General features: G+C 44.7%; 2 protein-coding genes across 9 annotated transcripts; both read left to right on the forward strand.

The window, feature by feature from the left end:
* Positions 1–16,685: 16,685 nt before the first annotated feature.
* LOC119433218 (ras-related protein Rab-31-like) lies at positions 16,686–38,797 on the forward strand. 4 transcript variants are annotated; one of them, XM_037700375.2, is made up of 7 exons: positions 16,686–16,852; positions 17,088–17,167; positions 20,139–20,220; positions 21,385–21,456; positions 21,956–22,079; positions 32,257–32,349; positions 35,352–38,797. In XM_037700375.2, exons 1-7 carry the CDS (start codon positions 16,814–16,816, stop codon positions 35,435–35,437), a joined length of 576 nt encoding a protein of 191 aa, XP_037556303.1. In that variant the 5' UTR covers positions 16,686–16,813; the 3' UTR covers positions 35,438–38,797. The 4 variants fall into 4 exon arrangements, with proteins under 4 accessions (XP_037556303.1, XP_049527377.1, XP_049527381.1 ...); XM_049671420.1 differs by having other exon boundaries at positions 17,088–17,122; XM_049671424.1 differs by lacking the exon at positions 21,385–21,456.
* A 3,278-nt stretch (positions 38,798–42,075) lies between these two features.
* Positions 42,076–103,658, forward strand: LOC119433190 (endonuclease/exonuclease/phosphatase family domain-containing protein 1). Of its 5 annotated transcripts, XR_007468102.1 has the most exons (12): positions 42,656–45,781; positions 48,963–49,339; positions 50,728–50,993; positions 54,749–54,800; positions 57,648–57,758; positions 76,328–76,444; positions 76,842–76,953; positions 77,553–77,600; positions 88,825–88,935; positions 92,443–92,614; positions 95,192–99,579; positions 99,621–103,658. XR_007468102.1 is itself a non-coding variant. In XM_049671373.1 (11 exons), the coding sequence occupies exons 2-10, from the start codon at positions 49,049–49,051 to the stop codon at positions 92,580–92,582; spliced, it is 1,248 nt and encodes a 415-aa protein (XP_049527330.1). In that variant the 5' UTR covers positions 42,076–42,647; positions 48,963–49,048; the 3' UTR covers positions 92,583–92,614; positions 95,192–103,658. The 5 variants fall into 5 exon arrangements, 4 of the variants coding, with proteins under 4 accessions (XP_049527330.1, XP_037556276.1, XP_037556268.1 ...); XM_049671373.1 differs by lacking the exon at positions 42,656–45,781 and adding an exon at positions 42,076–42,647 and having other exon boundaries at positions 95,192–103,658; XM_037700348.2 differs by lacking the exon at positions 42,656–45,781 and adding an exon at positions 42,076–42,643 and having other exon boundaries at positions 49,010–49,339; positions 95,192–103,658.
* The last annotated feature ends 4,538 nt before the right edge of the window (positions 103,659–108,196 follow it).

The following is a 108,196-nucleotide window of genomic DNA, read 5'->3' on the forward strand; positions in this document are numbered from 1 at the left end:
GAATGGTGATGGATGGATGGATGGATGGAGGGATGGTGGATGGATGGAGGATGGATGGGATGGATGGATGGATGGATGGATGGATGGATGGATGGATGGATGGATGGAGGATGGATGGATGGATGGATGGATGGATGGATGGATGGATGGATGGATGGATGGGGATGGGATGGATGGATGGATGGATGGATGGATGGATGGATGGATGGATGGATGGATGGATGGATGGATGGATGGGATGGATGGATGGATGGAGGGTATGGATGGCGATGGATGGATGGATGGAATGGATGGATGGATGGATGGATGGATGGATGGATGGATGGATGGATGGATGGAGGATGAGGGATGGATGGATGGATGGATGGATGGATGGATGGATGGATGGATGGATGGATGGATGGATGGATGGAGGATGGATGGATGGATGGATGGATATGGATGATGGATGGATGGATGGGATGGATGGAGGATGGACCCTTTTAAACCGGGCGGTGGCATACGCCACCTAGCCATGACTATTAACCTATTTTGTATTTTGTGGTGGGTGAAATTTCACCCCTGCCTTGATTTTATCCACCAATCAGATAACCTCTGTTTGGTTATTTCTACCCGCTTAAAGTCTATTTTGCCTTCACTGTCCCTAAACCCCAATGCTTTGAAAAAATCAGCCCCGTTGCCTTGCACCTTAGGGTTAAGCCCTTTACAGAAAAGTATGAGGTGTTCATCCGTTTCCTCTTCTTCTCCACACGCACAGCACAACGTGCCTATACCTTGGTACTTGACTCGGTACATCTTAGTCCGCAATACTCCCGCCCTGGCTTCAAACAACAAAGAGCTTCTCCTAGAATTATCGTAGATATTTTCTTTGGCAATTTCTTGCTTGAAAGTTCGGTATGTTCCCAGTGCTGATTTCGTCTGCATCTCCGTTTTCCACAGACCCCTCTCTGTTTCCTTAACCTTTTTCTTAACCGCTGTTTCCTGGTTTGCACCCCTCCTGCAGTCCAAATATTTGATTGACAATTTTCTGGTCAGCTTCCTCCATTTTGTATCAACATTACTCATGTACAAATAACTGAAAACTCTCCTTGCCCACCTCTTTTCTGCCATTTCTCTCAATCGCTCCTCAAATTCTATCTTGCTGCTGGCTTCCCTGCCCTCGAATGACGTCCATCACATGTCACCCTGTACCCCCTGATTTGGTGTATTTCCGTGTGCTCCCATAGCCAGTCTACCTACCCCTCGCTGCTTAACTTCCAACCTTTCTCGAACCTCTGATCTCATACACAGGACCGCATTACCGAAAGTCAAACTAGGGACCATCACCCCTTTCCAAATCCCTCTCACCACTTCGTACTTATTGTAATTCCACAATGCCCTATTTTTCATCACAGCTGCATTCCTGCTACCATTAGTCGTTACATATTTTTCATGTTCCGTTAGGTACTCGATCAGCCCCATTGTTTATCCACACTCCAAGATATTTGTACTTATCCACTACCTCCAGTGTTATCTCCTGTATTCTATGCAAACTGCTGCAAACTGCTGCAACGGCGCTGTCGTCGGAAGTCTCTTTCGCTCGGTAGGCACTTGGCCGCCGAGCAGCCGCGCCTACCTCAGTAGCCGCTGGGTTTCGTGTGTGTGTGTGTGTGTGTGTGTGTGTGTGTGTGTGTGTGTGTGTGTGTGTGTGTGTGTGTGTGTGTGTGTGTGTGTGTGTGTGGTTCGTTCTATATATGTTATTTACCGTGGAAGCTTGGGCGTGTTGGTGATCCATTGGGGAAAAACACAGCGCAAAAAAGACAGGGACACGAGAGAGCGACACGCACCCAGCGCTGACTTGCAACAGTTTTAGCAGCGAAGCTGTTTAAGCCAGCCGTAATTTGTGGTTCGTGGTGCGTATCAAGAAACTACCAAGAAGGAAAATAAACTTTCTTGCCGAGGCGGGATTCGAACCCGCGTACTCCCTCCCAAAGCGAGCGTCGTAACCACGAGGCAACCTAAAGTTTGCCTGTGCGGCACCGGCGCCGAATGCTCCCCTGGCGGAAGGATGGAAATGTCGAAGGTCGTCGCTGGGCCAGCGCGCGCCCGTGTTCTCAACGGCGCGAGCGATCGTGCGCGTTCTTTTCGCGACGGCGAGCGCGACCTCACCAACCAGGAAAGGTGGCACGCAATACTGCTGTGTTGTTGATTGCCACAAGACCCTCGAAAAGTCGAAAGCTGCCCGTGAAGTTCTACAGAATTCCGGAGAGGTGGTACGAGGAGGACAGACGACAAGCGCGTGGATAACTGCAGTGCGCCGAGTCAAGTAAGTCACGTACGTACTTTCGTATTCGCGTGCAATATCACGGCCGCTCGATAAAAACGCAATAGTAATGTGCCTGTATTTAGCGCATGGCCGTTTGTTTAGACGTGTCGCGTAGTTGAATCGTACAGTGACATCCGCCGTGTTAGCTTAGCGGTAAATGCATACGTGTAGCGCCGCCAAACTCGACGACGCGAGCTCGATTCCCGGCCACGGCGGCCGCATTTCGATGGGGACGAAATGCAAGAATACAGTTCTTACCATGTACTTTGATTTTTGTGCACGTTAAAGAACCCCCGGTGGTCAAATTTATTCCTGAGACCCTCCATTACAGCGTGCCTCATAATGATATTGTGCTTTTGGCACGTAAAACCTACGAATATAATTGATTGTACTGTTCGTTCACTCGCGATCGGCAAAGACTGGCTCAAGGTAATTATATCCTTTTACCAAACGCTGCAACTTAAATTAATTCCTAGTTGTACAGGCAACAAATAGGGCCGCACGTTACTTGTCTTTTGTGTGGTGGCAATCCGTATTTAATGCAAGCTGCGGTCACGCGTCGGTAAGCGGCAGATCGCAAAGCAGCTGCCCGAGACGCGCGCGTTATGTTTGCTGCTTGGCCATGCTTTCTGGGTTCACAATATCCAAGCATGTTTTAAAGTAATTGCCACCTTGCTCATTCTTCCTGCTTCACTCTTCCCGCCAAGAATCTTCGTTTCGTGTAGTTTTGGGGCCCCAAAGAAATAGCGTCGACACCACTGCGCATGCGCGAGACGCTAGCTACGTTTGGGTTTTGCGTTGGGTACGCTATTTCGCCGATTTAGCGGGAGCCCCAAAAGCAGCCCCAAAAGTTTTGCGTCAACAAACATGGCAGCAGCCATCGAAGCGGCGGCTCTCCGAGTACCAAACTCTGCTTAATTTGTGGTAACGCGTGAAGTTCGTAAGCTAGGAGAAGTGACTACGGTTATCGCTTTCTATCAACTAACGTGTGTAATGAACATTGATTCATTAGGCGCCGCTGATTCTGAATTCGATTGTCGATTTCATGGCTCGTAGGCTTAACGTGGATTAGCTTGGCTGGTGAAGGCACGTCAAGTTGGTTACTCGAAATTAGGCGCAATAAATCGCTTAACATCTTAATTGCAATTAAACGCAAAATCACGAAAGTCAAAATTACTCTTTCTATCATAAAATGGTATAGTTTATTTTAATATTTATAATAGTTTTTCTTTGACACCGTAGTGAGTGAGTGTCAACTTTATTATTAGAAGGGGTAAGGGAGGCTAAGCTAGGTAGGCTGCCAGGCTGTGTTTCATGATGGCGGCTTCAGCTCGTGCCAGGACCCGTGTCTGGATGTCCTGGTCGGTGCTGGAGAGAAGGGCCTCCCATTGTTCGTTGGTGGGGGGTGGCGAGACGAGGTCGGCGGGCGGGGGGGATCTTCCGGGCAGCCCCAGAGGATGTGGCTTAATGAAGCAACGTCGCCGCACAGGCAGCAGCGTGGATCGATGACACCAGGGTGGATGTGCGAATACACTAAGGGGCACGGAAAGGTGCGGGTCTGGAGGCGACGCCAGGCGATCTCGGACCGCTTGGGAAGACTGCCATGTGGGGGGTGGGTAGGCGTACCGTTCGAGGCGATAGTGCTGGGTAATGTCGTGGTAGGTGACAAGGGGCTCCGGCACCGAGGCGTCCGACGCGGAGGGGCCCACCGCTCGGTCGACGAATCCTCGAGCGTGTTGGTGAGCCGACTCGTTGCCGGGGTGGCCCGAGTGGGCGGGGACCCAGATCAGTTCAATGTGACGCGGTTCGTCTTCCAGTAGGAGTGGACGAAGGAGCCGTAGGGTGGTAGGCGAGACGAGACCTCGGGCGAAATTGGAGATGGCGTGCTTGGAGTCGGACAGTATGACGCTGGCGTCGGTCGAGGTGGCGGCTAAAGCGATGGCCGCCTCCTCAGCCTAGACGACGTAGGGTGTTCGAACAGTGGCGGCCGCGATTGTCGGCCCCGAGGGCGGCGAGGCTGGCGAGACGGAGACGACTGCGAAGGCGTCTCCGGGCGAGGCGTATCGGGCCGCATCCACGTAGGCGACGGCCGGGTGGTCGGCGTACTTGGCATGAAGCATGGCTGCACGGGCTTGGCGGCGGGCGTCGTGGTGTCCCGCGAGCATATTCTTGGGTAGTGGCTTGATGGAGAAGGCTGCCCGAAGAGCATGCGGTAGTGAGACCAGGTCTGGCGGGTGAGAAGAGGTGTCATGACCAATGGAAGAGAGGATGTGGCGACCGGTCGGCGAACGATGAAGGCGTTGCACCTGAGCGGTGCGGTGAGCTTCGATCAATTCGTCGAGCGTGTTGTGGACTCCCAGGCGGAGGAGACGCGCCGTGGACGCGTTGGGGGGAAGGCCGAGGGCAGTCTTGTATGCCCGGCGGATGAGGACGTCGACCTTGTCGCGTTCCGATTTGAGAAGACGAGTATAAGGAAGGCCGTACGTGAGACGGGAAACGACGAAAGCGTCGACTAGGCGGAGGAGAGCGTGTTCGCGCATGCCCGTGCGCCGCGCTCGGACACGAGCGAGCATGCGCGCGGTTTGCTGAACCGAAAGCGAGAGCTGGTCGATGGTGTGAGTATTATGGCGGTTGGACTATAGTACTAGCCCGAGCACGCGGAGATGAGAGACGACGGGAACGGGAGTGGAATTTGCGTGAATCGTGATGGTGGGGTGGGGCGTCTTGTGGCGACGCCGGTCGGGGGGCCGCATGAGGAGGAGGGCCGATTTCGCCGCCGAGCAAGTGAGACCGGCCGCGTGCACGTGACTCATGACGACGTCAGTTCCGCATTGCAACGTCTGCTCAATGTGCCCGTCGGAGCCAGACGTGACCCAAAGAGCGACGTCGTCCGCGTACAGGGTGTGTTTGAGATCGGGGATACGGTTGAGCTTGTCGGGAAGTGAGCGAAGGGCGAGATTGAAAAGGAAAGGCGACAACACGGCGCCCTGAGGGGTGCCACGAGATCCAAGCGCATACGTCGGAGACGAGAGATCTCCCACGATGATTTCGGCCGTGCGGGCTGTGAGGAACGAGCGAATGTAGTGGTAGGTGCGAGAGCCGGGGTTGATGGCGGCGAGTTCGGTAAGAACAGCCAAATGGGAGACGTAGTCGAACGCCTTGTGAAGGTCGAGGCTAAGAAGAGCCTTAGTGTCCGAGAAGGTGGGTGGATCGAGGAGGTCGTGGTGGAGTTGCAAGAGGACGTCTTGCGTGGAGAGGTGGGGGCGGAAACCAATCATGGTGTGGGGAAGGAGGTGGCGAGCGTCCGCGTACGTTTGCAAGCGAGCTAGGACGACATGTTCCATAAGCTTGCCGACGCACGAAGTGAGTGAGATGGGCCGGAGATTCTCGATTGTGAGTTTCTTGCCCGGCTTGGGGATGAAAGCCACGCGAGCGTGTTTCCACGACTGGGGTAGGTTGCCAGAGCGCCAGCACTCATTGAGGAACGAAGTGAGGGCAACGACTGAAGGGGCGTCAAGATTTCGGAGGAGTTTGTTGGGAATGCGATCTGGACCGGGGGTGGATGTGGTGCGGAGCTTGTGTAGCGCCGCGTAGACTTCAGCTTCCTTCATATCGGTGTCCAGTTCGGGGTTGGGGGCCCCGGAGTAGGACGCGAGAGGGTGAGAAGAGGTGTCCGGGGGTGGCAGCTGGAGGTATTTGGCGGCCAGGTCTGCTATCAGCGATGGAGTGTCGCCGGGGTAGGCCCGGACAACGCGTTGTAATTGCTGCCGAGCGACCGACTTGGTGGAAGCAGGGTCGAGGAGGTGGCGGAGGAGATGTCAGGATTGCTTGCAGCCCAACTGACCGGAGAGCCCTGAGCAAAGCTGCTCCCACTGTTGGCGGGCGAGCACAGTGGTGTGATGCTCGATCTCGCGATCGAGGCACGCGATGCGACGGCGTAGGCGACGGTTGTGACGTTGCTTATGCCAACGGTTGGTGAGGCCCGTGCGAGCGGCTAACAGGTGGGCGAGGCGGGAGTCAATTGCCTGATGGTCCTCCGTGGTGGGGATCGAGGCGGTGACCCCGTTGAGGTCCGCCAGTAGCTGGTTGGTCCAGATCGAAAGGTCCTCGATGTCGAGGGCGGCAGAGTGCAGCCGGTGGGCTCGGAACGCATCCCAATCCGTATAGCGGGTCGTGTGCGGGCGCGGCTTGCACGGGGAGGTACGGACTTGAATGGCGAGGATGTAGTGGTCGCTGCCCAGGGACTGATGTGTATTGGACCAGCGCGCGTCGTGCACGTAACGGCAAAAGCTGAGGTCTGTAGTCGTGTCGCGGCACACGCTGTTGCCGATGCGCGTGGGCTGCGTGGAGTCGGTGAGCAGGGAGAGGTGGAGGTCGTGTGCGAGCTGCCACAGCCTCGTGCCGGGGCCATCGGCCTTCAAGTAACCCCAGTCCGGATGCCTGACGTTGAAGTCACCGAGAACGAGGAGGGGGGATTTGGCTGCTCTCGCTGCAGAGGCACGGAGCAGAGCAACGAGCGACAAGTCTTTGGTGACGCGTGGGGGGTGTAAATATTGAGAATATAAAGAGAGGGGTCTTCACGTCGCTGAGGTAGTACCTCGAGAAAGACATGCATGGTGGACCGTAGGGAAGGGTAGATCGACTCGATTGACCGTGAGCGTCCGCCGAGTGAGGACGGCCGTGACGGGATGGGGCAAAGGGTGATGAGCCACTTGGTCGTGGGCGACGTAACCCGAGAGAGAAACGGTGGTGTGAGTCTCCTGTAGTACGATGACGTCAGGAGCGACCGAGGGGTCCAGTTGAAGGTGTAGAAGGAGGTGGTTACGCTTGGGGCGAAAACCACGGCAGTTCCACTTCCAAACGGTGACGGTGGAGCGGTCAGCCATGATTATAGTAGCGGAAGAAAAAGGTGTCGCCTCGGCCGGTGCCTGCGAGGGTCGTGCGGCAGAGGATGAGGTGGTGCGGGCGTGGAGGGGTGGCTTAGCTCGGATGGTTGCGAGCATGGAAGTTTGAAGGGTATCGACCGTCGCTTGAAGGGATTGGAAGGACGTGGCGGGGGGATAGGCAGCGAGGTCCGTGCGGATGGCATTGAGAGCTTCTTGTTGTGCCGTGAGAAGCTGGTGAATCGAGTTGAAACGGCTATCCAGCCGTTTTTCGAGGTCCACCAGGGCCGTCTTGATGGCTGTCTGGACCTCTTCAGAAAAATGGAGAGATGCAAGGGGGGTGTCTGGTCTGCGGCGCTTGCTAGTGCCTCCTTCGGAGGTCTGAACATCCATGTCAGAGGAGGAGGCGATTGAGGAGGGCAGACACGATGGGAGGGTGATGGCTGCATAGAACTTCTCTTCAAGAGCTCGCAGTTGGGCTTGGAAGGAGTCAATTTGGGTCTTCTGTGTAGCGAGTTGAGCGGTTTGTACAGTGAGTTGTTGTCGTAGGGAGGCGTTTTCTTGCTGCAGTGCGGCGACTTGCGGCGAGGGGGACGGCGAGGGAGCGCCTGGGGGTCCGCGGGACCACGCCGACTGGGTGGGTTTAGAGGCGAGTTTGGAAGTCGCCGGTGCGAGGGTCGGAGAGTGGTCGACTTGGAGGGTGGAGGAGGCGGAGGACCGCTTGCCGCTTGCTTCGGGCGTTGAGGGCGTTGCACGCAGCGGTGCTTACAGTTTGAGCTATGCGTGGCGTGATTCCCGTTGCAGACGATGCAGCGGGGGTTGCAAGTGGGGAGCGAGCCCTCGAGCGGTGGGAGGTGAGTGTCGCCGCAACGACGGCACCATTCCTGCTGTGGCTTGGGGCACACGTCGGTCCGGTGGCCAGTCGAGCGGCAGTTGAAACAGGCCTCCACCTTGTTGTGGAAAGGAAGGAGGCGAAGTTGGACTCCATGGTAGAAGATCCACCGGGGTAGCTTGGGGTCCGTGAGGGTGACCAAGATGTGTGGGGTCTTGCCCATACGCCGGCCAACAACAATAGAAAGAGCAGGATTGTATGCTTGCCTGGAGATCGTCAAGGATGGCTTCATCCGTGAAATCGTCGAAGGCGTGGTGTAGTATGCCCCGTATGGCATCGTCCGGCGGTGGGGCGTAGAGGTGGACAGTGAAGGTGGTGCCGGACACCGTGAGGGAAGTGATGCGGAGGTAGGCTTGAGCGCGAGCCGATTCCGCGACGCTGAGCGTAAAGGTGTTGTTGACCGGGTGGAGCCGCACCGTGTCGCGAGATGCGGGCGGTAGGTCTTGCAGGCTCGCTGCTTGCAGCAAGGCGGTGTATAAATGCCAAGGCTGGAGCTTTGTGAGGTCAACTGAGGTTTTGGGGCGGCCGACGACGTGAATCGTGTCGGCCTGTAGGCGAGGGAGCGGAGCGTGGCGGCGGGGCTTAGGAGGCGAAACACTTGCTTGCTTCGATGGCGGCGATTTAGCTGCGGTGTTGGCACTCGGCAAGGCGCACTCGGCAAGGCGGTATTCGGCACTCGGCAAGGCGCAACGCTGCGCGGCGTTGCTCTTGGGCACGGAGGCCTGGCGTCTGCCAGGAAGCGTCCGAAAGTTCTTCGGGAGTGACTTCCTGTGCTTCGACAGCGTTCTCCATGGCGGTGGGCGGCCGGAAGATGGGCGACGAGATAGCGGCGGGCGCCCCGTCGTTTGCGGGCTGGCGTGCGGGCGGCCAACCGCGTATTTCTATTTCAGCCCTCGTACAGCGCTCGACCGCTGGCGCCGCGCTGCGCCGCTCGCGCGTACCATGTTTGTAGCCGCCGCCTTTGGAACGGAGGAGGCGTTGACGGAGAACACGCTGGGTTGGGGGTGACTAGCCTGCTGTTAGGGGATCGGTGGTATTCATAAACGCATCACTGTTTTGATGATCCAAATATAATCTCACTATCAGGGAGGGAGCAGTCTACCTGACTGGAGCAGTATTTCTTTATTTGGGGTGTTGCTGCGCTGCGCTCCGCAACAACCCAACGACCACCGCTTCGCGTCGGCGCCCGGCACCACGGCTTCCGCCGTGGCGCCGGGGTTCAAACGACCGCGCTGGCAAACAGAGAGAAAAACAAAAGGAAAAGCGTGATATTAAAAAAAAAGAAAAAAAGAAAAAAACGAGCCAAGAACCCCCGAACACATAATCCCAAAACGAACGCTGTAACAACACGGCCATACAGCCACACTTGCGCAGACGGCAAGCATGTGAACCATATGATTGCGTTCGAGCGCCCTCGGCGAAAGCAACCACCTAAAAACGCGGTACGCGCGAGCGGCGCAGCGTGGCGCCAGCGGTCGAGCGCTGTACGGGGGTGCAAATAGTAATACGCCGGGCGGCCGCACTCGAGCCAGGCCGGATGTGCCTAGGTCGGCGCACGGCGTGGTGAAGGGGTTCCCAAAACTCTCCTGGGTCACCCCGGGCGAGTATCGGGATGATATCGGTATAGAAATGGTCCTGACGACTTGCTTCACCCACTCATGAAGAAAGTATCCTGATAGGGCCAAAAGAACTGGCACGAGGGCCGAAAATTGGCGGATCCGACGCGAGGTGCGACTACTCTCGACGGCGACGCCAGCGCCCCTCCTTTGACACCGTAGTGGCGACTAAATTACTCAACTCGGTGTGTAGCACAGCTATGGGCTGTCCATCGGGCCCGCGACGCAGCAGAGAGGCTCGGCCTTTCTGTGCCGACGTGGGAGCGGCCCGCTACGTGCTGACGCGCGTTCCGAGGGACAATAATAAAGTTTTACCATACCATACCATACCATACCGTAGTGGCGCTGCAAGCGCAAGACGCTATTCGCAAACGCAAAGCCCTATTCTAAAACTCATCACTCTTGCATGCCCCAACGCTAACACCCGCAAAGCTCTTTGGGGCCCCAAACTTTTGGGGCCCCTATTCTAAAACTCTCTACTTTTGCTGCGGTGGGGCATTCGCCCGACGAGAAAATATATAGATTTGCTTTGGTGAGGCATGTATCGCTAATTCTTGCGCTCGTGCTACTGGTCCCAAGGTAATCGCTGGTTACCGCGACCTGAGTTCATTTCGCGGAGCAGTTTGTACGAGTGATTTCTCATGACCAGTGAAAAGATACCTTGCTTAATAATGCAATGAGTTGCCATGACTCTAGCATTGAATAAGGCATGATGTACATTAAATATTTATACAGCATGATATAAGGGATTATGCACATGTGTAGCACTTACATCGTTAATTAACTTTATTGGCTCACTGGTGCCTAATGCATGTGTTCTTTCTGCTCCGACAGTTTTGATACCACGTACTCCCTGGGAACCAAAATGAGAGCAGCCGTGTGTGCGTGCCCAGCGACCAACGAAACCAACCGCAATCGTCACCGTCTCTGCACATCTCTGCAAGCATGCATGACCGCTTTGTGACTGCATCATAGAGAAATAAAAGCGACTAAATTACTCAACTCGATGTGTACCTCTAACTCGATGTCGTACACAATCTTCTTGGACACCTCCGACGCGCACTTGGCTTTCACTGTCACATCATCGCCCACAATTTGTTCAACACCACACACGTGTGGAAGCAGACGCTCCGCTTTCTTGAGGTTGCCGCCACTAAAAATAAGCTGTTGGCGTCGGCAACCGTCTTGAAACCGCACTGCAGTCTTTGCATCGCTGTTCAGCAAGCAGGCGATCTGCCGCCGTCGAAAACGGAGCGCCGTGAGCACGAGCAGCGAAGAAAAGCGCGGGCGAAACGATGTAAACAAAGCGGTATGGTGGCTAGAAGCCACCATAAAAGCGGAGACTGCACCACGGCGCGACCGCGCTGCTTGAAATTTCCACATTGGGGGCGCTGTCAGGAGGCGCAGCAGCGCCTTCTGGCGATCGTTTTCTTGTCTATTGACCCTTTTCGCGGCGATCCCGTGGGCGCTGCCATGTTTGATCACGTGGTGATGCGTCCATTGCTTGCCTCAACTGTCTCCGTTGCCTCCTAGTTTACAATGGAAATGTATGACGCCGGCGCGGCTTAGAAAACCTCTGTTTTCGGAGATATCGTAGACGGTGACTAAGTGGACGACACGAAGCTTTGATCACAGCTTCAGAGAACAAGCAAAAGCGCTTTCGGAGCTAATTAAGCTATGTCCAAACGGCGCAAGCAGCTTATATGGTGCTTGCTCTAAAAGCCGGGCTAAATATGTATTCCAAGCTATCCAAACATTCCACTCATGAATTCAGTCAGGATTAGTGCGTTTTACTCTTGGTTCTTTATTCGGCAAATGTTTTGAAGCAGTGGCTTGTCTGTTTCTGACTCAGTGAAGTTCCTCGGTGCGGCCGCTATCTGATTATTTTCTGCCTAATCGCTCGCGGGTGTGCTTAGTTCCGATAGATTTGTTCTTGCTGCGCACACGGCTTGAAACGTAGATGTTTTGTACATTGTAATACCGCGTAGCAAATATATATTACAGCTAGTAACTCGCTTACTCTTGTGGACCGTCACGAAACATTTAGCTTCGACCATTCGTGCGCCATCGGTGTAGTCCGTCATTGTGCGTATACAGTGCGCATATATTCAAGCGTGCGCACATTCACCTATTCTTGATACGTCGACGATAGAGTGGGCGTAAGTTTTCCTGCCATTTGGGCCAGAAAAATTAAATTATGGGGTTTTACGTGCCAAAACCAGTTCTGATTATGAGGCACGCCGTAGTGGGGGACTCCGGAAATTTGGACCACCTGGGGTTCTTTAACGTGCACCTAAATCTAAGTACACGGGTGTTTTCGCATTTCGCCCCCATCGAAATGCGGCCGCCGTGGCCGGGATACGATCCCGCGACCTCGTGCTCAGCAGCCCAACACCATAGCCACTGAGCAACCACGGCGGGTCCATTTGGGCCAGATGTGTATATATAACGTGCGCAAAACTTACAATGACAGCAAGCAGCGCTAATTTCTTTGTCATTGTTTAACGAGTGGAACTCATTCTTGCCGACGTTCTGGAGATGAAGCCCTTTCTTTGAAGGTTAGCGATACAAGGCTGGCGGATGAGCAAATTTCTGTATCCTCGAGGAAAGCCGTACATCACGAAGTGCCGGTAACACGTTCGGGCAGTTGCAGCAGCGGTCCGCGAACTTGGCCACACAGATTCATTCTATTCCTAAACATTCCAGTCACTATTTTTGCAGCCAACTACTGCACACATCTTCAATCCACATGATTCAACCTAGCATGATTGGAGCACAGTGTGTTAGCAAAAACTCAGTTGCATTTCCGACAGCTGATCGCACAGAAGCAAGGTAGAAGCGGTAATGGTTTCGTATTCGTGCGCGGTCGCGTGAACTACGGTCGCTGAGAAGAGATATGGCGCGCCGCCGTGAGCGCCATCTCGTTTCTATAAAAGAAAATGTAGTACTTACATCGTTAATTAACTTTATTGGCTTATTGGTGCCTAATGCATGTGTTCTTTCTGTGCTGACAGTGCTGATGCCACTCCCTGGGAGCCAAAAGGAGAGCAGCCGTGTGTGCGCGCCCAGCGACCAACGAAACCAACCGCAATCGTCACCGTCTCTGCAGATCTCTGCAAGCATTCATGACCGCTTTGTGACTGCACCATAGAGAAATACAAGCGACTAAATTACTCAACTGGGTGTATACCTTTAACTCGACGTCGTATACGATCTTGTCTGGCACCTGCAACATGCACTTGGCTTTCACTGTCACATCATCGCCCACAATTTGTTCAACGCCATACAAGTGTGGAAGCAGACGCTCCCCTTTATTGAGGTTGCCGCCACGAAAAAAGCTGTTGGCGTCGGCAACCCTCTTGAAACCGCATTGCAGTCTTTGCATCGCTGTTCAGCAAGCAGGCGATTTGCCGCCACTGACCTCAGTCTCTGCCGCCATCGAAAACGGATCTTATTTTTTTTATAGTCTTCCGAGTTTACGAGTCCTCCATATTAGCGTATGAGAACATAGTGCGGAAAGAAGCGTTCAAAAATGTGTCTGTTCCACTGACCTCCGTCTGTTCCATTATCTCGGAGTACTTGAAGTACATGCTCTGATGATGGCGAGAGCCAGAGTTAAGAATAAATTGAATTCACAGAATGAAGTGAGAAAGCAAAACATAACAATTTAATAATATAGGAACAAGAGACGTGTGTGAAACAAACATGTATGAACCACTAAAACTAAACAAGCATGCACGCGGATCAGTTCAGTGTCGAAGGCCAGTGGCGTGCAAGCGTTATCGTTCAGCCATCAAAGCTTTACATATTTGCGAGACAGTGGCTTGTTTTCATAAAGCCTGGCTACTGCTGTCTTGTCAGTGAAGTCAACGGCATGGTTTGTGAAAAGCGGCTTCATGAATTTCTTACAAGTTCCACAAGTCTGCGCCTGTGGCTTTGATCACAACGGTCACAAAGCAGTACTGGCGAGGCAACAATAACGTCTGCACTGTATATCAAACACGTGTCCAAGGGCTTCTGCAGGGATACGCGGTCTGAATTAGCATCGTGTTCACAAATCTCTTCAGGTCATGCAGAACACGCACCAGCTCTTGAGTGGGCTAGCACAAACCTCCTCTGTCCTGGTGTGAGATCAAACTGTCAATCGCACTAGAACTGCTCCCTTGTGCTTTTGCGACCAGCGACACGCAGCGCTCACTCTAGTCTTCTCGCCCACAACGCGGGATATGTATCCGCGGCACTTCTTTCGTTCTAGGAAGGCTGATGCGGAGCTTCTTCATTCAGCTTGAGCACCCAATGATCTCAAGGCACGGGTGCCTGCCCCGTCGATCTACTGGCTGCACATCGGTTGGAAAAATTAAGTACACGCATTTCCCGCTTGTTGATGCCAAAGGAGCAGTATCAGGCACGTGATCGCTGCAGACTGTATAGATACACTTTGTGATGTAGCCCGATGACGGCTATCTGGGCTCGGGCGCTTGAGCGGGCAGGTTCACGCAAACTTCGAGTGTGTCTGACGGCGATGCAAGGCACGAATACATTTCCTCAGCAGGTACAGGCAGGCTATCCGGCGTGGCCGTAGAGGAATCGCGCTTTCTTTTCTGCGTAACGCTAGAACTCCCCACCTTAGGCTGCTCCTTCTTCATGTAGGACGGATAGTGAGGAAAAACGCTGGTCACTGCACCTTGCGGAAGCTTGCGCCTCTTCGTGTCCTGGCGAAAGTCACTCCCCCCCCCCCCCAAAAAAATGAAGGCTGCATATGGCGGAATAATTTCAATTCGAACCCTGCTCCCAGTTTTTTCTTGCGATAACTTGGAGCCATTGTTCCCGCCGCCCTTTGTCCGCAGGTATGTCATGAAAGGACACTACAGGGTCTTTCTTTCGCTGGCTCGACCTACAAAACGGCACAAAAAAAGCAGCGCATACTGAGGTGTAAAACACCAGAGGAACATCACCGTTACAGCCAACAGACGGACCTTCGTCTACCGCTGCCAGAAACCTACGGGTTAGAAGTGTCGTCTGCAAGTTCACGGAGGCGGGAATTATGGCCCCGGTCCTTGTTATAGTAACAATTTATTTCACCGTTATTTCTTATTGCGTACAGAGATTACTTCTTATATTGTCATTGCGAAAATACCCAATAACGTTTGTAGTTCTTGCTTGCAGACGACAAAAGAAGCGCGGCGCGAAACATCCGCAAACTGCCGGAGAACGTCGTCTGCAAGCGGGTAATGGGGCTTCTGCGTTGCCCAGTGGGCGCTACAAAAATGGTGCTAAAAAGCGCCCTCAATCCGAAACCAAGCTCGGTCGTCTGCTTCGGAATGCACGTTTACAATATGGACCCGCCACTTTCGGTTGTGTTCAATGTGTTGTACCACCGCTTGCAGCGAATATCCAGCGCCGAAGTTTTTTCAGGGGTGGCACGCTGCGTAAAGGCAATAAATTATGCAACCCGTTCAAGAAATAAGCGGGGAAGTTTTATCGCGGTGTCAATCGCAAGTGAAGCGAGTCACGTACGAAGTTGAACTTCAGGCAAGGTTTGCATGCTGCTAGATTCAGGCGCACAAACGCGAGGAAATGCTTGCTATAAATGAATTCACAGCAGCGATAAGCAGACATGTGTACGGAACTGCTCGAGCGCACGACGGTACGCGCCGCGACGGCAGCGGTCTTTCAGCTTGCCGCGATGTACGAACTGCTCGAGCGCACTATCGTACGTACGCGCCGCGACGGCAGCGCTCCTTCAGCATGCCGCGAAACGGCGGGCCTCCTGCAATATCTGTTGACTGCATGCCGCTAAACAAGTAGTCATGCCTGCGCTGTAGTAACGGCCATCTGTCCCTTTAGCAACTGATAAATAGCTGATGGTATGCATATGAGCTCGCAGTAACGTATACGTGCGAATCGCGCTGCAGCGCGAGCTCGGGCGCTGCTCGCTTGATGTAGCTTTTAATGACAGCGCTCGAACATCGATGTGCTGTAATCAATACTGCCTTGCAGCGCTGCCTCAACGTGCTGGCTTGAGGTCAAGGATAAGCACATTTAACTCTCAAACCTGTGCTGCTCGTAGTGGGGTTGTGAAGTTATCCAGCGCGCCCGACGCTCCGCTTCGTGAGGCCTTGAAGGAAAACGCTAGAATCTGATGTTGGGATTCAAGCCTTCTTGCTCGTGGCAGCTCACGACGCATCAGTAACGACGGTGACGCCTTTTCGAGGCTGAGCTAGGTCTCGATCTCTGGATCAGCGTCGCCGATTCCTTCTGCTTCCAGCATTACGGCACACGGAGAGCCCGTTTTCGTGAAACTAGGCTGCGGCCTGCTGGCAGCGCGGTCGGCGTGGTCTGTGAAAAGTGACGAGCCTTTCCGTACTCGAAACAGGACAGAAAAAAGTGCGAATCGACGTAAAACTCGGGCACGAAACGTGCTTCGCCACAGCATGGGCTCAGTACTACCACGGTACTACTATAGTGCCTAGAATATACTTACATTCTAGGCACTATAGTACTACCATAGAATAAAGGCCAACTAAAGACCAGATGACGTTTTTCGCCGCCACCGGCGCTAGACGCCCATACGGTGTAAAGCCCCTATATATAAATATAGGGGCTTTAATACGGTGAAGCCGCCAAGCGGCATCTCGGAGCAAAAACGAGAGGCTTACAGGAGAGAAACGCGGCAGGCACAAAAAAAAAGTATATATATATATATATATATATATATATATATATATATATATATATATATATATATATATATGGCGCTGAGCCGTGCTCCCTCAAGGTACTAACCACTGTACTATAGTGCCTAGAATATACTTACGTAAGTATATTCTAGGCACTGTAACTGTACTCAAGGGCTGCAGAAGATAGCGCCAACCTTTCCTTTCTCAAAACGAACCACTCAGGCTGCTTCAGAAAGAGAGGACAGGGGGCGCTAGCTACAGTCGATGCATCAGCCTGTTGTTTCAGTGGCTGCTTCAGTAGTACAAAGTTGTTCTTTATTCTATGTCTCAGATGGCGCATCGATCGGGAGATTTGTCTGGGAGGTGGGGAGGTCTGCAGAGCATTTCGAATTGATAATGATAAATCTTAGCCACGGACAAAGGAGTCACTCTCAGCGATGAATACTACTACTGAAGTCAAAGTCTGCCTCCTTGGAGTAAGAGGACCTCATGACATGTGAATTCACCTGCTTATGTCAGCGGAACTGCGCGACGAGTCAGCTGTTAGCGCGTAACCTGTTGCTATATGCCATGTGATTATAATGGTTTGTGCTGCAGGCCCGTGCACTACAGATGTAGCGGTCCTTTATCATTTGTGGATATTACTGTGTGATGTCGCATTCAGTTTGAGTACCCGCTGAAAGCTTACCGGGCAGGTCTATTTGCTTGCAGGACTCCGGCGTTGGGAAATCGAGCATCCTCCAGCGGTTTGTGTACAATACGTTTAATTCCAGCGCGGAGAGCACTATAGGGTGGGTATACATTTATAACATCAGTCGTCCTTACTTGTTTCGTGTCCGGTACTCGAATACCACTTTCTCTGAAGTGGCGCACAGCACACGCTTCTATTAGCTCCTGAAAACTGGCTGTTCATGTAGTTGGCGTATTCTGTAACTTAAGTTTCTCACTTTAAGCACAACTTCATATCTTGTGTTTGAGGAAAGTGCTATCTTGCAACATCGCGCTCAGTCTGTGCGATAAGTGAAAAAAAAAAAAAAAAAAGAGGGATGGAGGGGATACCCCGTTTTTTTGTTTTATTTTTGTTTTGTTTTTTTGTTCGTTAGGTCTCGTGTTTGTAGGCAAGTGGAACATGTGTACCCAACTAAGGTGGCTGAAAAATAAGCTTACTTGCGAGTGAGTAACATGCTATATACGGTGTTATAAAGCAAGCATTGAAAAGGATACTTATGCCTCATCACACAGGCAGTTTCACGTTCATTGAAGTCTGTTTGCGTAGAGCTTTTCCAGCGTAATGGAAGTACAAGGCATGACTGAGCATTGCAGATTCAAAGTCAAGGATGCTTCAGAACTGCATGTAGCAGGGCTCGATCTGCACAGAGTTTGAGCTTGCTCATAGGTTCCCGTATGACATGTGCTGAGCACTTAACAAGGAAACAATATGTGCCTCGATAGTGATCGATATGTTGTGTTACGATGAATTTTCACGATAATTCAGCCTTGAAATGACCCATGTGCGGTGCTTTTTCTGCATGTGATGACAAACCTTCTTTTGGTTTGCAAGTGTGCACTTGACTAAGTAGAGCTGTTATTCAACTGGGAAAAGGAATTTGTAAATTTACAGTAGAGGGAAAATGAAATCCGAACAGTGGTGCGCATGCCCGAAGGATAAAGTATAAACCGCATGCACACGATCTTGGGCGCGACAAGCGACGCGATGGAGATCGCGGTCACTCGTCGCCTATAAGGGCCCATTCACACTTGCAACTAGGCGAGGTCACGCGACCAATTGCGATTGGTGACCAGAAAGCTACTCAAGATGAACGATGTTCACACTCACAAATGCGACCGACGAGTTGCTAAACTAAAATGTCTCGCGATGTGCCGTTCACGTCTGCTTGAAATGTCATCGCCGCGTAAAATAAGCGTCGGCGTATACGGATGTCCTGTTCCTTCGCATCTGATTGGTTCAGCTGTTCTGCGACTGCAGTCGCGCGACTGAAAAATCGAGCAGTGAGCGACTGGCCCAAAACGGTCGCATTTCGAGAAAAGCGGCCATTTGCAACTACTTGCGACTAACTTGTTCGCGCGACCTCGCCTAGTCGCAAGTGTGAATGGGCCCTAAGTCATACCGCATGCGAGTGACATCTCCCCGGTGTTGCCGGTATGAGGTCAGCAAATGCGGGCCGAAACTGGCGTGACGCGTGCTTTATTAATTTAAGTTGATGTGTTTTACTGTAAAGAGCAGCATAAATATTTCTAAAGGTCTTGCACTAGGTTCTTATCCTTGCACGTATCAAAATTCCTTGCGACAATCGGTAGTACTCGACTGATGTACAACTCGTTCCGGCTTCGCACTATTGGCTAGTAGCTCGTAGCACTTCTGGGCGACGAGTGACGAATTCTAGATTTCCAGAACCGAACGATCTGTTCGCGCGACGGGGCCCGTTTCGTCGCTCGTCACCATCACGCACAAAATCGCTCTCATGCGGTTTGGGCTTAACTGAAGGTATAGTGGGTAACGTCTGCCGGTTCTCCTTGTCAACATGAGTTTGCAAATGGTTTTCATGCAGAGTGTGGGTTTGCTTGTCAACTGTAATAAATGTAAGCTATGTTATATTGTTTGCTGCTTGTTTCCTCATCCAACCCACTGCAGTGCCATTGCCACCTTGTCAGTACCGTTATGGTGGCTTGCACTGCTGTTGCTCGTACAGCATGATATTGGTGACACGTTCTCGGTTTCCTGACCTGCATTGCTTTACTCCCACTGTCAAAGAGCTTCCAGAGTGTAATCATTGTATCAATAAGGCCAGGAATATATCGCACTGCACGAGCAACACCAGTGCTAGCCACCATAATCATACTGCAAGGTGAGAATGGCACTGCAGTGGGTTATAGTACAGGCAACATTATCGCAGTAGGGTAAACAGCTCCGCAGTCAGTGCAAAAGCCCTATGCGCGTGCATGTGGGCAAAGATGACTGGCTGACGACATGCACTGTACCGTCAGTTATGCTTTGAGCATGCTGTTCGCATTTCATTTGCCATCGATAATACATCTGGCCCTTGTATATCTATAAATAATAAGCTGACTCCAACCAAATAAGGGAATTTAGTTGCCCGACATTTCGGAGCCAATTTGGCTCCTTCAGGGGGTATTCTTCGGAGGTGGCGGTGGGCAGCCTTTAAAAGGTCCATCCTAGGAAAGGAGGAGGGGGAGAGAGCGGAAGGTGGGGAGACACTTGACAGGGCACCTGTTCTTGACAGACGGAAAAGGCAAAAGGGTGGGGTGGCATTCTGTTGAAGAGGGGGCGGGCAACGGCATTCCGTTCCAGGGGGTAAAGCACCCGCAGCATCGGTCATCCCAGCCGACCAGCAACGCTGCAGCCACCCCACCCTTTCGCCTTTTCCGTCTGTCAAGAACAGGTGCCCTGTAAAGTGTCTCCCCACCTTCCGCTCTCTCCTCCTTTCTTACGATGGACTTTTTAAAAGCTGCACACCGCCACCTCCGAAGAGTACCCCCTGAAGAAGGAGCCGAATTAGCTCTGAAATGTCGGGCTAATAAATTCCCTTATTTGGTTGGAGTCACTCTCTAAGTCTTAATCAATTTTCCCAACCAGACAGGTAATTCTGTCGAAATGTTTAGCTTCAAGTCGATACAAATGTTGCAGCATGCGCTCAAATCTTTGAAGTAATCGGGTGTTTCATTTGTTGGCTGCAGAAAGGGCATACTTGTGTTTAATTCTATTGTCTGATTTTATTTTAGGGCATCATTTATGATGAAAAACCTGGTGTTGCATGACCGTACATTCAAATTTAATATTTGGGACACCGCTGGCCAAGAAAGGGTATGCAATGTGTTTTCTATATTTGTGCCATCATTCTGTGAATCTGCAGAGTTGGTTCTCGTTTCCTTAATTTGGGTTTCTGGCATGTTGGGTATTATGACCAAATTCTTGTTTTACTGGGAGTATCGGGGCGAGTAGCAGAGGGGGGGTGTCAGGGTTTTTCTATTAGGGGTGCAGAGCATGATTCTCCATTTTCGCTTAAGGTGCGGGGGGGGTCTCTCCTTGCCCCCTCTCCTTGCCCCCTTTAGAGCTGCCCCTGGCTAGTAGACATGAAATTTTGCTTCAAATAAGGGACACAAAAGGTTAGGAATACAATATCAAAATGTGTGTACAGCATTGTGTGCAGAATAATTTGCTTGTAAATTAATGTGTGGTATAACAGATGCCACTCTACTGTGTGGAAATGTTATTTATGTGTCCCATAATGGCGCATTACAAGTTCATGCTCTGCTCATGCACCAGCTTCAATAATGACATATTTGGCAGCATCAGTTGTTCACATTTTGTGTGAAACACCTTGTGTTTTTTTCTGTGCACCTAAAACAAAACTTATCAGGTGTCAATATTTATTTAAAGCAGGGCTAGGAACATGGGGTGCTTGCTGGAAACTGCCATCTGACATTTCATAAAATGAAAGACACGGATGGTAGAACTATTATGTGTTATCATGTACTCGAAGGGTTGCACGGAGTACAGTTTCTGTCATAGCAGCACACGGAACATAGCGTTTATGATGGTGTTTGTGTAGCATATTTGACACTGGCTGTTACTCGATTTACATGTTGAATGTTTGCTTGGCAAGCTTTAAATGAAAACTTTTGAGAGTAAATCTTTTTTTGTAGAGAGATTGTGTGCAAAAAGCCGGGGATCTAATTTTTTTTTTTTTTTTTCATATAACATGCCTTGTATGGATACTAACAGCATTTCTTATCAATGAATTCCTCTTAGCCCTCAACCATGGGATTTTGGGTTTTTTTTTTTATGCTATAGTTGAGGAATGGTTTTCCCGACACTTCGGTCTTTAAAGAACTGTGATGTGAATAATAATTGACGTTTTTATGAAAAACTTTCGAGCTATTTTTATTTTGCTTATTCTGCTAACAAAACATTCGAAGATGACATAGAAGTATTGTTTGTCCATAAAATATTCACATTGGTTTGCAGTATCGAGCTTTGGCTCCAATGTACTACCGAGGTGCTGGGGCTGCTGTCATTGTTTATGATATCACGTCCATGGTAACTATCTCATGCTGTCTCAGATATATTGTCTTGCTGTCTTATTGTTGTACAGATTTCGTTATACAGATTTTGTTATGCACCTGCTTGTGCAGAACCCATTAATCTTGTGTAGAGCACTTGAGCAGTTCACTGTAGCACAAAGAAACCCCTGAATATTGCTGCTAGCTTTGAAAGATATGTTCTTGTGCCTCTGTGGAACCATACAGACACAAGCGTGCATGAAGCAGCTGCTGCCACATTTAGCTCTTTATGTTCTGCAGGGGACCATGTGAGAATTCTGGGCAGTATATTGGCACACACTGTACAGCAAGCTCTTCGTGTTGCTGACTGTTATTGAATGCCATATGTGATACTTGATTAATGAAATAAGCATGTGCTGCCATTGCAAGTCCCACCAAATGTTTCAGAAAATGCACATATGAGCTCACGCCGACTGACTCTCTCTCAATGATTGGCATATGAATGTAGTGTTGCTGATGATATTCGCACATTTCAGGAGAGTTTCAATGCAGTGCAGAGTTGGGTGCGAGAGTTACAGCTTCATGGGGATCCAAACATTGCCCTGGGTATAGCTGGCAACAAGTGTGACTTGGAAGATCATCGAGAAGTGAGTTTAGCAAGTGAGTTATTACCCCTTTATTTCATTCTTATTACTCATTTCTGGGAGTTTTCTTAGCAAATAGTTTTTGTGGAGATATAGCTGCTTTGTGTCATTCAACAATTTGGAAGGTTGAATGACTCCAGAGCACAATGTTCTAGCACAAGGTTTCCTCATCATCAGCTGTATTGTGCTATGGAAAACATAAAATGTTTCTAAAAGGAAGCATTCTGGCATTCCTCACTCCTTCTAGGAACACTGCACAGATGAAAATAACCATCCTAATGACATTTCAGATATGATCCCTGGCTGCTCCATTCTGTTGCTGCAGCCCTATGAGAAAATTGTTTTACTGTATTGTTTAATCAATTTCCCAGTTAAAAATGGCAGCACTTGGTTTCCACTGGTTTTTGCAAGTGCAAACATGGAAGGCAGTGTTACAGTAACAGTGACAATAAAAGAAATAATGTTGTACTGCTATAATTCTGTATTGCTACTGTTAGTACTTTACAACCATCACAAGTGTTGAAGAAGCATTTAGACGACCTCCAAGCTGGTACAGAGTAACTATGGGGTAGTGCAAGGTTGTTAATATTGTTGCATGGCCTATAGATGGACGTACAGATAAATTGACAGCTGGAAGAACCCATAACTACCTCTGTGAAAAAAATCTGGCTACAAAAATCTGGCCAGGATGATTTCCTCTTGATGCTGAAAGGAGTGTGAAATTGTTTTGATAATGCCAGTTATCAAATAGGGACTTTGTTAATAATTCATTTCCCTACACCTGCAATGATTTGTTGAAGGTTCCTTAAGCTTCTGAAATCATGTTAGATAAGTGTGAATATGATCTGCTTACTGTCATATAATGAATTGCTCAAGTGGAGGAAGATGTGGTTCATGTATGAGGAAGTGCGAAATAAACCATGTCCATTGCAGACATACCATCCTTGAGCTTAATATGCTCAATTCAAGGGATAGGGACAACGGCTGTCTGTGTGTATGTCACCACAGCATCATGACAGTCGTTTGTACATATACACGGTTTTGTAGTGCTGCAGGACAGTACACATTCACTGTATCGATTCCCATTGTTGCAGGATGGTCATTCTGTAATGTATATTATCCTACTTGAAAAGCTTTGAAATGCGACAATTTCACTGTATTAGCTATGTGAGTGGTGTTCATTGACGCAAAGTCCCAGCCTGATTCAATTGATTATGCACTGCCATATTGCATCATCCTTAATGACTGCAGTTTCAAGTTTTATGGCTCACCCCAGATTATATCCTATGTCATAGCTCTTTGATGGTCGATAGTTGGAAATAGCTGAAGAACAGCATCAATTATCATGCCGTGATAGATTTCTTGACTGAGGACGGATCAGTGCTGGAAAATATTCATGAGTGCACAAAGTCAAGTACTGCGCACTTTCATATGCAACTGTGAAAAGGCGAGCCGGTTTGTTTAGGCACACCAGAAAGACATTGGAAGCCGAGCCGCAGGCTGATAACCCAGTTAATGTAACCACTGAAGAAGTCGGGCAGAAATCGGAATTTGACTAATAAACGCATAAGTTTTCCATGGTCTGTGTTCTTCATTTATCACTTTCAGGGATACTTTTATTCTTACTTGACATGGCAGCTGATGTGATACCCCACTGGAGTGATGTTTTCTACACACTAGCTGAGCCACTCAGTCCTCACTGAAAGTGATTGATCAGGAATACAGTGCCAGGCTGCTACAGATGTGAGCATCAGTATTGGGTCTGATGAAGCTATCCTGCATGCACTTACATTAATGTCAAAGGTCTGCTTTCACTGTGTGCTGATACCATCATGACCGGGCAAGGTGGGTCTTCACTGTATGAATCGGGACACATGGTGAACATGGGCATCATAATCGTGAAAATAAAAAAATATATTTACATGATATGTACAGGGCAGTGACTCTATCAGAGTCTCGAGCTATACTGCTTAAAGTGGGGTGAGACTTTGAAAGGTGACATAAACATTGTTGTACTTTTGAAATTCTTCAGATGGTATTGGATATATAGTTGGGGCGGTCTGTGTAAAGCAGAAAATCTAAAAAAAATTTTTAAAGTTTTTTGTTGGTGTTTCTGTTTTTTCATAAATGTACACTTCTTGTCACAACTATTACTCCCAAAGCTTTCACTTTTTGCAGATGAAGGGACAGTGGTATCTTAGACAACTGGAGCTAGAACTATGTAGATACATAAAGTTATGCAAAAGAAAAAAAAAAACTTTTTCTGCTTTCACTTTTTGCAGATGAAGGGACAGTGGTATCTTAGACAACTGGAGCTAGAACTATGTAGATACATAAAGTTATGCAAAAGAAAAAAAAAAACTTTTTCTGCTTTTACATAGTGCAACTGGCACTATAAAACATTCTTCTTATTTGTTTATTAAACTTGGCTTGCGGATATTCGTTCTAGTCACAAAGTTGTACGAGGCAACAACTGACATTATGAAAACGCCAGCTGACATTATGAAAAAATTTTGAGTTAATGTACAATCAGCAGTGTTTAGAAAGAGGTACAAAAGTGTCCTAGCATTGTGTTCTGAGAAAACTACAAATAAAGTGGTGTCAAACTTCATGATTTATCGAACTACTATCCAAGAATTAGTCTTTTTCGAAATAAACATTACTGCAGTCCTTCTCTCTCTTTCTGCGGTCCTTTCATTGCTGTTTTGCTTCGGCTTTCAGTTTGAAGTCGCTTTTTTTACCCACTGTGAGTCCATCAATAGTACACACATAGAAACGCAAAGGGCCAGGAGTGACCCTTAGGCACTTTAGCATGCTTGCATTGTAGCAGTTGCCATGAAACTCCAAAGAAGGCTCATCCAGAATAGCAGCGGTACGGTGGCTAGATTGGTAGGTGTGCCGACCGGCGTAGTTCACTGCTGCTCCGCATCATGACAGCAGGAGTGGCAGAGTGGCATTATGTCTGCATTCTGGTTCCACAGACTAAATGGTAGTAATTTAAATGGGAGAGGAAGATTTGTAAATTTAAAAATTTAGCATACTCAATTTAGGAGGAGGACGGTGCAATCTACGCGCGGATCTAGCCTTGCAAAGGCATGCAGGCAATTGCTCCACCTGAGCATCTCCTTTTATCATGCATGAATAAACATCCATATGAACACGCAATTAATCGCAGCATACAGTTCACTCCATATCCCATAGGGCTCTCAACTGCATTACCCAATTGGTAGTTGATGTCTATATAATGCGAAGCATTCATGATTTGTAGAGAATGGTTGTATGGATAATGTAATTGTTGTGTAGTGAATGGTTATGCAGAGATTATACGATGCGGGGTTTATATTTATAATTAAGACAGAATGCTTCTAATGGCAAGATATAAAATTGAAAGCAAACTAAAACCCAGTGACACATAATATTTTACTGCACTATCACTGGTATTGGCCTATGAAAAACAGCAAGATGAGCTGCACTATCACCTGGATAGGCCTATGAAAAATGGCGAGAGGAGCTGCACATCACTGGGATTAGCCCACCAAAACTGTGGTATACTTCGCCTGGCTGTCCGCTAAAGAGTGGGTGCACTTGGAGGAGAATACTCCGCAGTAAAACTTGGCCGACTCTGGAAGTATGTATTAGTATCTAATCAAAACGCCCATTACTATATGGCTAAAGTTTTGAAATACAATGTTCATATGGTCATCCCGTGTTAGTTTTTCAAGAAAATAAACTCCCCAAACTTGAACATATCTGACAATCTCATTTCTTGTAGAGATTAAGGTAACTGCATAATCACGAATGATTTGCCTATTTTTTGCTCTAAAAGTTACTGCCTTGGTTCTTGGGGTATATATTTTAACTTGTAATTGTGTGTCCATGACTCAAAAGATTCAGAACTTGGTTTACATTTGTGAAAGTCTCTGCACTTGATGGAGAAGTCGCATATTTAATCTGATGAAGTCAGAGCTTTATTATTTAAATACAGTTTAAGGAGCAAGGGACCCAGGAGGCTGCCTTGAGGAACACTTGAAATTATTTTCATTTTATATTTGCACCTCTTATTAATACCTCTGGGAAAGATGGCTCTTCAAAAATGTGAGGGCCTGTTCACGTGTACCATAATAATTCAGTTTCTCGAAAAGAATATGATGGATGTAATCTAATGATTGAGTTGATAAAAGCTTCAAGTTTGATTTGAAATAAAAACCGAAAAAAAAAGTATGCTGAATTTAAAAAAAAAACATTTTAAACCACGCTAAGCCCTGTACATAATTAGAGCTATCTTTGACAAGAAAAATTTTATAATTTCTCTGACAATCGGTTTCTCTTTAACAGTAGTTGCACCACGCTTTATCATGTTTTGGAATTGTCAAGCATGGCTTGCACAGTGTTGCTGCAAGAGCATATCAAGATCAATTATGAATGCTAAAATGTAATGTTAGTGGGATCATTGATGTAACTATTTTTGTTTAGTGCACTTTTAAGAAACGTGAAACCAATTGCAAAACATGATTTTGTGAGTGCGAGGATAAAAAAAATGCAGAAAAAACTGCTTAAGGACATGCAGCCATGGGGTGTACAAGTTTTATTGTGCTTGTAGACATCCCCTTGCTTGCCCTCATATACTTCTCTCTTCAATTAATTATTTCGTCAAGTACCAACAAGCCGAAATTTCCCAATTGTTATTTTCTTAGTTTCAAGGTACATGACTCTTTTATAGAAAAAAGTCTCTGTTTTGCCTGAAAAGCGAAGCATCGATTGCGATAGCAAATTAGACAGCTATACAAAGTAAGGAGAGTAGTTTTATTGGCTGTATAAACTTGTAAACATTCGCTTACAAACTAAATGAACAAGCATTGTGTCAGCTCACAGGCACATGAACTTATCACACTCGGTGACCGCAGACATCATTATCATCATCCTATATTTATGTCCACTGCAGGACGAAGGCCTCTCCCTGCGGTCTCCAATTACCCCTGTCTTGCGCTAGCTGATTCCAACTTGCCCCTACAAATTTCCTAACTTCATCACCCCACCTAGTTTTCTGCCATCCTCGACTGTGCTTCCCTTCCCTTGGCACTCCTTCTGTAACTCTAATGGTCCACCGGTTATCTAGCCTATGCATTACATGACCGTGGACACTGTCAAAATGCTGGCGTGAGGAAGCGCGGCAGCAGCAGCCAGCGAAGTGACCTTCGTGCTGTGTATCATTTCAACGCAAACTGAGCAGTCAAAACACAGCACACGTAAAGCTACGAGCCGTCGGCCCACCTAGGCTGCCCTCAAAGCAGATCGCATTCAAGATAAAGTCCGCACGACTGCGCGCGACCAAAGTACAACGCCCCTCCCCTCCCCCGGTGCCATGCGCGCGACGGAAGACGGTGCGCTTTTTCCCTGCTTTCTTCCCTTGAGTGCGCATGATTTAAGCCAAGGTGTCGGCTCACCCTCGCACGCTTTCAGTCGCACGTACAGCACACGCGTGCGGCGACGGTGTTAGCGCCCTTGGTCTTTAAACGGAACATCACGGCTAAGCCGACGGCAAAAATGTGCCTGGAGTGTTCATATAATTGCTATCACAATAAAATATAAAACGATGCGAGAAGTATTTTGCCGAGGTTGTCCCGTGTTTCTTTTACACAATAACACTTATTTGCATCGTAGGAAAAATTTCACCCGAAAGTGTGCGTGCTACCCACAATGAGAGCAAATAAAGAACTCTGCATCAAAAAATTGCATGGCTATTGTGTTCCTTGTTCTTGACACGGATGCTGAGCTGGCTAATGTGCAGGCACCCGAGCTTAGTCCTTCAGGATGAGTGGCAAGGTGGAACCAATCAAGATTAATTTTGTTGTAGCATATGCCTACATAGCTTTGCTCTTGCCTTTGTTTTTTGTTTTCTGTTATACTAGACATTTCAAACATCGCTGAAAACCTGTGGATGAGTGACTGGTGGCTTGCATTGAGTATACATTCACAGTGAAAGTGGCCCGCATTGGTGGGTTGCTTTGCTGCAAATTGGTCAATTTTCTGGTACTCAAACCCTCTGATTGCAGCAAATTGATAATACTGTACTTTGCTAGATCATCGCTTTTTATGTGAAAAAGGGAAATTATTCCGGTTATAAGTTAAAGTACAAAATGTCAGGCAAACCGGGCACTCAGCCACACATTCTCCATTTTCACACTTCCTTTGTGCTTCATAGTTCTGTTCATTTTGTATAATGCCTGGCCATTTATTATTACTGATCTGTCTCATACCTAATGTCATGTTTTCCTGCAATGCTGCTAGAGCACTGTATTAATGTACCACAGCGACCATTTAACAATTTCATTTCTTGAGAATGACATCAAATGCCTTCTGTAATGTTAAAATGCTGGGCGGCAACAAAACGAAATTTCTGTGGATAACACAGTGTGTGACTGACCACACACGGGGCACAGGACACAGGTAAACACAGTGCAGCAATGTCATTGCAAGGCCCAATGCTGCAGTTAGGAGACAGCGTATGAGCTATTATGAGGGCACCACAATCACTAAACACAATTGTCACAGGTACCCACGCCGTACATGCACATTCACTGATGGCTAGCAGTTCACTTGAGCAATCCACACTGAGCAAGGTTCCAACAGCCCGCCATGTGAAGACTTCGCCCAATCTTATGGTGAATAGTGCATTTGAGAATATTTCATACTCTGTAGTGCAAACTTGAAGTCTCTTAAGGCTTTAAAAAATCAAGCAGGGCAGGTTGAGCCTGTGTAAAGCAGCCTTCATGTCTTCAGGCCGCAAGGCTCAAGAGGGGGAGGATAAGGAGGAGGGGAGTGCGTTCTACCTCGGGCGGCTCCGCCGGCCGCGCGTGCTCGCCCAAGCTTCTGTATCTTGAAATCATCTGCGTTGGGTCACAGTCCGCCGTGCGCTGTGTTTTTGCGGCTTAGTTCGCGTTGATGCAAGACGCAGCACGAAGGTCAATTCGCTCGCTGCTGTTGCCGTGCTTCCTCACTCCAGCGTTTTGAAAGCGAGTTTCGGCGGTCATCGAGTGAGATGTGTTCATGTTTACCTGTTCATGCGTTACACCGTGCTTGTTAATTTAGTTAGTGAGTGAATGTTTACAAGTTTATACGGCCGATAAAAGTGCTATCTTTACTTTGTATAGCTGTCCATTAATTTTCTATCGCAATCGATGCTTCGCCTTTCGGGGAAAACTGCAGCTTCTTTTCTTGTTTATTTTTTAAATTCCAAAATAGGCCATTGCCTGATAATTCGAATCTGACCACTCAGCATGCAAGCGCTTGAGCCCTACGGCTACCCCATTAGCCATGCCATTTAGTGGCAGCATGTCTCGGTGGAGCTATAAAGGCTAGTAGTCGAGCTTAGGGGATGATGAATACGTAAAAAGAGCCTATTTTCAACATGCCCTAGGAATATTTTCAAGTAATAACTGCAGCTCACAATGTCTGATTACAGTATTTATGCAATTCTCATGTGGGCCATTTTTTTACCAAGAAAATTGGGCCAAAAATTGTCTACACAGTGTAATCGGATACGAAACCAAACCACGTATGGAGCGTTCATATGTTCTACCACATAGCACGGCTGTATTACGGCGAAGCCCACATTGCAACTGAGGGTGGCAATGTGGGCTTGTTGGTAATGTATCTTGGAGGGTTTAAGGTAGCACGATTAACTCTTTCCCTACCATGGGGAAAATAGGTGTTTTTTGTATGTTACGGCAGATGTTTTTTTCTGAAGAAACTACTGCACTCAATATTTAATGTAATACATAAACATGAAGCAAAATGAACTTTTCACGCATAAAAGTTTTACGAGATGTATGCCACAAAATAGATATAAATTGTTAAAATCAAGGTTGTGTGATAAAATTGAACAAAGTTTGTAAAGACACGTTTGTGTCTACTAAGAAAAAGATGTTACGAAAATTATGAGATATACAAAATGCATTGCCGTCTATTTGGCATTAGGCACTATCTCCAAAAAAATCCAAATTTTTCGCTGAACATGTGTTTCGTTAGAAGAATTTAACTGCAAGCACTAAGTTGGGCGTGCCGGGCTGCGGCCGCCATTGTTTCGGGCTGTGGCGGCCAATGTTCCGGGCTGGTTTGCGTCGTCGTTGCTTTCAGACTCAAAGTCCGACGAAAAGTCAGCGTCCTCTGACTAGCTGCTATTTGATGTATCATTAAGATCAGCCTCAGAGGTAGCGGAATCACGATATCGGCGATCTCCCAAAGCGTGCGCCGTTTCCGGTGCCGAACATTTTTGCGTTCTGCATTGATGATCGCGAAACTTCGGAGCACGTTTAAAAATCACCGCTTTGCGGGAAAAAAGTGAACTGCTCTGAAAACAAAAATAGAGCTTCTTCTCTTTCACGTCCGATGGCGCAGTGTGTCTGTGAGTGGCGCTGAAGGTCTCAAAAGTGGCATTTCAAACCATCGATAGCGGGTGGCCATCTTTTCGTTCGCCTTCGACGATTGCAAAACTTCGGAGTGCATTTAAAAATCACCACCTCACGGGAAAAAGGCGAACTGCTTAGAAAACTAAAATATAGTTCTCCTTCACGTCTGTAGCGCAATATGTCCGTGAGCGGCGTCGAAAGTGGCGTTTCAAACCATCGATAGAGGGCTAACCATGCTCACTGGGCGCGGTACGGAAAGAGGTAAAAGACAGGATAAAAGAAGACAAAAGAGGTGTGTGTCCCTGTGTGTCTTTTTTCCTATCTCTTAATCGCGATGCCGTAAACCCTACAAGAGCCATTGTGCAACACATTGTAGACCCTTGGCCATTTTTCTTTCTAAATAATTGGATGCGTGTTATATATAATTTTGCTTAAAAGCTTTAATGTCATTTATATAGAAAGCTTGCACACGTTTGATTTGGGAGCGTGTTAGAAGCTGTTCCTTGCGCGCCGGCGATATCCGAGTGTAGCCGCGAGGTGCACCTTTTGCGATTGGCTCTGTGGTGACTTCGACAGCCCGCACCGCTGCGGCCGCTTTTTTGTCGGAACACGAGCGCAGATATATCTCGCCCGGTCCCAAACGCAACAAGTCATTTCTTTTTTTCTACGATGCGCCTTTACGTGGCCAATCTTCGTTCTTTTTTTTTTTTTTTTTAAGAACGGGACGTTCTCCCGCAGAACAGCGTGGCAGAGTAATGAACCTAGTATACGGTCTGGCAAAGACTGTGCTGGCTTCTCGCCCCTATGTATGCCTTTAGATGACACGCGACAAAAAAAGAAAAAATGGTGATCCCTGTCTTGTTTCGACAAAAAGCAGCCGCACCCGCGCGGGCTGTCGAAGTTGCCACAGCGCACCTCGCGGCTACACTCGGATATCGCCGGCGCACAAGATACAAGCACGGAAACATGCACGCTTGCAGTCACGGAAGGACGCCCATGCGCACAATCGTTGGTCTCGACACCAGGGGTGCGCCGCTAGAAGGAGAGGAGGACTGCTTCGCCACGCGCTCGCGCCCCCCGCAATATTTTGTGGCCGAGTGTACATCTGAATAAAATTTCTATTGTGAAAGGGCACTAGTGACGTGCACTCCTATCTTGGTCCTTAATATTAGATCTGAGTTATTGTTTTGTTGGCCAAGTTCTTGTGTCTGTGTCAAGCTTAGAATTTAACTTTTGTAAATATATATGCATAAGGGACAAATTTATGCACATCCTGCTTGATGGGCTGAAGAAAAATTTTGTTTATCAATTCACAGTGAAGCTGTCTATATTTTATATGGAAAATATTACTCAGAAAAATGCGATATGATTTCTATTTGATTTTATGTGTAAACATATAGAATTCAGTTATACACCTTGAAATGGTTTTTTATATAATTTTACAATTTTTAGATCAATATTGTGTATTGTGACCACAAGAAAGAAAATGCTTTATCACCAACTGTGTATGTTATTTGAGGTGCTTGAGTACCATTGGTGAGCCCTGGTGTTGCAGTATCAGCGATGTTTTGCAGTTTGGGCCCTAATAAATGAGATGTCATTATATTTTGGGCAGAATAAATGGAACACATAAGTATGTATTGCTAAGAATGTGTGGCAACTGTCTGCACTGGTTGGTCTGTGTGTTGCAGGTAGTCTGTGCTGGCATTGCAGCTTGAAATAATTTTTATTGGTTTTGTGACAGCCTATCGCATCTTCTCTTTTTTGTGTATGTGTCCCCTTCAGCTGGAGAGTCATACGCCCACCAGCATGGCGCAGTTTTTGTTGAGACTAGCGCTCTTAAGGCCACTAATATCCAGGAACTTTTCATGGGAATTGGTGAGTAAAAAAAATATGTTGTGTAAAAGTGAGCACAAACAGATTACTCCAGCCATAAAATATCGCCGTACAGTCAAACCTGCTTATAACAGCCCCCTCTTAAACTGAAATTCTTTCTTGGCATGCACAATTTTTCATCGACAAACCCTGCAAAAAACTTTTGGATAATTTTCCAGTTAGGTTAGAATGAAGTGAACTGCAACACAGCTGTGCCACTGCCAGTTGGTACATAATATGGGGCACACATTGGAAGCTTCGCGAGCATACGCGCCTGGAAGTTGTCGGGAAATGATGATCATTGACATGATCATATGATCATCATTTTCATTGAGTGTTTGCCATGATTTTTGGAACTGTTTCAAATTTAAAAGTTCTCTACCTTGTCACCTTGCATACTGTGCTATATGCATTGAGCACCAAGCACCAAGTAACATGAAGATTACTTCATGTTATAACTTTATGTCTAAATGGTTCTTGAAAAGCTTAAGCACACTTCATTTATTTTTTTCCTGCTTGGTTTTTGAAGCGAGTGTCTGTTTATTGTGGCTACTCTACTGATTGTGCCCGCCTTCATTTGCACCAGACTTAAAATGACAGACGTAGTCTGTGCATTACAAATCCAAAAACATAAGCGTGAGCTTAGTGGAGCGAACTTGTGATAGAGGTTACGTGTAAGTGGCAGTGTTAGTGCACGGTGCAGCTGTGTGTTCCTCTTGCTAGGTCGCGTTCCGTAAATGTACAGTTAGCCTCACAAACCTGATGTATTATGAGCCCTACACTACTAAAGATCATAGTTAGCAATTTCTGGCAATATATGTGATGTGTTGCATTCAAACGTTAATAGTCAATCTATCATCTTGTTGTCTACGTTATAAGTTTGAGGACAAGTCAGCTAATGATAAACTTCTTTGATAGCAATAACTTTTTGCCCCATGAGGAAGTTGTGGCGGGTTGAGCTGTGCAGTACGGTAGAATCTTTTTATAGTGAAGCAGTAGGTTGTGAATAAGCAGATATAATGAAGAGAAGCCAGTGCCTTAAACAATATTTTATAGGCATCCATCTATTTTACTGCAATGAGGAAGCCTATTTACAATATTGGTAAGTTATTAAGACCATTGCTGGTAGCTTCCGAAAAGCGATAGACTTCTGTATTGATGTTTCTGCATCTAACCACAGGAGTGATAGTGCAGTCCATAGTGATATGCAAGGCCACAGACTACTTTCAAGCATCATGTATATAGAGGACTGTTGCATCCTTAAAGATTTTGTGCAGTATTATTAACCCCAACAACTGGCATACTCATCAGATGATATTCAACTGAGTCTTTCATGCCTGTACTGCCATCAAATATCTGACTGATGGTGATGACAAGGTTACCAAGAAAAAGTGAGGGGGAGTCAGATTGCACCAGCTCTCGACATAATCTGAGATGTGAGCAATGAATGCACAAAAGACAGGACAATCTCATCAGCCTGCTTGTGTGGCTTGAAATATGTTTCGATGGAGGCCAAATGCAAAAACACCCGTGTGGTTGCGTTGTAGTGCACATTAAAGACCCTAGGTGGTAAAAATTAATCCGCAGCCCTCCACTACGGCGTGCCTCATAATCAAAACTGGTTTTGGCACGTAAAACCCCAGAAAGAAGAAGAAAATGAATTGCAGTGCAAACGAAACAACCACACAGAGAGGGCACACAAAAAAGGAATAGTGCTTGTGGCATTAGCTTTTTGTGTGCCTTTTCTGTTTGCTTATTTGGTTTGTACTGTGATAAACAATGAATGAGAGAAATCAAATGGACTGACAGGAGTTCACCTAGTGGACTATCCATTTTGGGCACCATTGAATGGCTGGAGCTGTACGAGTGAGGAGGAGACTGGCTCTGTGCGTCGGTCTCCTTCTCGCTCATACCTAAGACCAGCCAATCGGCACATCAGCAGCAGCCGAAATGAGCAGTCCACTAGGTGGACACTTACAGATTACCCCCCTGCACTGTCCCTACATTAAAATCAGCAGTGTCACTGTTTGCATGCGCACGCACACACACCTAAACGTACACACACATACCCCCATGTTTTTTTTTTTGTTTTTTTTTGTTTTTTTAATGGAAACAGATTTTTAACAAATAGGATTTAACCGATGCAGTGATGCTTCCCTCACCATTCATTCTTTTATCAGGCTGGAAACCAGGTGGTCCATTTGCCAATTAACTAAGATTGATTAATGAACTTGAATTATTGATTTTGATGCCAACATTGCAATGGTAGCATTTGAGGAGGACGCTGCAGGAGGCAAAAGCAATTTAAGCCATTCATTGTTAAGATATTCGGCAACAAAAATTCACCTTTTCTTGCTTCGATACCAAAACAAGATCCATGAAGTGTGCCAGAAGCACTACCCATATGATGCTTCCTGCCTCATTTGGATTCTTTATGTGAACAGGTTGACTGTCTGTGCGCACCTCATATCTTATCTCACGAAGCTCATGTCTTGGTGACCTACTGTAGCTTGCTGTACAAACATGCAACAACAGATTGGACGCAGGTCATCGCAGTGAGCTTCTTTACGTCATGACAGCGTTGAGAATACCGTGGGCAGTGCTTCCAGTGCTGTTTGTACACCCTGGTGTGGGATTAAAGCAACAAAATATGAAGCTTTGTTGACTCATATTTTAACAGGGAATGGTGTTTTTAAAATCGCGTAAATTGCTTTTGCCTCATGTCGCATCCTCCTCCTGTTATTGCAAAAGCTAATTTGCGAATCTTAGATAACTAACGAATGAACTGTGACTGGCTGCTTGACCATGTTGTGCCCAACGTGCTGAAAACACGAAGAGAGAAGGCATCACCGTATCAGTAAAATATTTGTTTCAGTTAAATTGGATCACCTGATATATTGACTACTACTTTTTGCCAGAAGTGTAATTTTTTTTCATGTGCCTAATACTTACTGAACTTGCTTTTCCATTTGCTTTTTTCCTTTTCTTTTCCTTTAAAATTAAAGCCATGAAGGTGCCCGTAGCCCAAGGAGTACGGCAACCAGAACTGAAGCTTAGCCTCAGAAAGAATGCGAGCAAGAAGTGTTGCTGAAGCTGAGGATTAAAGTCACGCATCTTGGTTCAGAGACATAAGGAACAAACAGACCTTGTTTGCCAAATGGCTCATTGCCTTGCTTCCTGTGCTTGAAGCCCGCCACAAGCCTTGTGCATTCCGAGTCATGAGGCTGAACACGTCCACGCTGTAGGAAGTGCAACGCACATTTTGGCCATTGTCCTTGGTTATGTTCCATCTTTGTGCTGTGATGTATTTTATTGTTAAGTGCTGCAACTGTACATTTTTCTCTTTCACCTGAACCTTTTGTAAAATATGATACTTATAGTATCGAAAACAGTGAACACTTTGTTTACACGACCTTTCTGTTACTCAGCTACGGAAAGGTGCTGTATGTGGTTTCGCACAGCCTTGTAAAGGATATGCGCAGGGGTCCATATGTCGTAAGCACTTCTGTGAGAAATGATTCACTTAGCTGTAATTAGCGCCAGTCATAGGTCTATGTTTTTCATATAGTACATAGAGGGCACACTCTATAATACCTCGTTGGACACCCCAGAGAAATAAAATACTTGAGAATGGTAACACCTGAAGATCTTGCTTCTGGGTGGGCTACTTTCTCATAAGGTATATATTTTAAATTATTTTACACCTGTGATAAGCAGTGCTTTCCCATTTGTGAAATGCAGTCACTGCAGTGAACTGGCAAGTACTCCTTATTGCTTGGTTCTGCTTCCATTTCAATGAGCTCAATGGCAAGCCATGTGATCTTTGATTGCTTCTAGAGCACACCCATTGCTGCTGCCTCCACGGCTTCGGCTTGCATGTTGACTGTATACTGGTGCACAGAACTTGTGTTTTTTTTTTTTTTAGACGTATACTTGATATGTGTGAAAAGCAAAATAAACATCAGTGAACACTGTTTCATTGTGTTGCAGTAGCAGACTGCAGTTTGCTCACGCCATTCTATGGTTTTGTTTTAGCTCGGACGATACATTAGTTTGATTTTTATTTATAAATGTGTTTGATGCCTTTATTTAATGAAAATATTTTTCTCTTGTAGATCACTTTACTAGAAGCCAGACTCATAATAGCAAATGTTTGCTATGTGTTTGTCATGTGAGGTATTCAGGGGACGTATTCTGTGACGATCCACTTCGGCGATACTATCGCCTTGGCCATCAGGCACGTGCTGATTGGCATTGCCTTGGCCATCAGGCACGTGCTGATTGGCTGGTTGAGCAAAATCAGATGACGTAGTGTTCAACCAGCCAATCAGCTCATACAATTTTGCTCAACCAGCCCATCAGCACTCTTCTGATGGCCACTGGCGTGGCCAAGGCAATAGTATCGCCAAAGTGAATCGTCGCATAATACGTCCCCAGTTGCGTGTGGTATCCACTTGATTGTTCATGACCACTTGCCTGTACAATGCATGCAGAAGAATTTGCTTTTGTAAGTGTTCCAAAGATGTTGATTGGTTGTCACGGCTCTTATTTCACACAAATTGCTTCAAGGAAAATGTTGAATCGCTCATTAGTGAGGCTCTAAATGCTAGGCTAAACTAATTTTTCTAAGGTTCTCTAATGAAAGTTCTTAGAAATGTAGAGTTCGTAAGCTTAATCATTCATTTTGCAAGTGTGATTCTACCTTGACAGAAGCTCTTTCATTGCTTAACGTTTTGAAGAACATGCCATGTAAAACTAGCCTTTGCATAGAAGGCAGTAAGCAGTAGGACGCATATATTTTTGGTACATTCTGATTCTACGCCCATGTGTGATCAGGAAAACTGGCATGTGAGCCAAGTCTCTGCATTTTCCTCTGAGGAACTCGTGACAATCAGTCCAACAGAAATGTTACAAATGGTTTTATGTGCATTATTGCATCTAGTTGCAGCAAATGCCACCCGCAGCAGTGGCTTAGTACCTATGATATTGTGTTGCTGGGCATGAGGTCGCAGGTTATGTTTTTGGCTACGGCTGTCATTCCGATGGGGTGGAGTGCCAAAATGTTTCTTTACTGTGCTTTGGATGCAAATTAAGAACCCCAGGGGGTCAAAATTAATTTGGAGCTCTTCACTACGCTGTCCTTCGTAGCACATTGTGCAGCTTCAAGACTTTAAACCCCACAGTTTAGTGTATGTTTAACAAATGCCACAGCCATGAATGAGCCCTGGGTCTTGTATTAACATGTATGAGGCATTAGTGACATGATGATAATCCTTTTCCGCTGTTTTCGTTTTTAGTAAGCTAAATGTTTTGTTCCTTCATATGACCACAGCAAGTGAAGGTTGTCTAATGTTTGTTTTGCATGATTCTGTAGATTCTGCAAGTCAGTATTGCCCATCAGTGTTGGAAAACTAAAGTATTGAATGGGATGTGAAATATAATTGGTGAGATTTAATGTCCCAAAGCAACAAAGGGGCTATGATAGACATTATAGTGGAGGGCTCTAGATTAATTCTGACCACTTGATGATAACTGACACAGCAATTCTCTGAGGTCATTTATTTGTTGCTCTGTAGATTGTTGCTTTGCTCGCACAATTGTGTATTATTTAAAATTCAAACAAGATTCCTTTGTTCTTGTTTGTTTTGTTTGTTTGTTAAAAAATATGACATTTGCTTGGATAGTTTGTAGTGCTTAGCTCATATAATAGTATTACAGTTCCATTTGCTTGTCTGTGCTTTATTCTTACCACTGGCCACTAAGGGTGATAATGGCTAGGCCTTCTTCTGTTTGAGCCAGTGGCAAATGGGGAAGAAAAAAAGATTTTATATTTATTTCCCAGGGGAATTAGAAAGGAACTTTTTATTTTTCTCTTTGGTCTCTATATCATTGTTCAGATGCCATAGAAAAGGTTGAGAGACTCATTTACTGTTATTTAGTGTTGTATGGTGCGGTCTACCATTAGGGCCAACACAAGAGCACTTAGCTCACACTTCAGGACTTGCCAGTGTGGTCCACTGTGAAAGGAAACATAAATGTATAACATGTGCAAATGTTTTCCTCTGGCAAATGTGCAATTGCCTGGCTTTGCACCAGCCACAAGATAACTTGTGGTTTGTGGCTCCGGCGCCTTTCTACACCCCTGTGCAGTGCATAGCTTCAGCTAGCATTTGCCGCTAGAGTGCCAACGATTTGAGAGCCACACATTGGGGTGCTCCCTTTAGCAGTGGGCTGCACTATACCAGCATGCCAAGAAAAACCAGCACTGTTTGTGATGGATCATGTGCTGCAGAGCCACGTGCTTTCCAACTTGCCACTGAGGGAAATTCACTCATGCGACATGCTTGTGTGTTCACTCTACAACACTTCAGTCCCTGGATTGTCATCACTGTCTGTTTTGCAAATCATCATGACAAACTGCTTGTGTGATTGTGAAAGTTTTGGTAGTGTGTGTGGTGAAAAAATCATGGCATTTCTTATAGTGGAGGTCATTTTTGTCCCATGGAACTGGAGATTTACAGCCTTCTTTTAAAATCATGAGAAATTGATATTAGAAAGGAATGTTTGATTTTAAAAAATGTCTTCTCTATCTAAGGGCATGCTCAGAGCATGCATTTGTGGACCCGCGTGGTTGCTTAGTGGCTGTGGTGTTGTGTTGGTACTAGTACGAGGTCATGGGGTTGAATCCCGGCCGTGGCGGCCACATTTCGATGGGGGCAGAAATAGAAAATGCAAAAATGTCCGTGTACCGTGCATTGGGTGCACGTCAAAAAACCCCAGTTGGTCAAAATTAATCAGCATCCCTGCACTAAGGCGTGCCTCATATTCAGGTCATGGTTTTGGCACGTGAAACCCCAGAATTTAAGAAAACATGCGTTTGTGTTAGGCTTCTGGCAATAGTAGTATTTGACAAAAAAATGTCACATTGTACATTGTTGCCCCTCCTGTGCTTAGACACTTAATATTACAGTACAAATTTCTGTTAAATTTGCCTCCTGTGCACCGTTGTATTCCTGCAGCCAGTGTTTATGCTAAAGACCACCATTCAGTATGACTCAAGTATTGCCAGCGCTTGGAAGATGCCCCATGCTAGCTGAAGCCCAGTTGGTCAAAATTAATCAGCATCCCAGCACTTGGTCATTTCATCATTTATATTGGGAGTGCAGTGAATTTGGATTGTAATAGCTGTAACAGCCATGCAACACTTTGGGAGATAGGAGGTAAATATATATCTACAACAGTTAGAATAGTCACAGATATTTTGAACTAGTGTTATCGTGATAATCTATGTACAAAAGATGGTTACTGTCTTATGCTGGCAGAATGTAACATTCATAGAACTTTTGCTATGGTTTGGTTTGTGTTTTTATAGACCACCCACTGCCCTTTATTGAGATTTGGCATAACTTTAGTGCTTTGTGCTTTATGGTTTAAGTTTGTGTTATGATTTTTTTTCTTCACACCTTTTACTGTTTGTCTTAATTTAAGTTTTGTTTGACTTCATACAACAGTCACATTTTTGAGGTTAGTTGCCTACCTGTGTAAGCATTTGTGCAGATAGTATTAGGTTTTTATTAGTATGGCTGTTGCTGATGTTCTGTAGCATCTGTTAATTTCCTTGGGGATGTGTATTTGTATGTTCCAGGCCTGAAATTTCCTGACATTTAAACTTGCTAGAGTATGTCATGTTAATCCTTTTATTAGTAGTTCAGAATCTGTTTGTTTTGGATTGTACACTGAAACACTGAAGTCATTATTATGCTGCTGGAGCTAGAAACATTTATACTTGAAAAGTTTCTAGCTGTTTGTCAACTATGTGTCACATGCAGCAATCTTGTAGCCACAGCAAGAGCTTGGGTAAACACTATAGGCATGCTACTATAATGCATGCTTGGAATTGCAAATATATTGAGATATTTTTGTCACTCAAATGCAACAGTGCCTTAGACATGTACAATAGTATTTATACTTCTACAGTACAAACTGAACCGGGCTGTGCAACATATTTAGAAGGTATCATAAATGTATAAAAGTTTTATTGATTATATTATATGGGAAAGTGCACTTTTAAGCACTGTTGTCTATTTTGCAATGACAAATCGAGTGCAGTTCCCTAGCTGGATTTTTTTTTTTTTTTCCCCATGTGCGAATGTGCAATAAAATTATGTGCTCTACACAAGCAGCTTTCATTTATGTGTTTACTGATTGATGGAAAAAAAAAAGTATATATACTCTGGAAGACTTCAGGCAACCAATTATATCGTTTCTGCATGGCAACAGGTACATATCAAATGTTTTGGCTCAATCGTGGCATACATTTATGCTGTAGAATAACTGTGCAGCTTGTTGAAAGTAAAAATTGATTCATACAATGTTTTCTCGACAATCTTCGAATACTGCAACAGTATACATAGTTTGCACGTGCGTCACTTCCGCACCGGTCCGCGAGCCTGTCCGCCATCTTTAGGTACCTGCGGGCCTGCGGAAGCGTGCTGGGGCAGGCTGCGCGCGCTTACGCGTTGTTGATTCGAAGTTCCTTCTCGCGTCGTGATCATGCCAATCTGCGTGATTTTCGGTTGCCGCACAAGAGGTACCACTGCCGCGAAGCCGAGCTACGCAGAACCGGGCGTAGGTCCACACCAAACGTAAGAACATGGCAGTGCGAACGCACAAGAATGCTGTCGGAGAAACGTCGGTGCCTGTGGCTTTCCCGGATAAATCGGAAGGACCTGAACAACGTGCGTGTCGTCACTTTGTTTCGGGTAAGTATATAACACGCCAAAACACTGCACATCACGCATGATCGTAAAAGGGCGGCAGCGAAAGCCCCGTACTGGTTGGTGACCGCCCGCTCCCACACGCATAGTCGCCTTTACCGCTCTGAAAAACGCCCGTGTACTTGTGTTGTAGTGCACGTTAAAACTCTGGGCGGTCAAAATTATCCCGGAACCCTCCACTGGCGCGTGTTTCACAATTAGATCGTGATTTTAGCACGGAAAACCCCAATTTTGTTTTTTTAAGGGCCTACAAACTGCTTCACATCGTCATTTCTTGGTATGTGTGCTTCGCTTAGCGATATGCTAAGCAATATTTGAATGTCTGCGTGCTTTTAATATAGTGGGCTACTTCTATCTAACGCAACAAAATTCACATGCACGGACATGCACCTAACTCTAAACCAAAACTCGCAGAAAGAAACGAACACACGTTTTGAAGCTTGGGGAAAAAGTGCATATAGGTGAACCATTGTGGCAAGAAAGCTTTCCCTGAATGAAGCAGCACAAAAAATACTGAGATAGTTTTCTCTGCCGCACGCCAAGAAACATATGCTTTCATTGACTCACCTCGCCGAGGACGATGTTAAGACCCGACGACAGGCGCTTCGCTGCAACCGCTCGTGAAGTAATTGTGCGCCTTCAGCGATTTGTAAGCCTTTATTTCGTTCAGCGTGACGTAGCTCGTGGACGGGACAAGATAATTAATAATATCCACGTACGTCGTGGCCGGGTGTGTTATCCACGCCAACGTGCAGCTAGTATGGGTCCACGCTGTCGCACATTCCGACCTTTTCTTTGTAGCGAGCCCGCGTCGGCCCTACAAGCTCGTCCATGTAGAAAGGGCAAAATTCAGGCCTCCTGACTTTTGCCATCGCAAAGCTTTCACGGTAGCAAACACGCGGCGTTAACACGTAGAAACGAACGCCGAACACATACGCAGCGGGTATGAGTATGCAAATAGTAGCCGGCCTCTGCGAATTCCGCGAGCAAGGCGTGTTAACAAAAAGCAAACTGTTCACCTGCCAATGAGCATTTTAAAATTGCCGCGGTAACGACGCTGAATCGATTAATATACAGCGCGACCATTGACTGGCAGTTTCAAGATAGCTTACAGGTATTATGCATCTGATAAAGAGAATAATGTAGTGCCGATGTGCGGACGATCTAGTTTCAATCTCATCATGATCGGTGATCGTGACCGTACGCTTGAGCATTGGCTAGAGCGGCTAGAGCCTTGCTCTGCCTGAAGGCTAAATTTCGTAGAGAAGCAAAAAGAAAACTCCGGCAGGTGTCGCGAAGGTCGAAAATGTCAGCTGCTCTGGTTTTGACGAAGGTGTGCACTTGGTGAATTAAGGGTGGGAGTGTCGGTACCGTTGTGAACTTTTTTTTTAAGGCCGTTTTCTATTGGCCTTAAGGATTTAATAATCACGATCATACCGTTTTATGATAGCTAGATGAGTAGTATGTTGCTAACCGTCGCGGTGTGCACCTAGCACCGAAGGCAAAGATTGCAGCACTCGGTACGTTTATTGCGGATCTTTCCTCGTCTACTGAGCGTGTTGCCGCGCTAAAAAAAATATAAGTCGCTGAACTTGTGTGAGGAAACTGTTCGATTTTCACGATGGAACTGGTTTCTGATCATTTCACTATTGTATAATGAAAGCTCAGACTGTGTTTCAAATGATGTGCTTCGTTGCCGTACAAACATCGCATTTCTCACTTTATGCCGACCTCTCGGCGCTTTTCCGTGTATGTATGATCAGTCTTTAGTATGATAGGCTGTTGTATTTGTTAGTGTTATCATGGCGATTTCTGCCATGCGATAGCTTACAGTCATTTTATTTGCCGTGCGCTGATAGCATGTGAACTAGGTCTTTTGCGCAGTCCGACGGTTCGAATGTTTCGTTGGAACACTTTGCATTGGTAATTTCGCTCACTTATAGTTTACGGCTTGTTTTTCTGTTTATATCTTCTCTGGATGCATGCGTTGGTTTTGAGCTAGCAGACCGGATCGTGAATTACAAGAAAGTCGAGCGACTTGCTGCCATCATGTCTGTTGGAAGCCGTTTACTCGGGCTTCAGAAGTACTGATCAGTTGCTAATTGAGTGGTCATTTGGTTACTTCATGTCCAACGCACATTTAGTTATCGTGGCTTTTACAAGACTTGTGAAGAAGGTTTTACCCCGGATTTGGTTGTTCCCAACATACGTATACTACTTCTGACACATAGCTTGCACTTCAAAAAGTAATTAGATATTGCTGTGAAAATGTTTGTAGAGCCGACTTCGCCCTTATAAAACACTATCGAGTCCTCGCACATTTAGCAATCCAATCAGCATGGTTATAACGGCGAGACAGATTATCGTTCATAGGCCCGCGCAGAACCAAACATGCATTAGCGCTCTTTGACATCAGCTGCGCGTGAGCCAGTTAAGTAAACATTAAATTACCGCAGTTGCAATACAATACTGCCATTAATAACCACATTATCAAGTGGTATGACAGCAAAAAACTGCTTTTCTACTGGGCAATGTGTTTGTACAGAAATTTCTTATTGAATTATAAGGATGTATTTGTTTTGGCCGTGAAAAAAAGTCGGACTAGTGCACTACAAGACCAATTTCACCTGCAGTTTATTGGGATAGTGGGATAGTTTTCGTTAACATTCCGGTATTCGTACCTTCCATCTCGCGAAAGAGCTTCACCTCCAGTCTTCGTGTATGTTTAGTATATCATTCTCTTACCTGGGCTCTTCCTCACCATACATGTGCAAGTTCAATGGAATACATTTTGTTCGTGAGATTTAGCAGCTGGGTGCATAACTTCAAAGGGAACCCTAGGTAGATCCTTATAAAGTCCAAAGAAAAGGCAAGATCTTGGATGAGTTGAGCAAGTTAAAGTATTCCTTGCATTTGCATAATTGGGGAACAACTGTTGTACCCTTTGCCATTCAGATATTCTTCACAATGTGCAGTTCAGTTTTCTCTCTGATATCCTAGGGAGCTGTTGCTTTCTGTCCTCGTCACTTATTCTCTATCGAATTCCTTGTGACTAAATTGAATGTGGGGGATGTAATCCCTTTAATATTGAATGTTCAGGCACCTTTACTGAAGTCATTGCCTTCAGAATCGTTTTGTACAAGTTCATAGATGTTTGATTTCAACTTTATGCTTCATTTTTGCTTGAAGAAATGCAATGTGAAACCTGTTCTTCTGCCACATTTACTACAGGCCAATTAACTTGTCCCGAGTGCTAGCTCATCTGTGCACCTGTGAAGTGGTCACATAGGTGGCTATTTTTAGTCATGATGAGTTTTGTTTTTTGCTGAATAATGTATATTCCCTTCCGCTGCTTGTGTAGTGCATTGTAGGGGGTGATCATTTTTAAGTTTTATGGAATTTAAAAAAATCCTCTGTGCCAGATAGCATAAGTCTCTTTGAGCTGGAGTATTCGAAGAGGTGGACATTACTAGCACGAGAAATCTAAACATATTTAACGAATTAACAGAAATTCACTTATTAACTTCTTCATTAATTACTTTATGGCACATATTGCAGTTTACGAATTTTAGTTGGTGAGGTTGCAAGACAGATCCGCTTAAATTTCCAGGAGGACGCCAGGTTTGAGATATATTATTTCCCAAAGTATGGAACGAGATATATAGGCGCTCGAGCTACTTTTGTGCTTCAGTGGTGCATAAAAGAGTATTTTGTTAAAAAAATTAAGTGGAACAACAGTACATTTTTTTGCTGAGTTTGATGGCGCTATCTCCGAACTGGTGCCATTCTGGAAATTAATTCCAAGTGCCTTTCAAACTTGCCGGCTACAATTCGTAAATTGCAATATGTGCTGTAAAGTAAATAATTAAAAAGTTAATTAGTGATTTTTTGTTAATTAGTTGAATATGTGTTTCGATTTCCATTGCAAGTAATGTCCGCCTCTCTGAATAATCCAACTCAAGCACTAGAATTATGTTATCTGCAACAGGCAATTTTTTTCAATTCCGTAAAGCCTAAAAATGATCACCACGTATGTCATTTGCTGCATGTGCACCTGTCTAAATGTTGAACATTCTCTAGGAAGTTTGTCGCACTGTCTAACGTCTGCTCACTTTTGATACCAATATTTTTTTTTTTACTCTCCTTGAAGCAAATGAGTACATAAAGTATTTTTAGATTGTGCTACTTATTGTACATCAAAGCAATGATTTTGTTTTAAGGCACTTCACAAGATAAAAACAATTAAGTGCTTTAGAAATAGGCAAGCAAAACACCTGCTGTCTTATGGCTAAAGTGTAATGTTATTGACAACTGATAATAAATGTACATGGGTACCGTTGTCGTATACCTCAGAACTTGATCTCTGCAGCTTTTTGATAAGGCTTTCAGACGCTCTGCTGTCCGATAATAAGATAACGTGGCACTGCCATTGACAAGTTGTTGTCGTGACCTTTGTCATCGCCGAACACTAGGGAGGCTGTCACTGGCTTGGGGCTCTTCGTTCGTGTGTCCTCATACACTTTGTGGGAGTCAGAAGAGATCTGTCATTGTAGCCCTTCTCTTTTTCTACTCTACCTGAACCCTTGCGTCGTAACTTCTTGCATTTTAAAGCACATATTGCAATGCTCATTCCTCATTATTGGTGACGATGAATGTGAGTAGCTTGCTTTAATTTTTTTCTTTCATACTTCCTTTTTGGGACATTTATGATTTGATAGATGTTTAAAAGGGATGTGGCTGAACTGAAGTAGCTTATTGAGAGATGAGTGCTAAATAATAATTCTAGAAAATGTTTACTTCAAATGTAATTTCTGTTTCAAAGTAGCCTGAAAAGTACAAAACATTATTTCCATAGCTGTTGTATGGCAATATGGATCACACTTTTTCTTTTTTCTTCTCTTTTCTTTTTTTTTTTGTGTACGATTCATGGTGATGCAGTCCTGTAACTTGTAAGCCATTTGTTGTACTGACAGAGCAAGAAACTATTATTGGCTCTTCTGATTTTTTTTTTTTTTTTTGGTACTGACATGCATTGTGCATGCTTTCTTTCCTTGGACGAAAAAAATTGTTATATAAAAATAGGCAAGAACAAACATATATGCAAACGCAAACGTTTTTGCATATGAATCGAATACAAATAGTTAGTGTGAAATATCTAATTGAATATCAAATAGTCAAACATTGACGATTATATTTGCGGCAGGAATATATATTTCGGTATCATTGGGTAACATGCCTGTGTTGACCAGTGCAAAAAAGACTGCCAACAATCAGATACAAAGGATCAGCTTTAACGTGATGGCGTTAAGGGCCCTGTGTCGCAAAAATTACGGTGTCGGTGTCCGGCATGCGGCGCTGACTGTCTTGTGACTGAAAAATCATTCAGAACCACGCATAACAAACCACGCAGGCCCTTCGCATGGTGCAAAGGCATTAGTTAACTAATTGAATTTCCCAAAGAAAAATGATCGTACTTTACAATCAGAAAGATTGTAAAGTACGACTTAACCACAACCTACAGACGTGATAGTGTCGGATTTTAATTTGAATATACGAGAAACCATAATTCTATTACGGCGGAAACTCAAACACAAAACCCCTTTTCCAGCGTTTCTACCTTTCTTAGAGTGGTGCACCCAGGTCGGTTCCTTGCAACAACACCATCCAGATGGTGCTCGCCTCCTGGCAGTGGTGGGTGGAGGCGAAGGTGGAGAAAAAAAAAAAAAAAAAGCTGCAGTTGCCGGGAAGCATGACAAACAGTCGAGAATTTTTCAATGCTATCGCGTTCCACTCTTAAAGGTGAAGCTTAAGCGTCCTCCAAATTTTTAAACAGAAGGTCGCTAATTGTCATTAAATAAACTGCAGAAATAGGCTCTCAACATATTAGAGCCTGGCTGCAAACCACCTTTTTAAGGATGAATGGCCGCTGTATGACTAGCTTTCTAAAAACTGAATAAATGGTTGGCAAAAAAAAATTAAAAATTAAAAGTTGTCGAAAAAGAAAAATTTTGCAGTTTCACCTGAAGGCGAAGCATTCTAAGGTCTAGTGTTGCAATGAAGGCGTCTGAGAAAGCTGCCGTGATGAGGAGCACTTCAATGACATTGGCAGGTGCTACATCTCAACCGTGCCCAAGATGAGACTGAAGGAAAACCATCAGTGTTTGTTAGCACCCAAAAATAGATAAATTTACCTTTACGTTTACAGTTTGTGTTTCTCAGAGTAATGTGTGCAACACGCTGTGGTTTACACACAGTCACTCAGTAGGAATGTTAATGTTAATGCCAGCAGCAGAAGCCAGAATGGTGCTCTGGCTCCTGCAGAGCCGATTGAGCACAATGTCATGGTGCGTCCACTTGGTTTTGTTGCTTTTGCAGCCAAACGCACTGCGCGTCTTATGAGACCATCGAACCCTCCACATGCAGGCCGCGCATGTGCATTGATACGGCAACAGCAAGACAATACAATATTCAATTTAGGTTCAAAACTTCGAATATTCGCCTACCCCTATTGTTATAATATTTTTGGGCAGATTGTAAAGTTTTCATTATCAACCTAGATAAAGATTGAGTAGACTAAAGCATTTCCTCTTCTTACCATTACTTTTCTTTGCACTAATAACAATATTAAGATAATCATAGCAGAAGGTTTTTTTCCTGTTTTATTTCTTTATCAGCAGTTGCAGGGTGAATATTTTTTAAGCTAATTTTGCCTACTAGTGTGCAAACCTCAGCATTATGTTTTGCTTGCACTTGGTGTCTGCAGAAACAATGCATTTGCTTTTAAAATGATGTGCAAACTATAGTATGATTGAAATGGTGATTCAGGGGTGTTCCTTGAATCGGTGTGTATTTTGGGCCAAGAGTAGGGTGGTGGTGTACAAATGCAAGCGAGCTATTATGAAAGTCTGGCTGCCGAAAGCTTTGCTGTTTGAAGCACTCGACCTATTTGGGATTCCTTCTTGGAAATATCAGTTCTTCAATGTCAAATTATGCTTTGTTTTGCACACATGGTAGTTTGTCTTTTCTATGGGAAGTTGAGTTTTTTAATACATAGACATTCATGAAATTTACCATTCATGTTCAGAAGTGCTGAGCTTGCAGCACGGCCAGCAGTTCTGCTAGTGTTCGTTGCTTATAAAAATCTAGCTAGTTTTAGAATCCTAAATGCAAATATGAGATTCGAATAGGAGCTTACAGTATATTTCATGTTGTAACTTTGTCTGTTTAATGCCACCCGTGTTAAACTTCACTTGTCATAGTCTTACATCCTTCTATTCTCTTGTGTATGTTGTTCACTGTGTGCAACTGAACCACTTTCCCACAATGTGTTTTTCTTTTCAATACAAATTCTTTCATATTTGTTGTTTCCTTATTTGTTTTCTTTGTAATGGGATATAGTGGGCCTTATGTTGTGGGCACATATGCTTTTATAGGCTCCTGCCCTACCACTGGATGCGTGGTCTTGCCATCTGTGTCACTAGAAATTGTTTATGTCACGTGAAATTATTGCCAGATGTGATTGATTGGGGCAAGTATGCTTAGGACAACACTGAAGCAATACTGTAAGCAACCTAACTTTTGCAGAGATTAAATTTTTGTAGGTTTTATTAATACCCTGCAGTTTGCAATTAACTGGCGTCATGAACAAATCATGCTGTATGTAACATTTTATTCCATATGGCACTATAGGACCTTCTGTTTTCCAGAATTTAGTACCTGCAAATTGCTCCATAATTGCAGATTGAGCTTAACAGAGCTGAAAAATAATAAATTATTTACAGTAGTTCATGCTATTGAAATTTGCTATAGTACATGGCTGAACTTGGGGGGGGGGGGCAGAGCAGACTGACTTGATCCTAAAGCGATTGACTGCCATCATTGTGCAGCCAAGATGTGGTAGAAGGAACACGGACGTGGGCAGCATTATGGGCCAGGCACACCCAACAGGAAGCACGAGGCGGCGGCGGCTCTCGTCATTATGCAGGCCTTTCACCCCACACAGCCGCAACTTGAGTGCCACCTTCCACGTACTGGACACGGAGCTACGCTGGGAACTCCTTAACATCAACACTGCCACAGAAGAGGAGCTGATGACACTGCCAGGTGTCACAAGATGCATTGCACGCAACATTGTTGACTACCGTCAAGCCATCGGGGGATTTAAAAAGGTTGAAGATCTGGCACTGGTTTCTGGTGTTGGAGCCTCACGTCTCCAAGTAAGACTATTTTATTGCTTACTTCGGCACTTTTGATTGACAGACCTAACTGTATAGGCCAGATGGGAATGCTTTGTTGCTTAGCTTTAGTGCCCAGGTGCTACCCCCAAATTTTTTCTCTTTTAACTAATGTGTTATATGCCCTGGCTCCGGTGTAAAGCTGGACCATGTATATGAAACTAAAACGCTTCAGTGATGTTTAAAGAAGAAACCAGTGGCAGCAGCTAGGATCGAAGCCGTAATCTTGCGTTCAGTATCTGGTTGTCATGCCCATTATGTTAAATGTGCTTCTTAAAGGAGAAGAGAAAAATATTACATTGTTGTGTTGATGTACAAGATAAATTGGTTTTACTGGATTAATTTAAATTTAACATAGCTTTCTTCACAACTGAATATAAAACGAAATTAAGTGCTAATTGGACAATGTGCATCACATGCAGGAAGCCTGTTTTATGCTGTAACACCCATCATTATAATGATGCTGCCACCTATGGAAACCTTAAAAAAAAGCCAGAAAAAGTATTGCGTTCGCACGAAGGCCTGCCAGCTGCCACACGGGCATTGTAGTCTCAAGGAGGTCCATCAGCTACCACATGGATGAAAGGTGGCACGAGGGGGGTTTCGTACTTTTTGTGCTCACATGTATAAGACAAACTTATGTAAGTTCAGGTGTGATATTTTAACTGTGGTTTCATGTTGGGAAGCGTCAAAAACTTACAGTAGTTACTGCTGCATAGCATGCTAATTTAAGATTCATGTTAAGGCCTCTTGCTTTGAAAGAGGAATTGACCTGCAATTGTTAATTATGGGCCAAAGTCAACAGGCTGTATTCATTTGCTCTATTTGGTGTAAAGGTTGCATACACGAAGTAAACGTTGATACTTGTCCTAATGCAACAGTGACAATGGTACTCAATTTGCGACTTTGATACTGTTGTGATGTTTTAAAAACTTGCGACTGCTTTATAGTGGGCAGACAGGAGCATTCAGAACCGCTCCCGACGTGCTCTTGTTAGTGTTCACAAGCCCTCATGGCTGTCCAAGAACACTTTTCCAGAATATTTGAGTGTTGCTGTTCACCCACTTAAATGTACCATTTATGTAAGGCATATTAGAAGAGAGCAGAAGCCTTTTGTGCCATTGGAAGCATATTCTGCTTGCAGTGTTTTACACCTACAAAATTATTTTCTGTGCGCTAAATGGACCAAGTGAGTGCATTGTTTGTAGAGGGGCTGGTGTTAACCTTTCTTAGAAGTACCAAAATTCCTGCCCACTATGTGTGATGTAGAACTTCAGCAGCACAATTCTTTCGAGTGTTACTTTAATTTTAACCTAAAATATTTGTTTCCGAATTGTTGGTGTAGTAAAGACTGGTTTTCTTTTTCTCAGGTTTTTCGATCTGAGATCACAGTGCGGCGTGGGCCTCCCTCCTCGCGCTCCCCACGAATGGGTGTTCCCCAACGTAGCCCCTTGCGAGATATGGAGTTGTATCAGCTGGTGGCACCCCTGAGCCAGCGGCCGTTGGCTGCCCGCATTGAGACTGGCCCTGTGGGTGCCTTCTGGGTTGCTCTTTGGAACCTGGCGGGCCTCACATGTGACAAGGCATCTAACCTAGGAGTGCTCGAAGTAGTCTGTCGCACTGCCCTGGAGAATGGGTCAGTGTGTATTCCTCTGAAGCTGTGGTATCTGTAACTTTAGCAAGTACTACCAGTTAAAGTGTCAACAAATGAGTGATCCACTAAGCAACATAATGTGCCTCTAGCATTACCAGTAAGCATTTGTGGGGGAAGTTATCGCAGAGAAACCACAGAAGCTATGAGAGATGTGGCCATTTGGCTTTCCAAGATGCCTCTTGGAGTTATTAGTTTGTTTTTTTCTTATCTGAGAACCTTGATCCTCAAGTCATCATCATCATCATTTATTAACCCTTAAAGACCCCTGTTGGGGCATTAGATAAGGGGGGAGCATACATAAAACCAGAAACATAGTCATGTGATGTGAATTAAGATGCAACTGGATACAACTTATGCAGTGCTGTGAAATACAACCAATACAAACAATGCAAGGAAAAGTTAGAAAGTAAATCAATCAAAATATGTTAAGCAGCAAGACTGAAATTGTTTGTTAGTAATTGCCGAAGCTTGGTTGGGTTACGTTCCACTACTATGTGGTGAGGTAAACTATTGTGGTCAAGTAAATGTGATCCTTCCACTTGCCACAGTGGCATTGTGGCTGTGGCACATTGCTGCTATGCTCTAGATTCGGTTCCTGGCCATGGCAGCTGCGTTCTGGTGGGGGTGGAAGACAAAAACATCTGTGTGCCTAGATTTAAGCACGAGCTAAAGAACCTCTGGTGGTTACAGTTCATTTGGAGGCCGCTGCCAAAATCATTTGCAGCGCAGGGGTATTTTTAGCCAATGCAGTTCGTGGCATTAAAGTATACAATGTATAAAAGCTGTAGGGTTCAGGAAGAAATAAAAGAAATGATTTCATTGACTGTGTATTTGCAAATTTGCTGTAGGTGTACCACTAGCTGTTGTCAGGGCATTGCAACACCATAATGACAGCTGGTTGTAATTGTGAAAGTTTGGGAGGGTTACAAGTTATCCGAGTCTGTGTTTGCATGCTTCTTTGCTGTTACAGAGCAAGGTGCATTTATTCAGTACTTGCTTCATGCTGCCTGTATAGCTTGTAGCATGAGCGAAGTATGCCATATTTCGGGGTCCATTCTCAACATTTCCTGTTACTCAGAGAATTTCACTGTCACATCTACGTTATTTTTGAGGTGCTGACGTTGCACTTGCTGCACGTGCTGCCTCTAGCATGGATAAGATAAGCCATCACAATTCGTTTTTAGAGTGTCTGATATGGGAACTCAAGTTTCTGTTGCATTGTTCAGAGTAGAAGACATGATTCACTCTACAGCTACCTGTTGCTTCAAATCCTGGCAAGGCTGTGCCTTATTATTGCCTTTTACTAAAATTATTTTAAATTTGCCACACATATGTATTCAAGTTCATAATTTGTCAGTAGTAGGCATCCTAAAGGGACAATAAATGAGAATGTTCTGTTAAGCCAGACTGGTAGATTTCACTTCTGAAAAAGTTAATAGAATGAGAGCTGAGGTTAAAGGGACGCTAAAGACAAAAATGATTTCTTCTGTATCAGTAAATTGCCCTTCTACAATATTAAAAACACCACTCTTACCACAATGAGATGCTTGGTAAGCCAGAAAAAGTGCAATAACAAAAGATGGGTGGCAACGCCTCCTTGAAGTTCCCACACCAGCTCGCTGTGACGTCATGGATTTTGACAGCGTCTTCTAGGGCCTAGTTAATTCCTTAGCTGTAAAGATAGACTACATTGTGTTGTAAACGAGCCAAAGATTGAACATGGCGATTTTCGGAAACTTTTGAAGAGTCAACGTGGCCTAAATACAAAAAAAAAATACTTTGAAATCTGTCACTGGTGGGGTTACAGCGCAAAATTCATTAACTGAAACTTTGACCTTCATTTTCTATTCTAATAATCAAGCTATTTTGAAATTAACGACAACAGAGTTTTCAAAGATCGCTTTATCCATCTAAACTGATTGAGTGTTTTGCTTTAGTGTCCCTTTAAGGGTGGGTCATCATGCGACCTTCAGATTCCGTCAGCTTTAGTAATATTGCAGTTTATAGAAAATCCTTGACAAAATGAAATATTTGTTGGCAGCTTATGAAAAAAAATTGCATGCCACTCAGAAATAGGAAAAAAGTTTAACCTGACCATTTCGTTGGCTATTTCTGCGAAAAGAAAGGTCAAATCTACAAAAATACAGTAAAATATGCAACATTCCTGCACATTCTTATAGCAGTTGTAGAGCAAGAGGAGCTGAGCAAAAAAGGTTTGGCCTTCAATTCTAGTTTTCTTCGGGTCAACAATTATTGGCAAACAAATACTAGATGGATACAGAACAGTAATGTACCAGTGTGGCCTTTAGTGTCCCTCTAGGTGCAGCTCTTATTTGTTGTAGATTTTTATTTTTAGCATGGGGGGGAGGACAATTATAGTTGTCCGGTTCATGTAGAGCTTTCTGTGCCTAGGCTGTTTAGGTGTTTGGAATAGTTGTGAACTGTCGTGCTATTAAGCCAAGACACAAAAGGAAATACATTAACTTTAAAGCCATTTTTGATAACATGCTGTTTACTGCAGGATTATGTTGCAATATTGTTTATAGTTAATGATGATGTCCATTACGCATACAAGTGATTTATCCATCCAGACGGTATCCTCATTGTAATGCAAAGCATTCGTTGTCTCTTACTGAGCACTTTGCGGTATAGGTAGGTTCCTGTCTTGTCTTTTTTGGGGCCTCTTCAATAAAAGAACTTATGTGTCCACTGGTGGGACTGAACCAGGATCCCTCAGCCTAGCAGCATGATGTTCTACCTACTAAGCCACAGATGCCTGCATACATCTTTTGTGCCTGTGCCAACTAGTGCTTTTGGATGATTGGCACACACATTATGCCGCGTAGTAACATGCATGCCAGTTTCCATTAGCCCACAGACGCAGGAATGGAATGCATGAGTAATTGTCAAACTTAGCACTGTCCTTCCTGTGCATCACATCACACAGCAGCAAGCTGCTTACAAAAGTGAGTGTGTGCCTGCTTCCCCCATGTTGTACTGCCTTTGGGATAAGCACAAGTCCTAATGGAACAGGTAGTAACATTTCTTTTAATAGTAATGTTTCTTTAAATAAATCAGTGTTCATGCCATCGACGTCATACCGTCGTCACCACTGTCATTGGTACTTTGTTGCTGCTGTCACACACACAGAATTGCTCACCTTATGCAAATATGTCAGTACATCTGCTAATGATTTGCAGAACCCTAAATGATGCTGATAGCCAGCTAGCTGCGAAATGCTTTACATGACATTGATTCCTGGAGTACTTGAGATTTGCATTTTTTTAAAAATATTTCAATAACAAAAAGGAGTATTGTGCTTTACTATGTGGGCTAATATTTTATTACAATAGTATCTGCACTATCTCCCGTACAACATTCAAATTTATTTATATGCACATCTGGTACATCTAGACAAGCACTAGTTAAAGGCCTATTTTGACAGGTTGATTTCATGACTCATGCATTTGCGTTTATTCCAAGATTTTACTTGAACTTCTCGACTAACCTTCATCACTCAAGATATCTTCAGATGTATTAGTTATTCATTCTGGGCTATTATTATTTCCTAACACTGCTAAGGTGCTTAAACCCTGCATTACAGGTTGTCAAAGGAAAGCCAAAGTGCAATATTGCACTTGCGTAAGTTTTACAAGATAACAATTGGTGTCTTTAAAATTGTGCTGATATCTGAACCTCACCTTATCTGACAACTTTTCTGTGGTTTCTATTTTCAGAATTGCCATCATCGCCTGCCAAGAAATTTGTTCAAGGGATGCTCTTGACCTAGTAGGCTGATTTTCGAATTTTTTGCCTGCTTGTTTTATAGTGACACTGAATTACACTAGACACAACTGTTCATAAAAATCTTGCACGTTTTTACATTTATGCCATAAGATCTTGATAATTAGTGTTGCTAAATTACATAGCTTTTCTTAAAGCCTGAGCTGCAAGGTTCAACAGAGCCATTCCATCATTGTAACAGAAGGCACTTGTTGCACATTTTAGCTGTGCAAATGCATGTTATGAGTTTCAGAGCTTCAGACGAAAAACTTCAGATGAAAAACAAAAAATGCATTATGGTATACCAAGGCAGCAGAGAGTGAAAACAGTAGCTTTTTTGAGACCACTGCTAAGCATAAGGTAGCAGGATCAAATTTTGGCTGCTGTAGCCACATTTAAATGGCAGCGAAATGCAAAAATGCTTGTGTATCGTGCATTGGCTGCACAATAAAGAACCCCATGAGGTCAAAATTAATGCGAAGTCCCCTGCTACGGCGTGCCTCATAATCAGATTGTGGTTTTGGCATATGAAACCCCATAATTTAATTTAAATTTTTTCTTCGAAACAAGCTAAATAGCCAATTGACCCTTTTCGCGGCGATCCCGTGGGCGCTGCCATATTTGATCACGTGGTGACGCGTCCATTGCTTGCCTCAACTGCCTCCGTTGCCTCCTTGTTTACAACGGAAATGTATGACGCCGGTGCGGCTTAGAAAACCTCTGTTTTCAGAGATATCATAGACGGTGACTAGGCGGACGACACGAAGCTTTAATCACAGCTTCAGAGAACATGCAAAAGCGCTTTCGGAGCCGATTAAGCTAACGGCGCAAGCAGCGTATATGGTGCTCGTTCTAAAAGCGGGGCTAAATGTGTATTCCAAGCTATCCAAGCTTTCCGATTATGAATTCAGTCAGGATTAGTCTGTTTTGCTTTTTGTTCTTTATTCGGCAAATATTTTGTAGCAGTGTTTCTAACTCGGTGAAGTACCTCGGTACGGCCACTGTCTGATTATTTTCTGCGTAATCGCTCGTGGGTGTGCTCAGTTCCGATAGATTTGTTCTTGCTGCGCATAAGGCTTGAAACGTAGCTGTTTTGTACATTGTAATACCCTGTAGCAAAAATATATTACAGCTAGTAACTCGCTTACTCTTGTGGACCGTCACGAAACATTCAGCTTCGCCAATTTGTGTGCCATAGGTGTAGTCCGTCATTTATTGTGCGTATACATTGCACACATATTCAAGTGTGCGCCCATTCACTTATTCTTGATACGTCTGCGATAGAGTGGGCGTAAGTTTTCCTGCCATTTGGGACATGTGTATAGATAACGTGCGCGAAACTTGCTATAACAGGAAGCGGCGCTACTCCCTTTGTCATTGTTCAACGAGTGGTACTCACTCTTGCCGACATTCTGGGGATGAAGCCCTTTCTTTGAAGGTTAGCGATACAAGGCTGGCGGATGAGCAAATTTCTGTATCCTCGAGGAAAGCCGTACATCACGAAATGCCGGTAACATGTTCAAACAGTTGCAGCAGCGGTCCGCGAACTTGGCCACACAGATTCATTCTATTCCGTAACATGCCAGTCACTATTTTTGCAGCCAACTACTGCACACGTCTTTAATCCACATGATTCCATTTAGCATGATTGGAGCATAGTGTGTTAGCGAAAACTCAGTTGCATTTCTGACAGTTGATCGCACAGAAGCAAGGTAGAAGCGGTAAAGGTTTCGTATTCGTGCGCGGTCGCTGAGGAGAGGTATGGCGCACCGCCGTGAGCGCCATCTCGTTTCTCTAAAACAAACTGCTCCGCGAAAAGGGTCAATAGGTATGCGCTGCCGTCACCGGGCCGATCGGCGCGCGCTGCCGCTACTTTATCTTGTCAATTGCGTCTCGCGGGTGTCCTCACCTAAACAGTATATATCTTACACCACGTCACAGGTTATGATTCCTGGCTTCGGCAGCTGCATCATTGAGGGAAAGGCCCTACCACTGTGACATCTCATAGACTGGGCATAACTTTGTGATTAAACCCTGAAAATTATTCATTATGCATTTGCAGATTTAAAGCTCTTGCAAACAGCACTTTGCTATCTGTTGAATTCGCTGCCTTGACATATACCTTGTGCTCTCTTTCTGCTATAAATTTGCAGTGCGCTTCTGCTTACACATGGTTTGTGAATTGCATGTGAAGTGAAGTACAATTTTATGCTGATGGTTCCTGACAGGCAGAACCTCTTGTTGAAAAAAAGTTGTCTTAGATGTGAGCTGAAACTGCAGCTGCATCAATGAGGGAAATGCAAAAATGCCACAATACTTAGTTTAGGTGCCTGTATCAGAACCTGAGGTGGTCATAAGTAACCTAACGCCCTACCACTGTGACATCTCATAGACTGGGCATAACTTTGTGATTAAACCCTGAAAATTATTCATTATGCATTTGCAGATTTAAAGCTCTTGCAAACAGTACTTTGCTATCTGTTGAATTTGCTGCCTTGACATATACCTTGTGCTCTCTTTCTGCTATAAATTTGCAGTGTGCTTCTGCTTACACATGGTTTGTGAATTGCATGTGAGGTAAAGTACAATTTTATGCTGATGGTTCATGACAGGCAGAACTTCTTGTTGAAAAAAAGTTGTCTTAGATGTGAGCTGAAACAGAGTTATTGCACACATTCTGGCTGTTCCACTCTATGTCTCAGGTGGTATATCTCCAGTAATAATAATGATAATAATAGTAATTGAATGTGTCTCTATAGGCAGTTTCTCTCCACTTTCTGAAACTGTGGGCACTCTGAACTTGGGAATCCAATCTGGGAACACCACACTGTGTTGTTTGGTCTGTGTGTCCAGGTAGTGCAAGAGCTAAATGACCCTCAGCTGAGTGCAGTAGCCTCATGGGAGCCTCATGATCGCCAGTGGGATCAAGCAACGCCCCTACCTGCTTCTGGACCCGTCGGCCTGGTGAGTGAAGCATGTTAGATTACAGATTCCAGCTGCTTTATTTGCTGAGAGGTATTCTAGGGCTGATAAAAGTTTTGTGGTGCTACACTTGCTTTCAGCTACAATGCAGCATCCCATCTTTGATATGAGCAAGCTTACGTAAAACTGTCCCACTTACAGTGTAGACCGCTTATAACGTATATCGCCGGAGTCGGGAATATCCACACTATGAGCGGTACCGCACTATAACCAAAGCAACAATTTTCAAGGCCCGCACATATGCAAAACATGTGCACTGAGCCGCCATGCGAGTCGAGGAATGCAGCTACAGTGTTTGCATTCAATTTACAGTCGAATCTCGTTAATTCAAACCAAATCACGCGGCGGCGCCTCGGACCGGCGTTGCTTTGGCACCGCCATAGAGTAAAAGCTTAGGAGAGACCCCTCAATGTCGCGCGCGAACAAAACAAAAAAAGAAAGAAAAAAAAATGCGGCGGAAATTTCACCCTCTCTCAAATGGCAAGGTCGCTGATTCTGCGTTGCGCCGAAACATGCGTGTACGTGCCGACGTCTCAGCCACGCTACCGTAGCCACGCATAGAAAATGGCAGTGAACCCTTCTTTCTCCTTTATGCTTCCTCTACTTTCTAGTCACATGTTGACCTTGCACTCTGCGGCTACGGCACAGAGGGAAGCAGTGGCGTAGCCGCAGCGTGCAAGGTCAACACGTGACTAGAAAGTAGAGGAAGCATAAAGATGAAAGAAGGGTTCACTTCCATTTTCTACTTCTTTCTAGTCACGTGTTGACCTTGCACGCTGCGACTACAGTGCAGAGGGCAGAGGGAAGCAGCGGCACTGTCCCAGGCCGGCCAATGAAACTGCCCATGCCGGCAAACGTCCGCTTCCCGATAACGGCAGAAAATGAAACTTCGGGGAGCTGGCGTCGGGCCGGCTGGAGTGGCGGCGCCTGCATGGCGGCGGGCGCGCACGGTGACAGTCGAAAGTGAGAGAGCTACGAGGGAGGGCGAGGGGAGCCACCGAAGTGGCGGAGTTGCCGAAGCGAAATCCGCTTCCCTGCCGTCCTCCTCCCTAAAATTCCACGGTCTCCGCGTGCGCCCTTTGCCGTGATGTGCCGGCACCGCCCGCTCCCTGAAGTTTCGTTTACTGCCGTTATCGTGAAGCAAACGTTGGCTGGCGTTGGCAGTTTCGTGGCGCTCGCTCGCTATGCGCGCCGTGATATTTCACGACTCGCACTCAAGATTCTGGTTTCAGCCTCACTGGCTGTTCGTTTGCAGCACGTTCCCTTCTCCTCCACTTCGTCTCTCTTTCTTCCTCGAGCATTCCTTGGGGCGCCCGTTTGAGGGGAGCGTTCGCCGTCTCCGCTGACTTCCGTACTCCCAGGCAGCCGCATTGTAACCGGTATTTCGTTTCCTGCAACTGCACTATAAGCGGTACGTGTATACATGGAGTGCTATGGGAAAATTAACGGGAGTCTGAAAAGACCGCACTACGAGGGCGGTCTGATAAGTACTTAGCCTCACCGCGAGAGCGAAACGCTATCGCATGAGACATACTATACTGACGAGTACGCTCTCTTAGAGGGACACATGCAAAGGTCCAGTCGAATCGGGCTCGCGGTTTTGTTTTTGGCCGCTTGAGGAAGAGGAAGCAGGTGATTTTTCGTGTGTCCGTTAAAAAAATGGAAAAAGAGCAATATCGGTCGATGATTCGATTCTTGTTTTTGGAAGGGAAATCGCGCAGCGAAATCAAAGAGCGACTGGATGCCGTCTACGGTGAGTCTTCTCCTTCGATGGCAACCGTCAAAAATTGGTTCAACGAGTTTAAACGTGGTCGCACGTCGGTTTTGGATGAGCCTCGCCCAAGGGCCCCGCAAACGGCTACCACAGTCGATAACGTGGCAAAAATCCAGGGCCTCGTATTGGCAGACCGCCGACTGAAGGTGCGAGAGATAGCTGAGACAGTAGGCATCTCAAAAGACCGCGTGGGTCATATCCTGCATGAAATTTTGGACATGAGAAAGCTGTCCGCGCGATGGGTGCCGCGTTTGCTCACTCCGGACAACAAGCGCGTTCGTAAGACCACTTCAGAGCAGTGTTTGAAGCTGTTTAAGCGTAATTTGAAGGAGAATCCAAAGGTGTTCCTGCGTCGTTTTGTGACCGTCGACGAAACATGGATCCACTGGTACACCCCATAGACCAAAGAACAGTCGAAACAGTGGACTGCACCCGGAGAACCTGCTCCGAAGAAGGCGAAGACTGTCGCATTGGCCAGAAAGGTGATGGCCACCATTTTCTGGGATTCTCAAGGTATGATCTTCGTCGACTACCTTGAGAAGGGCAAAACGGTGAGGGGACCCTACTACGCCAAATTACTGGGCCGATTCGACGCCGAATTGCAAAAAAAACGGCCACATTTGGTGAAGAAAAAGTTGCTTTTCCACCATGACAACGCGCCAGCTCACACCTGCGTCGTCGCCACGGCCAAGTTGGTCGAACTGGGCTATGAAGTGGTGCCCCATCCAGCATATTCTCGAGATTTGGCCCCGAGTGATTTCTTCTTCTGAAGCCAACCAAGAGAACAGGCTGGCTTCAGGAAGGGATATTCTACGATGGATCATATCCATGTCATCAATCAGGTAATTGAGAAATCTGCGGAGTACAATCAACCTCTCTATATGGCTTTCATAGATTATGAAAAGGCATTTGTTTCAGTAGAGATACCAGCAGTCATAGAGGCATTACGTAATCAAGGAGTACAGGAGGCATACATGAATATCTTAGCAAATATCTACAAGGATTCCACAGCTACCTTGGTTCTCCACAAGAAAAGTAGAAAGTTACCTATCAAGAAAGGGGTCAGGCAAGGAGACACGATCTCTCCAATGCTATTCACTGCATGCTTAGAAGTATTCAAGCTCTTAGACTGGGAAGGCTTAGGAGTGAGGATCGACGGCGAATATCTCAGCAACCTTCAGTTTGCAGATGACATTGTCCTATTCAGCAACAATGGAGATGAATTACAACAAATTATTGAGGACCTTAATCTTGAAAGTGTTAGAATTGGGTTGAAGATGAATATGCAGAAGACAAAGATAATGTTCAATAGCCTGGCAAAGGAACAAGAATTCAGGATCGCCAGTCAGCCTCTAGAGTCTGTAAAGGAGTGTGTTTATCTAGGTCAATTACTCACAGGGGACCCTGATCATGAGAGAAAAATTTACAGAAGATTAAAATTGGGTTGGAGTGCATAGGGCAGGCATTGCCAAATCCTGACTGGGAGCTTACCACTGTCGTTGAAAATAAAAGTGTACAATCATTGCATTCTACCGATGCTAACATATGGGGCAGAAACTTGGAGGTTAACAAAGAAGCTCGAGGACAAGTTAAGGACCGCACAGAGAGCGATGGAACAAAAAATCTTAGGAGTAACGTTAAGAGACAGGAAGAGAGCGGTGTGGATCAGAGAACGGGGATCGACAATATTCTAGTTGACATTAAGCGGAAGAAATGGAGCTGGGCAGGCCATGTAATGCGTAGGATGGATAACCGGTGGACCATTAGGGTTACAGAATGGATACCAAGAGTAGGGAAGCGCAGTCGAGGACGGTGGGATGATGAAGTTATGAAATTCGCAGGTGCAAGTTGGAATACGCTAGCGCAAGACAGGGGTAATTGGAGATCACAGGGAGAGGCCTTCGTCCTGCAGTGGACATAAATATAGGCTGATGCTGATGATGATGATTTCTTCTTGTTTCCCAACTTGAAAAAGTCACTCGCCGGACAAAAATTTGAGTCGAATGAAGAAGTTATCGCCGCCACAGAAGCCTACTTTGCAGCTCAGGAGAAAACATATTTTTCTGACGGGATCAAGAAGTTGGAGGATCGCTGGGTCAAGTGTATAGAGTTGAAAGGGGACTATGTTGAGAAATAAATCGACACCATTCCAAAATTTTCATTTTTCTTTTGAAGGCTATACTCGGCGACAGCTTTTCTTGACATTGGAGCGAAGGCTACGGAGGGGGGGCCTCCGCCCATTTGTGTTACTACCCAAGTAGTCCGGCAGCTTGCAGCTGATTTCAGTTCCCATTTCGGTTTTCGCTAGCTCGCAGTGCTAGTGTGTTTAGCAAAACGTATGCATGCAAAATGGGAACGTCAGAGTTAAACTTTGATGAGTGTGCATACATGCAGCTGATTACTGTGCTGTATATATACTGGTACAAAGAAAATTTTCCGCTGTTCAGAAGGTTTTCCCAGCATTATTCAGCCTTTATAACAGTGAAGCTTAGGTACCGTGTTCAGTCAACAAAAAGTGTGGCAGCCCAAGATATACGGGTACGTGCCACACGCGATCGAATGTTAACTTTTACAGTATTAAGTCCTGGTACAGGCGAAAAGGAAGGCCGGTTGCGGTAGGATCCTGCCACGCGCATGTCTTGTTTCAGTTTTGCTGTATTCGGTTTACGCCCACAAAGATTGTCAGCAATGATTGGTGCAGACTGTGCCTCAGTGTTCGAGAAGCTTCACAATTGTAGTACATCGTTTTGTTAAGATTGCGCGCAAGACGCTGTCGGGATATGGGGGGCAGGCCAGCTAGCTATAGTTGACATCGCTGAGGGTTCCCTCGAAGAGAATAATTCGCGACTCCAGCAATTCATGCGACACCTAGGGGCGAGCGCCGGAAACAGCGTACGGAGGTAGAAGCGTCGGAGCAGACGCTCCGCCTTCGCACTGCGATCGGGTGCGCTTCCAGTACGATGGAGTCACCATCTACGAAACTCCGCACGGCCGTGGAATTATGCTGCGTTTGCAGTTTTGCGATGCCAAAGAGCCTCATGGATTGCGAATCTTATCGTAAGCTGCGACGACGGCAATTGTGTTCTCAACATCTTGCTCGAGAACGTTCTCTTTTTTTTTTTTAGGCGAGGGTCGTTTTGTTTGTGCGAAGAGAACGCGATCCTGTTGCTTCTACCATGTTTGCAGTTAAAGCGCTAAGCGAACTTCAGGAAGTTTGCGTTGAGGTTGTTACTGCCATCGTGATAACCTTCAGCGTATACGTGCTGCAACATGCAGTTTCATGGGATAGCCTGCGTAGTAATGCAGTTTATGATCCAAATGTCGCCGTGGTACTCAAGCTTTCCTTGATTAAAGCTGTTACATCGGATACATGCAGCGCACAACGTGGAACTACCGAGTATGGTACATCAGCGAAAATCGGTACATCGGAGTTTCAGGTACTCCCGAGTAACGTCGGTAAATCGTTCTATGTAAGCACAACATGTACGCGCCAGCATGCAAAATAACTATGGGGTGGCATAGCGGTACGCGTTCCTTGTGACCTGGACACACTACCTGTGTAACTAGTGAAAATTAGTGGGCGCTCATTTGAAAATGCGTAATAATCAAAGCAATAGTACTTCTTATCACTGTCTGAATGAAATTGGCAGTTCAGAGGCGAACACAATTTTGGCCACTTAAAGTGCAGGATATGTAAATTCTAGAATAACAGGGAAAATTAATTAGATTCATAATGCAGTAGCTTAGTTAACATTAATATACACAGAAACATTTGTTTTATTTGATTAGTTTACACAGCAGCCATACGCGACATGTTCGTAGACAGCGGGGAGTAATCAGTCATGGTCAGGCCACTCAGCACAAGCCATACCTGTACATGGTGTGCAAATGTGTTTTTATTGTAAGCAGATCTTTCGGTTTCTTATTTATCGTTTTATTCTCTACGAGAGAAACAATCCGCAAACTACTGCAATAACTACAGCTAAGGAAGCAGCAGTCACGTTGCATAAATCTTGAATGTAAAATAGATAACAGGAACGCAAAAGTAGCGGGAAACGTTCGCCACAGATTCGTAGTGCATGCACGCGATAAAAGTCCAAAGCTTGATTTTAGGTTCGCTTGCTCTCTGCACTGAAAAGAGCGTGCAGAATTTGCGCCTTCGCCGAACAAAAATCTGTTAAGGCAACAACTACGAGAAAGTGCCCGCCGGCTGCGCATTTATCCGCATGTACAGCGGCAACAGCTGATCGAGCAAGTCGGTGCGCTGCTGCGGGCCATGTTAAACCTGCCAAACTGAGCAGGTTGTAAGATTTCGGCGATCCTGCCGAGGCCATCCTGACGTATCCAACTTCGCCGGCCGCTGTCTCGCACGCTCGAAACACCGGACCATCTATCCTCGTCTTAACAGTAAATCAAAGCAGCAGAAACGTGCTTGTACTTTTCCGACCGTCCAACAGTGCATGAGTATACTTTGGTTCCACGACCAATGTATTCTTTGGTTCAAGAATACATCGGTGATTTTCATCAGAACCTCGTGCGGTTCCGCTGACACGCCAGATGTTTGCACACACCGTGCGACCACTTCAGCCTCATTACCCACTGTGCCTCTCTCAGATCGGCTAAAATGATTTGGTCGGCGCAAGCTACTCGCTTTCCTTCCACAAAACAGCGCAAACCGGCATCACACTGCACGGAAATCATCAAACTACAGTGTACTGTACATCAAACATAGCGGTTGCGGCGACGCGGGGACCTCCGTATATCCGCCATGTTGCACAGTGTAGTCAGACGCGGCCAGTTCTCGCAGCGCCCCTTGCAGTTCATTTGAGTTGCGAATGCACTAGGTAAAGAAGGGCTTCCGACTTACCAACTAGGGAATAGGGGGGGGGGGGGGGGCGGCGTTTGCCGTGGCAAGAACGCGGTTGACTAACCACGTGCGGGAATACGGGAGCGGCGGCGGAGACTTCCGCTATCGCCGCTTGCTGGGGACCAAAGAGACTCGGGCGATGTCAGCGGGATCTCACGTGACCCACCCGATGGCACTGATAGCGTTTGCGATTCCCGTGCGCCACCCGCGGAAGGAAAGTTTCCCCTCTCCCAACTCTCCCTGGCACGCATGCATCTGCCGCGACGTTCGCTGCGCGTGCCGCGGTCATGGGACCCGAGGGTTCCCACAACGCGAACAGTCAGGCTTATTTCAGAGTTTGTGCAACCACCAGTGATAAGGCTGGAAAGTTCGATGCGTGATGTATAAAAGACGGCGCGTCCCAACGAGGATCAGCTTTTCCACGGCCGATGCTGTACTCGCTGCTATCACTGCCAGTGTGTATTGCTGTAATCTGACTTTCCGTTTACCGGCTGGCTGCTGCCTTCGTCGACGTCACGACCCCGTGATAATATAATAGCTATGCAAACTATGCAACGTGACGAATATCGCCAAGCACACAGTACAGCTAAAATACGCAAGTACCATGATGCCGCTGAATTGGAAGATTTTAAGAGAGCTTACGATTAATTGAATAGAGACTGATACAGATTCTTTTTTTCGAGCTTAGTTGGTCAAGCACCTTCATGTAGTGTGATGGCCGTCGAGGTTTTTTCCATCCCTGTGCATGCCGTATGTAACAGGTATTGTCCATAGTACCAATTGTTATTGGTAAAAAAAAATAAAAAATACATAAAAACAGTTCATATCTTTTATTGCATCACAGCCAGATGCGAAAATTCTCCAGGCCCGTGTATTTAGATTAAGGTGGACGTTAAAGAACCCCAGGCGGTCAAAATTTCCGGAGCCCTCCACTACGACCTCTCTCATAATCATATTGTAGTTTCGGTACGTTAAACCCCATCAATTATTATTAACATAACATTTTGCACTTGTGGCACAGAACGTGATAGCCATAACTTTTTGCTGGCACTCCATGTCGACATAACATTTTGCACTTGTGACCAGAACATAACAATATACTAACTCGTTGCTGGAACTCTATGTCAACATAACAATTTTGCACTTGTGGCACAGAACGTGATAGCCATAACTCGTTGCTAGCATTGCTTGCCATAAGAACCATTTATTATAAACAAATCAAAATAGGTAAGAGCAGGAACACATTGATAAATAAGAATGAGATGGTAGAATACATTAGGAAATGAGTAAATGAAAAACAAAACAATGACAAGAAGCGGTATCACACTTTCAGGTCCCATTGAGACAGCAATGAATACCCGCCGGGGTGGCTCAGTTAGCTAAGGCGTTGCACTGCTGAGCACGAGGTCGCGGGATCGAATCCCGGCCCCAGCGGCCGCATTTCGATGGAGGTGAAATGCAAAAATGCCCGTGTGCTTGCGTTGTAGTGCACGTTAAAGAACCCCAGGTGGTCAAAATTAATCCGGAGCCCTCCACTACGGCGTGCCTCATAATCAGAACTGGTTTTGGCACGTAAAACCCCAGAAAGAAGAGACGGCAACGAAACAAGGCATCAAACACTATTGGCATGAGATCGCACAGAAAAATTAACACAATTTTGAGCACTTCAATCCTCAACTAAGAAATGTGGTTCTCGCTGATGCAGCGTATATATAATGTAAATGTTCACGGCCGTGATACATCATCACATCACAGCCGCCGTGACAGTACAGTGTTCAGTACACGGCCGCTTACACAAAAAGCACAGGTTTGAGCCTGTCGCATTTCGATGGATCAGAAATGCCAGACGCCCGTGTACATATGTTTCGGTGCATGTTAAACAACACCGGGTGGTCAAAACTTGTGCAACCCTCTAGCACGGCATGTCGCATAATCACATTGTTGTTTTGGCACACAATATCCCAACAATTATCACATCACGGTAACGTAACCAGAACATAAACGAAGTGCAACGAAACATAGAGAGATCAGCAGATTAAATTAAAATGAAGTCAATAAGCAATAAAAGTGTAAATAAATAGCAGTGACTGATGGACCTCAAAAGCAATATCACAGTTTCTGGTTAAGCACGCGTGTAATCCTTTGGTTGAAGCTTTGAAAAAGCACACATGGAGATGCTCATGGCAGTTCATCAATTCCGCTCATGTCAGAGCTGCTCAACTCATCAGAAGTACTCGAATCTGTACCCAAAGAAATTATGAGACTTTCTCTTTGGCTGTCTATAATGCCATCCCGCTCCCATGCCTCATCCACAAGCCTTATCACATGAGTGCAGTCTCGGAACCAGTTCTGCGGGGTCACACCTGCGATTCCTTCCAGCAGCAGCTTCTCGACTGAATCGATCTTGAAGTCAGTGTTCTTCGAAGCAACATAGCCTTTGAACTGGCTCCACACGAGATCTATTGGATTGAGCTCGCAGTGGTAAGGAGGCAAGCGCACAACCTCATGACCGGCAGCGCTGGCAAGTGTGTCAATCTGGTAAGCAAGGAACATGTGCTTATGCTGCTTAACGAGCTGCAGCAGTTCGCTCTTCACTTGGTCATCCGAAAAAGGGATACTTTTCGATTTCAACCAGCACTGGATGTCGGTTTTTCTTGATGCTGAACTTGGCACCTTTTCAACTTGAGCACTCTGTTACGACGCATTATCCATCACAATCACACTGCGTGGCTTGATGTTCGGTAGCAACTGTTCAACAAACCATTTTTGAAAACGCGGAGCATCCATTTATGTGTGGTAATCACCAGTACCCTTGTTGGCTCGAAACACTAGGGCGGCTCCATCAACAAAGCCTTCCGCACTGCCAGCATGCAAAACAATTAGGCGTCCTCCTTTACCGCTCGTTGCACGGAGACCTGTTGAGAGGCCTTGACGAAATGCGTCTTGCCGGGACATCACTTTGGTGTCTGTCCATACGGTCTCCTTAGTGTGGCCAGCGTTTACCCAGGTCTCATCAAGGTAGTATATGGTCCTGTAAAAGAAAAGAAATCGGTCGTATAGTTAAGAGCTTACCTTTACTGGCAACAGCACATTAATAAACCAGCGGCCTTGATTCAAGGTTATGCCTTTGTTACAGCAGCGAAGAATCCACTGAAAAAGCCTATGTGAATATATATAACAAAGATGAGCAGGCAAAACTTCCCCTGAGAAAGACTGAAGCGAATGTTTACAAAACATGTTTCAGGCTGCTCATAAAAGCTAATGAAACCACATCCCCAATTATATGCACAGCATATTCGCTGAATAAAATTAGCTATTCTTTTCTTCAAGTCATTTAGATTCCTTGCTCCTACGCGGAAAAAAAGGCAGTAAATCTTCCCAAATAATGCGACGAGAAATTCTGTAATAGCAAAACGCTCAGTTACATCTTTGGCACAGATCATCGCATCCTCGGCTGATACTATTTTCCACCGTACAAGGGCAAACATGAACAGCTACCTTATTTTACTGGGGAATTTCGCTGCGACTTAAGTTAGGACTATGTAAGGCTTTCGATCACTCGCGTAAACAGCACACGTTTGACGATCACTGATGCAAAGCATACCTCTCATTTTCGCTCACCGTTAGGTACACACGCATGCTCACCATTCGCGTCTACACTTTTACCAACAAGCACGCGCAACGAAAGTTTGCAGAAATTAAAAGAACGCAAGAACTTACCGCTGCTGCCTCCACATTTCTCGGATTGTTCGGAGGTACTTTCGACGCCAAGAAACGATGTTGTCTCTTTTGAGCAATGCGGAATTCCTTTTTCTCTTTCGGAAGACGAACCCCAAGTTGTTCAGCATTCGTTGCATCGTGCGAGTGCTGATCGTCGGCATGTACATGTCAGGGTCGCTGATCACCTCGTTGCGTACCTTCTTGGACGTAGGCAGTTCATTGCGCATGAAATAGCTGTGCACTTTGCGCAGCAATGCTGCCAACGCAAACGTGTCGTAACACAGCAGCCTCGTCTTGGCGGTCATGCTCTTCCCCGCTTCGCCCGAGAAATCCAGTTTCTTACGCTTTGGAGAGGAGAGTGGGGCCCGTAGAGCTTCAGCCTTGATTCGAGTTATCGTTCGCATACTCACTCCGGTGAGCTCGGCGACAGTCCGGCACACAGAATTTGTCGACAGCTCGGGCTGACGGCGCCTTACTCCAGCGTAGATATTGCAGATAACCTGCTTGGTTTCTTTGGAGACCCACTTCTTGTCACACTTAGAGTATAGCCTCCTTGGAGAACGAAAAGGAGAGTTTGCGGCCACACACGATACCGCTGGCACCGGGGACGCCATGTTTACTGCGAGAGCAACCAGCAGGCGGTGCGAAAAACATGGTGCCGTTCAAGAAATAAAAAAGAAAAAAATTAAGGCGCACGATAACTTTTTTTCTATGAACAGCTTCCCATACTTGTTCTATATTTATATTTAAGAAAGTTTTATTTCTTAGGGCCAAGTAACTCTTAGAATCAGAAAATAAAATAGGTACTATTTCCTGGTGCGCGTGCATGCAGGCGGTTCGGCTCTGTAGCTTCCACAGTGCTGTCTAGAAAAGCTGTCGCCAAGTATAAGTACTTATCGGACTGCCCTCGTATATCCGGTCCTGCGCTATAAGCGGCTACGTTATAAGTGGTCTATACTGTATAAAGAACACAAATGATTGCAAATGGAGAGAGGATCTTTATCATAATTTGCTTACAAACAGTAGCTCAATATTGTGGGGATTGAGGGATGCGCCGGCGCCACTGCGCGTTCTTCACCTGTCTGCCGTCCCCTGCCTATCCCTGCCCGCTCCCAACTGGTTTCCGCGGTGGGGCGCCGACGTTGCCACATGGGCGCGTTCGGCCGCGAGTTACGGAGCGTGGCGCTCTTATCTCCGGGACCAGCGCAGGGTATGGCGATTCTTTCCTCTCGTCCTCCGACACCTTTATGACTAGGACTTAAGCTCGCGCACGATGCCTTTGCCCGTGCGGGGAGCACGTACTTTGTGCTGATCCTTTCCTGACGCTAAGCCGAAGAGCGGTGCCTAGTGCTCGCGCGAGGTCATACCACGCCGAGCCGCACTTGCCGAAATCCCAAGCCGAAGGAGATTGCCCGAGCTCTCACGAGTTGGCTCATTGGTTATCGCCAGAGCAAGTAGCATAGCCGCCGGGACTTTTCCTAGCGGCGTGTCCCAGCTTGAGCCTGTGCTCTCGCAGCGACGTGCTATAGGCGCCCGTTTCTGTATTTTCGCCCTTGGTGCGGGACTCCTTTGGTTCCCCGCTGCCCGGGCGTTCGTGCAGTGCTGGTGCTGCCAGAGACAATAAACGGTTTCCGTTACTCAGGGCAATACTGTGTTCTTGCCTGCTACGCTCAGTAGCCTCTTGCGGCCTGAGCTCTCGCGCAGCGGTGCTGGAGGCGACGGCTGTCGCGGCCCTGTGGCTCGCTAAGCTCAAACCCGCGGTGGTCGGTGTCCTGTGAGACATTAAGACCCCACAGAGTCTGTGAATGGACGCCAAACTCACTTCTCACTCACCTCCATTGCTGCCATCTTCTTATGGAAGTTTTTTCCCCAATTTCATTCCAGAGTATCAATGGAAATCCCTAGCTTTGTGGGGGGGCATGATTTTTGTGCGGATATTTGGCTCACTATTGCGTTTCATCTGCGTAATATATAGTTAAACCTTCATATAACGAAGTCAGTAAATTTGGCAATTTGCTTCGTTATACAGTCGACCTCCGTTAATTCGACCCTGATGGGACCGACGAAATTGATAAAATTATCCGATGGGTTGAATTAAACAAGATGCGGGGGGGAAAAAACGCCAGCACACACTGCTGATTCATTTGACAGTGCAGTCGCCGACCGATTTTCCGTACTTCGCAGGGACCGAAAAATAGTCCAAAAAATCGAACAGTCCGAAAATCTCGCTCACCCTAAAAAAGAAAATTTATTAGGCTTAGAGCGGCATAAAAAAAATCTTAAATAATGCCCTGCCTCGTACTATGCTTTTAGGTGATAAAATTTGCTTTGATTTGCGCAATACTGACGTCTCCGCGTACAGTCGACAAGACTGTCACCGCGTTGGCGATCTTCGCCACTGAGATCGAAGAAACGAGCCCCGTTACTTCGCATGTGACCTCCGCGATCAGCTCCGGCAGCGCGTCATTCGCTCTGGCCTTCCCATTCGGCAGGACCTAGAATAAAGTTGATTTCATTGATTCATTTCCATTCCGCGTGGAGCCCAGCGGAGAAGTGTAATCCTGCTAACTCTGTAACGGCTCAGTAACGGCGCGCTGCCGGAGCTGATTGCGGAGGCTACGCTTTCACACCACTTAGCTCTCACGAAGGCATGAGAGGTGGTGCCGATCGCACAATTGCCAATCGTGTACACCATGTGCAAAATTGCAACCGAACTTCAAAAAAAAAAAAAAAACGGATTTCGCAAAAAGTGATTATGACGATAGTGCTGACCGAATAAAAGAAAAAAGTGCCGTCCCCTAGAGCGTTTTGTCAGCTTAGAAAGAGTGGGTATGGCCTCAGAGACAGGAGGATGGGGCGTGCTCTCGTGCGTCTCCCAATCTTGGAGGCTATACAGCGGGCGGGCCACTGGAAGCCAAGCCTGGGCAAGCCAGCGGAAAATCCAACATAGAGGCCTCGAAAAATGGGTAGCGTGGCTCGGAACAAGCGATGTAGTCCAGAAAATCGAACTTAGGAGCCTAAATTTGTCCGAAAAATCGGTTGCAAAAATACATTAGCTCTATGGGAACCCTGACGGTGCATTTATGAAGTCCGGAATATCCAACAAGTCCGAATTTTCGGAGTCCAAAAAATCGGTCGGCGACTGTATTTGCTCTATTCTAACACGCCCCTGAATCAAATGCATGCCAATTTTCTATGTTCCCAAATAGAAAACTAATATGGAAATGACATTTAAGCTCCTAAACAAAGCAGAAATGTAACGCGCACCCAATTTTTTAGCAAGAAAAATGGGCGAGAGTATAATATGTGTTGTTCAATGGCCCCGTTTTGCTTCGCGGCCATTCATGTAATGTGGTAAAGCCCACGAACCCCGCAAAGCTGGTTTTGGTTTCGTATCCGATTGCACCGCTCAGGCAATTTTCGGCCCAATTTTCTTGGGAAAGAAAGGCATATGTTAGAAACGGGCAAATACTGTAATCAAACATTGTGATTTACAGTTATTGCTTCAATGTCTTCCTAGTGCATGCTCAAAATAAGCGAGATGACGTGTGTTCAACATACCATATTTACTCGCATAATAAACGCACCCCCGACTTTTCTAATCAAGAAGTGTGTTTTTTCTTTTCCTCGCATAATGAATGCACCCGAACTTGCTGCCGTGAAGTTGGAGACACACAGTACGATTCGGCATCTGATATGGCGTTCGGTGGGTACGATTGTATAGGACGCCGTATCGGACGCCGAATTGTACCATGTGTCTCCTACTTTTATTGCTATAGCAATTATATGGACACTCCAGGCGCATTTTTGCCGTCAGCGCCGACGATCGTGCCTCAATCTCCCAAGTTCGAGGGAGGAAAGCGGGGAGGAAACGCGCTGTATTTTGTCGCGCACATGGCGCGACGGAATACACTCACTCTTGGCCGTGCGGCGCACGATTTGAAAGGTGTGTTAGCAAGCTGCGGCTTGTAATTAAACGATTTTGCCATCTGCATCCATGGAAGTTTCTATTTATTGGCTCGGTAGTCTTTCGGCGCCGGCAGTGAAATTTCATTATATTGAAATTGTGTATTGTCACATTGTAGTGACGGTTAATAACAACGTGTGTCATAACTGTGAGTTATAAATTAAACTCTTTATTGGGTGAACTTGAGCCCAGCAAAACAAGTAACATTCTAGCACAATGATAGCAGTGAGCAAAGTCAGCAATAGTCGAAATCTGATCTGCAAGTCAAGTGCGTCGACTTTTATACATGACTCGTCAAAGGTTCCGGTGTAATCACTGGTGCCGCTCCGTAAGACCATTCATCTGCTGGTCGTAGGCAGTGGTCCACCTGTGGCTTGTCTGGCTGTATTGCAGAATGGCTTAGGTGAGCGCTGCTGTAAAGGCCATTCCTCTGTAGGTGATGAGGACTTCTGGGGCACCATTTCGCAGCAGGATGTTCTCGACGAAGAAGTTCGCCACTTCGACTGCACTACCTTTCGGCAGAGCTTTCGTTTTAGAAAAGCGGGTAAGGTAGTCCGTCACCACAACGAGCCACTTATTTCTGGAAGGTGATGACGGAAAAGGTCCAAGTAAGTCCATTCTGATCTGCTGGAACAGTCGGCAAGGAGGCTTAATTGGTTGTAGCAATCCCGCTGGCCTTGTTGGCAGTGTCTTGCGTTGCTAACAGTCTCAGCATGTCTTGATGCAACAGGCGGCGTTGGTGGCCAGGCATGGCCAGTAATACTTCTCCTGAATCCTTGCAAGAGTACGGGAGAATCCAAGGAGCCCAGCAGTCAGATGGTCATGAAGGGCATGTAGGGCATATAGAACCTCGGGTCACAGAGCTGAAGGCACAACGAGAAGGTACAGTGGAACCTCGATTATACATTGTCCCCCGGTTATGCGACGACCCGCATTTTACGACGAATTGGTTTGGTCCCAGCAAAACCCCCATGAAAATAATGTATTAATAACCTCCATTATACAACGCAATTTTACGCCAACCCGCCTTGTACGACGCCTGTCTGGTACCATCCGAAAAAACAACAACTAAAAGTTCTAAGCAGACGCAGGCTGGCATGTAAGCACACTGCAGGCGGCTGACAATGGGTGTGCAATACCGTATTTACCCGAATGTAACGCGACCGCGATTGTAACGCGAGGGGCGACTTTCCAGTCACGCGAAAAAAAAAAAAAAGAAACACTTAACCTTGCATTTGGCCGCGCAACACTTGAAACAGCAAAGCTGGGCGATCGTAGCGCTGCATTTTCCGGAAGTGCGCGCGAACTTTTCATCTTATTATTTATGATGGTGATCATTTCTTTTCGCGCGTCTCGAACTTACGGCCGTCTAGCGCAACTTGCAATGCCAACAACACGTTCCAGCAGACCAGCTCCGTGAATGTGTCTCTCTCTTGCTCTCATTTTCTTTATCTCTCTCCCGAGCATAGCACGCAAAACCTCTTCTTCACCTCGCAGAGCATTGGTACGAGCGCGTGCGAACGTGCCAGCTGTGGACAAAGACGACGCTCGAACGCAATCATATGGTTCGCATAAATGCATGTTCTGCAAGCGTTACTGTATAGCCTAATGGTTATGATGCTCGCCTTGGGACCGTGGGTACGTGGGTTCGAATCCCGCTTCGGCAAGAAAGTTTCTTTTATTTCTTGATCGTTTCTTGATATGAACCACAAATTACGGCTGGTTTAAACACCTTCGCTGTTAATAAAACCACTAATGTAATGCGAGATGAATGGAAAAAGAAATGGTACCTTTTTTCAAGGAATCGCAATTCAGAAACATTCTCCTAACTAATCATGGTCGTCTGAAGAGGGGACTGAGCTTTCCTGGGGCGGTCTTCTTGGGTGATCACTTTCACGAAATTTCGCTTGACTCGGCACTGAAAGCGTCCCTGACAAGTGTTTCTGGCGCTGTCTTAGCTCACAATCGGCGCCTAAAGAGATGTCGGCAGTATACTTCAAGGGTCCTGGGATGAGCTGAGTCTCGCGAAAGCAAAACTATCTCCAAAATCACCCGAGAGTTGTCATCTTCCGTGCCGTCAAGCTTGTTTGAGATTTAAGTACTTCTTAAATGAGGGCACAATCATTTCATTTGGGGTCAGTACCAGGCCACTTCATGTTGCACAGAGCCTTCCCGACTGTTCTGGCATTTAAAGTGGGCCTGCCGCTTGTCCCACCATCCGCAAATCGTCGACTCCTTGACGTCGAGACACCGAGCCGCGGCGGACTTTCCCAGCCCCTCGGCCATCAAAATTGCTCGTCTCTCAAAGCGACCGTCATACCGAATGCGCTGCATTGCCCCAATGTCGCGAATAAACTGAGTCAAACTGCAAAAGGCCGTAGGGTATTGCAGCATTGTAACCAGTCACAAGCACAGCGAAAACAGCGCCGATTCCAACCAAAAACAGGTTCTGACTTCGGTTGACTTGTCTATAGATTGGATTGAGACGTAAAGTTTCAGGTTTCTAATGTAACGCTAAAAATCGCTGGATTTAGAATATTAGTTTTAAAATGGTAAATTTTGCCGTTATTCGAATGTAACACGACAGTTGAGTTCAAGCATCGAAAATCACGAAAACGAAAAGAAACTTGTGTTAGAATCAAATAAATATGGTGATTTTTTAATAATTTACTTGGAAGCAGTGCTGGTTCGTGCCACGGGCTTATTCAGATGGTCTGTACCCGTTTTTGGGCAAGACTGAGCGTCACTGCCAATATTCATCGTTTTTCGATTATAGGACAGTTTTGCGTGGTCCCCTCAAAGTCGTATAATCGGGATTTCACTGTAGCTGGCACGGACTGGCGAAAAGTTTTCAACGAGGATGTCGTTGTGCAAGGAAAACGAAGACAGTCCACACCAAAATACCCTAGAGACAATGTTGGTCTTGACTTCTAAATACTCTACAAGGCTTCGTAACTGTGGGTCTTTCCCCCACTCCATAACCCCTTGATTCACTCTTAATTCACACTTGATTCACCCTATCACTGCTTGGTTCACCTTCATTCACTCTATCATCTCGGTTTTACTTCTATCACACTTGGTTCGCTCTATTACTCCAAATTTCCAATTTTCATCACTCTTGATTCACCCTATCACCACTTGACTCACCTTCATTATCTTAGCTCACTCTATCTCATCATTTTTGTTTGACTCCTATCACCCAACTAAACCCCTTTAATTCACCATCAATTCACTCTTAATTCACCTCTCTGTGTACCCATTTTTTTCATTATCATTACCATCATAATACTTAACCCATTACTATCATTAATTTTCGGTTCTTGGCCACATTTCGGGCTTTTCAACCCATCTTTCCGCTTTGTCATGCTAGTTGTAAATTATTTAATGACGATTATGATCATTTATCAATATTTATATTCTTCATGCGATTACCTATTTACTGATATATAATGTTATGGGGTTTGTAATGATCTTGATTGAGTTGTCAATTTTTTGTACATATTTGTGACCGATTTTTTGTCTGAATTTTGGCTCCACTTTTTCAAGGTCACTTCAGAACGAGACATATGACTTTTGCCTTAAAAGAAACCCTCCAAAGGTTCTCGTTAGGCAGGAAAGCTCCTGGTCTCTCATATGGCCGTTTTATTTTGAATGTATATTAACCCCTAACCTTTTCACAAAATTTCAGTTGCCTTGAAGTTCAAAGGTTCTTGAATTGCGTTATGCTTGGATTAAGTTCACTGGCGTTTGTATTATTTCGGCTGGTGTTTGGATTAAATTCAGTGGTGCTCGAATTGAATTGAATGGTGCTTGGATAAAAATGATGGGCAGATGTATTAATTTGAATGGGGCTTGGATTAAATTGACTGACGCTTATATTAAATTGAGCGGGAAAACCTGTAGAAACCATTTTTTTTTTTTCAGTCAGTATTGCTTAGGCAGCTTCCATGCATGCACACTGGATGCTACAAAGCTTGAATATAATTTCTTGACTGTTGTTGAGAGCCTAAAGAAAACTTAACTGCATCAATGTTAATAAAACTTTGTCCACTCACACATTTTTGCATAAAGAATAGATGTTTGTTAGAAAGGCACTGGCATATATTATCTGTGCAGTTCTTAAATAAACACATTCTAACTTCTGACAGTGTACTTGGTTCAGGTGTAATGTACTACGTGAAAAGCTTTGACCTGGTGCATGGATGCCTTTTGTGTGCCTGCAGTTTTCGGGCTTCCTGTTCAGTGGACGACAGGGAATTCGCCTATCCGAATGCTATGCAGTTGACTTGGACTCCAGCAATGGTCTTACGGGGCCTTGTCCCTGTGTTGCTCGCTTCAAGGTAGGGGTGTCTCTCACTTTTCCTGCACCATCTTGTATTCACAACTTCTCACTAGTTGTATAGTGCAGAATGTAGGCAAGAAAACTTGAAGCAGCTTATTTTATTCACTGTGAAAGTAGGCCATTCAAACACTTCTGCCTAACTCAGGTTCACTTATTTCTAGGAACATCCCACAGTCACATATCTTTTTATTAGTGATGCAGGGGCATGAAAATACTTTTATTGTTCTGGTGTTGTGCTGTCTTAACACATTTGGTTTTGTGTAGTATTAAGTTGTGATTACCACTATAACTTGCTGCTCTCACAGCACAAATGTATCTAAACCTTTGGTTTCTGTCTGCTGATGTGAACTATTATGGACAGTGCTCACATGGTATTGTTGATGCTTCTTTGACAGGCACCTGGGCTGGAGTTTGTCGTTGTAAGCATTCTGCTGCGGTCGCTCAAGGCACATGACATAAGCCTCCTGTTTCCCAGCTTTGTTGCAGTTATCAGCCAGAGACTCCGCGGTACGTTGTTACTTTTCTCCTGGTTAGAAGTTACCCTACAGGAGTACTGGCACAACATCTTTCTTTCATGAATAATTGTTGACTCCGTATTTAGTCATAGATCCAGCTCAGCTACAATTGCATAAATTACAGTTACAAATTACAGAAGTTACAACTGCAGCTTGCAAATCACTTCCTTGAGGTTGTTCTTGAAGAATGTAAGTTTGGGCTTAGTAGTTTTTGCAGTGATAATTTACGCTTTTGTGCATACTTTACGTGACATAAGATCTATGCTCTAGATATATGTCAGTTTCTAGATATATGGCTTTCTCTCTCTCTCTCTTTTTTAAAAAAATTTTTATGGTCTAAATAAACCACTCGATATGTTTATCGTAGCCTTTTTGGTCATCTGCTAAATTTTAGGGGCCCCTGCACACACTGATGCTTATTTTTTTTCCGTTTTTCAACACTGTTGTGAAATTATTTAGTAGAAATTATACTAAATAAATTGTTATTTATTCATGTATATTATAAAGCTAGATTGCTGGACATCTTGATGACATAACTACATTGCACTAAGCAAGTTCTCATTGAATTTTCTTTTTAATGACAATTTCTAGGTGAGGACAACATTCTTCTGATGGGGGATTTGCCACCTACTGAAAATGGTGAGCTATCAAAAAAATTTTTTTCTATTGTTTTGTAGTTAGGTGATTCCACGAGAGATCAAAATGGATCCGAAAATTTATATTTTAGATTCCATTGAATATTTCATGTTTTATGTGCAAATCACTCGGTAGCACGTAAGTGGAGTTTGTTTCTTTCGTAACTGGATAATTAGGAAAAAGCAGATACCGCAGTTCTTCAGAGTGGAGGCGCATTTTCACATACCAAGCATTCTCGTAAATTCACAACAATATTAAATGCGAAATATTATGGCTACAAAGAATATGTTTTTTTGTTTTTTGTTTTTGTAAAACGTATACGTAAAGAAAAGTAAGTTGGCATTGTTCAAGGCTGCTGGGCAAAATGAAAATATCTTTCAAAAATCTCTGAATATTTTTTAAATGTTGCTACTTTTCTGAATTTTTATCTCCTAAGCCGGTGTATGTAGCCTTTTCAAACTTGATGGGCTGTGAAAACTTTATTTGTTCAACAATTGTGCTGAATATTGCTCATGTAGCACAAATTGCCTCAAATTTTCCATTTTCACGAAAACGAACCCTATTTAAAAATCAAAGTAAAAAAAGTCATCTTTCATTTTTGTCAAAAAAACTTGTAAACAGCTGTTCACAGACACTGGAAAAAGAACATTAAGAAACATATTGGTTTATTTTGTTTGCAACAACAATGTAGATGATAGAAGTCAGAACTTTGCTAGGATGCAGCGTTCCGTTAAGAAAAAAAGGCATCAGGATTATTTAAAATTTGGATAAGGCTCTGACTTGGGGGGGTTTAAACGTGACCATAATTGCAAGAGAAAGGCATTTTGGCCTTATGATGATACTTCACTATAAAAGCCTGTTTATGTACAATACTCATTCGCTTTCATATGAATGAAGTTAACAGAACAACCTTTGGGTGGTGCATTTTACTTAACAGCAAATTTGGGTAGCTTGCAGGGTAGATAATTTGGTCTATCTGTTTATATTTATTTGTATTTGCTTGTTTTCTATGGTCTTTAACAGTCAACTTACTGGTCATGTGCACACATAACAGAATATTTAGGCAGGTAAATGTCTTTAAAATTGGCGTACTGGCCATGGATGAAAAAAAAAAAATGTTTAAACTTTATAAATATATATAAATATATATAACCTAAGATGATGCGGTGGTGGTGGTGATAGTGTTGGTTAGGGCAGTGTTAGCCTGGCAGACAGTGCCAGCAATTGCTTTGCCCTAGTGCCGTTTTAAAAAAGAAAGAAGCTGTTGTATTACTACATAGCAAAAATTTCACAGTTCCTACGAATTATCACCACTTGTTCGAAAGTTATTACCCGCCGTGGTTGCTCAGTGGCTATGGTGTTGGGCTGCTGAGCACGAGGTCGCGGCATCGAATCCTGGCCACGGCGGCCGCATTTCGATGGGGGCTAAATGCGAAAACACCCGTGTACGTAGATTTACGTGCACGTTAAAGAACCCCAGGTAGTCCAAATTTCCGGAGTCCCCCACTATGGCGTGCCTCATAATCAGATCGTGGTTTTGGCATATAAAACCCCATAATTTAATTAATTTTTTTTTTTAGAAAAGTTAGACAGAGGTGCAACACTTCCTTTCTGAAAAACTTTGGTCCTTTGGGAAACACTACCTGTTCCGTGCACTCATGAGGAAATTCTCTTCTTTCAAAGTCCCAAGTAGAGCATTGGTCTTTTCATTGAAGCATTGGCAGGACCATATGAACTGTTCTACGTTGCCAATTTCGTCACTGTTATGTGCAGAGCGGAGAAGCTTGTTCAACGTTGAAGGCCCAAACTGGGATGTTCGCAGAGCCTGTTCTTACTCCTTGAACCAAGAATGACTCTTAAAGGGACACTAAAGGCAAATATTAAGTCAAGCGTAAGTGATAGACTAATGCGCAAGAACTCTTAAAGCGTAAAATATCACAAGCAGAGTTTTAGTGATCGAGAAATTGAGGTAAATGCAGGACATTATTTGTGACTCACCTGGAAATTTCAAGTACTAACCTGATGCTTCTCATTATAATTCTGTCACTAGTACTGAACCTTTCGCAATAAAATGATCATTGCAATGCATTATAAGATGGAAGAAAACGCCACTTGCCCAGTTCTATTTTAAGTGTGTCTAGATCTATTTGATGTGATGTTACCCTTGACAACGATGCAGGCGGTTTAAAAGATTTCGTTTTTGCTCGGCTCTGTGCCGCCCGCACTTTCGCGTTTCACTAGTTTTGTTATCGCGTAGTGCTGCACTACTTTTGATAGCTTGCGAAACTCGCACAAACTACAAGTAGCCGAAAATTCCACGTCCACGTGATGTTGCAGGATGGCGAACTGGTCCACGCCACTTGACCAAAAGCAGCTGCTACGGCGAATTCAGTGCTCTGTCTTGGCTCAGTTTCTCCATGGCCGCGCATTTGTGTTTTGCACAAGAAACTGTGGTGCCGTCTGTTGGGCGCCGTTTTTATCACCAACGGCAGTAAGTGCAGTGATGGCGTATGCAATGTCATCACTCCCTCAGTTGGGGGCGGGCGATTTGAATTGCGCTAAATGTATGCAGACCCTTCAGATGTGATTTTCTCTTTAACTAAGTCTTTTCTTGGAACGAAAGAAGCACTGCGAAGTTTATGGAATAGTATATTAAAATCCATATTGACTTAATATTTGCCTTTAGTGTCCCTTTAAAGTGACTTCCAAAGCAATCAGAAATCGTTCATCTTTACATAATGGGTGATTCATTCTCTTTCTTATTTTCGGTGCTCTTGACAGTGCTTTGATTGCGAGAGCATCTGCTGCTTCATTGCCTGTAAGTGTTGACACGTAGCGGTACCCACTGAAACTTCAGGCTGAAATGGCTATTGCTGATCTCCTTAACCAACATCACTGATCATCTGCAGAACTTGCTGGTAGACAGCGCAAAAGATAGTTGTTGGAGCACTGCTTTAGATTCAGAAAGGATGGCAGAGTGTTGAGAACATGCCCTCAGTTTATGAAGCGCTGCAGTAATGGCGGCACTTTCTGCAGTTTTGATGAGACTAACTGACCCGAACGTCCGGATCACGCAGCTCCAATGCCGGGAATTCAATACTCAATGGCACAGCGTCCTGCCTCTTGACTCGCTGACCCATCAGTATATACTTGCAGATGATCCTGATATGCTGCATTCAAGTGCTTCAACATGAGGGTAGCCGTCAGAAAATTTAACACGGTGCTTGGAGTGCAGCCTAGGGATGGGCTCAAAACCTAAGATGTGCTCAAGAAGGCTTGATCTTTTTCATGAAGTGATAAAGACGGGTGGCAGCGCCTCCTTGAAGTTTCCGCACCAGATCGCTGTGACGTCATGGATTTTGACAGCATCTTGTAGGGCCTAGTTTATTCTTTAGTGGTAAAAATAGACTACATTGTGTTCTAAAAGAGCCAAAGATTGAGCATGGTGAGTTTAGGCAACTTTTGCAATGTCGACGCGGCCTAAATACGAAAAAGTACTTTGAAATCCGTGATGTCACAGTGACGTACCAGCATTGGGAATTCTGCATGAAATTCAAAAATTGAAAGTTTTACCTTCATTTTCTCTTCTAATAGTCAGCGTATTATTTTGAAATTAATGACAACAGAGTTTTCAAAGAACGCTCTATCCGTCTAAACTGATATAGTGTTTTGCTTTATTGTCCCTTTAATCAAAGAGGCCAAGACTGCATGCCTGGAACACGTGGCAAAGATTTCCACCAATTCTTTTTGAGGTAGCGAAAGTTCTCTGTTTATAGCAGTTTTACTTTCTTCAGATTTTCGGTCACCTGTGCCACAATTTTTTAATGACTGCAGTGCTCGCTGCTTTTAGGTTGTAGAGCGAGGCTTAGTGGTTTACTAAGCCACCAATAGCATCGCAAAAGTTCTTGCATGTCCTGTGGCTGAAAAAAGCCACTTCGTTGACATGTGCTTCTTCTGTGACAACTCGTAAAACTGGTATTTTTTTTTAAGTGACTACTGGCACCATCAGACACATATGTAACATGTGTCAGGCTGAAGTTCTTCCTTCACGTACTCATAGATGTTTTCCTGTTCAAAGCAAGCATGCTCAGCATCATGGCATGTGTCATCACTGATGACTGCAAATTTTGAGTAGATCGTCTAGTTGTGGTGACACGTGTAAATATAAATACCCATTTCTTGTGCCAATGATAGGACTGTACCTCGTTCGGTACAACAGATGTCCAATTCTTGGCAAAGTCAAAGTGGAAGACAGAAAGACACAGGATCTGTGCTGTTCACTCTGTTTGGCATTGTGTATTGCTGATGCTTGAATGTGTCTTATGTATGCGTGAGTGATATACCTGACAGCCATACACTGAGCTCCTACAGAAAGGCAGTCGCCTGTGCTGTCTTCTAGACGAGGTCTCCATTTTTCCACACTGCATAGTTTACCTCTGTCTTTTCAGAGATACCGAAAGTTATAGTATTCAAAGCATCCTCCTTTGTATAATAGTCACAATCACTCAGGAAACAATCATTTGTAGGCGAGGTGCAATGGCAATTTTTTGAGGTGGTAAATTTTGCAGGTATCATCAGTGACATCTAGCATGGAAACTTTTTGTGCGGCGTTGGCGCAATTCATGTAAAGGCACATTTGTTGTTGTGGAGCAAGAACCATTATCGGTCTGAGGGAATAAAGCTTTTGAGAGCCCAATAGATGTATCCAGACTGGCCTCTTTAAAGAGACTATAGGTCTCTCATACTGAACAGGTGGTGAATTTCTGTCATCGCCGTGAGGTTCCATATACAGTCCAAGGGCGATGACACCGTCACCGCGCGCCCTACGCTTTAAGTGCGAGTGAAGGCGTGCGAAAGGAGCCGACGATCGCGCCTCAATCTCGCCCGTGCGAAAGCGAGGAAAGCGGGCAGGAAGTGCGCAGTCTTTCGCTATGCGCGAGGCACAGGGGAGGGAGAGGGGAGGAAGTGGGGGGAGGGGTTTGCTTTGGCTGCAACTGCGTATGTGACAGCTGCGCACGGCCGTATCTTGAGAGCGATCTATGTTGGGGGCACAGTCTAGTTGCGTCAGCGGCTTGTAGCCTTGTGAGTGCTGTGTGTTCTCGGCACTCAGTTTGCGTTGGAAGCGATAGACAACAGCATGAAGTTCACTTCTCTCGCTGATTCTGCCGTGTTTACTCGCGCCAGCGTTTTGACAGCGAGTGTCTGCAGTCATTGAGCATGAGTGTGCATGTACGCTGTGCGCGCTGACACTATGCTTGTTAATTTAGTTAGCAAGCGAATGTTTGCAAGTCGATACGGCCGATAAAAGTACTATCCTTACTTTGTATGGCTCTCTGCTAATTTGCTATCGCAATCGATGCTTCGCCTTTCTGGCGAAACTGCGACTTCTTTGTTCCCATCAGCCAAAACAGATACTGCCAAATTTATTTCAATATAAGGCGAGGTATTTTTCCCAGAATCCTTAGCCTCGAAGTCACCCCCCGCCTTATATGCAAGGCTGTTAGATTCAGATACTGTTCTGACTCTTTCACTGTTGAGCTTTTTCGGAGGTGACGCACCCCCAGCATCATGTTCTTTTTCTTGGATATTATAAAACGAACTCAACGGTTTATTTCTGGTTGTGCAGAAGTGAAAAAAATTACATGGATAATGGCATTTGCTCTATTAGTGTGGTCCTCACATTCCTATTTGACAAAAGGAATGTCAAAACGAACATGGCAGGACAGAAATGTGAAAACAGTACGTACTGGTAGATCAGTGAAGCTGAAAGGGTTCCAATATGGCTGTAGCGGTGCCACATCTCTGGTGATCCAGATTTGAAATGGCAGTGCAAATTATACCAACTAATTTGGCATGTGAGGCAGTACCATATTTTTGCCCATATAGGCCGCACCGATAATTCGAAAAATTTAACATAAAAGTTGGAGTGCTGGTTATAAGCGAATTTTACCTTGAGATGTGGCTGCACGGCAGCATGAATTTTGCCTTATAGTGTGACTTTACAGCATCATGGTGCATGCTGCCATAAAGCCACATCTCAAGGGAAAGGTCTCACCAATGAGTTTTATTATCTCCTAGGAAACCCCACCCTTTCCCCACTGTTGTGTGTTGCTTCCTTCCCCTATATTTAATGGTTGCTGTTTTGCGTTTTTTCTCTGTTAGTGATTCAGTATGTTGGGCAATGCCCGCCGAGTCTGAATAATCTGTCAGCTACTCTATATTACCTTATATTAGTGCACATACTTTTTTTCTTTTTTTTGATCCACTGACTGCACCTTTGCCTTATAATGGTGATTGCCTTTTAATCGGATAGTGTTCTTTCATGTGCATCTATTGCTGACCATATTCAATGCTTCTCGCGCGAGCTTCGGGATTTGTATGTCACTTAACCTGACAAATTAGGAAGAGGAGCTTCGGCGCATTCGCTCTTGGTAGGAGAGGTGCCTCATAGGCTTCTTTAATGTTGCCGTTGAGTGCACTCACCACATTTGGTATCTTAAGGGTTCAAATGGGGGTTAGACACTTCGAAGTGACATTTGGCCCTTGCATTGCAACCAGTTTCAGTGTGCTTCTGCTGTGGGCCAAAGTTTCTACTTTGCAAATCTGACTTCTACAGACGCATGCGAGGCAAAGTTTCAGGTGGTCGTAGGTACTGCTTTTGGCCTCCAACTTCTTCTTCTTCTGGTACAAATTCATCAGCCATTTCAGCAGGGGAGGTGTCTAAAAAAAAAGACAGCATTTCTCCGAGTCTGAAGCAATTCTGGCAGACGTGGTCGTCATCATGTGTATGGCAGGTACAGTTGCCGACCGATAATTCGTACATGCTTGATTATTTGAACAGCTCCGCAGCACCACCACCAACTTCACAGAATTTAGTGTACAGTGAAAGCTCGATGATACGAATCTCACGGGGTCACGAAAAATATTCGTATTAGCCGAAATTCGTATCATCGAAACACAATTAAAACTACAGTCGAATCTCGATAATTCGAACTCGAAGGGGCCCGGAAATTTGTTCGAATTAAAGGGACGTATTTTTGAAGTATTCGTGCACCATAGCACGATGCACGAACGGTGCGAGTCGTGAAATATCGCGGCGCGCAAGCGCATAGCAAGCGCGGGCCACGAAACTGCCCACGCCGGCTAACGGTCGCTTCCCGATAACGGCAGAAAGCGAAGCTTCAGGGAGCGGGCGGCGCCGGCACCCGTGGCACACGGGTGCGCGCGGAGACCGTCGAAGTTGAGGGAGGAGGGCGGCATGGAAGTGGATTTGGCCGCGTCAACTCCGCCGCTTCGGTGGCTCCCCTCGCCCTCCCTCTAAACTCCCTCGTAGCACTCTCACCTTCGACTCCGTGCGCACATCTCCGCGCGCGCCCGCCGCCGTGCTGGCGCCAGCTTATTTTAGCCGCTCCCTGAAGTTTCGTTTTCTGCCGTTATCGGTAAGCGAGCGTTTGCGGGCGTGAGCAGTTTCGTTGGCCCGACTGCGCGTCCGCCGCTGCTTCCCTCTGCGCTGCGGCAGTGCAAGGTCAACATGTGACTAGAAAATAGAGAAGGGTTCACTGCCATTTTATCCGCGTGGCTGAGACGTCGGCACTAGTGTGTGCTAGAATACGGTTGTCTAGAACACTCTAGTCGGCACGTACACGCTTGTTCCGGCGCGATGCAGAAACGGCGACCTTGCAATTTGAGAGAGGGTGAAATTTCCGCCGCGGGTTCTTTTTTATTTTTTTTCCCTGTTCCTTCGCGCGCGGCATTGAGGGGTCTCTCCTGAGCTTTTGCTCTACGGCGGTGTCGGAGCAATGCCGGTCGGAGGCGCCGCCGCGTGATTTGGCGCGCTGCTAAAAGCATTGTCGGTGCGCGGTATGTTCGAAATAAGCGTGTTCGAATTAACGAGATTCGACTGTAGCTAAATTAAAGAGTGAGAGATGAACTCACTCAGGCAAATGTACGTAAAAAGCATTTACTTCTTGAAGAAAAAGTCTCTAATGTCCTTCTATCTCGGTAGACAATCCTATCTCGGTAGACATAGCTCGCTGCGACTAGGTAAAATGGCGCAAACACAAAGAACGCGGCCCGAAGCACAGCAGCCACTCCGTCCGATGGGCGGCCGCCGAAAAGGAGGAAAAGTACAAAAGCGCCACCGCTGCCCAGTCGCGGAGTCCGCGCTGTCCGGCGCCGCGTCCGCACCAAAAGATAACGGGAGAAAGCGCGTGACTGCGCGCTGTTCTCTTTCGCGGCCGTCAGTGGGGCGGCGTTTATTCGTATCACCCGACGCAGGCCGAAAATCGATTCGTAACAACCGTTCTCTAGCACGTTGCAAAGTAATGGGGCTCGGCCGGGACCACAGAAAAATTCGTATCATCCGGAAATTCGTATTAGCCGTGATCGTATCATCGAGCTTTTACTGTATAAGGATGATCGAAATTTTGGACATCTCATAGCATGTTGTGCGATAACTCGGACTCTGACTGCACGACCATGTGTAATTTCACCACCGAGTCAAACGGAAATCGATATTTTCGTTTTGATACATCGCCGGCATGGCCACGATGGCCATGTCGCCGGCGCCTCCTCGAAACCGAAACTAGCAATGCCTATTCGATCTAGTAGTCACTGATAAGAATTCAGTCCATGTATTGACTGTACTTTTCGTCTTATCTGTAGCAGCAGCATTGCAATGGTCGAGATACGAGCCACAATTTTGTAGGGATGACTTCCACTCAATTCTGTGCCATTCTTATCATCCACCATTCATGGCCAGCTGACGACATTCATAACGTGTGTAATGCGTTACTCTGACCACTACTAACGAAGTGTGAAAATCATGGCCACAGGATGTCTGGGCCATAAACAACTGCATGTGCGCGCAGAAACGTGTTGACAAATTTGGGCCGTATTCTTGGATGATAATTTTTAAAGATGCTTTATTTTCACAATATTTCACGTGACTAGCATGGGACATGTATGTCGACAGGCAGCAGCATTTTAACAGTGTGATAAGATAGTGTACTTCGCACTGTGCCAAGAATGCTGTCACTCATAGATGCCGATGCGTCTTGCGTTTGCACACCTTTTTTTGGCCACTTGTGGAACAAAGTCACTTAATTTCGAGCAAATCTGGTATTTCGGGCTCCTGATTATTCAGACCCTTTGGTGGTCCCCGTCGAGTCCAAATTATCAGTTGGTGATTGCAGCTTGTACCAAAAGCTTCTACAGTGCAGAGAGGCCGATGTCTTCACTCAATAGGGGAACAGCGCAAAAAAACGCTACAAGAAGGGAGACACACACCAGCGCTGATGTGTGTCTCCCTTCTTGTCTTCTTGTCGTGTTTTTTTGCGTTGTTCCCTATCGAGTATGTACCGACTAGCCCAAGCCTATACAGTCTTGCGATGTCTTCAACTTTGCGAAAAATGTTTTGAAGGGTCTTTTCTGTTTGTGCACCATCAGGTAATCTGAACAAAAAAACCCTATCACGGCTGTTATGGTGAGCCATCGCGCTCTACTCATGGCTCATATCACTGCGAGCACTGTTGGCGCTCGTCTGTATACGAACTATGGCAGCGTGCTGTGCACAGAATCTGCAGCACAAAAGTGGTCTGTCGTCTGTTTTGAGGCCACTCGCCCCTGATACAAGCAGACGTAAAACTTGGAGCCGTTGTCTGCGCAAAGCCAAAACTGTACTGTACTAGATTGACTCACCAAGAAGTCAACATCAGGTTCACAGTGTGCGCCGCACTCGGGTATTTCTTTTATGAAATTACAGATGATGCTACCATTGCCTTTACTTGAAGCATTATGATCTAAAGTATTGCTTCCGAGATGGGATGCGCGGTGCCCAATCTCTTTTTTTTTTTTCCACTTCCTCCATCTGCCACCGCCTCCTGTGGGCCCACTCCCCATTTTAGTACACGCTGCCAATGCGTTCAAGAGAGATTACTTTTATAACAGCCTCATCCAAGAGGGTGAACAACATAGGAGCTCGAACAATGGTCAAGGAGAGAGCTCAGTGCTTGAAATTACAGCAGAAGGTTAGACATTGTAGAATACCATTGTAGAATTGTAGACATTGTAGCGATTGTAGAAGATGTTTGCAAAATTTTTGTGAGAAAAAACGTTTTTTTATTTCATTTTTAAATATGGTTAATTTTTGTCAAAATGGGGAAATTTGAGGAAATTTGTAAAAATATGTATTTGTGCTAGCAGCAATACTCATCGCAATTGTTGAACAAATTAAGTTCTCCCTGCCCACCAAGGTTCAAACAGCTAGGTGCATGGGCTTTAAAAATATTGAGAAAGTTGCAACTTTGAAAAAGTGTTGCATATTTAGAAATCGTTAAAAAATATTTTTTCTGGCCAGAAGCCTCGAACAATGCTAGCTTACTCTTCTTTACGTATACGTTTTACACAAAAAGAACATATTCTTTGTGGCTGTAATAGTTCATATTTATTATCATTGTGAATTTGTGAGAGTGCCTGGTGCATGAAAATGGCACCTCCACACTGAAAAACGTAGCTATTTTTTCCTCCTAAATTATTCACTTAGTAGTAAAGAAACGAAGTTCACTTTAGTGCTAACAAGTGGCATGGACATAGAATACGAAATATTCAATGAAATCTAAAACATAAATTTCTGGGCCTGTCTCTTGTGGAATCACCTAGTTGCCATTGCTGTTTTGCTTCTAAGTGTGATTTACCATATATTTACCATACCAAATGACTGCCCATTGTCTCTAAGAGCAGTCATTATTTAAGTTCTTTCAACATGTTATTCACTTTTAAAGGTAGTTTGCATGTAAGATTTATGGTGTCAAGTCCAGCTCAGTTTTAGTCTCCAGACTTACGTACATTTACGGAAGCACTTATTTTTGCAACACATCAATTGCCTAGTGTATTCCTGTAATTATTTGTTTTTATTTTTTTGTAAAGGTCAAACTTCTTTCCATCTGACCCCATTTACTTGTCTCAACCATGTTTCATAAAATCATTAAAATGAAATAGAGAGAACCAACTGAATAATGAAATTAATAACTGAATACCTTCTGGGTGGAGACATAGCAGATGACTAGGTCCTATCTTGTCGCCTAATGTCATCATCATGTGGCCTTCACCCTCATTTTGGTGGTAAGAGAATCAGTATTGGACATGTTGGATGCAGATTTGTATATAACCTGCCATTAAATAAAGCAGTGCATATTGTGATTATGTGCTTATGTTGCATGTTGTTCAGCGGTACGAATGCTTTCGGACATGGGGTTTCACCTGCTATGGCCGAGCAAGTTAAAGCCCCATGATACGACACAAATCTGGTGCTCCAGCAAGCTGCGCAAGTTTTGCACAGGTATGACAGAGAATGTTACTTGTCTTCAGCTACATTATGTCATGCTGTTTCATGTTGCGTGCTTTACAGTACATAGGGTGCATTGTTTTAGTGGAACCAGTTGTTAAAACATGATGCATGATGTTGCTGGTAGTTATCTCATAGTAGTGACCGTTAACAATTAGGCGTTTTAGATTATTCAGGAGTCTCCTGTAACTTTAGGGAATGCATGTAGAATGTTTGTTAGAAATTTAAAGTATGAGCATTAGAAATGAAATAAATTTTTGAAGTCTAATCTCATCCTTAAAGGTACCCTGCAGCAGTCTTTGACCATTGTAAATAAATTATACAAGATGGGAGAGAATGCTTCCATGAACACCTTAGCCAAATATTACTGAATTTTATGCAGCGGGGAACGCACAATGCCTCTGTAACGATGGGTCATGCTTTTCTATGGATCCGTCATACCCCCACCATCTAAACTGCACATGATGACGCCATGGCACCCTCATACGGGTATAGGCTAGGGGTGTGAGAACGTCATGAGCAATATTAACTTTATCAATGGCAGCAAAAGTGTCTGCAACATTAACAATGTTCATGATACTTGATGTATAAAAAATTGCGAATACCGCTGCATTCAGAGTGTCCACACTAAATTCAGTTTTGTACTTCCCGTACTCAGTGGACGTCGTCTGCTCGAGTTTTGCCACCTCTGCAAAGTCATGGCCAGTTATAGCGTTGCTGAAGTTTCACTGACAGCTATCACAGTGCTCGTCTGCATGGTCCAGTGTGTCTTTTGCTTTTGTATTTACTCACTTGAACAAAAGTAGATGTGCAGTGCAAACATCGTTTGTCGCATTCCGGGCTGTGAAATTTGTGGGAGATGCGCTTCACTAGTTTTTGAATGAAAATGAATGCAAGACAGCGACATAGGTGTGAACTTGTTGGCTGAAAAGGTGGCGAGAATGGTCAACATGAACTGCCCCAGTTAAGCAAAATGAGCGGCTTCGCCAAGCCTGGTTAAATGGCAGTCTCCGAGTTTAGCATGTTGTAGGCGAGAGCACTGCACGGGCTTGGGCTTACCCGAAAGCCCGGCCCGGCCCGTGGGTCGGGTCGGGCCAGGTAGGGCAGTTTTTCACGGGCTCGGGCTAGGCTCGGGCACGGAATGTGCTTTTTGATCCGGGCCCAGGCCGGGCTCAGGTATTTTGACGCGGGCCCGGGCAGGGCTCAGACTTTCTGGTGGTGTGCATGTAACGTGCAGCGAGTTGGCCTCGTGCGTCTCAACTCTGAAAAAGCTGTTGCCCCGGTGCAGCTGGAAGCTATAGCTGTGCTACTCCTGTGTACTTCCATTTTCTTCCGTCATATTTTGCGCTGTTTGAACAGAATGTAAAAGTCCAGAAAGACCGAAGTCGCCTCAACCCAAAGGATGCCATTGTATTCGTTACCTAAATCAATGAAATTAGTTCTTTCAGCGCGGTGTAAGCGTGTTTGCGACTTGCTGCTTCTTCAAAAGTGAATTGGTAAAACGATGACTGGTTAGATAAGATAATTCGTCACGCGGCTGAAGTATGGCACTGCGTCCATCCATGATTACACGCGTGTTCTCAACCGGTCACCTAGCCGCAGTGCATTACGCTGCACCATAGAAGAACGAGCAGCTTTCTTTCTCCATTGACTCCATCCATGCGCTGTGCTCACGACCGGTCGTGGCTGCGCTTTGGCTAGAGTGTACTAGAATACGGTTGAGTGGGACGAGCGGCTGGGGCGGTGCATGCTCTGCAGTGAGGCACCCGACATGGAAAATACTGTGGCGGCGCTGCGATAGAAGTGGATTGGGCCGCATCAAGGTCGCGCCGTTGGAAACTGCTGGCGATCTGCTCGGCAGGGTCATTCGTACTACATTGCGCGCTGGTATTTGCATTCAGACCACTCAAATGGTGTTCATAATTGCATATGACATGTATTTATGCCTTAAGAATAAATTCGTTTCATTCTTTTCTTTATTGTATTTTTTTAATGCTGCTGGGTGGTCTTTTTCGGTCTTGGACCGGTCTTGGGCCTAAGGTAATGGGGTGGTGGGCCGGGCCGGGCCGGGTTGGTAACGTAGATTATTTCCGGGCCCGGGCCAGGCCAGGGTCGCCCGGGTCGCGCCATAAAACTTTTGGTCGGGCTCGGGCGGGCAGCCCAACGTAAAAACGGGCCTGGGCCGGGCCCGGGCTGAAAAAATCGGCCTGTGCAGTGCTCTATTGTAGGCACCATAACCAGAAGTAGAGGTGTCTATGTGAATATCTAAAACCAAATTTAAACTGTGCGCCGCCGTGGGTTTCGTTGAGCGAAGCGTTGCAGGCACTGCCCCACTCTGCCGTAGCCTCCGCATTGCAAGCCGTTGGAAGAAGGAGCGGAAGCACCGTGGAGGGGGTGAAGATTGATGTTTGAATGCCACTAACTCCACTTCTACTAAATGCATTGAAAAATTTTTTGCTACAAAATAGTTCTAAAATTCTGTCCTTTCATTTGAAATGGTTTGTACGACTTCGATAAGAAGTGTTGCAGGGCCCCTTTAAAAAATACCTGTAATGCCTTAGGGGCATTGTAGACTGCTTATGCTTATGCCCCACTCACATGGTTGCTTTCAATGAGCATGAAAATCAAAGATCATTGAAATCTGCAAGCCTTATTGGATCCTTTCGGCATGCTTGCACAAAGGAGCCAATCAGGCATGCATATTTCAATAGCCTTCGATTTCAATGGTCTTTAAAAGTGAGCATGTGACTGTGGTATTAGCTACATACACAGTCACTCTTGGCACTCACTTAAGTGAAACTCACGTGCTGCAAAATGTGTGACTCTTACAAATGTTCTTCATGGCTAGGCTTCCCATTTTCCAGTGTTCATGTTTGGAAAAAAATTCTTCATGCACACGTACACACACGCCCACATGCACCACACATTTGTGTCCTTTCAGTGTGAAATACTATGGTGACCTTTAAGAGAAATTGAATAATGAGGAAAATATAATTCAGATTAATCAAATTAATTGATGCTTACCGCTGTATCTCCGTAACTCAGCTTTTGCAAGTCTTTGTTTTGTCGGGAACTGACAGCAAACGGTGCTTCTCTGTAAAATAAATTCTGGCAGCAGTGCTGACCAGTGGACTCTCAAGAGTGTAGAAAGGTTGAAGAGTAAACATGCAATTGTGAGCAAAATACCAAATTAACTGTTGAGCCACTAAGGCAAGCAGGATGAGCTCCTGAGGAAGGAATACATGGCACTTGGTGTATATAGAATCCCAAGGATGTCATACTTTGAAGGGGGAGAACAGCTAACACTTGATAAATGTGAGAGGAAGCAATGTTTACCAAATGTGCCTGCAGAACTCTATAAAATTGTCCCGAACAAAATTATTTGCCCCATTCTAGGTTGATGTGGTTCACCTCTTTTGTGTTTCTTTCTGCTTCTTGTAATTTATTTATTTATTTTGAACACAGCATATTGTACTGTGGCTGGCTTTTTGGTGCATGCAGGTAGCATCCGGCGAGTACAAGAGGGCCTCAGTCATCCATTGATCCCATGTGGCTGGCACTGGGGTGGATCTGTCAGTGATCTGCCCCCACTCCTGGTGCAGCTGCTGACTGACATTCCCAACGGCCAAGCATCAATATGATGGCTTCTTACCTGCCCCCAGAAACACACTCAGTAAGATGTTAATTCACACTGGTTTCCTTTGCCATGGACTTTTTGTAAAACCTTTCATATCAGTGATACTTCACGACGGGGGTGCAACCCGTCCTTGGGGCAGAAATTGGACAAATTAAGTACAGTAGAGCTTCTTTGATACATTTCTGTTTTGTTACATTTTCCCCACTTATGCTCCGAAGTGCCAATCACGTTTGGTTTCTATGCAGGTATGGGTTTGTTATGTTGTTATTCCTGTTTGTTGTGTTTCCTTTCCTGGTTGTTCCATCCAAAAGCTGCACAGCCACACCACCGACACCAGATGTGAAACATCCTCTGTGTGGATGGGAAAATGGCGCTGCAGTAGCTCAAAAGCATTGCGCGCTGATACGATCTCGACCGGGTGAGGTGGGTCGTTACCGCAAGAATCAGGAGACGGCGACGAAGGCGGGCATCGTGATGATGAAAAATGGAAAAGACTGTATTCACTTCATTGGTACACCCGTGAGCAAAAGTATATGGACCAGGGGTTGCGCGAAAAAGCAGATTTTTTCCTCTGCCTATGAACGCAACTTGAAATTGAGGACTGCACTCCAAATTTGGCATTGCGAACTTTTCAGTGTACTCACCAATTCCAGTTTATGCTTGGTAAATACGAAGAAATTCAGTTTTTTCGGCGACCCTGTGGTCCGTATACTTTTGCTCACGGGGGTACATGGTTGTGACTCTATCCGAGTCTCGAGTGGTTCTGTCTAACATGGGGGCCAAAAAGGCCTTAAATCGCCCCTCGCAGTTTTGTGGTGTAGCCGATGTCTCCTTCGGGGCACTTGTGGAAGTGTCAGTGCTTTGTCGGGTTGTCAAGTTGACGACCTCTTCCCCCTCGTGTCCTCTCCTTTGGTTGCTCGCCTATGCGTCTGCTCAGGTCGTAGAGGGGTGACGCTTTCTTCGGGATGAAGGGGATTATCTCGTCACGGGAAAAGCGCTCGGGCATGTTTTCCACATGTGAGAGGAGTCACAGTTTCCAGGAAGATCATAACCGCCTCTTCGGGATGACGATAATTGCCCCGACACGGGAACGTGCGTGGGTTTGGTTTCCCACAATTGAGATGCAGAGTTCCAAGCCGATCATAACAACGCATAATGCGAAGACGTGGGATAGTTCCCCACCTGCAGCCAGTTGTATTTTCCTCCATTTTCATTTCCATTAATTTATAATTTCTTTAATTCCATTAGTAAGTACAAGTAACTTCCCCTATGTTGTCCTTGGTGTCTTTGTTTCTTGGCTTCTCATATATGTTATGATTAATAAAAGTTGGGCCCCTCGGTTCCCTTTATTCTCGTGCATTACATAATGAAGGTCTCGAATCCGGCAACATTGATGCCTTCAGGTAACGTGTGAGTTTATTGACCAGTTGCCTTCACCCAAAAAGATCACATACTCGTGATGCCTGTGGCAGAAGGGATGTTCCACATCCACTGCCAAGGTTTGTGAGTGGCGGCGCTGGCTAACACTCCCAGGGTTAGTTCTAGTAGTAAAACATAAATGCCCCAGAAAGTGGATGGAAAAACGGCGTCGCGGTAGCTCAATGGCAAGAGCATCGCACGCATAATGCAAAGACGTGAGATCGTTCCCCACCTGCAGCGAGTTGTATTTTCATCCATTTTCATTTCCATTAATTTATCATTTCTTTAATTTCATTAGTAAGTACAAGTAATTTTCCCTATGTTATCCTTGGTGTCTTTGTTTGTTGGCTTCTTAGGTTAAGCTTCATTTAGTGTGATATGGGGCTAAGTCACTTCAAAGAGGTGTTTACCATTCAATCTAACTGCCAGGCAGTGGTAATACGTTTTACTGAGTGGGTTTTCAATAGTTTGTTGGCTTCCTATTCAACTGCAAGTAAGGTTTCTGTGGGAGTAGCTTCTTGTCTTATCAGAAGTGCTGCTGCAAGCATTATCAGATGTAATGTTTTTCTGGGTCTTGCATTCTTTTTGCGTAGTTTCGTAAAAATACATCAATGGGGTTCTACTGTACACTGCTGGCCAACAAATGGTTACTCCACACACCTGCCCCATTGTCAAGTTTAGAGAATGTGGACTCCATGCAGGAATATCAGATTTGCGAACGTCAACTATTTCATGTTTACCAGGCTTTAAAAGCACCTATTCAGTCACTCAAAAACTATGACTGGCTCTGTGACATTGTGAAAAACAATGAAAGAAGTGAATCCGCTACATACATGACATACTCACACCAAGCAAAATACCCAAACATCTACCTTCATACTCGTTTTACTAAAACAGTTTGCCTGTGAAATTCAAACTTGCAGCACAATTTCGATCAGAAGTGTTTCATGAGACACATTTTAGATATCCTTACTTTATAATCAATGCTTTTGCTGTTGGTGCACTACCTTGGTGCACACAATTGTGTACATAGCGTCTGAAAGGGCTGTGATTCTCAATTGCTGGTGGCGAAAGTGAGACCAGTCTTTTGTTCTTTTTTACGATGATTATTCTTATCTGGGGGGGGAAAAAAAAAAGGAAACTTCAGAGGGATTTGTATTAAGCTGAACAAGCCTGTCTGTTTGTTTTTTGCAGGTGCCAGAAACAGAGCTACCGGCCCCTTTGTCACTACACTGGCCAGCATAAGCGATCTGGGGCTGCTGCCTTTGTTGTTCATCCAAGGATTTGCATCAGCCGTAAATGTATGTCATTATGCAGTGCCATACAATTGAGACTGGGCCTTGAGATCTGGGTCTGTGATTCCCTCTTTTCCTGTGTGCGAAGTTGACTGGTGGTTCTACATGGTGGTCACCTGCCAGTGATGTCTTAGTTTAGAGTAGGACACCTGTTTTTAGACATTGCTGTGAAGAAACATTCAACCATGCTTCAGTGCCTCTACGGGAGTTCTGGAGTTTGTGGTGGGATAACTGCTGAGATGGCAAGAAGCATCTTCCCTGTCAGACATCCTCCTGATGCCTTATCGGTGGCAGTTGACGTGTTTGGTGTTCTGTAATATTTTTAGGACCTTATCTGAAATGTGTTATACTGAATTAACTGTGGCTTGTCACACATATTTTAACCTTGCTGTTCTTGAATCATATATAGTATGTAGAATTACATTTGAAATGTTCCCAGTGCCTTGGGCACTCTGCAGGAAGGGAGACCTTACTTGAGTATAATTACCTAGTCGTGTAGCTTTGTTGGCTTATAACACTGATGCTTGCTCATGTGCTTTGTATTAAGTTTATTATGAGGTTTCTATTACCTAACCTGAGAAAGGTGCTTTGCATCTGACTCTGTTAGTGCATAAGAAGTGCTGTCTTCTATGAGTTTTAGTTGATTGACATATGAAACCTGAAACTAGTTGAACTGTGCCTAAGTCAGAGTATTTGCCTTGTTTTTTCTGTGGTATTTTAACTGTAAATAATCAGAGATTTCTACTACCTGTGGAGATGAGTCATGTAGTCCAATTTATGCTGTAAATCTGTACAGATATCAAAAGGCACACACAACTGCACCTATGCTAAAACTTGCCCAGAGATTGTGGTAAGCAGAATAACTGATCTTGCAGAGTCATAAAAAGAGTCACTTGCAAAGGGTTGTATGCATAGTTTACCAGCATTTTAAGTTTTTAATGGTACTTATCATATGCGAGATTTTAATGTATCCTCTGTGCAGCTTTAGGTATATTTTGTCTGATGCGAAGGTCCCAGTTGCATCTTTGGGAAAAACTGTTTCAGCCTGTCTGTGCACGCAAGCTCTAACAATAGTGCTTTGTAGAAGCATGCCTCGCTGGGGATGCAGTTTGTACCCTTCTTATCCGCCTTTCGAATGGCAGTGATTTCATTTGTGTATCAAGTCAACTCTCCTGTTTTGTTGCGCCTGCGCAGCAGGAATGCTCAAATTCCAAGTGCTTTATTAAGTCATGAAATGGGTGAGAAAGAAAGAATACATTATTGCTGACTTGCAGTGGCTTGTCTAATTTTTTTTTTTTTTCCTGTGAATAACAGCATTGAGCAAAATTTCAGGCAGGAATCTTGCTTGATGCTTGGTGCTAATGTTCTAAAAGTTTAGTTTTGAGATGATAATTATTTTCAGTAGGTGATCAAGCACAGGGATATTTCTGTACGAAAAAAAAAAGAAAGAAAAAAAATCAAACAAACTTATTTTTATAGTGGGGGGACCTCTGACATAAGGCCTATTTTCTTAAAGCTTGCCTTAACAGCCTGAACTGGTGTGATGTGATCAGAAGTGACACTAGAACAAAACATGGAGAGTTGGCAACAAACGCCTCCCAAGGAGCGCTGTGTTATTTGTTATCCGTATTGATAGTACTGATGAGACTGGTGTGCTTTCAATTGTTGTGTTGTTTTGGACATTGCTGTATGTATCATGCAAAATGACTCTGCACAAATGCATAAACTTGTAAAGATTTGTCCTTGTATAGGTCCCATGTGCCCATTGTGAAGTCTTATGTGCATGACATTTGTGTTTTTGTAACGCTGTTGCTTTTAGATTACCTGTTTTTTTTATGTGGTCACTCCTGGTATGTATGGCTGGACTGCATTGGGACAGTTATTTAAATCTCTGGCAAGGAGGTGCTCTCACAGGTCCCATTGATAAAGGGCAATTGAAGCTCATCTTTGTATAGAAAATTCAGGAAAAACTACACCAATGCACCTAAGTCAGACATGACATTAGTTCACTCATTCAAGGAGATTCTTTTTCCAATACCTGACAAGTAATATGGTTTGCTGCATTTTTGAAGTAATTAACAAGGTGACACTTTTGTTTCCGAGCTACCAGTCTCCATTAAATTGAATAGGTGTTGCTAATCCTGTATTGTGGGAATGCCCCAATTTCTAGTCCCAGCAGGCCATCCATGGCTTTGTTGATGTTCTTTCGATGCCTGCAATAATGCTGCACCTGTCTGCTGAATCGCTGCAACATCACTAGCATCTACTGTGTGTGCAGTTGAACTGATGTTGCTGTGAAAAAAAAAATACATTAATAACCTGCTTGATAATATAGCTTGTTTTATCTTTTGTCATCAGTTAATACATAAGGTAAGAATTGCCAGTCAGTGTCTGTCTTGGATCAACATACGCAAGAGGACCTTTTAAAGGGTTGATGATTCAGCATTTAAGGAATGCAGGTTTTTTTTTCTCTCCCTGGTGGCAGTCTTCACTAAGGTCGCATTACCTCTATTATAAAAAATGCAGTGATATGTTGTACAATGGCAGTGGTGTTATCAACATGTATAAAACATTCGTGCCAATGTACATAAATTCATATGGCAGGGCAGCTGTGTCATCTGGTTGTCATCTACAAAAGATGAAATGTTTGAAGGTGCATGCTACAATTTGGGTGTTTTTCATTTGCTGGATAAAATATAGTGACCACCTATTTGCTGCCACTTTTTGACGTTTATATGACTTTGCAAGCCAGGATGTACTCGGTAAAGTAAATTTTGTGTTGCACACTGCATATTCTGAGCTTAATATCACAATGGCTGAGAATAGAAGGTGCAACATGTACGTCACTCAGATCGATGTGCATTGTTGCCATATTATGGTAACACATTGAATTGAACACATGAGGGAGGGAGGTGTGTTTTGGGACATATGCTGTGCACACGTAAGCAACATATTTATCATTTGCTTACATGCACTAAAATGTTAATGAGATGAGAACTAAAGTACTACTAACCATAGTCACTCCACTTGCAAAAGCACTATTAATCACAGTGGTAAACTCAACCTTCAAGAGCTTCAATACATCAGTGTGCATATTATCAGCATAAGTTTACAGGGCACGGGATATGCTCTAAGGCTGAGTATTTTTGTAGCCTGGGCACTTAGTCTGAACTTCAGATTTACAGCTTTCACTATTTTGAGCTGCCGACACAATGTTGAACTGCTCTACAGGCTGCAGGCGAAAATTATGCTGGAATTCGGTTTTTTTTTCTTAGAAGCCTTTGCTTGCAAACTTTGGACACTGATAGTACCTAGCGTTTTGATTGAGCAGCTAGGTGGCACAGCATGTTCTTTAGGCTTCCTTATGTAACCGCTTCGGTGCTTGGGTATTGTTCTCTTTCTCTTTTTATTTCTTTTTTTCTTCGTGCTCTCTACAGCTCTTCTTGTTACGTGGGGCTTTAGCTACAGGTTTCTGGACATGTATATACTACGTACAAAAAATGCACCTTTGAAACTTTTTCTTTACCCCAAGGACTTTTTTTTTTTTTTTGCTTTCCTTCTCATGGAAGACAGGTACAAGCACATGCAAAAGTCTGGAGACCATTGGGACTGTGAGAAAAATGTCGTTTTTCGCAGCCTGCATGTGCAGTTAGAAATGAAGTGGCAAAAAACATATACTACTATGCATTTCAACCAATGCAGTGCATATCCAATTTCTTGACTCTATGGCTGTGCCAGAAAAAAAAAAAAAATTTTTTTACATTGTCTGCTTACTTTTGTTTGTAATGGTACACTGGTGCAACTAATTTGGCTGAGTGTTTCATTGATTTGAGCATTTTCATTTAACATTTCCAAATTGCAACCTGTCAGGGTACATTCAAAATGAGCATGCAAATTTTATGCAAGTAACCTTTAGTGTTGCAAGGACTTCATTCAACTTGCTTTCTTTATAAAAAAAACCCTAAGCAGCTTCAAGCATTTTGTGGCCATTTCACTTGAATAAGCCTATCTCTGTGCACCCGTAAGCTGAAAGGCTTTTATTGTCATTATTCTATTAAGTATTAATGCATTTTGCAGTAAAAATATTTATAAGAGGTCACACTGTTACCACAGGCGCATGTGACAAGCTGAATAAGCTGGAATTGGCATGGCGTACATCTAACGTAACAAATAGTTAGTTGAAGGAAAGTGAATTTAATGTTCTTAATAAGCTCCTGTGTACTTATTTGTGGCATTTTTTTTAGTTCAGATATGGTAAGTAAACTTTCAAAAATTATTAGTGGTTCTGTTTTGTGGTGTGTTTTGCAAGTGTTTGTTGTTTTTCTGAGTAATGGTGGTGTGTTTTTTAAGTGTTTGTTGTTTTTCTGAGTAATGGTGTGCATGTAATCTTTAATTACATCACAGAAAATTTAGCATGAACAGTTACATCAGCTGATGTAGCTGCTAATTAAAAGAGAAAAATGTTCTTGCTCAGATGCTTCCTACAGGTTTTGGTTGTGCCCCATTTATTGATGCTTTATGTTGTTGAATTTTTGGTGAGGCTTGGCTCAGGATTGTTTTTACTTTGTTACATTGTTTGGTTTTAACATTCCTCTTGCTCAAGAAAAAGAAATGCTGTATGTTTTATTATTGCACAGATTAGTCACTGTACTATCCGAGACACATACTCATTACCTGTAGCTTGCCAGCATTGAGTTTATGTGTAGGTCAGTGTAGTGCACATGTTGAGCAGATGCTGCTGTACAGCTTACATTGTAACTTTTTAATGCTGCTGATTGGAAAATCTGAACCTGTCCAGCTGCTGACACAGTACGTTTTCAGCCACTGTGTTGGCTGAAACAGTGTTAGCAGTTGAAATTTTCAATAAAACTATGGACTAGTCAAGATTAATTTTGGTAATAAATGTGAACATTTTTCTCACTCTTGTGACATTAGGAGAACACTTAATTAAATACAGCAGCAAGGAAGGCATGGGCCAATAATCCTTTCACATTTTCTAGCATTACTTGTTGTTTTGTGAACAATAGCTTGTACATTTGGCAGCCAGAGCAAGTGCTGGAGAATGTTTACTGGTTCAATTGCATACAGAAAAAAAAAAGGGGGGGGGGGGGGGAATAAAAGGATTTCACGCTATCTATGGCAACTGTGCACCATTGAAAGGCAGTACTGCAGGTGACTTGGTCACTGTGCCATTTTTCATTAATGACACGGTCTTGTGTCTCTGTGTGTCATATGCTGTTAATAGGTTGCTGTTTTTCATTGGTAACTTCATTTGAACAAAGTCGCCAGCTTGCGGCCCAAAACGCCCCATTTTTAGTGAAAATTTGCAAAGTGATGATGATGACTCTTGGAATTTTGCTTTTATTATGCTTTAATTGTTTCTAGATGTCTTCCTTATTATTTTTTAAACTATAGCTTTAAGTGAATGGCTGCATTGGTGATTCAGCAGTTGAAATGTAAAAAGGCAAAGCAACCCCCAATTTCCCTAAAACGGTATCAGATTTTAAGATTTTTCTTTCTTTAGGCTAGCAGCTTTGATGCACCCAGATGGCTCACTAATAATCTCTTTGGTATGACTTCATAAATAGTGACAAGTGGAGATGCGTATCCTCCTTGTGATAAAATGGGGATGAGGCATTGAGCTTCATTGAATTTAGCGAAGACTCCTTGAAGAACTTCACTTGGGTAGCTTACTGGCTATTTACATCGCTGAAAAAGCCACTGAGATTCTATAAGGGTAAAGTTGTCATTAGTTGACTAAAAACTCAGTAAATTTAGCAACTTCCTTTTGAAGTTACTGACATTAATAGGACTGATACGTCTTTAGGAGATATTGCACCTCTGTCGCTCTCTCTCTTTTCATGCTGTTGTTTAAGATTTTAAGATATTTTGTCATTTCTTAATATGTACAACTAGCAAATTGTCTTAGAACTTGTTTCATAAGGCTTCAGAACAGGGGACCCTATCACTTTGGGTACGCAAAGAAGCAACCTTCCACTGCTGCGAAAGCACAGTGCACAAACCACCCTTCAGAATTTTCGTTAGTGTCTGACCCACACCTAGAAGTTGAGAAATGGCACATCCATGCAAAGCTGACTTCGGGGAATGTGGTGGAACTTGTCAATGCAGGAGCCGCTAGCTTTGCTGCTGTTTTGCTGCTGTGCACTGTGCCTTAAGTTCTGAGGGAGTGATTGATGCAGCAGCCTCTTGCTTTTCATCATCTTACCTTCACCACAAAGATTGAGCGATCGAATACTGCTGCTCAAGACTGCATTACAATAGCTGCATGTCTAAACTTAGTTGTATGTGCCCCTATGGATTCACCACCATGGCACTGCAATATCAAAACAAGAGCAGTGTGTATGCTAATTCTTCTGGCACAGATCAGCAAAAATAAGCGATTATTATGTAAAGGGCTTCGTCTTTTTATCTCAATTTTATTTCCTAGAGCTTGAAGCAGGCAGACATAGCACAGATGTTGTCTTTGCATTGAATTGCATGCAGTAAATGAATAACGGAACAGATCATTCTCTATTCTAGAGCCATCTTACTTTTGTAAATCCTACACTGACCAGGCCCAAACTCGGTGTACTGCCAATTCTGGGTTCCCTATTCTAAAACTACTTATTAAAGAAAAAGTGTTATGCAAACCATGTCTAATAATGCTTTTGCATTTTATCATGGCTACAGTATACTGGAAAGCCTTTGAGATGTTTGTACATTATTTGAAGGAAAGTCTAAAGCAAATCAGCCAAGTGAACATTTAAAGTACAATACTGTTAATGAAGGCGATCGCAAAAGGAGGGTAGCATACCAATATCTGCACTAAGAAGTGTATTTGTGCATCTGTAGACAAACTGTTTGTCACATTATTATCTTGTCAATTGTAGCATTACTTTTTTTTTTTAAAGTCAGTGTTGTACAGTGCACTCCGCTTAAAAGAAATGAAAAGTTGCTGTATCGAAAGCATTGCTATCATTGGGATGTAAGCATGTTCATTAGCCTGCTAAAAGCACATTCAGTAGTGCTGTTTGAAAGTGTATAAAATGAGGATGTTTACACGTAGTATCATTCACATATGTCAAAAAGGCACTTATTTGCAAGTTCAGGGCGCTTTAGTCTTCCAAGGTGTCCTTGGCATTTTGGTTCCACCAATAAATGTTGGTGCAGCAAGTGTTTAAACTTCCAATCTAATGACTGTGTAACTAAAGTGTGGCCTGGCTTTGAAGGCAGTCCACAGTAGTTGGTGCTTTGCTTGTGCAAATGACTGTTGGCTTCATTGGTAAAAGCATAACAAGCACATATGTACTGTATGTAGTATTGGTAAAGTTTTAGCATATATATGTTAAGGTGCTATTTCATGAAAGAGGAATTTTTCACTAGTTTTGTTAAACCAAAATTCTGCCTCCAGAATTAAATTTTTCTGTTAACTGCCCTGTACAGATGTTCTCACAAGTTGTGTGTGCACTGGCTTGAAATGGCTTCCAGAATATTGCTAGTTGCTAGCAAAGCTTTGCTGCTCAGATTTTAACTGAAGTTTTTCTATGTAAAGGCACTGGCTAATGCATATTACAGTGATCGTTGTGTGAATGGTGCCATATACAAGTGTGGCAAAAACGCCTTAATTTTTTGGTGTCACAGAACTATTGTTTTTATACCCTTATATTATCATTTAACAAGACATACACATTGTCTCACCTTCTGTGCAATACAGTGAAAACTGTGGGTTGTGTGAGCCAGCCGAGAATGAGAAACAGATAAATAACTCATCCATTGTCCACTGCTAGTCTTCCAATGCATAATGTCATTTGGAAGGATTGCAGTATATGAGTGGCTCACTGTGAGCAAGCTCTGCTTTCTGCCAGGCAAAGTTAAGTGGTCGTCATTCCTGTTTGGCTGGCATGACCCATTGCTTTCATTTCTCTGCATGGAGTTGTTGAGATGGACGTAACTTATAACAGTGTGGCAGTGATGGTGCATGTGATAATTGTCATCCTAGAATCATATTTTTAACAGGCTTATCAGAACGGTGTTTGCTTTTCTGTTCGTTAAAATCTGCTAGAATTCACATGACACATTAATATGGGACTTTGGAAAGTGGAAAAACTAGGTTCCTTAAAGAGAAACTATCTCCGAGATACTGCATATATTTTTCACCTGGTTGTATGTCTGTTATGGTGTTCTTATTATGCTCAATTTAAATATTAGGAGTACCATGCTTCTGTTACAATGTGTTCTCTTGTGTCCCGTTTGTGTTACTTGTTCTTAATTGTTTGCAACACCTATAAATGTGATTCTGTGTTGATTGATCATATACTGATTGAGATATGTACATGTTAAATAATACATCTTGTTATTGAACCCTGGGTATTGTCTGGATGCTTTTATTCAGCTGTGGCACAGTACATACAAGATTTCGACCAAGTTCTTGGGGTGGCTTTTGTGGGTAGCAATAATTCTAAAGGAAGGCAGATACAATTTTTTTTTTTTATGTCAGCCCAATAATTTGGTATGAAGCCTAGATTCAACAAGAGCACAATAAATAATTAATGACATCACTTTTTAATGTGATCAGTTCAGTATATCTGGTAAGTGTATAGCTTGGCTTTGTAAGGGAAGCAGGAGGCAGCTGATGTCACCAAAGCTCACATGTTACCGCACACCATTTACGCATGGATCCACACCACAATCCTGCCACCCAAAGCTGAATCTATTCGATGAGGTACTCAACAGGATATGAGGAGGTAAGGGGGACTCCCTGCATTCTCAGAGAACTGGCAGTAGAGGATGAGGCTCAACCAGTGTCAAATACAGAGAAGTGCAGAATAGAGGATGGAAGGGCTGATCTAGTGGGGCATGGCCAGCATTCGGTAACACATTCATTGGGTGGTCTTCAATCACTGCACCAGCCTAGGCTGACTGGTGCAGATGGGAGTGGTTGGCAATACCACATCATCACCACCTTCATTTTCAATAGTGCTTACTGCCTCCTACTTCATTTCTATATGTATGTTTTAAACTGATCACATTGAAAGGCGATACAAACAATTATTTGTTCTGATTTCGAGGAATTGAGGCTTCACACTGCAATTGCAGTGTTGACCGCTATCTGAAGCAGAAAAAAAAGAGAATGTTTTATTGTCAGAATTGTAATTTTTGGGGACTGTGTTCCTGAGTGGTGTCTAGCACAGCAAGAATTGTACCAAGAGTGTAGAAAAGGGTGTCTTCCCTTTCAGCGATTCAACTAGTAAGTGCCCTTTCATTATTCTATGACGTATGATGTGCCTTACTTAGACACTATTAAGGGCTTATTTTTATTCAAGCTGCAGCAGATCGTATACGTGCACAAGTAAATTACACAACAATCCAATAAACAGACAAATACAACCACATTTTTTGTAGATGTGTGCTTTTGTAGGTACATAGTGTGCTACAAACACGTTGTGGTCTGTGTCCGTGCTCTTCAAGTTGTTAATTCGGCCTCGCCATACACTCTGTTAGCCTCCTGGTTAACTCGTATGGTAGAGTGACTTCCCCAGAAAAGCATTGGTCTTGGATTCAACCCTGGCACCAGGGCACATTTATTTTCTTACCCTGTAAATCTTTCTTTCTGAGAAGCCAATATGGGTATCCTTTGTAACATTGTGCTGCTATCAGTTGGATAACAAATGTTTTTCCTTTAATGAAACACGTTGCATATAAACAATTTCATATTGCGAATGAATCTGACAGGAAATTAGCTTCAATGTTCATGCTAACAATTTCCAACTGTTATATCATCAGCCTATATTTATGTCCACTGCAGGACGAAGGCTTCTCCCTGTGATCTCCAATTACGCCTGACTTGCGCTAGCTGATTCCAACTTTTTATATGCTGTTAAAAGAGTCCTGAACCACCCTTCAGGCGTGGAGAAAGAACGTCCGCGGATAGCGTACGCTGATGTGAACATTTCAGCCAAGTTTTGCATTCGTGCGCGACGTGTGGAGCTTGCAAGCGGAGCGCGAAGTCACCTTTCTTTCAAACTCTCTCTTTTCAACAGAAGCCATGTTCCTCACTCTTTCCCAGACGCTTTATTTCGTCACGAAGTGTGCGGATAACGCGGCTGTGATTGGCCAATAGCTGACGTCAATCAAGAAGGTAGGCTGGTCAGACACGCTTGCGGGCGGGCGCTCACTTCTGGAAGCTCCTGGTTAGACGCCTTGGCAGACTTTTTGATAGCGCTTCAAAAATGTGCAAGTTGGATGTGGTTACTCAGGCCCGTAGCTAGGAATTTTTTTTCGAGGGGGGGGGGGGGGGGCACTTGCTGAAGGCCTCAACTATTTGAAGAAAGCACATATTTTTCAGTAACTTGGGTAAAAATTGCAGTATGCATATTATGTGACTATTAAATACTATTGTATTAGTACCTTTATATTTTTATACGGACGATTCGTCTCAATAGATTGTATTAATAAACATAACACAGCGTTATGGGGGGGGGGGGGGGGGGGGATACTATCCGTCGGTCAAGCTAGCGAAGGACAAAGTCGGTCCGCACCACTTAACACGGTCAGACTGGAGCATTTGAGCGCGACCACGCACTCAAGCCCTGTCTCTATGCCCTGTCGGGCATAAAGCAAACGCTGCGCATATGCACTACAGTTGCATGTATACAGGTTAGCTACGTTTGATGTAATGGTTCAGCAGAAATCCGCTAGGTGGAGATAAGTAATTAAAGGAAAACTGAGACTTCCACCCAAATGTAGCAATTGCTACAGTGGAAACCCAACCGGGTTCCTCGAAAGAAAGCCTCGCAGTTGAGGAAAAATTCGTCCTGGTCCGGGACTCGAACCCGGGACCACCGCCTTTCCGGGGCAGGAACCCGGTTGGGTTTCCATTGTAGCAATTGCTACATTTGGGTGGAAGTCTGTTTCCCTTTAATTACTTATCTCCACCTAGCGGATTTCCGCTGAACCATTACATCAAACACTTGCCTTTGCTTCGAGTTGTCGACAAATTCGACTTCGCCCTGCCATCTGCTAGCCGCCTGGTTAGCTCAGATGGTAGAGCGGCTGCCCCGGAAAGGCGGTGGTCCCGGGTTCGAGTCCCGGACCAGGACGAATTTTTCCTCAATTGCGAGGCTTTCTTTCGAGGAACCCGGTTGGGTTTCCATTGTAGCAATTGCTACATTTGGGTGGAAGTCTCAGTTTCTCTTTAAGGTTAGCTACGTTTGCTACAGAGCGTAGATACCGCGGCCACCGTGGGGTGTCGCCACGAATCCACTGGCTTAGGGTGCCTCGATGCCAGCGCCCTAACTAAGCGCACTGCGGCTCACGTCGTAGGCCTCGTAATCGGAAGTAGTGGCGTTTACGTTAACATCCAAAATGAAGTTTGAACTACGCTCCACGGTGGCATTCAGAAGGCGGAGCCTTGTGGTCACGCCCCGCTCGGCCGTAGCCTTAGCAGCGCAAGGCATTAAAGAAGGAGCCGAAGCACCGCGAAAGCCGTGTTTTATGCCAATATAACTCCGCTTCTTCTGAATGCATTGAAGTACTTTTTGCGGCAAACTACTTCTGAAATAGCCTATTTTAACGTCAAATGCCTTTCTCCACTTCGATAAAAAGTGGTTCAGGGCCCCCTTAACTACTGGAGACACTGGATAAAGTATTTATAGCAAACAGACGTAATTTGAACAGACGAAAAATTGAATCAAGAATGTAAAGCCAGATAACGAATCAAAGACTGAATACCATGAAATTTAACATGAGCATTAATGCTTACGAATTTTGTCCAATAAAATCAGCGGCTGCACACGCTTACCAGTTTACTCTTGTTACTTAATAATGCTGGTAGCTGTTAATAACTTCGGTACCTGTGAAGTGGCATGCACAGTGCGGTCTACTTATTAAAGAGAACAACGAATTCGTATGCCAGCACCGATTAAAATTCATTGACAAAATGTCAGCAAAATAAAACATTTTTCTCCTTCTGGAGAGCTCAAACTTAAATAGGAAAGTTAATTGTGCTGCATTAGTAACTACGAACGAAAGCTACTTACCGTGAGAAAGAGCTTGGCAAGCCAGAAAAGACGCAATGAAATGCGGGTGGTGACGCAAGCGACGCCACCTTATTTTTTATCGGTAAAGGACTATATTGCAATCTAAAAGAGACAAAGACCCAACTTGGCAAGTTTTAAGACTTTTAATGAGCCACAACGGCCCCAACGCGAGATGTTGCGTTGAAAGTACTTGCACTGACGTACCGGCACTGTGATTTTGGCACGAAATTAAAAAAAAAAAAAAAAATCTAATCAACCGATGACCGCGAAATTAGCGGGATCAGTCTAATCAGTGTTTCTGTTTAAAATGTTCGTTTGAATATTAATTTGGTGTTCATATTAAGAGGTCATACTGTACTTATATGACTGTATGCTTAGTTCTGCTTTCAATGTCATCCCAGAAAACCAAAGTGCGTACGCGTCTTTACGGAAAGTGGGTTATCGTCAGCTCGTTCATGCAGTAAGTAACCTAGCCGTCATCGGCCTTCAAGAGATTTTTCTGTTGGGCTATAGCTGGTGAGTAGTATGGGCTCCGGTTAATGACGATAAATATCGGACTCAGGCGCCGGTAAAGATAGGTGTTCGTCGTCGCCCACGTTTTGCCATACTGGGGGTGAGCTTCCGCAGCCATTTCGACCTGGATGTGAGCGTTCGCGTTCGGCGCCTAGTAGGATACCGTCGCATCTCTTGCTGTACTTGCCCTGCTGTCCAACCTCTCCTTCTCTGGCATCTGTACATTTCGGCCTGTCTTAACGTACAAGGTACTTGCTGAGTACCCGCAACTTGTGATCGAAGATCCGAAATGATGAGCTGCTCATGCACCACTCTTTAAAAAGTTTGCATCCTTTGGGGCTTATCTAATTGTC

Source organism: Dermacentor silvarum, chromosome 1 (assembly GCF_013339745.2).
Source record: "Dermacentor silvarum isolate Dsil-2018 chromosome 1, BIME_Dsil_1.4, whole genome shotgun sequence".
NCBI classification, from domain to species: Eukaryota; Metazoa; Arthropoda; class Arachnida; order Ixodida; family Ixodidae; genus Dermacentor; species Dermacentor silvarum.

What these genes read in the sequence shown, in the direction of transcription:
- LOC119433218 (XM_037700375.2), top strand. Translation starts at nt 16,814, where the DNA reads ATGAATACTACTACTGAAGTCAAAGTCTGCCTCCTTGGA. An exon ending in TCAAAGTCTGCCTCCTTGGA is followed by an intron (nt 16,853 to 17,087) that starts GTAAGAGGACCT and finishes ATTTGCTTGCAG; the next exon opens with GACTCCGGCGTTGGGAAATC. An exon ending in TCGAGAAGTGAGTTTAGCAA is followed by an intron (nt 22,080 to 32,256) that starts GTGAGTTATTAC and finishes TGTCCCCTTCAG; the next exon opens with CTGGAGAGTCATACGCCCAC.
- LOC119433190 (XM_049671368.1), top strand. An exon ending in CAAGGGATGCTCTTGACCTA is followed by an intron (nt 54,801 to 57,647) that starts GTAGGCTGATTT and finishes CTGTGTGTCCAG; the next exon opens with GTAGTGCAAGAGCTAAATGA. An exon ending in TTTGCCACCTACTGAAAATG is followed by an intron (nt 77,601 to 88,824) that starts GTGAGCTATCAA and finishes CATGTTGTTCAG; the next exon opens with CGGTACGAATGCTTTCGGAC.